This window comes from Heterocephalus glaber, unplaced genomic scaffold, assembly GCF_053883595.1.
Source record: "Heterocephalus glaber isolate CG9 unplaced genomic scaffold, H.glaber_assembly_v1.0 deba00001465, whole genome shotgun sequence".
Lineage (NCBI taxonomy): Eukaryota > Metazoa > Chordata > Mammalia > Rodentia > Bathyergidae > Heterocephalus > Heterocephalus glaber.
In genome coordinates this window covers 1,048,609-1,161,479 of record NW_028258312.1, presented here as the reverse complement: position 1 = coordinate 1,161,479, position 112,871 = coordinate 1,048,609, and the positions used below count along the sequence as shown (strand labels likewise).

General features: G+C 43.3%; 1 protein-coding gene and 1 pseudogene across 1 annotated transcript; one reads left to right on the top strand and one right to left on the bottom strand.

The window, feature by feature from the left end:
• Window positions 1–19,574: 19,574 nt before the first annotated feature.
• Window positions 19,575–91,249, top strand: Ube2d2 (ubiquitin conjugating enzyme E2 D2). Its single transcript, XM_004841843.4, has 7 exons — window positions 19,575–20,053; window positions 70,232–70,295; window positions 79,353–79,384; window positions 79,466–79,543; window positions 79,632–79,737; window positions 88,415–88,508; window positions 89,593–91,249. Exons 1-7 carry the CDS (start codon window positions 20,030–20,032, stop codon window positions 89,636–89,638), a joined length of 444 nt encoding a protein of 147 aa, XP_004841900.1. The 5' UTR covers window positions 19,575–20,029; the 3' UTR covers window positions 89,639–91,249.
• Window positions 35,264–35,855, bottom strand: LOC101723782 (large ribosomal subunit protein uL5 pseudogene; annotated as a pseudogene).
• Window positions 91,250–112,871: the final 21,622 nt, after the last annotated feature.

Sequence of the window (112,871 nt, the reverse complement as noted above, 5' to 3'; positions counted from 1 at the left end):
CATGTGTGGATCACCATTCAGCTCAGTCCTCACTGGCTTTCCTCACTCACCCTGATATTCTGTTCACATCCAGTGCCCTATGTTGGTAATGTTTTCCCTATGTCTGACACATGGTGACCCCTTAATATACATGAGCTGTGGAGTACAGTGCCACAGCCTCATCCTCAGGGCTAATAACTCTCCCTCTCTCTCTCCAGTCTCTCCTTCCCTTATGCTTTGGTATTCCAGCCAGCAGGCCCAGTTAGAGGAATGTGTCAACAGCTGGCCCAGCCACCGTCCATGCTGAGGCCTCAGGCGTGGTGGCACAGATGTAAGGCACTGTGCCCAGTCTGAATTCCTGACCTGTAGACCCGAGAAACCTTGTTTCTTTTCAGTGATGGAGATGGAACCCAGCCTCTTACACATGCTAGGTAGGTACTCTGCCACTGAGCTACATCCGAAGCCCTTCTGACCCACAGAATCTGTGTGTAAAATAAATCAACATTATTTTACACTGCTGAATTTTGAGGTCTCCGGTTACACAAGCACAGTAGCTGGAACACTCCTCCACTAGAAATGAACTCTGTGAGTCCTGGGACTTCACCTAGTTTACACCTGGGCCCAGTGCCTACCTAACATAGAGGCCAGCACAAAATAGCTGCGCAGCCAACATTTGTTGAATGAGAGAATCTATCTATTGGGGCTCACAAGATGATTCCCTAAAGTGAAGGCCTCAGAAGCAAAGTTTCTCTCTGGCCTCCCATCTTCCCTCTCACTCCTCCACCCAGGGCAAGCTATAGAAACTAGAATTCCTCTTCCCCAAGCTAGGTCATAGAAATCAGAACCCTTTTTCCACAAAGCTTAAAACCATTACTCTACCCTTCCTCTCACCATATTCATATCTACTGTGTAACAGTTGATCATAAAGAAAGTAAGACCCTGCCCAGGCATGGTGGAACATGCCTGTAATCCCAGCATGCAGGAGGCTGAGGCAGGAGGATTGCTTCAAGTTTAAAGCCATGGGCTGGGGATTTAGCTGAGTGGTTCCAGCATCTCCCTGGCAAGCGCAAGGTCCCGAGTTCGATCCCCAGTACCAAAAAAAAAGAATTGACAAGAGTTTAAGGCCAGCCTGGGCTACATAGTGACTTCAAGGCCAGCTTGGACTACATCGATCCTTGACTCAAAAAAAGAGGACTGGGGATTTATCTCAGTGGTGCCACACCTGCCTTGAAAGCACAAGGTCCCAAGTTTGATCCCCAGTACCAAAAAAAAAAAAAGGAAAAAGAAAAGAAAAAAAATTAAGACCTTCATTCCAGAGGGCTCCTGTCCCTCATGGCTGGAGAAAGAAATGCTACAACTGAGGAGCCAAGAAAAATCGGATGGCCCTGCTGCCTTTTCTCACTGCATCTCTCTCCATTAGTGCACAATTTTCCCATTCATATGTCTATGCAACATTAACCCTAAGCATAAAACTGCAAAGCTCACCATGGGGCCTTGGGTCTTCACTGGAGACTATGATTTTTAAAAAGTGTGTGCCTTTTTGTCTGTTAATCTATTACCTATTGCCAATTTATTCAGTAGTTTTTTTATTTTTTAATTGTTTTTGAGACAATGTCTTGCTATGCAGTCCAGGCTGGCCTTAAACTCACTTATGTAGCCCAGGCTGGCCTGGAACCCACAGCAATCCTCCTGCCTCAGCCTCCCAAGTGCTGAGATAACAAGCATGTGCCACCATGCCCTGGTTATTTCAGTAGTTTTAAAGACTCAAAATTAATTTCTTTTAAAATTTTGTTTTGTTTTGTTTTTTGAGGCAGGTTGACTTCAAACTCATTGTGATCCTCCTGCCTCAGCCTCCCTGGTGCTGGGATCAGAGACATGAGCCACCACACCCAGTTTAGATGGGAAACCTTGACTCAAGGTTAAGGATGAGTATGGCTCACCAAGGGGGTCACACCCTAGCTGACGTGTTTGACTTTCTTTCTGGCTTCAGTGCCAGCAGCTGGCTGTCCCTCGAGTGTGACTGACTTCAGCTCAGCCATTCATTTCCAGGAGCTTGGCAGTGCCTGGTACTCCCAAAGGGCATTTAATTTGGGGGGTACTGGGGATTGAACTCACGACTTTGTGCTTTCGAGGCAGGTGCGGTGCCACTGAGCTAATGCCCCTCCAAAGGGCATTTTAGATGCAGGCTCTGGTCTACAAAATGACAAAGAGGTCTTTGGGGGAAAATGAGAAGAGCTGGCTCAGAGCATGTCCTTGCTCAGGAAACTGCACCTTGGACCCCCATAAAGAGGGGACACCACAATAGCGTCTGTTTTTTTTTTTGGTACCGGGGGTTGAACTTGGGACCTTGTGCATGGGAGGCAGGTGGCAGAACCACTGAGCTAAATCCCCGGCCCTAGCTTCTGTTATTTGCAGGACTTGTAGTGATACAGTCATGATAGTCAGGGACCACCATGGGATGGGGAACAGGCAAAATCTTGGGCCCTTACTGCTACTCATTAAAAGCATGATTTTGGCTGGGGATTTAGCTCAGTGGTGCCTCGCCTGCCTTGCAAGTACAAGGTCCTTGAGTTTCATCCCTGGTACCAAAAAGGAAAAAAAAAAAAGCAGGATTTTCGCTTTTTTTCTGGGACGAAACCATTCCTCAGTCATAAAGATTCCAGACCTATGACCACAGGACTGGATAGTAGTCAGCCCGATCCCAGCCCACCAGCTAATCCTCAAAGGTGGCGCCTCCAGCTACCAAACCTGGGATACTTCGTATTTTTCTGACTTTCTAATTTAAGCTTTTTTTCCCCTATAAATTTGTGCTTTAGTTTTCATTCCCAATTCTACTAAAGCAAGGGCCCACAATTACTGACGACAATAGGCCTTCACCTAGACTCATTTCCTCCACTTCAAAAGGTAGCCTCTTACCAGGCCCAGTTTTCTCCTACCTGTTGCTTGAGTTCCAGTGAGGCATTTAGTTTGTTGTCTTTTTCATTTGTTTTGTTTTTTGTTTTGTTTGAGACAGGGTCTCGCTATGTAGTTCAGGCTGGCTTTGAATTCACTATGTAGTCCAGGCTGGCCTCCAACTCTCTGCTATCCTCCTGCCTCAGCCTCTGGAGTGCTGGGATTACTGGGGTGTGACACAACACCCAGCCCCAGTGAGGCATTGTTCTCTCCACAACCTTTCCTCTGAACCCCCAAGTCTGGATTAGGACCCCTCCTCTACATAGCTCCCTGTGCCCACCCTTACTGAAGCTTCAGGTTCTTCATCTGGAAACTATTTAATTATCTGCAAAACAAATAAAGTATCCACCTCCCAGCACAGTTGGAGGATTAGAGTGAGACAAAGTTCAGAGTTGGGGACCAGTAAAAATGCTAAGTGTTTTTGTTGTTGCCCCAGGATTTGTCCTATGGGATTATACTTTCCTCTGTATTTATCTCTGCCTTGCTCAACCACAAACACCTTTATATCAATACCATCTGTTGCATCACTAGACCCAGGCACACTGCTTAGAACACAGCAGATGCCCATTCATTCATTCATTTCCTCAATCATTTGTTTTATTCATTGGGCAAATAATTATTGATCAATCATCTAATAAATGCCTAGCACGACTGAGCATGGTGACTCACACCTGTAATCCCAGCACTTGGGAGGCTGAGCAGGAAGACTGCTCCAAATTTGAGGCCAGTCTGAACTACATAGCAAGACTGTCTCAAGAAAACAAATAAGGGCCGGGGATTTAGCTCAGTGGTTCCACCACCTGTCTCGAAAGCGAAAGGACCGGAGTTCAATCCCTGGTACCCCCCCCCCAAAAGAAAACAATAAATAGGGGCCAGGGATTTAGTTCAGTGGTATTGCCACCTGCCTCAAAATTGCAAGGTCCTAAATTCGATCCCTGGTACCAAAAAAAGAGAAAAAGAAAACAATAAATAAATAAATAAATAAATAAATGAAATGAAATGCCCAGCATTATGCAGATTTTGTTTAGTGTTCAGGAACAATTTATTGAAAGCATGACAGTGAAAACTAAACCACTCTTGGTAAGATCATACTCCAGGGCTGTTTTTCTGGGTTTTTTGTATGTTTTGTTTTTTGGAAACAAAGTCTTGGTATGTGGTTCAGGCTGGTCCTGAATTTACTGTGTAGCCCAGACTGGCCTCAAACTCATGGTGATCTTTCTGCCTCAGCATCCTGAGTGAGTGCTGGGATCACAGGTGTTGAGGGCTGGGAGTTTATCAGCAGTAGTATTTGTCCACCATGGTGGAAGCCCTAGGTTCCATCCTTAGCACTGCAAAATTAAAAAAAAAAAAAAAAAAAAACAAACCTGGGGCCAGGGACTTAGCTCAGTGGTGCCAGTGTCTGCCTCGCAAGCGCAAGGTCCTGAGTTCAATCCCCAGTACCAAAAAAAAAAAAAGGATCAGGGATTTACCTCAGTGGTGCTGCTGCCTGCCTGACAAGGTCCTGAGTTCGATCCCTGGTAACAAAAAGAAAAAGTCAGCTATCTTAAAAAAAAAAAAAAGAAAACCGTCCCTTTTGGTGGAGCAGTAAGATCCAGACTTTCTGTTTCCCAGTGTTAAATACGCACTGGGGATTGGGTGGGTATTTTCTAGCCTTTGTACCTTGGCCTTCCTTCCCAAGTGCACTTGAAGCCAGCAGGAAGCCTTGACTACAGAAGGAGTGTAGTCCAGTGGTCAGACCACACCACTTCCTTGTTCAGTGGCCTCAAGCGTTTTACTAAACCTCTCTCAGCCCCATTTTCCCTAGTTGTGACTTGAGGAACATGAGGACTGACTACAAACAGGCACAGAGTTTCTCACTGGGGTGATGAAAGGATTCAAAAATTGGTTTGCTGTGATGGTTGTGAGTTAGATTAGGGTACGGGAAAAGTTGACTGGGGAAGTAAGTGTGACCTGTTAACTACAAGATCCTGACACAGTCACCGAGCAGTTCCCAAAGTCCTGACCTGGACTTCCCTGAGAACCCGAGCAGGTTTCCATAGGATGGCCTAGACTCACTGACCTCAGCCTGAGGCATGGGATCCCAGCACTGGCTCTCAGCCTCTCAGGACCCAGATGAGGAAGTCCTGGGGTTAGAGTGTCACCACAGCCGGTGGTGTCATTAACTTTCCATGGTAGCCTACACTGTGTTTCCCAGACCCAGCGTGTACTTTTATCTTTGCTCTTACCTTCTTTTTCTCTTCACTTGGCCCAAGCTTGCTCTGCAGAGCCAGTTTCTCTCCTACTCTTCACTTACTTTCTCAAATAAACTTTGCTACTGCGTTTTGCTCATTTCATTCAATTTGTTCGAGCTGAGAAGAACCTGGAGTCTAATTCCAGAGGGAGACATGAGCAACCCAGAACCCAGTAATGTTTAGTTGGTGAGCCACTTTTTAGAAGCAAGCTACCTGATAACAGTTATACAACTCTATAAAGGTACTACAAATCACTAACTCATCCACTTGACATGGATCCATTTGAGTTGGCCACAGTTGTGCAAGCCTGTGATCCCAGCGGGCTGTGAGGCAGGAGGATTGACAGCTCCAGGCCAGCCTGGGCTACACAGTGAGATCCTGTCTCTAAATAAACAAATGAATGAATGGGTGTGCTGGTGCATGCCACTCTAGGAAACTGAGAGGAAGATCCCAAGTTCAAGCCCACCCCTGGGCAACTTAGTGACTCTGTGAAACCCTGTCTCAAAAAATAAAAAGGGCTGGAGATGTAGCTCTGCACAAATCCCAAATCCAATCCCCTGTACCACAAATAAGTAAGTAAATAAATAAATAAAAATTTAAACCTGTACATTTTATGACCTAGTACTTTTCTTTTTTTTTTTGATAACGGGGATCGAACTTGGGTCCTTGAGGTTGCAGGGCAGGCAGTGGAACCACTGAGCTAAATCCCTGGCCCCTTAGCACTTTTGTTTCTAGGAATTGGGCATATATATATATATATATATATATATATATATATATATATATATATATTCATTCGGGGGTTTTTTGGTACCAGGGATTGAACTCAGGACCTTGCATTTGCAAGGTAGGCATGGCACCACTGAGCTAAATCCCTGGCTCGGGCACAAATATTTTGTACAAAGATACTTCCTCCAGTGTTGTTTAGCATATTGAATATTTAGAAACAATCCAAAGGTCCCGTTTTTTTTTTTTTTTTTTTTGGTACTGGGGATCCAACTCAGGTCCTTGCACTTTTGAAGCAGGCGGTGAAACCACTGAGCTAAATCCCCGCCCCTACCAAAGGTCCTGTTATAGGGAATTGGCTAACTAGCCAATAAATAGATGTTTGTGTGTGTGAGACAGGGTCTCACAATGCATTCCAGGATGGCCTTGACCTCACTATGTAGCCCGGGGCAGCCGCAAATTCACAGTGATCCTCCTGCCTTAGCCTCCCAAGTGCTGGGATCACAAGTATGCGCCACAACACCCAGCTATGGCAGGTTTTCAAGTATTGACATTGAAAGATGTTCACGTTATGTGTATTCTTATTACTATGGAAAATGTTCAACACGTATAACATTAGAATAGATCATAATGAGCCCCATGACTCCATTACCCAGCTTCAACAATTACTAACTCAACCAGGCATGAGAGCCCACACCTGTAATTCCCACACTCTGAGAGTGCCTCAAAACACAACAACAATCAATTACTAACTCAGAAGCAATCTGATTTCATTCATAACTCTACTTGCTTATTTGTTTGTTTTTCATTTTATGGTAGTGGGGATTGAATCCAGAGCCTCTTCACTGAGCTAGATGCCCCTTTTTAAATTTTTTACTTGGAGACAGCGTCTCACAAAGCCACTAAATTACCCAGGATGGGTTTGAACTTTGAATTCTCCTACTTCAGGGTGCTGAGATTACAGGTATTCACCACCATGCCTGGTTTATTGTGTTATTTTGAAGCCAATCCCAGATATCATATCATTTTTTCAATAAACATAAGCACAATATTATCATACTTAGAAATACTTAATATCCTCAAATTTGGACTAGTCAGTGTTCAAATTTCCAGTTTACTCATATCATTTGTGGTAATTTGAATTAGAATAAAATAGGATCTGTACATTGTGATTGACTGATATGGCTCCTCCTCCTCTTCCTGCTAAGGATTGAATTCAGAGCTTTTGCATGAGCGACAACCTGACCTTTTCTTTAATGTTTTGTTTTGTTTTTTGATACAGGGTCTCCCAGTGTAGCTCAGGCTGGACTTGAATTTGGGGCAATCCTCTTGCTTCGCCCTCCCAGGTGCTGGGATTACAGGTATGCACCACCACACCTGGTGTGGCCATTTTTTTAGTTTGACAGTGTCTTGCTAACTCACTGAATTGCCCAGGCTGGATTTGAGCTTGTGATCCTCCTCCTCAGCCTTCCAGAATTCAGGATTCCACGTGTGGGCCAGCATGCTTGGTTTTAATATGTTTCTCAAATATCTGTATTGATCTATAATTCACATAACATACAATTCAATGATTTAAAGAGTAAGTACTATCAGTGGATTTTAGTATAGCCAGAGTTGTGCATCTACTGCCACAATCAGTGTAGAGGACTTGCATCCTCCCATAATCCCACTCGCCTGTAATTCCAGCATGTGTGAGGGTACAGGAGGGTGAGTAGGATCATGAGTTCAAAGCCAGTTTGGGATACAAAGCCAGTTCAAGCCCAATCTGGACTACATGGTGAGACACTGTTTTAAGAAAAAGAAAAGAAATACCCTCTACTTAACCAGTGCCCTTTAATTCCCTGATCTCCCCATCTCCTTTCTGTCTGTATAGATTTGCCCACTATGGCCATTTTGTATAAATGATATGTTGGGAAAAAAAAAAAAAAAGGCTCATCCTTGTCATGTTGTAGCACATACAGGATCTCCTTCTTTTCTTTTAATGGCTGAGTCATAGTCATGCTTAGTCTTCGGTATCCATGAGATATTAGCTCAAGGACTCTCATAAATACCAAAATCCACAGAAGCCTGAATCCTTTCTATAAAATGGCATATTGAGCTGGGCATGGTAGCTCATGCCTATAATCCCTCTGTAATCCCAGTACTTGGGAGGCTGACGCAGGAAGATCACCATGAGTTTGAGGCCAGCCTGGGGTACATAATGAGTTCAAGTCCAGCCTGAACTACATAGTGAGACCCTGTCTCCCCACCAAAAAAGCACAGTATTTACACAAAACCTATGTATATCCTCCTGTGTACTTTATTTTAAATTTTTTTAATTATTATTATTATTTTTTTCGGTACTGGGGATCAAATTTAGGACCTTGCACTTGCAAGGCAGGAGCGGCGCGACTGAGCTAAATCCCCACCCTCTTCCTGTACACTTTAAATCATGTATAGATTACTTATAAAACTACAGTATAAATGACAGATAAGTAGTTGTTAAACTATACTGTTTAGGAAATAAGGAGAAGGGAAAAAAAGCCCATATCTGTTCAGAATAGATGCAATTTCCCCCCTGAACTTAGCTTTTTTTTTTTTGAGACAGGGTCTTGCTACATAGTTCAGTTCAGGCTGGTCTTGAACTCACTATGTAGCACAGGCTGACCTCAAACTCACAGGAATCCTCCTGCCTCAGCCTCCTGAGTGCTGGGTTAACAGGCGTGTGCCACCATGCCAGGCAATATTCTTAAACATCTTTTGATTTACAAGTTTTCTTTGCATACACATGGAGGGGAGAGATCTTTGGAGGGGAGAGATCTTACTTGCAACTTATTTGCTCAAGCAACTGTTGTTAGGTAGTTTCTCCCAATATGGATTGTGTTACTTTTCTCTCATTGCTGAGACAAAATACCTGACATCTAAAGTTGAAGGAGAAAGGGGTTTATTTGGCTTACAGTTCGTAGAAGTTTCAGTGCTTTATCGGCAGACTCCAAGGCAAGGATGACAAACAGGCATGGCAGAGAAGAAACAACATGGCACACACAAGGTAGCAAAGGTAACAAGGGAGTTTAACACATCTTTCTGCCCCTTGTATCTTATTCAGACTATCAGGATTAGGGCCCTTAACCCCAGCTTCACACATTCCAGATTCAACTACGTCTGAAAAAGAAAGTTCCCCCTCATACGCATGAGCCTTTGGGGGACATCTAAACCCAAACCATAACATGGATCTTGCTGGTTGCATTTCTGAGGTATAGTTTCTTTGTTGTGGTTGTTGTTATTTGTGGTATGGGGGATCATGTGATTGCCGCACATGCAAGGCAAGCACTCTAGCACTGAGCTACACCCCCAGCCCAGAGACATTGGGGTGTGTGTATGTGAATGTGTATGTATATGTGGGTATGTCATTTATTAGTAGTATTAGTTTTTTTTAATGTATCATTTTAAAGAAAGGACATGAAGTAGATCTTTATAGTGATTGACAGAATTGTTCTGCCTCTTTCTTTCTTTTGAACCCAGGGACTTCATACAGGATCTCCAGTCCTTTTTAAAATTTTTTTATTTTGAGACAGGGTCTCACTAAGTCATTAAATCACCCAGGCTTGACTTAAACTCTGATCTTCCTGCCTCAGCCTCCCACAGTGTTGAGATTACAGGTGTGTGCCACAGTGCTCTGCTGTTGCTTTGCATCTTGATTATGGTGGTGATTACAGGAATCAGCACAAATGATAAGATGATGTCAAACTATATACACACAGTGCACAAACATCAATTTCCTGGTTTTGACATTACCCTATATTTACGTAAGATGTAATCACTAGATGAAAATGGAGGAAAGGAACACTGAAACTTTCTGTCCTATTTTTGCTTCTTCCTACGAATCTATAAATATTTCTACCCCCTCTGACAAAGTTTTAAAAGTACATTTATAGAAACTTATTTGTGATCCAAGCCCAGTGTTAAAAAAATGAAAATATCAATTATTATTTATTATTACATTTTACATTTGGGGAAACCAGTGTCTAGGTTAAAGGTTAATTGATTGTCAAGGGTCACCTATATTCTTTTTTTGGGGGGGGGTACCGGGGATCGAACTCGGGTCCTCGTGCTTGCGCAGCAGGTGGCGAAACCACTGACCTAAATCCCCGGCCCACATCCCCTATATTCTTAACAACTAAGACAGACAGAGTAAATGTTTGCATTTATAGTAAATGTTTGCATTTATGAAGTTTGCGCAGCTGGGTGTGGTGGTAAATCCCTGCAATCCCAGCTATTCTGGAGGCTGAGGAAGGAGGATCAAAGTTCAAGACTAGCCTGTGCAACTTAGTGAGACCCTGTCTTAAGATAAACAATTAAAAATTTGGGCACACACTGCCTACTTTGGGCCTAACCTTCCCCCTAAATCTGTCTGTGGGTCCCCAGTCCCGCGCCGTGGAAGGGATGTCGCCCGGGCCACGACAGGAGGCTCCTCCAGAGGGACTGGGCACTAAGGCAGCTTTCTCCAACCGCCCTGGCTTTTTAAAACCAGACCTCCAGCCTGCAGGTCGCTCAGGAGTACAGTGCTTGCCAGGCTGGAGGACCCTTGTTGATTCCCCAGCACCGCAAAACAAAAGCAAACAAACCACCGAAAAATAAGCCCCGCCTTTCAAGCCCTCAGTGCCGGTTTCCCATTGGCTAAATTCTATTGAAACGGAGGACCTTTGCAAAGCAATGCTTAGAGGGCATCTGTAGAAACCGACTTTTTGTAGGAAAATAGATACCCCTTGAGACTATAAAGTTAAGTGAAATAAATCAGACACATGCTTTCTCTCATATGAGAAACCCAAAGTATAAATAAATTAAACTGGATGTGGTGGCGTGCGCCTGTGAACCCGGTACTCAGGAGACTAAGGCAGGAGGATTGCAAGAGTCCTAGGCCAGCCTAGGTTACATGGGGAGTTCAAGGCCAGTTTGAACTACATAGCAAGACCCCGTGTCAAAAAAAAAAAAAAAAAAAAGGCCTGGGATTTAGCTCAGTGGTGCCACCGCCTGCCTCGCATGTGCAAGGCCTTGAGTTCTATCCCCAGTACCAAGTACCAAGTACCAAAAAAAAAAAAAAAATTCAGTTTCAAACAACAGTTAGTTTCCTTCAAGTAAATTAGAGGGAAGTCAGCAATCACATTATCTGGATTAGGCAGCAGTACCTGAAGGCCTGAAGCCTTTACATTGGGTTCACTTCACTTACTTTCTTTCTTTCTTTCTTTCTTTCTTTCTTTCTTTCTTTCTTTCTTTCTTTTGGTACTGGAGATCGAACTGGGGTCCTTAACGCTTGCACAGCAGGAGGCAAACCCACTGAGCTAAATCCCCGGCCCTCACTTCACTTTCTTTTCCTGCAGAGGTGGAAGGAAGGCAGTGGGAATGAAATGCCCTCAGGATCAAATCCATGTAGTGATTTAGGTGTAATCGGCAGACGACTCTTTGTTTTTGCTTTGTCTGGTTCTGGGAATTGAACCCAGGGCTGAACTACAGTATGTCCCCAGGCCCACTTTACCCCATCTCACGTTTTATTTTTTATTTTCAGATAGGATCTTGCTAAATCATTTAGGCTGAGCTCAACTTTTCGATCTTTCCACCTCAGCCTGCCAGAGTGCTGGGATTACAGACATGCACCATCATGCCCAGCTTCTTGTTTCTTTTTTGTTGTTGGTAACAAAAGCAAACCACATGTATAGTCAGAAATGTAAATAATGTAAAAGAATGCAAAGCAAAAAGCTAAAGAACCTCCCCTCACTTTTCCCACACAATTCTACAGGGATAACAACTACTGTTAAAATTTTTGTATTAGCTGAACATGGTGGCACCCTGAAATCCCAGCATTCTTGCAGGAGGATTTATGTTCTCCACTAGTCTGGTCAATTTAGCCAGACTGCCTCAAAGTTTTTACATCAATATTCTTTTTTTTTTTTTTTTTTTTGGTACTGGGGATCGAACTCGAGACCTTGTGCTTGTGTGGCAGGCACCAGAGCCACTGAGCTAAATCCCCGGCCCTCAAAGTTTTTAAAGAAGGGTTAAGGGATGCAGCTCAGTGTAAAGGCCCTGGGTTTAATCCCCTGTACCACCAAAATTAGAAATAAAAAAATTATTCAAATGTCCAGGACTTTTTCTATGCACATTGTAAGACACACTGTCATAAACTTTTTTCCTTTGTTTTTGTTTTGTTGTTTTTGAGTCAGAGTCTCAGGCTACTCTCCCACTGGTGAACTCAAGAAATCCTACAGTCTCAGCTGCAAGAATAGCTGGGACTATAGATGTGAACAACTGCACCCCTTCCCGTTTTTACAATTGTACATTACCATATTTTAAATTGTATTCTTTTTTTTTTTTTGAAGGTGTGGTGTTGGGAACTGAACTCGACCTTCACCTGTGCTACATCCCCTATCCTTTTTATTTATTTATTTAGGTACCGGGGATTGAACTCGGGACCTTGCGCCTGCAAGGCAGATGCCGGAACCACTGAGCTAAATCCCTGACCCCCCTTTTTTATTTTTTATTTTGAGACAAGGTCTCTGTAAATTGCCCAGGTGAGACTTGAACTTTTGATCTTCCAGTGTAAGCCTCCCAGAGTGGTGGGATGACAGGCACACACCAAAACTGAAATGTTGAATGTTTTACACTGACCATGTATTACTCCTGTACAAAAAAAAAAACCCCAAACAACTTAAACTGTGATCCCAGCACATGAGTTTGAGCCCACTGTGGGCAATTTAGCAATTTAGTGAGAATCTGCCTCAAAATTTAAAAAAAATTTTGGTGTGTATGCCTGCTGGGGATGTAGCTCACTGTAAAGCCTCTGAGTTCAACTCAGTATCACCATTTAAAAAAAGGCTAACAGATTTGGTGGACAACTGTATATTCACAGCCTCCCATTGAAGCAATCCTCAGTTCCTCCTTCCTCTCCAGGATACAGAGGTAGGCTGGGGGTGTCTGTAGATCCATCTGTCAGGCTGTTTCCCAGGCTGAAAGCCCCCCAGATTGCTGGCTCTGGGAGTGTGGGCTGAGCCTGAAGGAAGACTCCCCTTCTCCTGACGCTCCCTGCCCCTAGCTTTGCAGTGGCCCAGCTTGCATCTCTTCCTGCTTCTCAGGAAAACCTTCATCATCATTAGTAATATTTGTTGAACACTTTCTTCATGCCAGAACCTGCCCTCTACTTCTTCCTCCTCCTCCTCTTTCTCCTCTTTTTTTGTACTGGGGATTGAACTCTGGTCCTTGCGCTTGTGCAGCTGGCAGCAAAACCACTGAGCTAAATCCCTGACCCCTCTTTCTTTTTTAGTCATTTTAGACCATACTACACTCAGTGCCACTGACCTCAGGATGGGAAGAAACCCACCTGTGCGCAGCCACCTTCTTCTTTAGGACAATTTCACCAGGGGAGTCACATGTCTCACAACGTTATCTCCAAGAACAGAGCAGAGATGTAAGACCGCTGTCTTTACCGAAAGCTCTGAGGAGCTGACTATAGTGAAGCACAACCAGGGATGCCAGCGGTGCCTCCAGAATGTAAGACCAAAGGCCTTACCAAATGCTCCAAGGAGCTGGAGGGGAGCACACCCGGGGATCCCAGCGGTGCCTCCAGAATGTAAGACCAAAGGCCTTACCAAATGCTCCAAGGAGCTGGAGGGGAGCACACCCGGGGATCCCAGCGGTGCCTCCAGAATGTAAGACCGCTGTCTTTACCAAAAGCTCCAAGGAGCTGACTGCAGCAAAGAACACCCGGGAAGGAACACACTGGACAAGTTGGAAAGTGAAACAGACCTTAGTCTGGCCAGTCGGCACTCCCAAAGCAAAGTAGCTTAGAGAGGCGTAGTCCAGAGTCCGAGGCTCTTTTTATAGGGGCTTGCAGGGGAGTTAACAGGCGAAATTTACAGAAGGAACAAAGGTTTAGTGGTCTTACATTTGCATGTTAATTAGCCTGACATGTACTGTTAGTCAGGAGATGCTTTGTAGATTGGTCTATAGATAGCGGTGTCCGGAACAAAGGGTTGGATAATTATGACTGATAGGGATCTTATCTAGTGTCCCGGAACTAAGAAGCATCTTTATCTATTTACTCACATTCAATCACAGGTGGGGCTAGGGGAGTTTTATGATTACAAAGTTATGCAGTCTTACAGAGACAGTCTTTTTCTTTTGTACTGGATTTCTAACCCCTGTACTTTGGGTTTAGACCCTAGGCATTCTGTGATATAAAGTCTTGGATACCACCAAGTGTGTGCGTGTGTACGTATGGGTGTGTGTATGTGAGGGAGCTGTTGTCATACCCGACAGCCTTTGAGTATAAAGGGGCTCTTCCTGAGCTGCTCATTATTCAGCCAGTCATTCGTGAATTCATTCAATAAGTGTCTGGGAGGCCAGGCACTGGGGATTAAAAGAGGAACAATACAGACAATTTATCTGCCCTCTAGAAACTGACAGTCTATTGAATGAAACAGTTGTCTAACAATTACAATTGAGAGGGATCAATCTAGATGGCAGGACTCTAACCTGGGGGGGGGGGTAACCCAGTCTAGGGTTACTGGCAAGAGAAAGCTTCTGGGAAGAGGTAAGTTTTAGGCAAAAACCAGACTGCCAACAAACATAAGTCAGGTGGCAAAACTAGTGTCATTTCTTTACTTAGCAATTCTAATGAAGTAGGGTACCAGACCCCAAGAGAGTCAATGTGGGTAGGCAGAATACACCCCAAATTGATGCACTTACCACAGAGAGAAAGGATGTACACAAACAGTGTAAACTCGAGTACAGTTCCTTCAATAAACCACTGATCTCATTTTTGACAATTGAAAAAAAAAGAGCTATTTCAAATTCACAAAGCCCAGCTTTTCAAAGAAATAGATTAGGGCCGGGGATTTAGCTCAGTGGTTCCGCCACGCAAGGTCTCGAGTTCAATCCCTGGTACCAAAAAAACCCCAAAACAATCAAAGAAATAGATTAGATAACCTGGAATAGATAGTCTCTAATGGTAGCATCAACTTTAAAAGTCTGAAGTGTTTTGTGACATTCTTACATTTTAAGACTAAAACTACACCTTAAAAAATATCACCAAAAAGCACCATATTAATGCAGCTAGAAAATCATTCCAGGTTACCCTACACTTCTTACTGAGATTCCCACAAGACGAAATGACCCCAAGGGCTGGGGGTGTAGTTCAGTGGTGTTGCACCTGCCTGGCAAGTGCAAGCTCCTGGGTTTGATTCCTGGTACTGGGGAAGAAAGAAAAGAAAGAAAAGGACACAATGGCCTCTCCTATAGGGTTGCTGAGACCTGGAAATCAGGAGTCCCCATGGACTGTCCCTTTGACTCAACCCACAGTAGTTACTTGCTGATTTAATATTGACAGTGTCCTCCTTATCATTTAACCTCTAAGTACATCACAGCGGTCAGCTCTGGGAACGCCTTTGCCAAAGGAAAATCTTTATTTATTTAATTTTAATTTTTTTTTTTTTTTTGGTACCAGGGATCCAACTCGGGTCCTTGCATTTGTGAGGCAGGCGGCGGAACCACTGAGCTAAATCCCTGGCCCTATTTTATTTTAATTTTTTTGAGACAGAGTCTTGCTATGTAGCCAAGGCTGGTCTCAAACTCACAGTGTTCCTCCTGCCTCAGCCTCCCAAGTGCTGGGATTATAGGCATGCACTACCACACGTGGCATCAAGGAAAAACTACTTAAATACTATAATATTTTGGATTAACAACCAAGGAGAGAGATCAAACTCTAAGAACATGCAGTATGTTCACAACTTTAGTAGAATAATGGAAGTTAAACCAAAGGCTGCATAGTCCATGCAGGGTTAGTGGGAAGAAAAAAATTACCCAGGCCCAGGGATTTAGCTCAGTGGTTCTGCCGCGTAAGCAAAAATTCTCAAGTTCAATCCCTGATACCAAAAAAAAAAAAAAAATTACCCAACAAGAAATCTGTAAGATCTGAAAAGTTGCTTTTTCTTTGTTTGTTTGAGACAGGGTCTCACTAGTAGTAGTACAGGCTGGACTAGCATGTGGTCCAGGCTGGCCTTGAACTCACTATGTAGCCCAGGCTGGCCTTGAATTTACAGCAATCCTCCTGCCTCAGCCTTCAGAGTGTTGGGATTACAGGCATGCACCACCACACCCAGTAGTTGCATGCTTTTTTTTTGTTTTTTGGTACCAGGGATCAATCTCGGGTCCTTGTGCTTTCGAGGCAAGCATCAGAACCACTGAGCTAAATCCCCGGCCCAGTTGCATGCTTTTAAATAAATAAATAAAACTACACACACACACACACACTTTTTTTTTTTCCAGTGCTGGGACCCAAGGTCTCATGCTAGATAAGCCCTCTATCACAGATCCCATCCCTTTTTATTTATTTTTTAAATTTTTATTTATTTATTTTTTTGGTACCAGGGATCAAACTCAGGACCTTGCGCTTATGAGGCAGGTGGCGGCACCACTGAGCTAAATCCCTGGCCCCTTTATTATATTTATTTTATTTTATGTTTTTGGTACAGGGGATCAAACTCAGGACTTTGCGCTTTCAAGGAAGGCTGCAGAACCACTGAGCTAAATCCCTGGCCCCTCCTTTATATTTTATCTTGAGAAAGCACTTTGCTAAATTGCCCATCGTGGCCTAAAATTTGTGATTCTCTTGCTTTAGCCTCCCAAGTAGCTGGGATTATAAGGCATGCACCATTTCACCCAGGGTTATTGTTTCCATATGAATAATTTACAAACAACAAAATCCATAGGCCTTTAAAGTTCAGTTTCATGAACTTTGACAATTGTATAGGCCTGTTGTAACCTCTACCCATTACCATATATAGAACATTTACATTATCCTGAAAATTGCCTCAATTTCTTTCTTGATAAATCAGTAGTTTTTTCTGTTTGAGCCTTCATGTAGATGGAATCATGCAGTCCATATACTTTTTTTTTTTTTTTGGTACCGGGGATCCAACTCGGGTCCTTACGCTTGCACAGCAGGAGGTGAAACCACTGAGCTAAATCCCTGGCCCTCAGTCCATATACTTTTATGTCTTTTGTTTCATTTTGTTTTTTCTGTACTGGGTATTGATCTTAGAGCCTTCACACTGAGCTATATCCCCCAGCCCTTTATTTTTTCATTTTGAGACAGAGTTTCAGTAAATCACTAAATTGCCTAGGCTAGATTTAAATGTATGATCCTCCTGCCTCAACTTCCCAGTGTTGGGATTATAGGGGTGTGCCACCATGCCTAGTTCTTTTAATTGTTGCCTTTTTCTTTTAATGTAATTGTTTTGAGATTAATGCATGCCAGGGAGTATACAGTTTAGTCTTTTCTTTTTCAGTGCTGCAGATCAAACCCAGGGCCTCATACCTGGGTAGGTAAGTGTTCTACCACTGAGCTCTCCCCCAGCCCACTTTATGAATTTATCATGAGGTGTTATTCCTTTCTCCTATTGATAGACATTTAGGCTGTCTCCAGTTTAGGACTATTAAGGCTGCTGTAAACACTTGTATATAAATGTTTTGGTGCATTTTTCTTTCTTTTTTTTTTCTTTTGGGACTGGTGATTGAACCCAGGGCCTTCCCACTGAGCTACATCCTCAGCATTTAAAAAAATTTGAGCCAAGGTGTCACTAAATCACTAAATTTCCCAGGCTGGGCTAATTTTCAATCTTTCTGACTCAGCCTCCCAGAGTACTGAGATTACAGGCAAGTGTGACCACACCTGGCTTCATTTTTCTTGACTTAGTACCTAAAATTGCTGGGTCATATCATAGATGCATGTTTGTTTATTACACTGGAGATTGAAGCCAGGGCTTTCACATTAGGATACATCCCCACCCCTCTTTTATTTTTTATTTTGAGACAAGGTTTCACTAAATTGCCCAGACTGAGCTCAAACTTGCAATTCTGCTTCCTCAGCCTCCCAGAGTTGCTGGGATTACAAGGGTGTGACACCATGTCCAGCCTGCACGTTTCATTTGATAAGAAATTACCAAACAGGTCTTCAAACCGGTTGTATCATTTACACTCCCAGGTGCATGTAAGAGATTTTTCAATTTCTGTGCCTCTCTGTCATCACTTACTGTTATTTTATTTTATTTTAGTCACTCTAGTGAATGTGAAATGGCATCTCATTGTGTTTTTAATTTGGATTTTCCTGATGACTAATAAATCAAGGAGCTGGGCTTAGTGGGCATGCCTGCAATCCCAGCAGTCTAGAACTGAGGTGGAAAGATTGTCTTGAGTTCAAAACCAGCCTCAGCTACACAGCAAGTTCATGGCCAGCCTGTAGCAAGACCTTGTCTCAAAAAGTCCAAAAATAAAAAAATTACCTACAAGAGTGCTGGGGATTTAGCACAGTGGCACCGCAACTGCCTTGCAAATGCAAGGTCCTGAGTTCGATCCCTGATACCACACAAAATAAATAAAGAAATAACCTGAAGGATATTCACCACACCATTAAATTGGAAACTATTTTTTTTTAATTGGAAACTATTGAACTGTTTGCCAAAATGTGACCAGTTAAATAAATATGATTTTTTTGTTATTGTTGTTTTGAGACAGGGTCTTGCTATGTTGCCCAGGCTGGTCCTGAACTCCAGGGCTCAAGTGATCCTCCTGTCTCAGCCTCCCAAATACAGTAGCTGGGATATGGGCTACATATGGTGTGCTAGAATACGTAGCCATTAAAATAAGGTAGACTGCTGCCTGCCTCGCAAGTGCAAGGACCCAAGTTCGATCCCCGGTACCAAAAGAAAAAAAAAAGAAATGTTTATTGGCACAACAAAAGGCACAACAAACTATTTTATTTTATTATTACTATTATTTTTTTGGTATCAGGGTTTGAACTCAGGATCTTGAGCTTCCAGGCAGGCGCTGTGCTGCTGAGCTAAATCCCCAGGCCCACACTGTTCATTTTAAAAGTAGATTACCAGCTAGGCTCAAGGTGTTTGTAATCCCAACTACTCAGGAGGCTGAGGTAGGAGGATCACTGGAGCCCAAGCCACTTCTAAAAAAAGTTTAAAGTGGGCCGGGGATTTAGCTCAGTGGTTCTGCCGCCTGCTTGCCTCCCAGAGTACAGGCATGAGCCACATCCCGGACTGGACAGCTTTCCTAAAGCTGAAGTGGCTGGGAATGGAGAGTAATATTCAAACCACCTCTAGCTAGGGCCTTTGTCGCCAGGGCCCGTCTCAGGGACTCAAGCTCCAAGCACCTCATTCCCAGTGGGTGTCCAGGCTGCTAGTGTACAGCTTCGGGAAACGGATCTACTAAGACCTGAGGCTTCAGAAAAATCCTAGTTGTCACGAAAAAGCTGTGTGACCTTGGACAAGTCCCTTCCTTCTGCGGGAACGTTGCAGTAGGTTTAAGCGACTTCTTCCGAGAACTGCAACCCGGACGGCCAACCGTTGTGGAAAACATGTATCTTTCAACGTTTATTGATCCTCGATCACACGCGCGCGGAGTACCAAAGGCAGAGGAATACGGGGTCGCAGCGCTGGAACGTACAGAACCCATCAGTGCCCCAGATCTCGCGAGACCTCCTCCCAGAGCCTCGCGACGTCATCCCCTCGGCGGCCGCGGCGGCCGCAGAGACCCTACGTCGGTACCCACAGGGGCGGACCGTATCCCTCCGCCGTCGGCGCGGCCCGGCCCTCCATTCCTGGCCCGCCAATCCCTGCGCCTTCCGACCTGTCCCTCGGCCTGGGCCCACCCCGTATTCTCGCGGCCCCACCCCAGCGGCGCCGCCTGCCCGCGCGTTCCTTCGTCCACCTGCAGCCGGCAGGAAGGCAAGCAGCTCCGTCGCTGCCAAATCGAGAGGCGCCTGCCCAGCTGAGCCGAGGCGCGGGCTCTGGATCCCCGGCGGAGGGATCCGCAGCGGCTAAGGAGGCGGTGCCGAGCCCAGGAGGAAGAGGCAGCGACGGCGGCGGCGGCGGCGGCTGGGGCGGCAGCACATAAAGGGGCCGCCGCCGGGTGATGCGGTGAGCGCTGCGGCAGGCCCGGAAGCCCTGTGGGCCCTGGCCCTCAGCCCGTTCCGCCGGACCCGCGCTCTCGAACTTCCCATCCGACCCGCGACCGCCGAGGCGGTCTCAGGCCCCCAGTCCCTTCCCCGTCCCTCCCCCGCCCCCGTCCCCGCCCCGGGGGGCCGCCGCCACCCGCCTCCCACCATGGCTCTGAAGAGAATCCACAAGGTAAGCGGCCCGAGTCGCTGCGGGGAAAGACCGCGGGTGCACTTCCCAGAGCCGTCTCCGCCGGGCTCGCGTCCTCGGGTGCCTGCGGGGCGGCCTTCGCACCCCACTCCCAGTGATGGCGCCCGCAGAGGCCCGGCGCGCCGCCCGCGCTCAGGTCGGAGGTGCTCTCGCCCGCCCCGCGTTCCTCCCAGCTGCCTTTCTGGGCCCGCGTGCTCCGGAGTCCGGGGGTCTCTCTCCAGCCCAGACTGCTGTGCTCGAGGGCCATTGTCCGCGCCCAGGCCGTGGGGGGGTTGGTGGACCGGGGAGTCCCTGGGCAGCCCTGGCGACAGAGGTCAAAAGGGCTCCTCGCCCCATCTCTGGGCCTCCCCCGCCCCCCACGAGCCCTGGCTCGTTCTTCGCAGAACTGCCCGGGCTCCTGTTTCGTTCGGTAGATGAGAGACGCCGTTATGCCCGATCTACAACTATTTCTTGAGTTCTTTTAGCGCTCGATTAGCTGCACACTTATGTCCATCTTATTTGTCCGCAAAGTGACACAGTAGAAAGTTTAGAGGGGGAAAAATGTGACTTATACGAGGGAGGAGGGAAGTAGAGAAGCGTTTTATTCCTGGAGATTGCCATATGTAGTCAGAAACAAGCACTTCAGTTCTGCAGTATTGGATCTAATAGAAAAGCTGTTGAATTGGCAAGGGTGGAAGCCAGTCAGTTCAGAAACTGAACATTGAAAACCACTGGAAAAATTACACAAAGGTTCCTTTCACGGTTTCTTGATAAAATGGTCTTAACTGTGAAGTTAGGTACTATGTTCAGGGAAGCCTAGGGGTTCTGCTCTGTTTTCGCTAGAAAAATTTTCTTTGTTGTTTAAAATGAAAGGTTATTTATAGATAATATAGCTACAGAAAACAGGTAATATATCTGCAGATACAAATAATACATAAAGGGAATGGCTGTGACTTAAAATGTAGGGTCCCCTCTTTTAATTTTGTGATCTTAGTTAACTTACTGTCAGGTTTTTTTTTGGAAGTGGGAGCCATCACTGGTGATTTTTGTTTGTTATTTCACTTGGCTACTGAGATTGACTATATTAAACCCCTTTCTTCTTAATGAGACATAAGTCCTTGGATTATCCATCATGAAAGATGTGATGGACATGCAAGAGGAAGAGAACCAATTTTCACTTTGCCTTTTAAGTCAAAATGCAGATTTTTTGACAATTTAAACATTTCAGCCAGCAATTGGTCCTTATTTCATTTGTGATCAAAAATCTTTATTGTGGAATTAATCCCACCACTGTAAATTTAGTTTAGCTCCTTATCAACTTCTTTAGGCTGTTTTGATTTCGTTTTATTTATTTATTTATTTATTTTGGTACCGGGGATGGAACTCTGGTCCTTGCGCTTGCGCAGCAGGCAGCGAAACTTCTGAGCTAAATCCCCGGCCCTCGTTTTATTTTTTAACAGTACTGGAAATTGAACCCAGGACCTACCCACTGAGTTATATTATAGTGCCAGCCCTTTTTGTATATTAAAATTTTGAAACAGGGTCTCATTAAGTGGCTAAGTTGCTCAGACTGAGCTGGAACTTGGAATCCTCCTGCCTCTGCCTCCCAGAGTGCTGGAATTACAGGTGTGCAGTGCTATGCCAATAATTCTTTTTTTTTTTTTTTTTTTTTTGGTACCGGGATCGAACTCAGGACCTTGTGCTTATGAGGCAGGCGTGGTGCCACTGAGCTAAACCCCCAGCCCTCTTTTTTTTTGAGCTAAGGTTTTGCTATGGAGTTTCAGGCTGCTGAGTGCTGGGATTACAAATGTATGTCCCACTCCCAGCTAATTTTTCAGTTTCTTACAAATGAAAAAACACGACAGTAAGTCCTGTACAAAAATGAAGCATGTTATTTGTTAAAAGAAGTACCTTAAGCAAAGATCTCCTAACAGAATATTGAGGGAGCAGGAGCACACTGAGGGGTAATCATCCAGTAAAATATATTTTTAAGGCTTTCAGAAGTTGCTAGGTAGACCCTACTAGGTCCCATTAGAAAGTTACCAATTTGAGATGCCACCTGGTTGATACCTGTAGAATACTGTGCTCTTAAAACCTGGAAAGGAGCAAGTGAGTATAGTATGTGGTGGCTTTCAGATCAAGAATTGAAGCTTTGGGGCTGGGGATTTATTTAGTTCAGTGGCACTGCTCCTGCCTGGCAAGCGCAAAGTCCTGAGTTTGATCCTTGGGACCAAAAAAAAAAAGGAATTGAAGCTTTTACTCTCTGCATTGATTGCCATGTGTGTTACAGAGACTTCTTTAGAGAGAGAAGTAGAAGCAGCACTTTGACCCAAAACACACATTTCAGTCTTCTAATAATACCCCTGGTAATGTGTTTCCTTGTGACTTACTTATGCATTTTCTAGAGTAGATTTTCTCTGAAATACAGACTATATACTTATACTTTTTTTTTTTTTTAAACTGAGGATGAGCCCAGGGATTTACACTTCTTTTGTTGTTTTGTTTTTTTGGAGACAGAGTCTCACTGTGTAGTTCAGGCTGTCTTTGAACTAACTATGTAGCCCAGGTTGACATCGAGCTCATATCAGTCCTCCTGCCTCAGGCTCCTGAGTTCTGGGACTACAGGGGAGCACCACCATGCCTGGCATCCAGGGCTTTATTCTGCCATTCTACCCCAGGCCTTTTGTTTTGAGACAGTCTTTTTTTGTTTGTTTTGGGTTTTTTGGAGACAAGGTCTCAGTTCCTTGTTCAGGCTGGCCACAAACTCAGGATGATCTTCCTACCTTAGCTTCCCTAGTGCTAGCATTACAGGTGTGGACCACCATGCCCAGTTTGAGACAGTCTTGCCATATTGCCTAGGCTGGCCTCAGATTTGCAAAACTTGTTATCCTCCCGCCTCAGCCTCTGGAACAGCTGGAATAACAGGCATGTACTACTGTGTGTGGTCCTTAAAAGAAATTTTTTTTTTTTGGTCCTGGGGATCAAACTTGGGACCTTGTGCTTGCGAGGCAGGCGGCAGAACCACTGAGCTAAATCTCCAGTGTTATAAAATTTTTAATAAGAAAATTGAGTTTAGAAATAATAGCTTCCTAAAACTCACTGTTACTGCCCTTTACCCTGGTGTATGAAAACTTGGGCTTTCCTCAAAGTATGACTTGACTTCTTTGAGACTGCCAGGCTTAGAAAAATTAAAATTATTTTTAGTACACCAGTCAAAAAGATTGTGATAACCAAATGTAGATAATTTTTTTCAAACTTTTTGCTGACACCCATTTTAGGTTGAATGGCAAGCTTACTAGATACAGATAGGACTGCACTGTCTTATCTCAGTCTTAATAAAATGTGTATGATGGACTCCCTGAAAACTTACTTACTTGGCTTATATAATTGCTCTTGGTCTTGAACCTTCCTAATTTAAATACCCTTTCAACTTTAGATGTTATGAACTGCTGCAGCATCTGTGTTCTAATAAATATTTTCTAAGAAAAACCACATTTGACATGGCATTTTTAAGAATTCAGTATCTTGTTTCTTTGACAGAGGGATCCTATTTGTGCTTGAATTTGGCAGTCTTTTAAATGCCATGTCTTTTTTGGAAAAAGCTTTTGATGGACTTTATTTTGAAATTCATTTTAAGGTCTCTGGACCTTTGCTTTAAGCAGAGTATACCAAAGAAAGTCATTATGAACATATATTATAGTTCTGTCAGGGATTGGGATCCTCTGGGGTTTTTTTGTATCTACACCACATGGCTCTAGCCTGATATGTTTTGAGGTTTTTCTGCTGACTTTATAGGTCTTCAGCTTTGATTTTGATGCTTTGAGTGCCTGCCTGCAGAAGCACCACCCCCAGCCCTTTTCCAGTTGGCTGCGTCTCATCTGTTGTGGGCTAAGAAACCAGATCACGGAGCTTATTAAAATTGTGTCTAAAATAAGACTCAGTGGGCTCTGAGTGAAGAGGGCTTCATGTGTTCTGTCAACTGTGTGGTCTCTGACTGATAAGAGACCTTTTTGACTTCCCGTTTTTCCTTTTGTTACACAGATACAGGAGGCTCTTTTGTCAGCACCACAACATTGATATATGGGATTGATTTCTCTCTTCCCAAGAATAGAGAAAGATTCATCAGAGTTAGAATTATTACTTTTTAAAAAAACAGTAGAAGTGCCAGGCTTGATAATGCATACTTGTAATCTCACTACCCCGAAGGCTGAGGCAGGGAGATTGCCTCAAGTTTGAGGCTAGCCTGGATTACATAGTGAATTCGGAGCCAGCTGGATTATATAGTGGGGCCCTGTCTCAAAAAACCAAAAACCCCAAAAAACAAAACAAAAACATGTAGACATTTTAATGATGTCCTGCTAGTTACAGTTAATATTTATTTGTTATACATAACTTTAAAACAAAGTAATTCCAGGATCATTACTTGATCTATTCTGTTTCTGTGGTAAAGATTTTTATGGCTAGCTTCACCCCCCTCCCCCTTTTTTTGGTTGTTGAGACAGGGTCTCTCTATGTAGTTGAGGCTGGCTTGAACTCACTATGTAGCCCAGGTTTGCCTCGAATTTGCAGTGATAAATCCTCTTGGCTCAGCCTCTGAGTGCTGGGATTACAGGTGTGCGCTACCATGCCTGGCATCCTTCCCTTTTCTTTTGGTACTGTGCATTGAATCTAGAGCTGCACGTGTGGTAGTCAAGCTCTCTGCCCGAGCCTACACTACATGCCGAACCATTATTGTGTGTTTGTTTGTTTGTTACGGGAAATTGAACTCAGGACCTTGCATTTGTGAGGCAGGCTACAGAACCACTGAGGTAAATCTCCGGCCCTAACCATTATTTTTTAATATTGAGTCAGGATCTCGCTAAGTGGCCCAGGGACCTTGAACTTGCCATCTTTCTGCCTTGGCTTCCTGAATAGCTGGGATTACAGTCATGTACCACCATGCTTGTCATTGCTAGCTTTTTTTTAAGGTTTCTTGTGAGACAAAGTTTTCAGTTAAATAAATGTTTTACCTGGACATGGTGGCACGCACTGTAATCCCAGCATCTGGAGGCTGAGGCAGGAGAATTTCACGTTCAAAGCTAGTCTGGACTACATAGCAACACCCTATCTCAACCAAAAAAGAGGGCCGGGGATTTAGCTCAGTGGTTTTGATGCCTGCTGTGCAAATGCAAGGACCCGAGTTCGATCCCCCGAACCAGGGAAAAAAAAAAAAGACTCAAACTGCTGGTGATAAAGGCCAGGCTGGTAGTAACCAAAATGAGCAAAGGAATATATAGGGAGCTAGAGCTAGAAAATGCATGTGCTATCAATGAGGGCAACTGCTAGCCAACTCCTGACCAAATGTTGCCATGGCCAGATTATCTGGGGCCAGAGTTGTCAGATCCTCCTTTTTTTTTTTTTTTTCCAGAAGCAATGAGTCCAGATTTTGGGCAACCCATTCAAATTTTTGAATAAACCAACAACATACTTTTTGGTAGGTGTCAGTTTAATATGTGAATTAAAAGTAATGAAAGAGGGCTGGGATTTAGCTCAGTGTTGCTGCCACCTGCCTCGAAAGTGCAAGGTCCTGAGTTCAATCCCTGGTACCAAAAAAAAAGTAATGAAAGATTGGAATTCATTAATTGGAAATATAAATTGATTAAATCATTTAGACCAAGTTTTCCATTATTTATAAAAGTTTAAAAGCATTGTTTTCTGTAGATGGACAAGATTAAGTATTTTTTTATTAAAATTTTAATTGAAGCTGGGCGTGGTGGCACATGCCTGTGGTCTCCAGCACTCAGGAGGCTGAGGCAGGAGGATCACTGTGAGTTGAAGGCCAGCTTGGGCTACATAGTGAGTTCAAGTTTAGTCTGCACTATAAAGCGAGACCCGTCTCAGACAGACAAACAAAAAGAATAAATAAAATTCTAATTGAGTTGCTGAAGTGTGTGTGCTTGTGTGTGTATATATTTAAAGAGAAGGGATCATACTGGGGGTGGTGGCACATTCCTGTAATCTCAGCACTTGGGAGACTGAGACAGGAGGATTGCTGAGTTCGTGGCCAGCCTGGGCTCCATAGCAAGACCTTATCTCAAAAAAACACACAACCAAAAAAGTCTTGGCCAGGGGCTGGTGCTGTAGTTCACTGGTAGAGTGCTTTGGGTTTGCTCTGTAGCACTTCAGGGTGGGTGTGGGGGAAATCATGTATTATGGAGGTGGTGTCATATATTGCATTATTATTATCAGAGGAGAGGCTTGGGGTATATATTTCAGTAGTGTTGTACTTGCCTGGCATGGACAAGACTCTAGATTCAATCCCTGATACTGCCACACACACACAAAATAAGAGATAAGGATTGAGTGAATTCCTATCAAAATGATGGAAATAATTAGCAAATAGTTATATGGTATACTGAGTACTTTAATAAGTGATTGGCTGAAGATGGCTATTTAAATTAGTTCTTGGAAAACAGACTTTTGAGGCAGGGTCTTGATATGTATAATATGTCATTTAGGTTGGCCTCATAGTCAGTCCTGTCTCAGGTTGTCAAGTGGGGATTATAGGAATGTGTCACTATGATCAGTTTAAAATAAGCTCTTTCCTTTTTTTAAATTTTTCACAGTGCTGGGAATTGAACCCAGGGCCTTTGTACTGAGCTGTAACTCCAGACCTTTTTTTACTTAATACTTACCTTATACATTTATTTATCTGGTGATAGTGGACGTTGAACCCAAGACCTTCAAACTGAGCTGCACCCCCCCCCCCTTTTTGAGACAGGAACTTGCTATGTAGTTCAGGCTAGCCTTGAACACACAGTGTAGCCCAGGCTGGCCTTGAACTCATGGCATTCTTGCCTCAGCCTCCCCAGTGCTGGGATTACAGATATGTGCTAACACAACTAGCATTTTCTGTCTTTGTACCATAGGAAATACACACTAAACCATGCAGGGTAATAGGGCATCTTGTTGGTAATTTTTTCCCCCTTTGGTGGTCATTCAGATTGGATCCATAACCTTTGCACTGAGTTACATCTGCAGCCCTTTTTATTTTTATTTATTTATTTTTTTGGTACTGGGGATCGAACTTGGGACCTTGAGCTTTCAAGGCAGGCAGTGGAACCACTGAGCTAAATCCCTGGCCTGGATTTTTATTATTATTATTATTATTATTATTATTATTATTATTATTATTACTATTTTGAAACAGGGTCTTGATAAATTGCCTAGGCTGGGCCAGAACTTGAGATGCTCCTGTTTTCCTCCCTGAGTGCTGGGATTACAGTCATGCACCACCATGGCTTGATAAGCTTCTTGCCATAGACAGTCTGTGAAGATTGTGGAGGGCAATACATAGTATTAAACCCATGGCCTTGTGCATGTTAGCCATTCTGCCACTAGGCTGCATTCCAGCCTTTTTTATTTTTTTGAGACAGGATTTTGCTAAATTGCCTGGCCTGGCCTCAATCTTGAGATCCTCGAATTACAGTTTTGTGCCATGGGATCTAAGTGAGAATTACTCTTTTCTTTTCCATTAGAAAAAGATACTTAGCCAGGCACAGTGGCACTTGCTTCTGGTACTTGGGAGGCTGAGCCAGGAGAATTGCTTGAGCTCTGGAATTCAGGGGCAGTTTGGGGAGCACACTGAGACCCATCTCTTAAAAAGTAAAATAGCTGGATCTAGTGGCACATCCTGTGATCCTGAGGCTGAGGCAGGAAGATAGCAAGTTCAAAGCCAGGTTGGAGACCCTGTCTCAAAAAAACTAAAATCAAAATAAGGGTAGAGCTCAGTGGTAGAGCCAGTATTTAGGATGCGTGGACCTTCAATCCCCATGACCACCAAAAAAAAAAAAGAAAAGGATTCTTTGCTTTACAGAAGTTCATTAACTTGAGAAACTTTGGCTCTACTTGCCTAGCATGTGCAAGGTCCTGGGTTTAAAGTAATTTAAATAGTGTCATCAAGGATAACTTATCTAGGATTTTCTTTAAAGTCCCAGTGTGTATTACTTATATTGGTAACTGAGTAGGAGGAGGTTTTGACAAGGTCCATTTCTAGATATTATAGTCCAAGGAGAGATGGCAGCTAAAATATCCTAGGCAGTTCCTGGGATAGGAATTCCTGACTCATGCCTGATGCTGCCAGGAAGCTCTGCAGCCCTGATCTTTGAAATGCAGGCACACACTTGGTTATTTGTAGAAATAGTCTTGATGCTTAGGTTCCCAGCTAACCTTCAAAGTTATGTTAAACTATAACATAGAGAAGTAAAGTACCATTTCTTATGTCTACAGAGTTAAGTGAGATTTCAGGTTATAAGATTGTAATGTTAGCATAACGCATCATAGAACTGCAGTCTGAAAAAGACCATTTGGATTGCTAGGTAAGACTAGGGCTGGATCAAGAACCTGGATTTCTTGACTGTATCCAGTGTCTATTCTAGAAGGCCATGTGCTACCCTTATGTAGCTATTAGGTATTAACAAAGAATGAATTTTTTTCTTTTGTTAGAATAATTGGGTATTTAAATTATGTTCTAGAACCTTAAAGATACTGTGTTGCTTTCAAAGGAGTATCCATGACCCTAACTATGTAAATTTGGGTGTTGGATCCTGCATATGTCTTTTCATCAGTCAGATGATTTTTTTTTTTTTTTTTGTACCGGGCATCGAACTCAGGATCTTGCGCTTGCAAGGCAGGTGCGGTGCCATTGAGCTAAATCCCAGGCCCCAGATGATTTTTTAAATCTCTACAAAAGATTAAGAATTTCTGTCCTGCCAGGTTTGGTGCCACACACCTGCAATCCCAGTATTTAGGTAGGCTTTCAGAAGGATGGCAAGTTCCAGCTAGTCTGGGAAATTTAGCAATTTAGAGAGACCCCGTCTCTCAAAAGGTGATGGTGGTACCTGGTGCTGTAGCTCAGTATGAAAGCCCTGGGTTCAATCCCCAGCACCCCCCCCCCCCAATATTATAGAATCTAGCTGGGCATGGTGTTGAATGCCTATAATCCTAGCTGCTTGGGAGGCTGAGGTAGGACAATAGCAAGTTCAAGGCCATTCTGAGCAATTTAGTGAGCATACTCCTTGGGTTCAATCCCAGTGTTGAAATAATAATAATTTTTTCTTGAATCTTTTCAGTAGTTCTATGAGAATTCTGTTTTCCCAGGTTAGATGAGAAAATGGAGGTATAGAGACGTAAACTTGCTGAACATTATATGGTTATGGTAGGAAGAGCCAGAATTCAGATGAAGGCAATATTGACCATAGAGCCAGTGCGTCTTCAGATTTGCCTGTCTTAGTCATCTTGTCCCCTCTTGTGTGGAGAAACTTCACTTTTCTTACTGTCAAACTGTTGCTTTCCATCCTATTGATCTAGGTTCTTGCTCTCTAAAAATTCTCTCCGCTTTTATATTTCCAATAACTTCTCTAATTTTCCCAGCACCTACATTTTTTTTTTTTTTTTTTTGAACTGGGGATTGAACTCGGGACCTTGCACTTGCAAGGCAGGTGGCAGAACCACTGAGCTAAATCCCTGGCCCTCCAGTGTCTAAATTTATCTAAAATTTCCCCCCATCCTGAGAAAACAGCAAAATTGGGAGGGGGAGTGTGCTGGGGATGAACCTGAGGAATTACTCATACTAGGCAAGTGCTCTACCACTGGGCTGTGCCTCAGCAAAAGAAATTTTAACTTATGCTCTTCTACTAGAGCGTCTGGAAGTTCTTTATCCCTCCTATCTCTGACATTTTGGTGCCGGAATTTTATCTCTTTATTTTTGAGGCACTAGGAGTGGAACCCAGACCTTTATTCATGCTAGGCAAGTGTTCTACCATTGAGCTACAGTCCTAACATTGGTGCCAGAAATTTTTTTTTTTTGCTTTTTGAGACAGGGTCTCACCATGTAATTCAGGCTGGCCTTGAACTTGTGGCAATACTCCTGCTTCAGCTTCCTGAGTGCTGGGATTACAGGTGTGTACTGTCATATCTGCAGTACCAGAGCTTTCAGAGCTGGGCATGAGACCCTATCTCAAAAACCAAAAACAAACAAGCTTGGAAAGAACAGTCCTAGAACTGTTTAGTGAGGTCATTAATTATTACTTAATTGCCAAATTCAATAGATACCTCAATTTTTAACTTTTATATACTTAACAAAGATGGTCTGTACTCATTTCCCTTACCTTTTTGGGTTTTTGGTTTGTTTGTTTAACCATTGCACTTGCAGGGCAGGTGGTGGAACCACTGAGCTAAATCCCTGGCTATTTTTTGAGACAGTCTCACTGTGTAGTTCCTTGAACTGGCCTTGAACTCACTATGTAGCCCAGGAAGGCCCTGAATTCTTGGAGATTGTCTTGCCTCAGCCTCCCATTTGCTGGGATTACAGGCATGCGCCACCACACCCAGCTTCCTTTAGTAGGCATTGGGCCACTGAGCTACATCCCCTGCCCCTCCTTGTCTTTCTTTTTTTGTGCTGTTGTGGATCAAACCTAGGGCCTCCTATGTACTAGGAAAGCACTCTACCATTGAACTTCATCTTCAGCACTAACACTTTCCCTGTTGTGTACATACACACACACACACACACACACACACGCACACGCACACGCTTTTGAAACAGAGCCTCACTATGTAATTCAGGCTGCTCTTGAACTCACTATGTAGCCCAGGCTGGCCTTGAACTTGAGGTGGCCCTCCTGCCTCAGCCTCCCAAGTGCTAGGATTATAGGCACCCCCCCCCCCCTTAGGATTGAACTCACGGCCTTGCTAGGCAAGGGCTCTGCCTAGCCCTTCTTACTTTTTAATTTTGAAATTGGGTCTCACTAAATTTCCCAGGCTAACCTTGAAATGTCAGTCCTCTTGCCTCAGTCTCTGAGTAGTGGGGTTATAAGCTTGTGCCACTACATACAGTTTCTAGAACCCCTTTCAAACTAGTATTGATGCACATATAGTATTCCTGAAATAATGCCCTCATATTAAAATTGGTAGCTCTCTGCTAGGTGCTTATACTGGTGGTCCTAGCTGCTTGGGAGGCTGAGGCAGGAGGATCCCTTGAGCCCAGGAGTTTGACGCCATCCTGGGAAGGGTAGCGAGACCCTGTCTCTGGGGGGAAAAAAATGATATACCACAAATGAATTAAAATATATTACCAAAATATAATATTACAGTAAAAAACTAGAGAAACTATTTAAAACAATATTGAGATGAAACATCTGCTGGGTGTGGTGGTCCATGCCTTTAATCCCAGTACTCTGGGTGGCTGAGATAGGAAGATCACAGGTTCAGGCCCAGCCTGGACAGTTTGAGGGGAGAGTGTTTCAGAAAAGGGCTGGGAATATAGCTCTGGGTCAGTCAGTACTTTGAATAAATGAAAGAAACATGCTGTAGCATCTTAAATTTTCATTTTTAGAAAGTAACAATTAAAAATACATTTTACAGCTAAAGGTGGAGGCTGAGGCAGGAGGATTGTTGTGTTTGAGGCCAGCCTGAACTACATAGCAAGACCCTGTCTCAGAAAAAGAAAAAATATATATATGTATATAGTTTTTTATTATTTCTTCTTTTTTTTTTTTTTTTTTTTTTTTTTTGGTACCGGGGATCAAACTCGGGTCCTTGCTCATTCGCAGCAGGCGGCCGGCGAAACCACTGAGCTAAATCCCCGGCCCTATTTCATTATTTTATATATGGTGCAAAGCCTGTAATTCTAACCGCTTGGGAGACTGAGGCTAGAGGATAGCAAGCTTGAGGTCAGCATGGGCAATTTGGGGAGATCCATTCTCAAAATTAGAAAATTAAAAGCACAGGGAATATAGTTGCATGGCAGAGATCTTGACTAAGCGTATGTGCGGTCCTAGGTTCAGTCCCCAGCTTCCCCTACACACAAATTTTCTTTACATAATAGTGATCTTCAATCCCCAATACCAAAAAAAACCCAACATAATAGTGATCTTCATCAAGTGCCACATTAATCTGTTACTGTATTTTTTTAATCTTTCTGTGTATCTTTGTGGTACTTGGGATTGAACCCCTGGCCTTAACACTGAACTGCAACCCCATTCCTTTATTTTGTTTTGAGACAGTCCTGCCAAATTGCCTGGACTGGGTTAAAACTTACCATGCTTCTGCCTCAGCCTCCCAGAGTGCTAGGATAGTAGGCAAGTACCACCACACCTGGCTGGTCTGGAATTTTGATTCTCCTGCCTCAGCCTTCTGTGTAATTGAGATTTCCAGCAGCTAGGGTACCACCAACATTATTAATTATCCCAGAATGGACATGTTACTAATTTTTCTAAAAACTGGAAGGGTATACTTTGCTTATGTTTATATTAAAACAATCTGACTTTTTAGGCTTAAGAATCAAAGAACTCTGGGGTTGGTGGCACACACTTGTAATTCCCAGGAGACTGAGGAGGAGGAGGATTACTACAAGTTCAAGGCCAGCCTGGGCTACATAGCAAAACCCTATCCCCTCCCTCCCCCTCAAAAGAAAGAATCAAAGGACTCAAGTTTATAAGGAATAGATTAATACATATACAATAAACTTTCGTTACCTTTTTTTTTTTCTCCTCATTTTCAGTACTGGGGATTTTGAACCCAGGGCCATGTGTATGCCAGGCAAGTCCCCTAGCACTGAGCTACATTCCCACCCATCCCCTTTTGTGGGGGTCGAGAACTTGGGACCTTGCACTTGCGAGGCAGGCGGCAGCACCACTGAGCTAAATCCCCGGCCTCCTTCCCCTTTTTGAGACAGGGTCTTGTTCTATTCCAGAATGACCTTGAACTCTGTATACTCCACACTGGCCTTGAACTGGTGATCTTCTTGCCTAGGCCTTCGTTTTAGTTACTTTTTTCGTTGCTGAGAGAAAGTACCCAACACCCACAAGTTAAGGGAGGAAAGGTTTATTTTCGCAGTTTGTAGAGGTTTCAGTTTGTTGGTTGGCTCTAGGGCGGGGTGACCTGGCAGAGTGGCATCGTAGAGCAGGCAGGCAGAAAGGAGCAAGCAATAAGCAGCCACCCTCTTTCTGTCTCTCATATCTTATCCTAGCATTGCACCATGAATCAATCCCAGCATCACATCCTTGATCCCAACACTACATAGCCTAGATCCAGCCACCTCCAAAAAGTCCCACCTATGATCACTCCAGACATAAGCCATAACATTCCACCCCTGGGCTCCCCCCCCAAAGACTCATGTAAATCCCTTTATGCAAAAGACATTTAGTCCATCTCTAATAGTTGCTGAAGTCCTGTCAGTTTCAGCATTGCTGAAAAGTCCAAGTCAGAAGTCTCCTTAGATTTAAGGCAAATTCTTAGCTGCAAGCCCCTATACAAATGGAAAGAAAGTTCCAGCATACAATGGCACAAGATGAAATACTACCGAGTCGGGGATTTAGCTCAGCCTGCCTCGCAAGCAGAAGGTCCCGAGTTCGATCCCTGGTACCAAAAAAATAAAAAAAATAAAAAGATAAAATACTACCATTTGAAAAGGTACAAATAAGTTGATACAGATGAAAGGGACCAAAGCAAGTCCAAAATCCGGCAGGGCAAACCTTAATTTCTGTAGTTCCATGTCCAGCATCCCAGGCATTAATCTGTGTTTAGACATGAACTCCAAAGGGATTGGGTGGCTTCACCCTGTGGCACTGCTAGTGGTTTTAGCTCCTGAGACTTCTCTCTTGGTGCAACTTTGCTCCCTCCTTGTAGTTTTTCTTAGATGATCTATGTTCCTGGCTTCTCCAAACTTCTGGGGTCTCCATTGCACCTTCAGCTTCACACTCACAGCTTCCCACATGGCCTTCTTGGGGTCAGCTGCCTGGCCTCCCAGGTCTTCTTCTGAAATCTGGGTGGAAGCCTTCCTGAACCTACATCTTTTGCATTCTGCATGCACCTAAAACCAGCACCACTGGATAATCCCAAGATCTGTTGCCAGCTGGAGCAGTAAGTAGCCAGGTTCCTTCTCTCTTGGCTGTAAGGTGCCTGTGAACCAAATCCTGAGGAACAACTTCCCTAGGCTGCCACCATTCTGGAGCATGATGCTCTGGGGCTCTCTTCTCAAAGCAAAGTCTTTCACCTTTGCAATTTTGAGGCTGCAAAGGTTGAAGTCCTGCTGGTTCTTGTGATGTCCTCAGGCCATTTTTCCTGTTGTCTTCTGTAATACTTGGGTTTGTTTTGATTTTTTTTTTTTTTTGGTACCAGGGATTGAACTTGGGTCCTTGTGCTTGTGCAGCACGCATTGAAACCACTGAGCTTAATCCCTGGCACTACTTGGGTTTGTTTTGCTAGTCGTTTCAGCAACCAATTTCTCCTCAGTTACATCTTTGCAGGCAGCAACTTTATTGGAGCTTTCTTTCTGGCCAAACTCAATTTTTGTTTTAAAACATTCTGCTGGGCTCTTTGCTCTTAATTCTCAACATAAATCTGGCTAAAAGCCCCCAACAGTAGCCATGCCACTGCCTCAACATTAGACTGCCTTTAAATTTCTTCTGCAAGACTAGTCCACCACGTGGCTTAATCTTAGTCTCAGGCAGTCTCTGGACATGAGCAAAATGAAGATAAACTTTCTGCCAAGGCATAGCACACATTGTGTGGAGTCCAACAGCCAATGCATTCCTTCCCAACAGAAATTTCCTGAACCTGGTCTTTACCAGCAGTGGTTCTATCAGCATTCTGGTCTTCTAAGCTCTGACTAGAGTCTCCCATCAAGTACGGCTTAAGCCATGCCGGGGCTGCTTGTTCAGTCAGCATCTCCAAACCATTCCAAACTCTTCCCACAAGCCAGTTCCAAAGGTTCCTAAACCACAAGATCAGGTACAGTCATAGCAACAGCCCCACTCCCAGTATCAAATTTTGTCTTAGTTACTTTTCTCATTGCTGAGACAAAATAACCCAACACCCACAAGTTAAGGGAGGAACAGTTTATTTAGTTTACAGTTTGTAGAGGTTTTAGTTTGTAGTTGGCTGGCTCCAGGGCAGGGTGGAATGGCAGAGGGGCATTGCAGAACAGGCACGCAGAAGGTGGCGTCCCTCTTTGTCTCTTTTACTTTATCCTAGCATTGCACCATGAATCATTTCCAACATTACACAGCCTAGTTACAGTGACCTCCGAAAAGCCCCATCTGTAATCGCAAGAGGCTTTGGGGGGACATCCAGACACAAGCCATAACAGCCCTCTCAACACTAGGATTACAGTCCTGTCCAGCCAAGCCAGACTATCACTTGATGTACAAATTCCTTGAAGCATACTACTGCTTTTTTTTTTTCTTTCCCCACTGAAAACATTTTATTGGCCTTTTGGACAGAAACGGGAATTTATTTGCCAGGAAGGATGATCGCATCATACTTCTGCTGGAACCAGCGCATGACTACTCTTTGCTGATTCTGTGTTTGGCCCTAATGTAGCTTTTCCTGCGTTTCTTGTCTGCGATGCTGAAACCTGGCCTATCCAGCACCACGTAGAAGTCCAGGCCATAGATAGCAATGCTTGGGTCATATTTGATGCCCAGATCGATATGATCCTGGGTCCCAAAACCAAAATTTCCAGTATCTGAGAAGTTATTTTTCCCTAATTCATACTCTCACACCTTTAGACCTTTCTCCAGGATTTCTTCTGCCGTGGCCCCACAGACCTGTGCAGTAGACAGCAATCTTCATTTCTCCTGATGCCAGAGGGTCTCACAACATATCTAGCTTTAGAAAATACAGGAGTCTGGCCTTTGAGCTGCTCCAGCACCTTGACTACCCTGGTCAGTCTGTCTCCACTTTCCCCAGCACAAATGTCAAGACAGTTGTGGATGTGAAGTCCCTGCGTGGGGTTCTCCTTTTCACCTTGATCCTGTGCCATGATGGAGAACAGGAAGAGCCATACTACTGCTTTATTACTGCAAAAATAAGCTGGACATTGTGGTGCAGGCTCTAGAACCCAGCACGCTGAGGGGCTGAGGCAGGAATGCAAATTCAAGCCTAGCCTTGGGAACTTAGTGATTTTGTGAAAACTGTCTCAAAATAAAAAAATTTAAAAAGAGCTGTGGATATAGCTTGGTGTGAGGATCCTTTGGTTCAGTCTCTAGTACTACAGAAACACAAAAACCTGGAATAATATGTACTATGGGATTACTTAAACCATTAAATGTAGGCAAATATAGAACAAATAATATTGCAAACCTCATTACTGTAATATGTTAATATAGAAAATACTGCTATAATGTATGAAACAATTTTAGTTATTCCTTCTCAGTCATTTTCTTTTGGTCTTTGTGAGTTCTTTCTTTTATGCAAAGTATGCCATCTCACCTCCCCCCTACCTCTAAATTCTTTATTTATATTTGAAGATCCAGCAGAAGTGACTTCTGAGAAGCTTACCTCAGGCACACCAGAAGTCAGAAGTTTTACTATAATGTTGTCTCTTAGTATGTAGACCTGATTATTAGCCCTCTATGTTGAATTCTCCTTAGCAAAGTCCCTGTCTCATTCTTTGTATTCCAAATACTTTGTGTATAGTAGGCATTTAGGTTTGCTGACAACATACAGTGAATGTCAAGATCAGGAGATGGTGTGGAAAAAAATATTACGACTTTATAGCAACATACTAAGTTCTAGCATTGTGGCTTTGTAGAATGGGGATAATGTTAAATACCTTGCAAGCCTGCGGAAATTACAAGGAAAAGTGTTTGACATTTAGGACTACACAGAAAGAAGATAATGTTGGTTTTTTTTGGTTTTGGTACTGGGATCGAACTCAGGACCTTGAGCTTGTGAGGCAGGCACAGTGCCACTGAGCTAAATCCCCAGCCCTTGTTTTTGTTTTTTGCAAATATGCTTGGCATTTTGTTTTATAATACCCAAAATGTGGAGGCTACTCATATATATTAATAGAAGAATGTGTCAACATGTAGAATATCCATACAATGGAGCATTATGCAGCGATAAAAAGGAACAGATGAAGCAAGACATGGTGGCACAGGCCCTCATCCCAGCACTCTGGGGAGGTGAGGCAGGAGGATCCCAAGTTTTAGCATAGTCTGGGCAAGTTAGTAATTTAGCAAGACCCTGTCTCAACATAAATAATAAAAGGTCATCTGGGGATGTAGCTCAATGTGTAGGCCTTGGGTTCAGTCCCTAGTACTGTAGTACAAAATAGAAAAAAAAAATCAAAGACTGGGGATGTAGCTCAGTGGCACCATGCCTGCCTGGAAAGTGCAAGGTCCTGAGTACTATTCCCAGTACCGAAAAGAAAAAAAATCAAAACCCAAATAAATGATACATATCTTCCACTTATCAGTTAATTCTGCTCCAAATTCATTCTTCTAATACTTCCTATGTGGTAATGAGCTGGACTCTTAGACCTTTGCATTAAGCACAGTGTTAGGCTTTGTCAATAGAGGGCACTGTTGGAACATTGTAGAAAGAAGGGGCTTCTTGAATCGGGTGGGCTTTTTTTTTTGTTTTTTTCTTTCCTGGTGGGCTTTTTGAAGAGGGGTTAAATATTATCACTGTTGGGCTAGGGATTTAGCTCAGTGGTTTCACTGCCTGCTAGGCAAGTGCAAGGACCCAAGTTCAATCCCTGGTACCAAAAAAAAAATATATATATATATTATCACTGTTTTAACTAACCAGTAATGCTCCCCCATGGAATCGGTAGAGTATTGAAATCTTAGGTGTTAGAGTTAAATGTACGTTTAGTGTTTCACTTTCTTGCCACCTGAATGCCAAATCAAAAAATTCCTAATATGAAAATAATTGTTTGGGCTGGGGATGTAGCTCAGGGCCGCCGCGCATGCCTGGCAAGTGCAAGATCCTGAGTTTGATTCCCAGTACCAAGAAAAAGAAAATAATAGTTTTACAGTATTTGGTTTTGTTTTTTGTACAGTGGATTGAACTCAGGACCTTGCACTTGAGAGGCAGGTGATGGCCCCACTGAACTAAATCCCCGGCCCTCTTTTTGGTTTTTTGAGACAAGGTCTCACACTGTAATTCAGGCTGGTTTTGAACTCACTATGTAGCCTGGGTTGACCTCAAATTCAGGGTGATCCTCGGCCCCCCGAGCACTGGGATTACAGATGTGCACCACCATGTGTGGCACAGTATTTCTAAACCAGATCTGAATCCCACATTCTGTTTTTTTTTGTTTTGTTTTGTTTTTGGTACTGGGGATCAAACTTGGGTCCTTGTGCTTGCACAGCACGCGGTGAAACTGCTGAGCTAAATCCCCAGCGCAACATTCTGGTTCTTTTCATGCTCATTTAATCTCCATCATAGCTGTAAGGTTGACGCCATAATGATACACATTTGACAAAAAAGGAAGTCAGAATTGAAAAATCAGGTGGTTCTCCCAACTGTACATTTAGTATAGTAGCAAGAGTTAGATTCAAACCCACATTTTTCTACAGTGGGTTAGTGGGACTAAAGAGTAATGTGCTTGTAAACCCCCCCACACACAAGTTTTGGCTATCATCCATTGGTTTCATAAACAGAAAGCTAATGTTAGTTGGGTGTTCTAATTCTACCATAAGCTCCACTTTACTAGCCTACATTTTCCGTTCCCGTTTTTCGTTTTCCCAAACTTTTCAGCAACCTTCAAAATACTGTCACCTTAGGACCGGGGATTTAGCTCAGTGGTGCTGCACCTGCCTTACAAGTGCAAGGTCCTGGGTTTGGTTCCTGGTACGGGGTTGGCGGGTGGGGGGGGTAGGGAAAAAAGAAAAAGAAAAAAAAACAGTCACCTTAATATGTTTCAAATACATGGGGTGTGGGGGTGTGGGTGTGGGTGTGTATATGTGTTGTGGTATGGGAGATTGAACCCAGGGCCCTTCACACTGAGCTGCATCTCTAGCCCTGTTTTTTTGAGACAGGGTTTCACTTAAGTTCCTCAGGCTGCTTTCGAACTTGGATCTTTCTGCCTCAGCTTCCCAGAGTGCTAGGATTGCAGGTGTGCACACCATGCCCCGGCTCATGGGGTATTTTTGTAGCTCTAGAATTTTGAAAACAATTCTGTTAAATGTTACCTTGTAATCAAAGTGTCTGCTGTTATCCTTTGAGAATTTTCCCACCTCCTGTAGAGGATTATGCCAATAGGAGTGATAGCATTCCTTTGTCAGCTTATTTTTTTGACAGGACTGGGTAGTACACTGAGCTATACCCCTAGTCTTTTCTTCATTTTTCATTTTTTAAATTGTATTTTTTGTTTGTTTGTTTTTGGTACTGGGGATCAAACTCTCGGGTCTTTCTGCTTGCTAGGCAGGTGGCAGAACCACTGAGCTAAATCCCCGGCTTCATTTTTTATTTTGAGACAAGGTCTCACTAAGTTGCCCAAGGTGGACTCGAACTTGTGATCTTCCTACTTTAGCCTCCCAGAGTGCTAGGGTTACAGGTGTGTGTCACGATACTCAGCCTTTGCCAAGTTTTACTCTTTTTTGTTTTTTTTGGTACTGGGGATCCAACTCGGGACCTTGTGCTTGTGTGGCAGGTGGCAGAACCACTGAGCTAAATCCCCAGCCCGCCTTTGCCAATTTTTATTTTTATTTTTTGGTACCAGGGTTTGAACTTGGATCCTTGAGCCTTGCGCAGCAGGTGGCAAAACCACTGAGCTAAATCCCCAGCCCCTCACCTTTGCCAGTTTTTAAAGGGATTATATCAGATAAAAACTTTGAAGTCTAAGTTGATTTTTTTAAAGAACTTCAGTGATATGAGCATAGGAATAAATCTCTTAAAATATAGTCCCTTAAACTGGATTTAGGAGAGCTGCAAGCCTGAGCCCAGCCTGGGCAAGTTAGCAAGATCCTGTCTCATAATTTAAAAAGGGCTAGGGATGTAGCCCTGTATGAAGACCCTGGGTTTAATCATTAGCACCATAAAAAACAAAAACAGCTGGGTGTGGTGGCACATGCATGCAGGAAGGTCTAGAGTTGAGGCTAGCCTGGTACATAGTCCCAAGGCTAGCTGGATACAAAGCAAAACTGTCTTTTTTTTTTTTTTTTTTTTTTTGGCAGTACCAGGGATCAAACTCAGGACCTTGTGCTTGTGAGGCAGGTGCAGCACCACTGAGCTAAATCCCTGGCCCTCAAAACCCTGTCTTTAAGCGAATGTTGTGGCACATACCTGTGATCCCAGCACTTGGGAGGATGAGGCAGGAAGGTTGCTGGGAGTTCACGGTCAGCCTGGACTACATATAGGTAGTGAGTTCAAGGCCAGCTTATGCTACAAAGTGAGACCCTGTCTCAAACCAAAAAAAAGATGAGCCACAAGTCTGGGTGGCAGGTGGTAAGTCCAAACAGTCGTTAAGCAGATAGGTCATTAAATGAGGAATATTCATATATTAGCCATATTATCAAAATAGTTCAATGAAAATAATTTGTTTTTCTTAACACTTGGTGTCCAATAACCTTTAAAGTAAAATTCAGCATCCACCAACAAATCATATCAGCTAGGTACAGGCAGTATTGGTCTCTCACATGTCAGAAAAGGCAAGGATGAAAATTATTCAGAAAATCCAGGGTATTTTATGATACAAAAATGATATAGAAAGTGCTCATCAATAATCATGAGTGCAAATCAGATGCAACCCAGACATGGTCTTTAGCAAATCAATAAAGCATCTATTCCTATTTTTCCTCACCTTTTCCTCATCTATTTTTCCATCCTTTCCTGGCATCTTAGCAGCTTCCATGGATTCTTCAAGGTTACACTGATCACACAGTTGATGTTGCTGGGAGCTGTGTTTTGAGTGTGCAGTTTTGCTCATTAATGAAGGAGTTTCTGCAGCTCACTGCATGAGACCAGTGAAACTAAACTGCTACTGATGAGATATCACAGAACCATGAACCTGCGTGAGTCTGTCACAATCATTGGAGGGCTGAGGATTTAGCTCAGTGGTTCCACCGCCTGCCTTGCAAGTGGAAGGACCTGAGTTCAATCCCCGGTACCAAAAAAAAAAAATTATTGGAAATGCCAGATATCCTTGACAGTGAAACTGGCATTGATGGAGACACTGCTCTGTCCACCTGTGCAGTAAATTGGAGGTTATCCGAAGTATGTAGCAAAGAAGCCTACTAGCCAGGAGTGTAAGACAAAAATTAAACAATATAAAACAGTCACAGAGGGACTGGGGATTTAACTATGGTGCCTGCCTCGAAAGCACAAGGTCCCAAGTTTGATCCCCTGTACCAAAAAAAAATCAGTCACAGAGCCAAGAATAGCAGTGATAATTAATTGTCCAGTTTCCTGTGGTTTGAGGAAGTGTGTATAAAACTCTTGAGAAAATATGTGCACCCATATGATATGAGACATTTCTACATATCAAAAAGTTTCAAAGGTAACATCACTTCTGAAGAGTTTGTTTATATCTGAGAATTTATTTAATTCTGAGTCAATTTTATTATTATCCGAGGAACTTCTAGAAGCAAATAGTCCTTAGAAGTGAGCCCAAGCGGGCATGGTAACGCACACCTGTAATCCCAGCACTTGGGAGGCTGAGGCAGGAGGATCACTGCAAGTGTAGCCAGCCTGGGCTACATAGTGAATTCAAGGCCAGCCTGAACTTCACAGGGAGACCCTATCTCAAAAAAACAAAAAATAAAAAGTCTAATAAAAAGAGTACACTGGGCCGGGGATTTAGCTCAGTGGTTCCGGCGCCTGCCTCGCATGCGCAAGGTCCCGAGTTCCATCCGTGCTATCCAAAAAAGTGCACTGATAAATTTTTCTGGCCCTTTGGCCCAGCTGTTCTGCCTGTATCAAATGTTATCAACATCTCATAAGACCATCCTCTAGATCACTCCTTTCTGTATCAAACAGGTAGCCTCATATCCAAAAAATGTCAGGTAGTTTATTTTCCTTCAGTATCAGATGTAATATAAATATTACATATTTTAACGGCATTCTCTCTTCCTGCATATTGTGTTTGTTTGCACAAGATGCTAAGTGAATGTGCCTAAATTACAATAGGCTACAAGCACTCTTCATTTAATGACTGTTATGTTCCTCAACTATATCATTAATTGAATTGCTTGTTAAATAAGGAATTCTATATATAATATGTACATTGCAATATTCAGAACAAAGAAATGGTGAAAGGAACCTCCAGTTTGATGATGACTTTGCTTTTATTTGCATAACTTTTTTTTTTTCTTTTTTTGGTACTAGGTATCAAACTCAGGACTTTGTGCTTGCAAGGCAGGCAGCAGAACCACTGAGCTAAATCCCTGGCCCTTATTTGCATAACTTTTACATGCAGCACTGTAATATATAACAACATAAAACTACAGTACTGTACAGTCAGCAAAAATTATAGTACTGTATAAACAAGGTGTACCAGGGTTGGGAATTAAGCTCACTGGCACTGTGCCTGCCTTGCAAGTGCAAGGTCCTGAGTTTGATCCCCAGTACCCCCCAAAAAAGCAGAAAACCAAGGTATACTGTACAAAAAAAAACATTGAGGCTGTATAAACAAGATGTAGAGAACTACACACACACACACACGCACACAAAGACAAGTCGTAAGTCTGAACAATGCATCTTGGTTGCTAAGCAGGAAGGATTTTGTTTTGTTTTTTTTGAGGCAGGGTCTCACCATGTAGTTCAGCTTGGCCTTGAACTCATTATGTAGCCCAAGCTGGCCTTAAACTTGCCGCTCCTCCTGCCTCAGCCTCCTGAGTGCTGGTATTACAGGTGTGTGCCAACACACCTATACAAGGTTTTTGTTTTTGTTTAGCCAGGGTCTCACTATGTAGTTCAGTCTGACCTTGAACTCACTATGTATGTAGGCCATGCTGGCCTCAAACTTGGGGCGATCTTCTAGCTTCAGCCTCCCCAGTGCTGGGATTACAGGGGTGTGTGCTATGCCCGGCTAAGCAGGTAGGTTGTTAAAAGAATATCCATAGTTGGGAATAGCTGGGATTACAGGCATGTCTGGCTGATTACCAAATTTTAATAAACTGTTTTAATACCCATGGACTTTTTTCTCTTTATTTTTTTGGTACTGGGGATCGAACTTGGGTCCTTGTGCTTGCGCAGCAGGCGGCGAAACCACTCAGCTAAATCCCCAGCCCTGAAATTTTTTCTTTTTAAATAATTGTCTAATAGGGCTGGGGATTTAGCTCAGTGGTTTCACCGCCTGCTTTGCAAGCGCAAGGTCCTGAGTTTGATCCCCGGTACCAAAAAAAAAAAATGTCTTATCTCAAACATTCAGAAAAGTTGCGGATACAATAAAAGAGCATTTTTTTCTTTAGCCATTTCAGAGGACGTTGCCAACATGATGCTTTACCAACTCCCTGCCCTGCTTTTTGTGGTGGTTTGGGATTGAACCTAGGGCCTCACACACGCTAGCTTTCTACCAGTGAGTTGTACCTCTAGCTGTTACATTTAATGTTTTCAGGAATTGCCATACTATTTTCTTCACTGATTGTACCACTTCACATTCCCACCAGTTGTGAGCAAGGGTTCTATTTTTCTCCACAATTTTGCCAATAGAGTACTTCTTGGTTTTTGTTTTTTTGATAGTAGCTATCCTGGTGGGGTATGAGGTAATGATCTTTCATCCTTTTCTTTCTTTTTTTTTAGCACTGGGAATTTAATGCAGGGCCTTCATACTGAGCTGTGTCACCAAACTTATTTTTATTTAGAGACAGGATCTCATCAAGTTTCTAGGTTTCTCAGGTTAGACTTTGTGTTACTTACTTTTCTTGTTGCTGAGACAAAGTATCCAATACCCACAAGTTAAAGGAAAAAAGGTTTATTTGGTTCACAGTTTGTGGAGGTTTCAGTCCATAGTTGTCGGGCTCCAAGGCAGGGAGGCATAGCAGAGGGGCGTCACAGAAGAGAAATAGTCCACAGCAAGTAGGCAGATGCGAGCGAGCAAGAGACCTTAGTCACTTCTTTCTGCCCCTTTTAAATTCTATGTAGGATACTGGAATTAGGGCAGTACCTAGCCAACCAGTGGATTGATTTAGTAATCACACATCCTTAATCCCAGCATCATACATACTATCCAGCTACTCCGGAAAAAGCCCCACCACGACTACAAGAGACTTTGGGGGAACATCTGCATACAAGCCATAGCTGACTTGAACTTGTGATCCTCCCAGAGTCTTGGGTTTAGAGACATGTACCACCATGCCCAACTTTTTTCTATTTTAATTTTTTCATATGATGTAAGCTAGAGGTTCAGCTTCATAAAAAAAATTTCTGTTAATATCCAGTTGAGGCATTGGAAAGACATCTAGATACAAGCCATGGCATTCATTTTATTTTTTTGAGACAGTCTTGCTAAGTTACCCAAATTGACCTCATTTCATCCTTCTGCCTCAGCCTCTCAAATAGCTGGGATTACAGGTTTGTACCACTGTGCCCAGCCAGTTCTTTTTTCATCTGTCTGTCTTTCTATCTGTCTATCTAATTTTAGACAGAGTCTTGCTATGTTGTCCAGGTTGGCCTTGGACCCAAGGTGATCCTCATGCCTCAGCCATTTGAATGCTGGGATTATAGGCATGCACCACCATGCCCAGCTATTGATTTTTTCCGTTTCTGCCTTTTTCTGCTCTTTCCATGGTCTTTTTTTCCCTCCTTACATTTTTTTGGTCTTTTTTTTTTTCCTTCACTTCTTTCCATATTGAAGGTGAATTATTAGATGGGATGGCTGTTCCCACAATTTCCAATTGTCTATCCTGACTTAGGAGGACAATAAGAGAGCTGATTAAATAGGTTGAACATACAGGGATGAGCTTTGGTGATGCTGTATAGAATAGGTTATGCTAGGCTGGCTGTGCTCTTTAGTCTAGATGAACCTCTGATGGCAGTATATTATATAGCTTTTTATCTTGTCCTGGTCGGATTTTCTTGAGAAGAATCTTGTTATGTCCTGCCTGGAAGATAACAGTCAGCCTCTCCATATCTGTGGGTTCCACCTTCTTGGATTCAAGCAACCACAAATTGAAAATATTTAAGGAAAATGGTGTCTGTATAGAATATGTCAAGATTTTTTTCTTGTCATTATTCCCTAAACAATACAGAATAATTATTATTTACGTAGCATTTATTTCAAGATGTTTCAGATGTTTAGATGATATAAAGTATATGCGGGCCAGGGATTTAGCTCAGTGGTTCCGCCTCCTGCCTCGCAAGCACAGGGTCCTGAGTACAATCCCCAGTACCAAAAAAAAGTATATGGGAGGATATGGGATTTATGAAGGTTATACACAAATACTATTTTATATGTGTAAATACTACCTTTTGTGGGGGCGGGGCAGGCTGGCCTTGAGCTCATGGTGAGCCTCCTGAGTGCTGAGATTACAGCTGTCGGCCACTACACTCAGCTTGATACTGCATTATTTTGTGTAATGGGTTTAAGCATCCTCAGATTTTGGTGTAGGGCAAGTGGAACCAACTGCTCCCTCTGTGAACAGCTGTATAGGCCGGGCCTCAGTGCTTATATGGTAGGCAATGGTCAGGAATGTTACTAAATATTCTAAAATGCATAGATAGGACAGTTCTCAACAACAAAGAATTATCTGGCCCCAGAGTGTCAATCATGGTGAGGTTGAGAAAACCTTGAGATAAGGACTTATTAAAAAACACAGTTGGGAGGGCCAGGGATTTAGCTCAGTGGTTCTGCCGCCTGCTCCACAAGTGCAAGGACCCGAGTTCGATCTGTGGTACCAAAAAAGCCAAAAACAAAAAACACACAGTTGGGCATAGTGGCACATGCCTGTAATCCCAGCACTCTGGGAAACTGAGGGAGGACGGCAAGTTCAAGCCCAGCCAACTTAGCAAGACCCTTCTCAAAATGAAAATTTTAAAAAGGGGCTGGAAATACAGCTCTGCGCAAAGATCCTGGCTTCAATCCCCAGTACCCAGTACCTATACATATGTGTGTGTGTACACATATGTATACATCTGTTAGCACGTCTAAAATTATGAACAAATATTTCCTGGTATCAAATGTCCAATTCTTTCAGAGCTCCAAGACAGCAAAAAAAGAAGAAAAGTTTTTAAAACTAGGCCTGTAACTGGCAGTGTCATGTTTACTTCATTTTGTTGGTCAAAGCAAGACAAAAGATTACAAGAGAAGATGCAGACTTTTTTCCCTTTCCTTAGCTCTGAGGCTGAAGCTAGGGCCATGTGTGAACTAGGTAAATGCTCTACCACTGAGCTACATCCCTACCCCTCCTCCATTTTTTTTTTCTTTTGAGACAAGGACTTGCTAAGTTGCTTAGGCTGGCCCTGAACTTGCATTCTCCTGCCTCAGCTTCCCCAGTAGCTAGGATTGCAGGTGCTTTGCACTGGGCTAAACTCTACTTCTTGATAAAAGCAATGGTATGCTTATAGGGAGGAAAGATGTTGCCAGCCATTTTGAGTATTATATACTGCAGGATAAATTGTAATAAATTTTTTTGTAAGAAATATTTTAACATAATTCTTATATAAGGTTCATGTGCCCTAAGTTTTATTTTGCAGTGTAACCTTGCTGTTTAGGCTTCATTAAATATAATTCTGATGGGTTTCATTTTTTTTTTTTTTTAATGTTTATTTAAATTTTTTTTTAAAGTTTTTTTTGACCAGTTAATAGGGGGAGGGAATGGTAGTACATGCCTGTAATCTCAGCACTCTGGGAGACTGGGGCAGGAGGATCAAGTGTTTGAGCAACTTCAGTGACTGAGACCTCATTTCAAAATTTAAAATTAAAACATAAATGAGGGATGGGGAACGCTGAGCTCTATCTCCAGTACTGCCTTAAAAAAAGAGAGAGAGGGGCCAGGGATTTAGCTCAGTGGTTTCGCTGCCTGCTGCATAAGCGCAAGGACACGAGTTCGATCCCCGGTACCAAAAAAAAAAAGAGAGAGAGAAGGGTAGAGGGAAAGGAAGGGATGAAAGCTAAAAATGTAATTTTTTTGAAAAGTATAGTCATTTACTTGGGCCCTTGTCTTTCCTGTCAGTTACTTGCTACATTACTTTGTTTAGCCTAGTGCTAAAAGGCTAAGGAAAAGAATTTAAAAAGTAAAAGAGGGCCGGGGATTTAGCTCAGTGGTTCTGGTGCCTGCCTTGCAAGCGCAAGGTCCCAGGTTCAATCCCTGGTACCAAAAAAAAAGTAAAAGATAAAATTGAGTCTAGCTAAGTAAGTATTGAGTCACAGTAAGTTCGATCTCCAGTAAAAAAAAACCCCAAAAAACCCCCAGGTGTGCTCTCCACTGAATAAATTTTTCAAACTTAAGATCCTCCTGTCTCAGCCTCCTGATTAATTGGGAGAAAGGTGTATGCCACCCCAGCTAGCTCAGTCATTGTCTTTTTTTTTTTCCCCTCCCTCTTTTCTTTCTTTCTTTGAGTCTTGCACTGTAGTTCAGGCTGGCTTTGACCTCTTTATGTAGTCCAGGCTGGCCTCTAACTTGGTAAGTCATGGTCTTGATAGCCTGCTCCAGGTTGATAGGCTGTGCTTTTTGGGGAGGGACTAAATTCATAACATTTTCATACTTCTGTTTTCTCACATAACTGCTTCTCTGCTTGCTGCCTCCTCTGTATTAATACCAAAAATGCTCTCAGAATCCTCAAGTAGCACCACTATAATTGATTTATGAGTTAAACATTCCCTGAAGGGTTAGTTGGTCAAATGTACCATACTAAAAACTGCTTACCGGAGCCTCTTGGGCCGCTGTACCATGGCCCCAGAGTGCTGAGGAAGTGAGCCTCTCGGGCCACCGTACCACTGCCACAGAGCACGGACGAGGTGAGCCTCTCGGGCCACTGTACCAACACCTTAGAGCACTGAGGAGGTGAGCCTCCTGGGCTGCTGTACCACCACCCCAGAGCACAGAGGAGGTGAGCCTCTCGGGCTGCTGTACCACTGCCCCAGAGCACCAAGGAGGAGAGTCTCTCAGGTGCCATACCACCACCCCAGAGCACCAAGGAGGTGACCCTTGTGGGCACCAGCACACACCCCCCTTCCTGTTGTGCCAACCCATTACCTGGATCCACACCACAGAGTTGCAGGGGTCATAAAGGACATTGTTCTGAGCTTGAGAAGATAGAGTAGAAGTGAACAAAAGAAAGAGGGCCTCTCTGAGGCCCCTTGAGGAAAATTAAAGCACACCAGAAAAGTGAAGAAAATCCGTGCAATAAAGGCACACCAGACCACCTTAGTTGGGGGGGCAGAAGTGTGGACCAGAGCAGCGTGGCTGCAACCAGATCCCACCCAGGGCTCTGCGCCAACTCCAGAGACTGGGGCACATCAGCCCAAGCCAAGGGCCTGCCTGGAAAAGAGCTGCACAGGCACTCAAGCAACAGCCGGAGGTTTGCCCCAATACCGTCAGTAAGTGTGTGAGACCCTACTCAGAAGCTTGCTCACAACAGGAACTGAGGTGCACAGCCCCCAGCCAAAGACCCTCCCAGACAACAGCTACATAGGGGCCCTAGCCAGAGCCACACCTAGATATCATCCCAAGTGTGCACAGGCCCCAGCTAGAAGCCCACCCAGAAAACAGGTTAGCTCAGGGATCCAGAAGGCCACCTTTCTGAACCCAGGAATTAGTGTACTGGTGAGCAGCAGAGAAAAGGCAGCTCTGTGGCTTGCTGAGAATTGAGACCACTAAGTGAGCAAAAAGTTGCCTCAACAAAGGCACAGCAGGCTGCATCTGTTGAAATGAGAAGACATGTAAACAAGTCTCAAAACCAGACTTCCAGATCACCTAAGGCAACCCCGAAAGGGCAACGAGATGGAACAATCTGATACTCAACCACCTGTACTCCTGAACTGGCAACAAAAGAGGATCTGGAAAAAATGAAATCAGAAATAATTTCTCAGATAACAGCAGAGATTGTTCCCATAGTGCAAGACATGATTAATATATCTAGAGCAGACACAGATTAAAAAAAAAATAGAGGAGCTGAGGAACATGATGGAATCCCAACATAGGAAACAAATGGAATCCATAAAACAGATGCAAACAGATTTCCAGGAGATTAAAAACTGTTGAAAGTTTACGCAGCAGAATAAGCCCCTGTGAGGACAGAATTTCAGATACAGAAGATAAGATTGCAAATAGAGACCAGGAAAAGAAAAATTTCTTTAAAATAAAATAGTTAGGGACCACGAGCAATCAATCCAGCAGCTGCTAGACAATGCAAAGAAGAATAACATCAGACTGATCGGAGTCAATGAAGAAACAGGAGAGAGTGCAAATGACAAAAAAACTGTTCACAGAAGTAATGGTAGAAAACTTCCCAAGCAGGGGGAAAGAACTTGACATACAGATAAGTGAGGCATATAGGACCCGAACTAGCTGTGATCAAAAAAAATCTATACAGAGGCATATAGTTAAGATTCCAGAAACCCAACAGAAGAACAAAATTCTACAAGCGGTGAGAGAAAAGAAATCACGTACAAAGGAAATCCCATCAGAATCACAGCAGACTTCTCAACTCAAACCCTCAAGGCAAGAGCTTGGAGTGACCTGTTTCAAGCCCTAAAGGAAAATAGCCTCCAACCCAGATTGACGTACCCTGCAAAACTATCTTTAAAAATTGATGGAGAGGGGCCGGGGATTTAGCTCAGTGGTTTCACCGCCTGGTGCGCAAGCACAAGGACCTGAGTTTGATCCCCAGTACCAAAAAAAAAAAAATATATTGATGGAGAGAGGGCTGAGGATTTAGCTCAGTGGTTCTGGCGCCTGCTGTGCAAGCGCAAGGTCCCAATTTCAATCCCTGCTACCACCCCCCCACCCCACCCCCGCAAAAAAAAATTGATGGAGAGGGTGCGGGATTTAGCTCAGTGGTGCCACCACCTGCCTCACAAGTGTAAGGTCAGTCCTTCCGAGGTCAATCCTCAGTACCAAAAAAAAAAAAATTGATGGAGAAATAAGATACTTTCATGACAGAGAGCACTTTAGGAACTTCATGAATACCAAACCAGAACTTTTTTGACAATATCCTAGGAAAAGACAACAAGGCTCACAACCCCAGGAAGCCCAGAAGAATCCATCGGGCATAATAAGAAATTAAACACAAAGGGGGAGAATCCAACAAAAAGAAAAAGTCATGACAATGATAAGTCAATATGTATCAGTTATAACTATCAATGTTAATGGTCTCAATTCACCAATCAAAAGAAATAGACTGGCAGAGTGGGTCAAGAAGCAAGATCCAACAATATGCTGCATACAAGAAACACACTTAATTCAAAAAGAAACTCATAGACTGAAAGTTAAAGGGTGGAAAACAATACTCCATGTGACAGGAACCCCCCAAAAAAGCAGGAGTAGCTGTCCTTTTTGCAGATGAAGTGTATTTCAAACCAAAATCTGAAACACTTCTGGTCCCAAGAATTTCAGATAAGGGACAGTCATCTTGTATGTACAAATTTATTGTGACTATGTGTTTTCATTTCTCTTAAGAAAAAACTTAGCAGAACTGTTGGTTCTTAACAGTAATACAAGAAATTTCTATATTTTTTTTCAAAATGGTTTTATTTTACATTCACATTAGCAGTATTAGAAAGTTCTAACTGGTTCACACCTGAGCTGACATTTGTTCTTTTAAAACCTTTAACTTCATCTCCCTAATGAGTGTATAATAAGGTCTTGTTATTGTACTGATGCACACCTTTCCTTGTGATGTACTTGCTATTTATCATCTTGTGTCTACTTTTTAATTGGGTTGTCCATTAATGAGCTGTAAGAGTTCTTTATATATTCTGGTCATAGGTTACATGTATTATAAATATGTCTGGTTAAGGACTACTTTTCATTTTCTGAATGATGTCTTTTAAAGTTCTAAATTTTGATGGAATGTCATTTATCAATTTTTTTCTCTTACGCATCATGTTTTTTATATCCTAAAAATTCTTGCCTACCCAAATTCATAAACATTTTTCCTTATAATTTCTTCTTAAAGTTTTATAGTTTTAGTCTTTCATATTTAGGTTCATAGATCCTTAAGTTATTTTTATATATGGAAATAAAGGGTTGAGGTTAATTTTTTACATACAGATAACAGGTGTTCTAGTACCATTTGTTGAAAACATCTTTTCCTCTGCTCTTGAGTTGGGTTGATGTTCTATAAAATGTTAATGTTAAATAATCTTTCAAAACTCAGGGGACCATATATGTGTGGTTCTCTTTCTAGAGTCTGTTTTATTTCATTGATCTATATGTCTTTCCTTCCGCCAACATTGCCTTGATTACTGTAGCTTTAGGAGAAGTCTTAAAATTAGCTACTAAATGTCTTCCAACTGTGTTATTTTTTTTCTTTTTACTTTTCAGGGTCCTTTCTACTCCTACATAACTTTTAAATTTCAATATCCAATTCTTCGTTTTATAGCAAGTATACATAGATCTGAATTTTTATATATACCTTGTGTTTTCTAATCCTGCTAAATTCAAGTACAAGTTCTAGGAGCTCCTAGAGATTTCTTAGTATTTTCTCTCTAGATGATCATTTCATCTACATAGAAAGATTTTACTTCTACTTTGCCAATCCTTTCCTAATTGTGTCATTTTATTGCCAGACTATTTTGGGGGGGCCTATGTTTCAAAGTTTAGTGGAAAGATGAAGAGTAGGCATATCTGCCCTTGTTCCCCACCTGAGGGAGAAAGCATTGTTATCTTTTCCATTATTATAAGGTGTTTTTGCTGGAAGTATGGAGTACATGTTGAGAAGGTTCTGTTCTACTTCTAGTCTCCTGATAGCTTTTACCATAACAGCTGTAGAATTTAGTCCAATACATTTTCTGCAACTACTGACAGGATCATATGGCTTTTTCCTTTCTTCTGTTAAAATGATGACTTATGAGGGTGGATCTTCCAGTGCTGAACCAACACTGTCATTCCTATAATAAAACCACTTACTACATACTGCCAGATCTGACTTTTTATTTTTTTGGTACCAGGGATCGAACTCGGGTCCTTGCGTTTGCACAGCAGGTGGCGAAACCACTGAGCTAAATCCCCGGCCCCAGATCTGACTTCTAATAGTTTGTTTTGCTAAACAAATTTTTATTTATGTTCATACTTTTCTATTATCTTTATCCAGTTTTATTAGTAGTACAATGTTGATTTCCTAAAATGAAGGGAGAAGTGTTCCTTCTTTTTTCTGCTTTAAATGTTTGGTATAATTTATCAGTTAAAATGTATATGAGGGGGCTGGGGATTTAGCTCACTGGTTTCACCGACTGCTGCAGAAGTGCAAGGACCTGAGTTCGATCCCCAGTGCCCCCCCCAAAAAATGTATATGAGCCTGTAGTTGTCATATCGGTAGGTTTTCAAGCTAGGAATATACTTTAATAGGTGTTATTGAAATTTTATATTTCTTCCAGAGTCAGTTTCATTAATTTGTCTTCCAAGGTACTTCATAGAAGTTGTCAAATTTATTTCAAAAAAGATTTTTGTAATATGCTTTCTATATTGTTTTAAATTCTGTAAAATCTGTGGTAACGTCCTCTAAATCTTGATATTGTAATTTTTAAAAAATGTATAATTGATATTATAGGAAGAAAAGGTTTAAAGGACCAGTGGAAATGGGAGGGGTAGGGGAAAGGAAAGAAGGGAAAGGAAAAAATATGAGAAAAGGAAAAAAATGTAAACAAAGTCTTTGCAGATAGGGAAGGGTGGAGGGGTTGATGGGAGGGCAGGGGAATGGGGAAAAAATGAAAGAACCAAGATACATCATGTAAAGGTACAAGATCCCAATGATGAATGTAACTATTTTATACCTAAAATGTACCAATAAACTTAATGGGGAAAAAAACCCCTGCTTACTATATAAAAATGGTAAATGTATGAGAAGCTAGATTTTTTTACTCTTGATTTAAACATTACATGATGTAAATATGCATTGATGTGTTGTTGGTTTTTTTTTTGTAACAGAGTCTTACTGTGCACTTAGGCTGGCTTTGAACTCACTATTCAGCTGAGGCTGGCCTTGAATTTGTGCAATCCTCCTACCTCAGCCTCCTGAGTGCTGGGATTACAGGTGTGCACCACCACATTCAGCTGGTATTCTTTAAATGCACACACACACATACACCCATACCAGGGCTTGAACTAGGGACCTTGTGTTTTGTGAGGCAGGCATGGTGCCACTGAGCTAAATCCCTGGCCCTATACATACATTTTTCTGATCTGCAGTCAGACATATTATCCATTGCACCACTGGACCATGTCCAAATACATACTTTTTTGTGTAAATAAATATTATTTATTGTTTTTGAAAAATATACACATGCTGTCTCTTTACTGAATCGAAAATTAACCTAGTGCTTTTTAAAAAACCTGATTTCGGGCCGGGGATTTAGCTCAGTGGTTTCGCCACCTGTTATGCAAGTGCAGGGACCCGAGTTCGATCCCCGGTACCAAAAAAAAAAAAAACCTGATTTTGAGGGCTGGGAATTTAGCTCAGTGGCATTGCACCTGCCTCGCAAGCACAAGATCCTAAGTTCAATCCCCAGTACGAATTAAAAACAAAAAGAACAAAAAAAACAAAAACACCTGATTTTGGGCTAGAGATTTAGCTCAGTGGCACCGTGCCGACCTTGTAAGCGCAAGGTTCTAAGTTTGATCCTCGGTACCAAAGGAAAAAACACAAAAAAACCCCTGATTTTACAAAAGTTATGCTTTGTTCCTAGTATCACAAACTATGATTGAGGGGGTCTTATTATTTTCTGTACTAGGGATTAAAACTAGGGCTGGGGCACTGAACTACATCCCCAGTAGCCCCCCTTCCTTTTTTCCCCCCCTCACTTTTATTATTGTTTTTTTGGTACCAGGGATCGAACTTGGGTCCTTGTACTTGCACAGCAGGCGGCAAAACCACTGGGCTAAATCCCCAGGGCCCCCACACACACACTTTTGAAGCAGGTCCTTCTAGTTGCCCAGGCTGTGCTTGAACTTGTGACCCTCCTGCCTTAGTGTCTAAGAATGCTGGGATTATGGATGTGTACCACCAAGACCAGTTTATAAAATGATTTGTGGAGCCAGGTATAGTGGTGTACTATCTGTAATCCTAGCACTCAGGAGGCTGAGGCAGGAGGATTGCTGTGAAATGAAGGCCAGGCTGGGCTACAGTGAATTCAAGGCTAGCCTGAATTTCCTAGGGAGGCCCTGTTTGAAACAATTTTTTTCTCCCGGTACTGAGGATCAAACTCAGGACCTTTGCACATGGGAGCCAGGTATAGCGCCACTGAGCTAAATCCTGGCCCTCAAACAAATATTTTTAATATAGGTAATACTTGTTAGTACCAACTCTTTGCCCAGTCTAACTGTGGACATGAATTTTCTGTAGGGCCCTCTTTGGACCCTTGCTGCAGATAACATGACTGTCCTTTAAGGGTGTGAATTTCATCACAAGAAAACAAAAGTATTCACTTTTCTTATTGTCATGGTACTGTAGTATCTTCCCTCAAGATAGTAGTAGTAAGTGTTCTGATACTATGTACAAGGGTAGAAGGTACTTGATTAGATGCCCTGTTAGATACATTCAGTGTGGACAAAGGGCTCCTATCTCCAAGCTCACATAAAATGTAATTTTTAAAAGGCATGTTTGTTTTTTTTTGAGACAGTGTCTTGCTATGTAGCCCAGGCTGGCCTGCAACTCAGCAATCCTCTTGCCTCAGCCTCCCGAGTGCTTCAATCACAGGCGTGCGCTACCATGCTCAGCTTTATGAAGACATTTTTCAAATGCACCTGTTTACACTTATCAAAAGTGTCTAGGTGTGTTTTTTGCTTTTTGGAGACAAGAGTCTCTCTATGTATATAGTTAGACTGGTCTTGACCTTACTATGTAGCTGGTCTCAAACTCATCTCAAACTCAAGGCAGTCCTTCTGCCTCAGCCTCCCAAGTGCTGGAATTATAGATAGTATTTAGTTTTGGAGGCTGGACTGTTCCAGGGAAACTTACGGATCTTTGTCAGTTGGTGGTTTGAATAATTGTTTTGTAATATGTATACTCTTATGTTTGAAACTTGGTTCTGGCTTTTCTTTCTTTCCTTCTTCCTTCCTTCTCTCCCTCTTTCTCCATCTCTCCTTTCCTCTTGAATTTGGGATGTAGCTCAGCACCTTCAGCTCTTGCCTAGTATGTGCAGCACCCTGGTTTCAATTCCCAGCACAGGGCATCTGGAAGGGGCTTGACTTGTTTGTTTCCCCTTTGATTTATCACGAGACAGTTTTTGTAGCTATGTAGCCAGCCTTCCAGCAAAATTAAATTTAACCACTTACTTAACTGTTGATCTGCTCATCTTAAAGAGCTTCTCAGAGTATGGGAAGACTGGTGTAACCATGGTAAGGTTCATCATTTTGAACTCTGTTAGTTTGGGACAAAAATTTGATTATTCTTTGGAAGTGTGAAGTCCATGAAAATTATTACTTTTTAAGATTCAAAAATTTATATTTCTAAGTTAACACATATGCTACTTACTAAAAATAGTTCATGCAGGCTCTTTGGAGAGGTGTAGTTTAATAATGTGTTGAGTGTAATGAGAAATAGATGTGATTTTACCTCTTTTTGAGGTTTCCACTGTGCTGCCACCTGAACACAGAAACACACTAAGATAAATGAACATTCAGTCCTCCTTTTGTCTGTGCCCCCCACCACCACCACCACGTTTTCAGGTTTGGGATTTGGTGATTAGTGTCATAGAAGGGTGTGGCAGTAACCTCTGACAAGTACTAAGTTCTTTCAGATCCTACTTTGTTGCATAGTTGTCTAAGATAAAATTCAGCTGATAGAAGAGATGCTGGTTATCCAGATACCAGGAAGCAAACTCCTTCCTAGCATTGCAGTGTTTTCTTTGGAGCTTAGTGAGTAGTGAAGTCTTTTAGCATAGATGTTCTGCCATCTGTCTATTTGTACATAGACTCTTCCCATCTGCCTGGCTGTGTGCCACACTCATTTTGGACGGAGGAGTAGAGAACAGAGACCACTGCCTCAGTAACTGACAATAGAGAGAATTTCGTACCCTGACAGAGGGAGTCAAATCCTATTTGGAGGGAGTCAGACCTGCCCTCAGCATTTAGCCACCTGAGCTCATTAGCTAGAGCAGTTGGTAGCAAGGAACAGTTGTTTGCCTACTTTGGAACCATGTGTGCTCCCCTATTTATTATGGAAGTAGTCTTACTGGAGTACTTAGGATTTTCCTATCCTATTAGTCATTTACTCAGTTATCTTTTACTTTGACCCTGGTTACCAAGATTCTAAACTTATATTTTGTTAGGAATGGGATTTTAAGACTGCAGTATCAGAGGCAGAGATTATTATGTTTTTATATACCTTCACTGAATCTAAAATGCCATAAATCAAAAGATGTGTCATTATTATACTAAGAAAGGAAGCATTGCCAATTAAGTCGATACGGCATTGATTGGAGTATGCAGTCTGATTTCAGGCATGTTAAAAATTCATCTTACAGGGCCGGGGATTTAGCTCAGTGGTTTCACCACCTGCTGCACAAGCACAAGGACCTGAGTTCGATCCCTGGTGCCAAAAAAAATTTCACCTTACATTGTTGGTGGGAGTGGAGACTGCAACTGCTATGGAAATCAGAGTGGAGATTCCTCAAAGAACTAAAATTGGAGGTTCCATTTGACCCAGCTGTTCCCCTTCTTGGTATCTTCCGAACAGAATTAAAAGCCTCATACTATAGTGATATTTGCACACCCATGTTTATAGCAGCACAATTTGTAATAGCTAAATCTTGGAGGGGCCGGGGATTGAGCTCAGTGGTTTTGCCGCCTGCTGCACAAGCGCAAGGACCCGAGTTCAATCCCCGGTACCAAAAAAAAAAGTAATTGCAATAAATCGTGGAGACAGCCCAAATGCCCATCAACCAACAAATGGATAAAAATGTGGGTTTTTTAATACAACAGAATACTACTCTGCTATAAAGAAGGAAAAGCTTTAGACATTTCTAGTTAAATGTATGCACCTTGAAACCATACTCTTAAGTGAGATCAGTCAGACACACATGTTTAAATACTGCATTGTTTCTCTGGTGTGAGAAACCAAAAGTAGAAATAAGGACAAAAATGTACAATAGACATTGTGGGAAATGGGAAGAAAATGTTCAAATGAGAAAGGGAACAAAGGGAGGGGGAGGGGGAAAGGAAAGAAGGGACAAGAAAAAAAAAGAAAATTGAAGGAAAAAGTGGAAAACAAGGGGCTGGCATTTAGCTCAGTGGTTCCACCGCCTGCTTCGAAAGCTAAGGACCCGAGTTTGATCCCCGGTACCAAAAAAAAAAAAAGGAAAACAAAGCTTTTGTACATAAGAGAAGGGAGATGGGGGGAAAAGAAGCAAGATATATCATGTACTGGCACAAATTCCCTATGATGAGTGTTATCATTAAGTATATCTAAAATGTACCAATAAATGTGTTGCTAAAAAATGTATCTTACAGGGCTGGGGATTTGGCTCAGTGGCACCGCACCTGCCTTGCAAGCGCAAGGTCCTGAGTTTGAGCCCGGGTACCAAAAAAAAAAAAAGGATCTTACAGTTAAGGAAATATGATATTAATACCTTTGTTTAGGTAGTAAACATATAGTTGAACTTTGAGGTCTAGAAATACTCACTAAGCAGCTCTCATGGACTGTGTGCTGAACAAAAAGATAGAGGTTAGCTCTTATTTGTTACTGGCTCAAGAGACATTAAATAAGCACATAGGTCAATACGAATCATGCTAATTGTAAAAGCAACTTGTAATTTTCTGTAGTTTTAATAAGGAACAAATGGAAATAGGGTGAGGGGCTCTAGGAAGACCTAACCACAACATTTAAGTGAAGCTTGAAAGTGCATGGAAGAGATGAGGATTTGGAGAGTATTCAAGGTAGCATGTTCCTAGAGACATGGACTGCTTGAAATTAAAAAGCCAATAAAGAAAAAGTTTTATAAACAATGGCGTACTGTTCAGACTGAAGAAAAGAAGGAAATCCTTTTATTTGTAACAACATAGATGAATCTGGAATACATTATTAAGTGAGGGAAGCCAGGCACAGAAATAACCATGTAATCTCACTTCTGTGTGAAATCTAAAAGTCAAACTCATAGGAGTAGAATGGGGGGTGGGGTCGTGCAGAGGTTTGAAAGCTGGGAGGAGAGTTGGGTCAAAAGGATACAAAGTGTCAAGAGGAATAAGAGCTCTCTTATACAACATAGTAGGTGTAGTTAATAATGTACTGCATTCTTCACTGCCTAGGCCCCTTCTTTTGTTCTGAACTGGCCTGAAAGAGGCCTGGCAAATCTATTTTAGCTTCCTACAAATTATTGCTATTTTTTGTTGTGCTGGGGATGAACCCAGGACCTCAGGCATGTGAGGCAAGCCCTCACTGAGCTATGTGCCCAGCTCTGTACTGAATTCTTGAAAATTGCTAGGAGAATGTATTTTAAGTGTTCCCCCATTTAAAAAATATTAGTTCACCAAGCATAGTGGCACACACCTGTAATCTCAGTACTCAGGAGGCAGAGGCAGGAGGATCACTAGGAGTTCAAGGCAGCCTGAACTACACAGTGAGAGTCTGTCTCCAAAACAAAAGTTAGGTAATGAATATATTAGGTGAACCTGGTTGTGGTGGCACAGGACTGTAATCGTAGCACTCTACGATGCTGAGGCAGGAGGACCACAAGTTTGAGTTCAGCCTAGGTGACTTAGCTTGACTCTGTCTCAAAAAACATTTTTCACAAGGGGGTGCTGAGAATGTAGCTCAGTGTGAAGATCCTCGGTTCAGTCCCCAGTACTGTCCCCCATCCAAAAAAAGTTGAGGTTTTTCACGTTCTGTCCTGTCTGCCACAGGCCCCCCCTTTCCATTCAGCCCTAGGAAAGATCCTTGATCCTCAGTAATGAATAAAAGGTAGTCAAGTGCAGTGGTATTTGCCTATAGTCCCCGCTACTTGGGAAGCTAAGATAGGAGGATGCTTTGAGCCCAGTAGTTCGAGAATAATGTGGGGCAACATAGTAAGACCTCAAAATAAATAAGTAAAAAAAAATCCACAATAATAAACAATACTGCCTTTAATTATGCCAGAACATTTTCATCTAAATGGTTGCTGCTGAGGTGCTCAAAAAGAGAAATTACTTGTTCTCTAGTATTATCCAGTCTTACTCCTAAACATCTTTTCCATTCAGGTTCAATAATTAAATCTGGTTTTGTTTGTTTTGAGACAAGATCTCACCATATACTTCAGGCTGGCCTTTAATTTACTTCAGTGATCCTCCTGCCTCAGACTCCCAAATGCTGGGATTATAGGCATGGACCACCACACTCAGTTTCAATAATTAAATCCTGCCAGGTGTGGTGGCACACACCTGTAATCCTAGCATTCAAGATGTTGATCCCTAGTACCAAAAAAAAAAAGATGTTGAGGCAGAAGAATTGCTGCAAGCTCCTGAGGCCAACCTGAATTACATAGCAAGACCCTGTCTCTACTCCCACTCCATCCCCCAGAAGAAAAGAAGCTGCTTGGAAAAATAAGGAGGTCCATAAGGAATAAAAAGTTTTTATCTTTGTAATTGGAAATGATTGGTGTTGATGTGCTTTAGATTTTTTTTTCTTTTTTTTTTTTTTTTGGTACTGGGGGTCAAACTTAGGACTTTGTGCTTGCAAGTCAGGTGTGGTGCCACTGAGCTAAATCCCTGGCCGTGCTTTAGATTTTTTGAGACAGGTCTCATTGTGTATCCCAGGCTGGCCTCAGACTCACAGTGATCCTCCCAAGTGCTGGGATTATAGGCATGTGGCACCACTCCAAACGTGATGTGCTTTAAAACCACAACTGTGCTTATTGTGAAGATAAATGTGTTAGTTACTTTTCTTGCTGCTGAGACAAAATACCCAACACCCGAAAGTTAAGGGAGGAAAGTTTTATTTAGCTTACAGTTTGTAGAGGTTTCAGTCCAAAATCAGCTGACTCCAAGGCAAAGTGGCATGGCAGAGGGGAATCACAGAGAGAAACATTTCATGGTGGGCAGAAGGTAGCAAAGCAAGCAAGGAACAACCACCCACAATTCTTTCTATCCCTTAAATCTTATCCAGGATATGTAGGGCAGGTAGCGATCACACCCTTAATCCTAGAGCCTGTGATCCTAGCTTTGCACCATGAATCAATCCCAGCATCACACACTCTAGATCCAGCCACCTCTAAAAAAGCCCCACCTATGACTGCATGAGGCTTTGAGAGGACATCTAAACAGAAGCAGTAACAATAGATAAAAATGATCTGGGAGCCCAAGAGTGTAGTTTAGTGATATAGTGCTTCCCTGCCAAGCATAAGACTTTGGGTTCAATCCCCAGCATTGAAAGAAGAAAACGATTTAGGACTTAGCTTAATTTTAAAATTTTATTTTTTTAATTCATTTTCTGCTGTATTGGGGATTGTAACCAGGGCCTTCACGATAAACTATATCTTCAGCCCCTCTCACACATGTTTTGTAGTACAAGAGATTAAACCCAGAGCCTTCACTTTGAGCTATATCCCCAGGCCATTTTAAATAGTTTTTTAATTTTGAGACAATGTCTTGCTAAATTGCCCAGGCTGGGCTCAAATTTGTAATCCTCCTGTCTCATCCTCCCAGAGTCCTGAGATTATAGGCATGTACCACTAAGTTTGATTATCTTTTTCTAAACCTTTTCTTTGTGTTTTTAGTGGTACTGGGACTTCACACTGAGCTACATTCTCAGTCCCTTTCTTTTTGAGACAAGGTCTTTGTTGAGTTTCTCAGACTGGCCTCGAACTTCTGGTCCTCCTGCTTCAGCCTCCCAGAGTGCAGGGGTGACTTGTAATTATTTTTTATTGGGGGGGGATTACTGATAGCTGTGTGATTCCTTTGCATTCTAGAAGCAGAAGAGAGAAGTCAACTGCAATTTATTTGATAGAGAGAACTTTGAATTAGCTTGGGGGTTGTTTTGTTTTGATTTTGATAGGTCTTGTCTTGTGGACCAGGCTGGCCTTGAACTCCTGAGCTTCTACGTCCTGAGCTTCCTACCTCAGCTTCTTGAGTACTGGGACTTCAGGCATGCACCACTCTGCAGGATCTTGTGAAAACTGATCTAGACAAGTTCAGTGCCTGATTGATTTGCTTTAAGTTACCTGAGAGTGTAATGATTAAAAAAAAATCAAAGTAAGATATAGAAAACTTGAATTGTGCCTGTTTTCCCTACTGATACTGGCAAGAATGTAATGACTATAAAATTCTTTTTTGTTACAGTGGTAGGAATTGAACCCATAGCCGTGCACTAAATTACAGCCTCAGTTCTCCCCCCACCCCCACTTAAATTTTTTATTTTGAGACAAGGTCTCACTAAGTTGCCCAAGCTGGAATTTGGGATCCTCCTGTCTCAGCCTCCCAAGTAACTGGGAATTATAGCCATGTTCCACCACACACAATTTAAAATTATCTTCTAATTGTTGTGGGTTCTTGTTTTTACTTTTATATTATAACATGAGATACTTCATTTTTGTAGCATAAAAATCTCCATTTGGAATTTGGGGTTGTAGATTAGTGGTAGAGTGCTTGCCTAGCTTGCACAAGGCCCTGAGTTCTATCCCCACCACACACACACCCCTCCATGTAAGTGTTTTGATAAAACTAATTATTGAAGTGAAGGCTATCTAGAGTTTTTTTAAATAAACTTAGAAAATAGTGATCCAAATACACACCTGTAATCCTAGCAGTCTGGGGAGGCTGAGGCAGGAGGATCGTAAGTTTGAGCCCAGTCTTCGCAGTTTAACACTTAGACCCCCTGTCTTAAAATACAAAATAAAAAGACCTGGCTCAGATGTTCAGTATGAAGGCCTTGGATTCAATCCTCAGTACCATCTTTTACACACACACGGAAAAAACAGTGATCTATTTAAGAAAATTCTTTCTAATAATTGAAACATTAGCAACTGGTCAGGTGTGATAGTGCACACCTGTATTCCCAGCACTCAGGGAGGCTGAGACAGGAGGATTGCCGGGAGTTGGGTGCCAATGTGGGCTAGTCAGTTCAAGACCAGCCTAAAGAACAAATCGAGACCCTGTCTAAAAACAAGCAAACAAACAAAAAACAGCAAAAATAAGTAGCAACTAATTTGTTATGTGAAACATTAAGTATAGAATTGATAAAAATATGATTTAAAAAGGAGAGGTTCCTGGTTTCTAGTGAATTTAAATATTTATCTAGAGTAATGTGTGTAGAATAAATAAGGGCTACCCTGATATGGTGGTACATGCCTTTAATCCCAGCTACTGAGGAGGCTCAGGCAAATTCAAGGCCAGCCCTGGACAATTTAGCATAACTCTGTCTCAAAAAGTTAAAAAAGGCTCTAAGAATAGCTCTGTGGTAGAGCACCTGCGTTCAATTCCCAGCACTGCAAAAAGAAAGAAAAATGAAATATGTTTTGGTTTACATATGGAATACCAAAATAAGCAGCAGTAGAAACAGGAATGAAGCTGGGTGTGGTGGTGCATGCCAGTAATCTGAGCACTCTGGAGGCTGAGGCAGGAGGATTGCCGCAAGTTCAAGGGTAGCTTGGGCTGCATAGTGAGCTCAAGGATAGCCTGAATTACAGAGCAAGACCCTGTCTCAAAAAAAAAAAAGAAGTGGGCCCGGGATTTTAGCTCAGTGGCTCTGCCACCTGCCTGGAAAGCGCAAGGTCCTGAGTTCAATCCCCGGTACCAAAAAATAAAAATAAATAAATCTAGAAGAAAAAGAAAGAAAAAAGAAAAAGCAACAGGAATGAACTAGATGTACTGTGTATTTTTATGGAAAAATACCTCAACATTTTGAGGGGGAAAGCATAGTATAGAAACATAAATGCCATGTAATACTTTCTAAATAAGAGTTGAAGAACAAAGGTGGAAGTGGTAGAATGTGCCAATAATCTCAGCACTCTGGGACAGAACTCTGGGAGAGAACTCTGGCAGACTGAAGCAGGAGAATCACAAGTTTGAGCCCAGCCCGAGCCTTTTAGTGACTCAGTGAGACCCTGTCTCAAAATAAAAAATAAAAGGGCATGGGAATGTAGCTCAGTAGGAAGGCCCTGAGTTCAATCTCCACTACTGTACACCAAACCCCTCCCCACCAAAAGAGAAAGAAAAACAGTACTACGGTATTTATGGACACTTAGAAAAGTATAAGAGAATTTATGGGACTGAGAGACACTATATTCATTGTAGTCATGTACTTCTGGGAAGGTCCTTGGGGACTTTTTAGAGATGTAAAGTTAAAGCAGGAGAATTAAGACTGGGCAAAGCTAGGAGGTAAGTTTGGGGCCTATATGTTCTAAATTTTAGGTTGACTCTGACTTTTGACAAGAGTACAGACTAAATGATTACCACTTTATTCAATTCAAGAAAAGATTGATGTTGATACATATTTCCATCAGTTTGTTTCTAGACAAAGCTTTGTGTTTTGGTTTTGTATTTTTGGGGGGTTGGTTTTTTCAGTGCTGGGGATAAAACCCAGGGCCTTCCCACTAAGTGACAGCCCCAGCCTTTCTTAAAATTTTTTTTTGAGATAGGGGTCTTCCTAAGTTACTTAAATTGCCCAGGGTGGACTTGAACTTGCAACCCTCCTGCCTTAGCCTCCTCAGTGCTGGGATGACAGGCATGCTCCACCATGTCCAGCTTCACTTTCCTTCCAAATCTTAGGTAGTGAGTTTTCTACTGTCATCCTTTGTCTCTCATTCTTCTTTAACTTACCAAACATAAAGGTAATCAAGCTTTTATGCACATTATAGTTTTCTGGAGGTCTTGTTTAAATGAAAGCTGTTCAGCCTTACTTTAATTTCTTCTGGCTCAGTATTTCTGTTTCCTTGTGTTTTGTTTTGTTTTGTTTTGAGACAAGGTTTTGCTCTGTAATTCAGGCTGGCCTTGAATTCTTAAGTGATCCTTCTCCTGAATGCTGGGATCACAGTGCGTCACCATGCCCAACAGGACCTTAGTTTTGAGGATAGTTTGGCTTTACTGTTCTTTCTTTGCAGTTTAGTAATTCTAGATAAGATTCTATTTAACTTCCTGGGCAAATGCTATATATAGTTCTGAGATATTTCTATCTTGTAAATTTCTGATATTTTAGATGTAAACTGAAGAAGCATGGTGTAGTGTGATACCCAGGTTCTTTTTTTTTTTGGTACTGGGGATCAAATTTGAAACCTTGCGTTTGCAAGACAGGCGGCAGAACCACTGAACTAAATCCCTGGCTCTAGGTTAGTTTCTTTACATTTTTGTTGTCTTATAAAATTGGAAATAAGTCAGATGATCTCTTTTGACTGTAAAGTTATAATTCTGTGAATCCACAATCTTCTTTGTAAATTTAAACGTATTCTGATTATAACCACCAGAGGTCCTTGACCTCTGTCCCCCTCCCCCATACTGGAGATGAACCCAGGACCTTCACACTGAGCTGCAGCCCAGCCCTTTTTTAAATTTTGAAATGAGATCTTGCTAAGTTGCCAGGATACCAAACCTGGCCTCAAATTTATGATTCCTCCTGCCTCAGCCTCCCAAAGTACTAAGATTATAGGCATTTGCTACCACTCCCGGCTGATATCCTTTATTTGTTATACCAATGTTCTGAATAATTAAACCTTAGTTGTGGTGGCACGTTCTTGTAATCTCAGAACTCAGAAGCCTGAGCCATGAGGATTGCCTCAGTTACATAATGAGTTCAAGGCCAACCTGGATTACATAGCAAGCCTCTGTCTCCAAAAAAGCAAACAAAAACTTTACAACTATTTTTCTACAAAGTGAATTATAACTTCTCCCAATTCCTGTCTTGTTCCTTTCACCTTATGCCAGAAATATGAAAACCAAAGGGTGAAACAGATCTTTTCCATGCTATCTTTATTCTATTTCATAATTGTTAAAATTGGGGAGGGGTGTGATTTAATAGCTAGTAAAGCTGGGCATGGTAGTAAATGCCTGTAGTCCCAATTACTTTGGAAGGCTGAGGCCAGAGAATCAGTTGAGCCCACAAGTTCCAGGCCAGGCTGAGCAACATTCTGAGACTCAGTCTCAAAAAAACACAACATGCAAATAAGATACATTCATTTTAACCAAGTAGACTTAACTTGCTTACTTAAGGATACAGTGAAAGGAAAATCTATACATGAAGTAAGAGCCACGTGTGGTTGCACACCTATAATTCCAGCACTTGCAAGGCTAAGGCAAGAAGCTGGAACGTTAAAGGACAGCGTGGGTTACATAGTAAGACCCTGTGTCAAAATCAGTCAATCAGTCAATCCAGGGAAATAAAAAACAGGGAATAATCCTTTGGAAAATAAATATTCAGGAATAAAACATAAGGGATTATTATTATTTCTGTTTGTCACTGCATTAGAAATCATATTCCTAAGCAAAAAAAGATAGGAAATGTGTTAAAAAGTTCATAGCAAGGTAAACCTTACTTGAAAATAAATTAGTTGGAATAAGATTTAGGGGCTGTTTTAACTAAGACCAGAGAATTTCTTTTTTTGGTCTTAGTTCAAAGAATCAAAATTGTTTACAACTCATGGTTGTGAAAGATTTTAGTTCTGCTGTATTCCTTTTTGGTTTTTTGAGACAAGGTCTTGGTATGTAATCCAGGCTGGCCTTTGAACTCGCTGTGTAACCCAGGCTGGCCTCACATTCATACCAATCTTTCTGCTTCAGCCTTTTCACTTACAGGATTACAGTTATAGATGTGCTCTACCACACCTGGCTGTGCTGTATTCCTGTGTACAAGGTAGTATGCAGCAAAAAAGAAGTAGTTTAAATTGAGTAAAATATATAGTTTGCTCCTCCAATAAGATTTTTATTTTATTTTTTTGTGGCACTGGAGAGCAAACCCAAGGGCACTTTACCACTGTGCTATATAACTTTGTCCTTTTGTTTTTTTATTTTGATTTAGGGTCTTGCTGAATTGCCCAGTCTTTCTCAACTCCTACACTTCTGCTTCAACTTCCTGCACCATTGAGCCCAGTCTTTTTTTTTATTTTATTGGTGGCAAAGTTTCACATTTATTAAAGGTAGGGAAAAAATCCCAGAAGACTAGGGGGAAAATGAACTCTGTAGAGTGAGTTTGGGCCAAGTAGAAAGAGAGGAAAAATAAAAATAATACCCTACACTATTGGCCACCATGAAGAACCATGATAATGTAGTGTTGTTGTTGTTGTTGTTGTTGTTAATATTAAGGATTTTGAGAAAAGGTAGAATATAAAATCTTTTTTAAAATTGAGGATTTTCTCCAGGAGTGGTGGTGGCACACGGCTGTTATCCCAGCATTCCAGAGGCTGAGGCAGGAGGATCACTGAGTTCAAGGCCAGCCTGCACTACAAAGCAAGACCAGCCTTGCCTCAAAAAAATCAAAACAAAACAAAAATTGAGGATTTTCTACTTTGACGGAAGGTTTCCTTCTCCCCTCTTTTACTACATTTAGTTATGTATACTGTACTTTATTTCTCTTGCCCTTTACAAAACAAGGTTTTTTCACAAACCACTAATTCCTAGTTTTGGGGTTTTTGTCCTGGTCATATTCTTAAACCTAGTAATGTGGCTAGACAATACTAATCTGAATGTATTTTTTTTCTTTGTTTTGATTTTTAGTTCTTTTTTCCCTTCACACATTTTTTAAATTAATTTTCTCAAACTAGAAAGTCAAGCCGAGTGTAGTGGCACATGCCTATAATTCCAGGACTCAGGAGGCTGAGGCAGGAGGATTGCCATGAGTTTGACACCAGCCTGGGGTACATAGTGAGTTCAAGGCCAGCCTGAACTGCATCGAGAGACCTTGTTTCAAGAAAGTTTAGCCGGGGATTTAGCTCAGTGGTGCCGCAGCCTGCCTCGAAAGCATATTGACCCTAGTTCGATCCCTGGCACCAAAAAAAAAAGAAAGTTTAAAAAATTTTTTAAAAAGTTAAAGGATTTAGGTATCAAGCCAAGTGATAAAGGGAACTCATTCAGCCTTTTTTTTTTTCCTGTCCACATGTTCTGTCTAGATCAGTGTCTTCAATTAAGTTTTCATCTTGATGTAGAAATGTCAATATTATTGGTTATATATTTAGTCTAACTGGGTCTTCACTATTTAGATTACCCTCCAGAGAGTGACAATTTTTAGTAACGGGCTAATTTTTTTCACAGGCAATATATTCACTTTATAAAATTCAAAAGTTATAAAAGGAATATGCAGTTTTGATTCTCACCATAAAGCAAGCTTACTTAAAGAAACTGTTGGTAACTAGATCCTTGTGTAGCAGGTATTTTATTCACAAAGATGGATGGTTATGTGCATTTAAAAATAATCCACTTTGAGAACTGGGGGTGTATCTCAGTTGGTGAGCACTTCCCCAGCATGTTGAAGGCCCTGGCTTCAATCCCCAGTACTATAACAAAATAAATGGCTTTGTCATATACATTATGTGCAATAAAATTCAACAATTTTAAGTAAAGTTTATCAATTTTCAGTATACAATTTGAGATTTGACAAACCTGCTGTACCAAAATCATGATATGCAACATACAATAGTTCTGTTACATCACACACAGAGCTCCTGTACATTTGTATTCAGTCCCTTCCCTCCAGCCACTGGAACCATTAATCTGCTTTGTTTCTCTATAGTTTTACGTTTTCTAGAATGCCAGATAAGTGCAATCATATCATGTAAGTCTTTTTATGTCTGGCTTCTTTTACTTAGCGTTATGCTTTTGAAAGTCAGCCACATCTGCCTTGAACCAAAGAAGTGTTAAATGAGTATATTAAATGTCTATTAGCCTACATTTGGGTTAGGTTTTAAAAATTAATTATGTCATACTGGCTCATGAAATGAACACGTGGATCTTATGCTCAGGTTAGATAAATCATAGTTCCTGAGGTCAAATCTTGATGTCATTTGGCGTGGGAAAAGGTAATTCAGTTTGAAAGGAGTAAAAGATTAAGGCTAAATCAGAAGTAAAATTTCATTTAATGCACATGGCAGGTCTTCAGAATAGCTTGTTAAATTCAAATTGTATTTTTAATAGCAACCTCTTGCTATAGCAGTCATTTCTTGAATCAAGCAAGAGTTCCTGCAATACTGGTTTGTATTGCAAACATTTAGGAATGGGAATTGTACAGTAGGCTTTATTTATTCTTTGACATGGCCAGGAAATCTGTAGGAAGAGACAAAATCCAAAATCTGAGATACTTGAGAAAATGTTAAATCTCTGTCTCTCTTTTTTTTTTTGGTACCAGGGATCTAACTCTGGACCTTGCACTTGTGAGGCAGGCGGCAGAACCACTGAGCTAAATTCCTGGCCCAAATCTTTGCATTTTTTGAGACAGGGTCTGAACTCACTATGTAGCTCAGGTTGGCCTTGAACTCACAATGATCCTCTTGCCTCGCCCTCCCCAGTGCTGGGATTACAAGTATACACCACTGTGCCTGGCTAATGTTAAATCTTTATCTCAATCCCAGAACTTTTTTCCCTAGACTTTATTTTTGTGCTTTACTACACTCCCGAGTTTACATATAGGATAAAACAGTATAATTGGAAGGGGGGGGAAGGAAGAGGGAGGAAAAAAGAATTAAAGGAAAAAATGGAGGGCTGGGGATTTAGCTCAGTGGTTCCGCCACTTGCCTCACAAGTGCAAGGTCCTGAGTTCAATCCCCAATACCAAAAAAAAAAAAAAAAAGGAAAAAATGGAAACAAAGCTTTTGTAAATACGGAAGAAAGATTGAAGAGAGGGGAGGGGAATGGGGAAAAAAAAGAATCAATATATAGTATGTACAGGTACAGATTCCCTGTGATGGAATGTGATCATTATATATATCAAAAGTACCTGCCTTGCATGCGCACGTTCCCCAAGTTTGGCACCAAAAAAAAAAGAATACCATTAAAATTAAATTTTAAGGGCCAGGGATTTGGCTCTGGTTCCACTGCCTGCCTCGCAAGCGCAAGGTGTCCCGAGTTCTATCCCCGGTACCAAAACAAAATTAAATTTTAAAAAACAGTATAATTGGTGTTCTAAAATGACTGGTTGAATAACTGAGGAAGGGACCTACAGAAAAAAATATGTGCTGCAAATTAAAATATAATATTTGGAGTACTAAAATCATACCTTTGTATAGTTTATTAATAAGTCTAATTTTTATTGCATTTTAAAAATACTAGATTTTGCTGTTGTTCTTTGGAGTCAGGGTCTTCATACTGAGCTACACCCCGGCTTTTTGTTGTTGTTGTTGTTGTTGTTGTTTTTTTGGTACCGGGAATTGAACTTGGGTCCTTGTGCTTGCGCAGCAGGCAGCAAAACCACTGAGCTAAATCCCCGGCCCTATCCCCGGCTTTTAAAAAATTTATTTATTTTTATTTTCAGGCAGGGCCTCACTAACTCCTTGAGTTCCCCAGGCGGGGCTGGAGCTTGTGATCCTCTTGCTTTAGACTCCCAGAGTGCTGGGTTATAGGCATTTGCCACCACACTGAGCTTCTTAGAGCTTATTTTTTATTGCAGAAACCAAGCATATGCCAGGCCCTGGGTTTAGTACTGCAAAAGAAAAAAAAGTGCTTACCTAGCATGCACGTGGCCCTGAGTTTGATCCCCCACATTAAAAAAAAAAAAAGCCTAGCATGGTGGTACACATCTGTAATTCCCTCATTTGGGAAGCTGAGGCAGGAGGATCACTATGAGTTCAAGGCCAGTCTGCACTGCATAGTGAGACCCTATCACAAAAAAAAAAAAAAAAGGAGTACTCGACTGTAGTCCAGAACCAGGGAAGCTGAGGTGAAAGGTTAGCTGGAGCTCAAGACAACCCTGGCAACAGAATAAGGTTATATCTGAGGAAGAAAAAAGGAAAAGATTTTGGAGACTTGGGTATATAGCTCAGTGGTAAAGTACTTGCCTAGCATGTGGTAGACCCTAGGTTTGAGCCCTAGCGCCACTAAAAACAAATTCTCCCCTGCCTCCCATGATTGAATTTGGTTTCCTCCAGCATAACAACCAAGTTCTACAACTGAGCTACACCTTAGAATATATTTTTGTGCTAAAAAAAACCTCAAAATATTTAAAGATTCACCATCTAGGCTGTGCGTAGTAGTGCACACCTACAATCTTGGAACTCAGGAGGCTGAGGCAGGACTGTGAATTTGATGCCAGCCCTATAGCAAGACTGTCTCAAAACAAAAGATTCACCATCTACTCCTTTGACTTTGAAGGAATGATACAAAAAGAAATTTTCCAGTAAGTAGGACAAAGAATATTGGCAAAAATGTAAATTTAGTAATAATGTAAAGTTATATTTATATTGAATAAATTTCTTTGTTTTTTCTTAAGGAATTGAATGACCTGGCACGGGACCCGCCAGCACAGTGTTCAGCAGGTCCTGTTGGAGATGATAGTAAGTATTTAAATGGAATTATGGTGCAAACAGCGTAACACTACCTGTGGGGATCTCAGAACAGATGACTATATTTTTCAGGATTATTTTGTGTAGAGAGAGAATTTGCTACAGGAAGGGGAGGCAGTTTACTATGAGAGAGGCTACTTTTTACGTGCCTCCAGTCATCTTCTGTGTTCACATTTGGAGACTCTTCTGCTAGGTATTATCTTTGTAGTTCTGATTTCTTCCTACCTGTCCTTCATTCCTTCTAGGTATTTTCCAGATATAAAATAATTTGAGCTTCCAGGCACGGTGGTGCACGCCTATAATTTCAGCACTCGGGAGGCTAAGGCAGGAAGATTTCCATGACTTTTGCATTCACGGCCAGCCTGGACAATATAATGAAGTCAAAGCCAGCCTGAACTGCATAGCAAGACCCTGTCTCAAAATAAATAAACAAAATAAAATAAAATAAAATACTTGAGGTATTGTAAGGATGATCTAGTATGTCTAGCTCTTTTATTCATCATACTTGTAAAATCAAGTATAATTTTATTACTAGTGCTGGTGATTGAACCCCTGGCCTTTGAACTGAGCTACATCTCTAGCCACCTCTCCTTTTCCCCTTTGAAAAAAATTTTTATTAGTATATATTTGTAGTACATAATGATAACATTCATCATAGTGTCTTTTTATTTTTGAGACAGGATCTCAGTAAGTCACTTAATTGCCCAGGGTGGGCTTGAGCTTTATTTATCTTTACATTTTGGGTTATTAGAATTTTTTAAAAATGTATCTTGAATATGTATCCCTTACAAGGTGCATGCCTTGTAAAATTTGTCTTCTGTATACTTGATCACTTTCTTTTCTTTTTTTTTTTTTTTGTACCAGAGATGGAACTCAGGTCCCTGCACTTGTGCAGCAGGCGATGAAACCACTGAGCTAAATCCCTGGCCCCCTTTATCACTTTCTTGATGTTATCATTGTAGCATATAAGTTTTAAAGTTATTAATTTAATTATTTGGGGGATTTTTTGTTTTGTTTTGTTTTTTGTACTGGGGATTGAACTCAGGACCTTGTGCTTGCAAGGCAGGCAGTGGCTGCACTGAGCTAAATACCCATCCCTGATTTTTGGTTTTGTTGAGACAAGGTCTCACTTTGTAGTTCAGGCTGGATTGGAATTCACATGTAGCCCCAGGCTGGCCTCAAACATAGCATTCTGCCTGCTTCAGCTTCCCCACCACTGCCTTTATAGGCATGTGCCATCACATCCAGGTGGTTTTAAATTTTGATGAAGCCTAATTTATTTTTTCTTTTACTGTTTGTGCTTGGGGGAAATACTTTTCAAGATAACAGTTTGGAGTTTTTTTGGTGGTACCAGGGATCCGACTCAGGACCTTTCACGTGCAAGGCAGGCGAAGCGCCACTGAGCTTAAATCCCTGGCCCTTATTTGAGAAAGGAATGTAATTGTGCAAGCAATAGTAGCAGCAAGGACAAATTACCTTGGTAAGCTAAAGAAAACTTCTAAAATGAAATTAAATTCCCAGACTGTATTTAAAGATCATCGCCCTTGCTGGGCCTGGTGGCACACACTATAATTCCAGCACTCAGGAGGCTGAGACAGGCAAATTGCCATGAGTTTGACGCCAGCCTGGACTGCATAGCAAGACCCTGTCTCTGAAAAATAAACAACAACAAAAAAATTTAAAAAGATCATCAGCCATTGTGAATTTTGAGAAATTTGACCTGGGGATGGTGACCACTCCTGTGATCCTGAGGCAAGGAGGATCCTAAGTTTGAGCCCACCCTGCGCAACTCAGTGAGACCCTGTCTCAAAATAAAAAATAAAAGGAGCTGGGGATATAGCTCAGTAAGAAGGCCCCCGGGTACAGTCCCCAGTGCTGGGGGAGAAATTAATCCCTCATCTTTCTCTTCAGCTTTGACTATCTTGAGTTAGATAATTGTCAACAGTATCTACCTCCTCAAAAGAAAAAAAGAACTATCCTTAGAGTGAAATTTCCTTAAGCTTGGGTCACATGGATAGTATTTGCTGATAAACATTATACTTAAAAATTTTATGAATGTTTGAGGCCATTTGAAATTTAATTACTGTGTCTTTCTGTCTGTCCGTCTGTCTATGTCTTCCTGTGTAGCATAGGCTGGGCTCCAGTTCATGGTGATCCTCCTGTGTCCACCTGCTTAGTGCTGGGATTACAGACCTGTGTCACCTATTAATTACTGTTAAAAGAATGTTTGGCTGGAAGTGGTGGCACAGGTCTATAATCCCAATACTTGGCTGAGGCAGGAGGATCACCCTATGTTCAAGGCCAGCCTGGACTATATAGCAAGACCCTATCTCAAAAAAGAAAAAATGCTTGATCTATCACATAGGGACATAAAAAGCATAAGTGGATAACTAAATGCATTTTCATCATGTCACTTTTTTGTTATAAGCTGTCAGAGTTTAATCTTCTGAGGAGAAAGAAACTTTAGCCAAAATGAAACTTTTAAAATCCTTTGACTGTCCTAGTACTTACTCAAATCCCTTAGTAGCACATTATTGATATTTAATGTAAGAATACAGTGGGAAAAAAATAAGGTGGAGACTGCTGCTTTATTTTTAAATAGTGTGAAGATTTTAGAGTATATTCAATCTTTTTTCCACTTTCTTCAGTGATCTGGTAAGCAGGAAGAAATATACTTCCAGAAAGTAGTAAGCTGACGATTTATTGGTCATATAACCTGCTTCATTTTCTTCTGTTTTGAACACTTGGAAAAATGACTCTATTGAGACATTCAAATGTAGGTCTCCAGGTCCAGGGATTTAGTTCGGTGGTTCCAGTGCCTACCTCACAAGCTTGAGGTCCCGAGTTGGTTCCCCGGTAGCAAAAAAAAGAAAAAAAATGTAGATCTCCAGGGATTTAGTCTGAAAACATATATTCTCACCATCCCTTCTAAACTCAAAAATTTTTTTTAAACTAAAAATTTTATTCACAACACCAGAGAGTAATTATTGAACTCAGAACCTGATATTTAAATGTACATAGCAGATTATAGCTTTCAGTCTGTATAATGGTTTGACAGCATCAAACCAAGGTAGTAGTGGGAGTTTGGCTTATGTTTGTTTACTATTAAAATGGTTTTCGGTGTTCGGAGCACAGTTTACTGGTAGATTACTTGCTTAGCATGTACAAGGCCTTGGAGGGCACTGGCTTTGTGTGGGGGGGCTGTATGCATTTTTGTTTTCAGTGGCTCCTAAGATTAATCCTTAAATAAAATAAAAGCTGGGGCCAGAGATTTGGCTCGGTGGTTTTGACATCTGCTGCACAAGCTCAAGGACCCGAGTTTGATCCCTGGTACCAAAATAAAATAAAAGCTTATTTTTAGCCAAGCGTGGTGGCACACACCTGTAATCTCAGTACTTGGGAGGCTGAGGCAGGAGGATTGCCGTGAGTTCGAGACCAGCCAGCACTACATAATGAGTTCAAGGCAAGCCTGAACTAATAGCAAGACCCTGTCTCAAAAAAAATAAATAGGGCTGGGGATTTAGCTCAGTGGTTTCACTCCCTGCTGCCCAAGCGCAAGGACCCAAGTTCGATGCCCGGTACCAAAAAAAGATAAAAGGCTTTTTAATATAAATGATCGTGTAAGCCCGGGCATCATGGCACACACCTGTAGGTGGCTGAGGTAGGAGGATTGCTGTGAGTTCAAGGCCAGCCTGGGCTACATAGTGAGTTCAAGGCCAGCCATAGCAAGAACCTGTCTCAAAAAAAAAGGTCATGTAAATATAGTAATATGTTAGGCTTATGAAGTGGACAAGTATTTATTCAGTAACTATTTCTGGAGTTGTTTTTACTTGGAACCTTTAGTAATTCTCAAAATATTTACAAAACCATTGTGATCTGATACAGGTTAGATACTCTTACCTCCTTCTCTCCTGTGTTGTATTGTGTTTTGTTTTGTTTTCCTTCCATCCTGGAGATTGAACCCAGTGCGTTTACCCCGAGCTACGCTCCCAACCTTTTTTTTTTTTTTTTAAAGGCAGAATCTTGCTAAATTGCCCAGGTGTGCCAGAACTTGAGGTTCTTCTGCCTCATCTTCCCAGAGTAATGAGATTATAGGTGGTATGTTAGCACCACCCCTGGCCCTCCTAATCTATATTTCCACTTAAGAGAGCTAGGAGTCCAGCAGAGTTCCAAAGGGAGACCTGTCAGTAATTCCAATAGGTATTTGTATATTAAACAGTTTGACCAAATTCTTAAGATGTATGTATTCATTTATTTGGTGCTGATAATTAAATCCAGAGCCTAAAAATGGTAAGTCTTGGCTCTACCACTCATAACTCCAGCTCATTTAAGTTTAAATTGTAGTAGGTCTTCAGATATTCTCATTAATTAATTCATATAATGAGTTTTAGTTTGTCTTTTTCTGCTTCTTGTTGGTTCTATATATTTTAAGTCATTTTTACAAGAGCAGTAAATGTAACTGGATCTCAACGTTAGCACTTTCTTCCTTTTTCCTCCTATTTTAAAGACAGTCCTCTAGGGGCTGGGGATTTAGCTCAGTGATTCCGATGCCTGCCTCACAAGTGCAAGGACCCAAGTTCAACCCCTGGTACCAAAAAAAAAAACAAACAAAACCAAAGACAATCTTCTGTATGTGTATTTGCTTAACAGTAAAGACAAAATGTTACCCTTTGAATAGGAATGGATTTTTTTACTTAGAGCTTTGATGCCAGTGATTGGGGAGGGTGTTTTTTTGTATGTTTATTTTTGAGACATGGTCTTGCTGTGCAGTTCAGGCAGGCCTTGAACTCACTATGCAGCCCAAGCTGGCCTCAAACTCACCACAGTCCTCCTGCCTTGGCCTCCCAAGTGCTGTGATTATAGGTGTGCACCACCACACCATGATGCCAGTGAACTATGTTTAGTTCTGTTGTAGTATTAAACAGATCAAGACACAATATATGGAAATATCACAGTGAATCCCATTAATTTGTGTACCACCCCTTATACTGGGGATTGAACTCAGGATCTTGTGCTTGCCAGGTAGGCACAGCGCCACCGAGCCATATCCCCAGCCCATATTTGTACAGTTAATATTTGTGTTGGTAATTACAGAAAAGAAATGATTTATAAACTAAATAGATATGAATTACAAATGAATCTATTGATGTTGCTTGTAAGAGGGTGGTGATCATTTTCCATCTTTTATCAGGAAGAAAGATATCCTTCCCATAATTTTTTTTTTTTAGAGTAGGAAAAATTTATTGAGAGAAAGATAGCTTCTGTCTAAGAAAGACAGAAGGAGGACTGGAAAGTGGGTTTCCCCCTCCTTCCCATAATTGTAAATGTTCTTGTTGCTGGCTTGTCAGCATTTCTGTGCCAAGACTGTTGGGGATTCTATGTTGTCCCACAGTACTTGATAGATTTTGATCCTAGAGCATAAAATATGCTTTGTTTGCTATTAGGAAGAATAAGGGAATCAAAAAAGTGTTTGACAGTTACCTAAAAACTTGTTCAGATTTAGGGGTGGAGGGGTAATGTCGATTGAATGCTAGCATCACTGCATGCTAGACTAACACTCTACCACAGAGCAATATTCACAGCACCACACCCATGCACACACTTATGTGCACACATACAAATACGTACTTTTTTTTTTTTTTAATCTTGAGACAGAATCTCACTAAGTTTCCCAGGCTAGCTTCAAACTTGAACTCCTCCTATCTCTGCCTCCCTCATATGGGAGCTGGTCTAATTCACTATGCATGTCTGGCTAGATTTTCTTAGTATTTACATAAATCTGATGGTAGAGAAAAAATGAAAAAGAGCTGGGCGTGATGGTGCACACCTATAATCTCAATACTCAGGAGGCTGAGGCAGAAAGATTGCCATAAATTAGAGCCTAGCTTAGATTACATAGTGAGTTCAAGGCCAGGTTGAACTACATAGCAAGACCCTGTCTCAAAAAAAAAAAAAAGGAAAGAAAATATACAAGGATCGATCTTGAAAAGGCTAGAAAGATTAAGCAAATGATTAATAGAAAATTTAATTTTTAAAACTCTTTCTGTATTTTTATGATTTGAATGTTTTCTCATTTATTGTCTTACCTGATACTTAGAATCCTGAGTAGGAATGCAGTTTAATTAATATCCTTCCAATTTTAGCCATTGATTTTAATGATATAAAAGGATTAAAAGAGCAAGACTTAAAACAGGCCCATTGCCTGGTTGGTCATCTTTTTGATTAACAGTGTTTTTAGCCATAGTATAAGGGTTGTTAACTCTCATTATTAGTGTATTTTGTTTACTCAAATTATAAACATATTTGTGACTAAAACTAGAAGGCTGTTTCCTTAAGCAAGACATTAAAGGGATTTTAGAGCACTTTCATTGTGATTTAAGAACCAGTCTTAGTGGCTCACAATGGCTTTTTTTTGCCTGGCATGATGGTACAGACCTGCTCATAATCACAGCACTTGGGAGGCTGAAGGAAAGAGGTTCGTATGTTCAAGGCTGGCCTGAACAGTTTATATTAGGGAAGTTCTGAAGGAACTTTAGGACTTGAATTGACATCCCACTGAATTTTTACAACGGCTTCTTAGTCTTCACATTTCTGCCTGTGTCAAGAATTGGATGGTTGGGCTGGGGATTTAGCTCATTGCTGCCACCGCCTGCCTCAAAAGCACAAGGTCTCAAGTTCGATCCCTGGTACCAAAAAAAAAAAAAAGAATTGGCTGGTTTGGGGTGTTTGTAATACAGTTTTAGTGATAAATTCCCAAAGTTTGCTCAGGTCCTAGGATGAATGTCAAGTGGTCAGTAGCTTTCTTATAAGTGAAAACTCTGGTTTTAGATCTCTGTGCTGTATGTAGTAGTAGCACCATCTTAGAAATGGAACAAGTACCATTTTCTACAGTTAAAAGTGGTTTCTTAGCTGCATGTGGTAAAGCATACTTGTAATCCCAGCACTCTGAGAGGCAGAGGTAGGAAGATTACAAGTTTGAGCAAATCCTGGGTAATTTAGGACTTAGCGAGCCCCTATCTCACAAAAATTAAAGGCTAGGGATGCAGCTCAGTGGGAAAGCCCTGGGTTCAATGCTCAGTACTCCCAAAAAAGAAAAAAAATTCCTTATTAAACAAATGTATAACCAATCAGAATTATCTGCAGCATCTGTCATCAGGGTTGAGGTTTCAGTTGATTTTCAGGGTTTTTTGCAGTGCTGGATGTCAAACCCAGGACCTAGCATAAGCTAGTCAAGTGTTCCACTGAGATATACCCACAGCCCTGATGTTTTCTTTATATAGGAGGAACCAGTAATTCTAGAAACTTACACTAGTACTCTTACAAATTTTTCTCATCATTAAACCAGTCTTTCCCAATTTGACCATCATCTAACCTTAACTTTATAGTTCTGCCCTATACCAGCATTAAAAAGGAATATATTATATGTAACTGTGTTGAGGAAACAATTTACTCTTGGAGTAAGGGAATACTGGCTTAAAAGTAGCTCTTTGCAGGGCTGGGGATTTAGCTCAGTGGCACTGCCCCTGCCTTGAAGTGCAAAAAAAAAAAAAAATAGTAGCACTTTGGGCCTTGTGAAAAAGTTCATCTCCTTGAAATGAACTGTCAAGTTGCTTTTGCCAGCCTTACTCCACCCCACCCTCCCCCTCCCTAGTACCAAGGTTGAACCTAAGGCCTTTGTACTGAGCTATATTCCCAGCCATTCCAACCCCCTTTTTGAGATAGGGTCTTGCTAAGTCACTAAGTTGCACAGGCTAGATTTGAACTTGTAATCCTCCCACATCAGTATTCTAGAGTGCTGGGATTACAGGTGTGTACCACCAAAACCCAACTCCCAGTACATTTGTTTCCTTGTTCTGGGTTTTGTTTTATTTTGATTATACTCAGGACCTTGCACTTGCAGGTGCAAGCGTGGTGCCACTAAGCTATATCCTTGGCCTTGTTTGTTCTGTTGTGTTTTTTTTTTTTAATTGAGTTTGTTGGTATATTTTAGGTAGACAATACAGTGACATTCATCATTGGGAATTTGTACTTTTACATGACATATCGTGGTTCTTACTTTTCTCATATTTTTTCCTTTCCCTTCTTTCCTTTCCCCTACCCCTCCCAATTCCCCTTCCCCTTTAGACTTTTTCTTCCTATTTCACATTATCTATTATACATCTTGATCCTTATTTACACTTTCAGTTTCTCACACCAGAGAAACTATTCGGTATTTATACACGTGTGTCCTATTTATTTCACTTAAGAGTATGGTCTCAGTGTGCATCCATTTAGCTATAAATGTCTCTAGTTTCTTATTCTTAAGGGCCAGGGATTTTCCTCAGTGGTTCTGCTGCCTTCCTCACAAGCACAAGGTCCTGAGTTCAATCCCCGGTACCAAAAAAATATATATCATCATTCTTTATGGCTGAATAGTACTCCATTTTATTTAAAAACCACAACTTCTTTATCCAGTCTCCAGTTGATGGGCAATTGGGCTGTTTCCAAGTTTGCTCTGGTTTTTGAGACAAGGCCTCACTATGCAGTCCATGCTGGCCTTGAACTTACTATGTAGTTCAGGCCAGCCTCAAACTCGTGATGATCCTCCTGCCTCAGCCTCTCAAGTGCCCAGCTCCAAGTACTTTTAAATTGACCATCTAATTGGTGTTCTAAGTCTTTCTAGTCATTTTTGTTTTGTTTTGTTTTTTGAAGCAAAACATTTATTGGCTTATTTATTTATTTATTTATTTATAGTACCGGGGGTCAAACTCAGGACCTTGCGCTTGCAAAGCAGGCGGCGGAACCGCTGAGCTAAATCCCCAGCCTATTGGTACATTTTAGGTATACATACAGATAATACTCATCATTGGGAATTTGTACCTGTACATGATATGTCTTGCCTCTCTTTCTAGTCATTTATGTCTCTTCAGACTCAGTTAGGTTCCTCATCCTGCTATAGTCATTATCATACTGTTTAGGAATGAGCTTGACTAGATGAAGGAATAATAAAAATGGTACAAGAACAATATGGATAACTTACATAGTGATTTTTTTCTTGTTCTTTTTCAGTGTTCCATTGGCAGGCTACAATAATGGGACCAGTAAGTATTCAGGTTAATTTTAGAATTAAAAGCTTTTGTCATTCACTCATTTTAATCCCCCCTTTTTTTTATCATTGACAGAATGACAGTCCCTATCAGGGTGGAGTATTTTTCTTGACAATTCATTTCCCAACAGATTACCCCTTCAAACCACCTAAGGTAATTGGAGTATGATGGTTTCTTTTAATGTACTGTGTGATACTAATAAACCAATTTACAAAAGGTTTTTTTTCTTTCTTTTTTGTAGGTTGCATTTACAACAAGAATTTATCATCCAAATATTAACAGTAATGGCAGCATTTGTCTTGATATTCTACGGTCACAGTGGTCTCCAGCACTAACTATTTCAAAAGGTAATAGATAAGGGATTTGATATGAAACTGTGGCTTTGCCGTAAAGGTTTTGTTCTTTTTTTTTTGGTACCGGGGATTGAACTCAGGACCTTGCGCTTTAAAGGCAGGCGAGGAAGTTTTTGTTCTTTTCTGTTTTGTTTGTTTTCTTTTGTGTTTTTCCTGGATATTGAACCTAGGATCTTCACATTGAGTTACATCCACATCCCTTTTTATTTTGAGACAGGGTTTTGCTAAGTCGCTGGGTTGTCTGGGCTGGGCTCAAACTTTTTCTTTGGTACCAGGGATCGAACTCGGGTCCTTGCGCTTGCGCAGCAGGCAACGAAACCACTGAGCTAAATCCCCGGCCCATGGGCTCAAACTTTTGAGTCTCCTTCCTCAGCCTCTTGGAGCACTGAGATCTCAGCTGTGCACCACCACACCTGTGTTCCTTTCAATAGGAAAAATTTCTCCTAGTGAAAAATAGATCTTTTTTTAAAAAAAAGCACTTTCTCTTAAACCTGAAATAGACCTGCAACAACTGGAAAGAGTTGGATTTTCGAGCATAGGTATTCTTTGGTGTGGTGACTAGTTTACTGTGCTACTCAAGAACAAGCAAGAAAAAAAAAAAGAACAAGCAGGAAGGTAGGCATTTGGTATGAATGTCTTTTTAAGAGCAAAAAGTAGAAACCACACCATGCCTGGCTGGCAAGCGCAAGGCCCTGTACTACAATTCCCAGTACCAAAAAAAAGCTATAAAAAAGTAGAAACCAGACGTGCATGCCTATAATTCCAGCTGCTTGGGGAGGCTAAGGCAGGAAGATCACAAGTGTGAGGCCAGCCTGGACAACTTAGCCAAATCCTATATTAAAATAGTAAATGTGGGCCAGGGATTTAGCTCAGTGGCATCGCACCTGCTTTGCAAGCAAGCACAAGGTCCTGAGTTCAATCTCCAATACCAAAAAAATAAAATAAGACAAGCACTGGTGATATAACACAGTGTGAATGAGGCCCTGGGTTCATCCCCATACCACACACACACATGCACGCACGCGCACGCACGCACACACACAGAAAAGTAGAAGGCAATTACTCTTAATGAATGTTGTCTTACATGTTGATGTGAAATGGTACAGCCCTTCAGCATTTATTCTCAGATGAAATCACAGGTGGATTAAAAAGCAAGCCATAAGGAACATTTTTTTAAAATGAACATGTATTTTTTAATAAACATACTAGATCTCAACTTTCTAATCTGAAAAGTGATGAAAGAAAAGAACATACTAGGTGTGCCTTCATAAAAAAATGAAAGCAGTTGTTTAGAAGAATAAAGTATGATAATGGGCTAAGTTTATTTTTGTTTGTTTTTTTGTGGGTTTTTTTGGTACTTGGGGATTGAACTCGGGTCCCTCCCCTTTCGAGGCAGGCAGCAGCGGAACCACTGAGCTAAATCCGCAGCCCTGGGCTATATTTAAAATAATGAAGATCCTAAGTCATGAAAGAGATACCCAAATTCCAGTAGTTAAATGGACAAAAAGGAACCAAAGAATAAAGAAAGGCTGAAATAAATTCCCATATTTCACTTTTTTATTTTTTATTTTTGTGGTGCTGCGGATTAAACCTAGGGCTTTGCACATGCTAGGCAAGCATCCTACCACTGAGCCTATCCACAGACCTCCAGTTTTTACCCTTTTTTTTGTTTGTTTTTGGTACTGGGGATGGAACTCTGGACCTTGCGCTTTCGAGGCAGGTGCCGGAACCACTGAGCTAAATCCCCAGCCCTAGTTTTTACCTTTTTTTTGATACAGGGTCTCACTGTGTAACGCAGGCTACCCTTGATCTCATGGTGTTCCTCCTGCCTCAGCCTCCCTAGTGCCAGGATTATAGGCATGCACCACCATGCCGGGCCTTAATAAGCTCTTTTAAAACAGAAGTCTAAATGCTGGTTATGTACATTGAAATGAGCACTAATATACTATAAGCAGAAATACAGATTTGTAGATCCCAGGATGCTGCTTATATTGAGAGACTTAGTCATCCATCCCCTTTTCATCCAGTAATTCTGGTTTCATTCATTCGTACTAAGAAAACAATCTCAAAAGCCAAAAAAGGGCAGGGGCGGGGTTATGCAAGTACATTTGTGGGCAGCCTTATTATTACTGAAAATCTGAAATTACTTATGGAGGTCCAACAGTAGAAGTAGTTAGAAGTCAGTTCTTGCCCACACATTTAAGAGTATTGATCCTTACAGCTAGTATGGGGAAATGCTATGAGAAAAAAGAACCAAAATTGTATATGTTATAAAGTGAATTATTATAGAATAGTATGTTAAATGGCTAGAAATAGACACGGTGAGTTTTGATAGTGGGTATTGAATTCTGTTGTTGTGCTGTTTTGTTTTTTTGAGTCAGGGTCTCACTTTGTAGCCTAGGCTGGCTTCGAATTTGTGACAATCCCCCTACCTTAGCCTCCCGAGTGCTGGGATTGTAGGCATGTGCCACTATGCCTGGCTTGGGTAGTGAACTTTGGTATATGAAAAGTATTTTTCTATCTACTTGTAATTTTATGGCTTCTTTAATGAATATATTCAGCCTAGAAGCAACATAGTCTGAGGTAAAGAACAGAATGTTGATTCTGAGTTCAATTGCATATGTAAAGATTCAGCTGTACCTCTTATTTTACACTCCCCACTAACCCCGTACTGGGGATCGAACAAGACCTGGTGCTTGCAAGGCAGGTGTGGTGCCACTGAGCTAAATCCTCACCACCTGTACTTCTTATTGAATGAGACATGAGGCATATTAGCTTCTGAATTCTTTAGTATTTTTTCTGTAGAATAGGGATGATAATAAATATTCATTATTACTATGAAGACAAAAGAAATAAAAATGCAGTTAACTGATTTTTTATAAGTACTTTAATAACTGGGAAAGGCACAGTTGTCAAAAGTGTTGGACATTTGTCATCTTGTAACTTGAATGTTAAAACTTACATACTATTACAATTAATTTTTTCATTTGATTTGGGTTGTTTGTTTCTTTGTTTCCCAACAAGGTCTTTGTATGTAGTCCAGGCTGGCCATGAACTCAATATGTATCTCAGACTGGCCTCAAATTCAGGGAATTCCTCCTGCCTCGGCCTCCCTAGTATTAGGATTATAGGTATGTCCCACCATGCCTGGCAGTTTTTGTTTTCTTTAAAAAATTAATTATGCCAGGTTTGGTGGTGCATGCCTGTAATCCCCGCACTCAAGAGGCTGAAGCAGAAGGATCACCACAAGTTTGAGGGCAGCCTAGGCTACATAGTGAGTTCAGGGCCAGACTAGACTATATAGCGAGACCCCAACTCAAAAAAAGAAAAGAAAAAACCTCCACAGCTGGGCTTGGTGGTGCACACCTGAAATCCCAGCACTTGGGAGGTTGAGGCAGGAGAATCTATGTGAGTATGAGTCCGGCCTGAACTACATAGCGAGATCCTGTCTCAAAAAAACACAAAAAAGGGCCAGGGATTTAGCTCTGGTTTCAACGCCTGCTGCGCAGCAGGCACAAGGACCGAGTTCGATCCCCAATACCAAAAACAAAAAAACTCCTCCGTATCATTAAATTAAAATTTCTAACTGGTGTGGTGGCACATGCCTGTAATCTCAGCACTGACACAGGAGGATTGCTATGAGCTCATGGCCAGTCTGAACTACATAAGAGACCCTGTCTCAAAAATTAAGATAAAATTTCTGAAGGCTTAGGCAAAAATAACAAACCAGAGAATACTTTTTTGTGTTATTTTGTTTTGTTTTTGTTTATTGAGATAGGGTCTTACTATACTATGTAGTCTAGGCTGGCCTTGAACTGATGTTCTTTTTTTTTTTTTTTTTTGTATTAAATTCTTTTATTGGGAACTCATATTCTTGAGTGCTGGAGTTACAGACACATGCCTTCACTCCTAGCCAGGAAACCACATTTTAAAAAGTTTTGAACAAAATAGTTTTTTTGTTTTGTTTTTTAATACTGGGGGATCACACTTGGGTCCCTGCCACCATGGGGCAGCCGGCAGAACCACTGAACTAAATCCCTGGCCCTGAACAAAATAGTTTTCAAAACAAGTGACCTTTTTCTTTTCGAGAGTCCCTTTCCATTTCAGAGTTTGCTTGAGAAAATATATGTATACCTAGTCTTGTCATCACCTTGTCTGGTGTGGGTTGTCTTGGTTTCTCTTTGTTCCCCAAGTGTCAGTAGAGATGTATTTTTTTTGTTTGTTTGGTTGGTTTGGTTTGGTTTTTTTTTGGTACTGGGGATCGAATTCGGGACCTTGCGCTTGCGAGGCAGGCACCAGAACCACTGAGCTAAATCCCCGGCCCAAGTAGAGATGTAAATCTAATGAGACCAAGAGAGCTGAAATTGTATGATTGTGTATGGGGCATGTGCTGGACAGCTGAAATTGTTGCCATCTCTTTTTTTCTTCCCCTTGTCATGCCTAGGGTTGCCTTACTTCTGTGTGTGATGTTAATTATCCTTCAACATTATACAGTCTGTCTTACGGGCAGTAATTTTGACCTGAATTCCCCTTCCCCATGAATTGAACCCTGGGGCACCCACACACTATGCAAGTGCTCCACCACTGAGGTGGATCCCAGACCCCCTTTGAGAAGGGGTGTTGCCAGGTTATCTAGGCTGCCCTCGAACTTGAGAGCCTAGGTGTCTGGCATCACCTTTTCTTTCCTGCTTTTTGATAATGTAGATAGAACCCAGGGCCTCGTGCATCCTAAGCATGTACTCTACCACTGAATTCTTCCCTCGCCTCCCCCTACGTTGAAAATACATGTTTTGGGCCAGGGATTTATTAGCTCAGTGGTTCCACTGCCTGCCTAGCAAGTGGAAGGACCTGAGTTGGATCCCTGGTTCCAAAAAAAAAAGAAAATACATGTTTAGGTACCTAAATATACCGAAAACTTAAAGAAAGTGAGTAATTGTACTATAAAACCACTCAACTTATATTTTTAGAATTAAAAATGACTGTCAGTTATGACACTAAAGAAGATAAGTATAAACAGCTGGGTGTGGTGGTGCACACCTGTAGTCAGCACTTAAAGAGTATGAGGCAGGGGCCGGGGATTTAGCTCAGTGGTTCCAGCGCCTGCCTCGAAAGCAGCAGGACCTGAGTTCGATCCCCAGTACCAAAAAAAAAAAAACCGAAAACAATTTTGGGCCGGGGATTTAGCTCAGTGGTTTTGCTGCCTGCTGCGCAAGTGCAAGGACCCGAGTTCAATCCCCGGTACCAAAAAAAAAAAAAAAAAGAGTATGAGGCAGGAGGATTGACATGATTTCGAGGCCAGCCTGAACTACACATTGAGACCCTGTCTTGAAAAGAAAAGTATAGGGGCCGAGGATTTAGCTCAGTGGTTCCACCTTCTGCCTCGCAAGCGCAAGGACCCAAGTTCGATCCCCAGTACCAAAAACAAAAACAAACAAAAAAAAGTATAAACTGGTGAAGAATGTATATGAGTGAAACTTTATTCAATGAAGAACCTGTGCAGTTTGTAGAAATAGAAGTTAATTATGTTTACAGAGGAAGAAAGTATAATACATAATAAGCCAACATCAATTTTCCGTAAATTGGAAAAATTCATGGAATCCTTTCTCTAAGAATCTTTTCAACAAGTCTAATCACTAGCCCACTTTCCTTTTCTAGAAAAGCTATTTCTAAAAAAAAACCGAAAAGCTGTTTCTTTAAAATTTATCTTTGAACTGGGATGTAGCTCTGCAGTAGAGTACTTTTTATGTTGAGACAGGGTCTCACTAAATTGTCCTGCCTGGGCTTGAACTTGAGTCCTCCTGCCTCATTTGTGCACCACCACCCTTGGATAAATTTATGCTTTAGATTTTATGGGGTTTTGTCTTTTGTTTGAGACAGGGTCTCACTGTTTAGTTCAGGCTGGCCTTGAACTCACTGTATAACCCAGGCTGGTCTCAAACTTGCAACAATCCTCCTGCTTCAGCCTCCTCGGGGCTGGGATTACCGATGTGCACCACCATGCCTGGCTAAAATTTCTTTATTATAAAATAAATAAGAATTTATGTGTGTGGGTTTTTTTTCTTCTCAGTACCAGGAATTGAACTTAGGACCTTGCAAGGCAGGCACAGTGAAGTAGAGGGAATTTGTAGTATGTACTATCTTGGCAGTATTTCTAACTTTTTTTTTTGAGGCAGGGGTCTCCCTTTGTAGTTCAGGCTGGCCTGTGATCCTCCTGCCTCAGTCTTCCTGTTGCTGGGAATACAGGAGTGTGCCACCCTGGCCACTCCTGGCTCAGTATTTCTAACTTCAGATGACTTTTACTCTTATCAATTTGATAGGTCAGAGAAGTGTCTTCTTTCTGTGGTCATTAACTTTCATGGACATTCAGAAATCTGTAACTCCTTGTTGTCATTTCTAGGAAATATGGGAGATCTTTCCTAATTGCTGTTAGAATGTTATTCTGACAATGAACATCAGGTGATGACACCTGACAATGGGAAGAAAAGATGTTTGAGAATGCCATCTGCCAGAATTGTAGACAACAGGAATGAAGGAATAGAGCATCTTTCCTGATGTTCCCCACCCACCCACATATAATTATAAGGCAGAAAAATAGCAGTTTTTGTTGCCAAACTGAATGATAAAAGAGCACGTAAACTTTTTATTCATCTCTCAGAAATCCTTGGTCTTTGTAGACTAGATTTGATAAGAAAATGAGTAAATCCAGGGCTAGGGATTTAGCTCAGTGGCACCAAGCCTGCCTTGCAAGCGTAAGGTCCTGAGTTCTATCCCCAGTATGGGGGGGCGGGGTGAGTAAATCCTTTTCCCTTAAATTTGGTGTTTTTAGGGGCTGAGGATTTAGCTCAGTGGTTCCACCACCTGCCTCACCAAGCGGAAGGTTCTGCGTTCGATCCCTGGTACCCAAAAAACCAAATAAATTTGGTGTTTTTATAGTACAGAAGGCTCAGTCTTTGCCTCTTGGTACAGAACATAAGTGAATTGAGTTTTGTTAGCGTCAGAATAGAAGGTTTTCAATTTATTTCATTATGTCAGAATCTCTTGAACTTAATGTAGCGACCTTGATCGCTGCTTTTGAATTCAGTAAAGAATATGTAAATTAATGACAGATTTGAACAGGAGAAACTACGCTATTAAACTTTGTCTTCTACATTCTAGGTTATCACTGAGAAAATGATTTAGATGAGATCTAAATCATCACTGAAAAGACTTCGAGAACCTAGTAGTAGTATGTTGCAGCCTCAGTCATTAAATCTCTGACTGTCCTCATACAGAGGCAAGCAATGGCCTTTATAGAATGACTTGGACTGAATTCTTTTTTTTTCTTTTTTTTTTGTGGGGGGAGTACCTGGGATTGAACTTGAGACCTTGTGCTTGCGCAGCAGGTTGGCGGCACCACTGAGCTAACCCGCCCCCGCCCCGCCCCAGCCCTTGGACTAAATTCTTTTCAACTTGGCTGGGGATTTAGCTCAGTGGTTTCACCACCTGCTGCACAAGCGCAAGGTCCACAGTTTGATCCCCGGTACAAAAAAAAAAAAAATTCTATTCAACTAAAAATGAAACAAAGCCATTGTATCTTGAGATGGCACTGCCACTGAGAAAAACAGTGTTTGTTGGATCTCAAGATTGTCATTTTTGCCGAAGATTAGTAGTAGTAGTGATGGTTGTTTTTGGAATTTTGAAAGCCATTTTCCTCTGAATTTGGGCTTCTGAAAATTGAATTTTACACTCTGATAAATATTCTTGGTCTAAGACTTGGAAGACTTGTTTTGTTTCTTTTTTTGTGGTACGGAGAATCAAACCTGGGGCTTCGTCTTTCCTAAGCAAACACTCTTATCACTGAGCCATACCCCCAGTACAAGATAGGATTTCCTGGGGCCAGGGATTTAGCTCAGTGGTTTCACCACTTGCTGTGCAAGTGCAAGGTCCTGAGTTCGATCTCTGGTACCAAAAAAAGATATGGGTTTCCTAATTCTATTCTATTTTCTAATTCCTGTTCCAGGGCCAGTAAACAAGTCACTTACTGTGTCTGGGCGAGTTCTTTAGGAGTTCAGGCATAGAGAGCCAGTTATACTCGTCTTACACATGGCATAATCATGAACCTTTGAACAAAGGGGTCAGTTCTTACCTGGGAGACTAAAATGTCATTCATCATTAACTTTCTGCTATTTGTTTTCTTTTTTTCTGGTATTAGGAATCCACCTCAGGATCTTGTGCTTGCCAGGCAGCTGTAGTGCCACAGAGCTACATCCTTGACCCTATTTTTTTCATTTTAATTTTTATTGACTAGATCTGAAATCTGTTTGAGATTTTTGTTTTGTTTTTTGAGACAAGGTCTTGCTGTGTAGCCCATGCTAGCCTTGAACTCATGATGACCCTCTTGCCTCAGCCTCCCTAGTTACTGGGATTACAGGTGTGGGTCATCACACCCACGTTGTTTGATCTTCTTAAAATCTCTGATGTTTACTGTTACTAGTCACTACTGCATAAATAACCCCCTCCTCCCATACTAGGGATCGAATCCAGGTTATTGTGCTGGCCAGACAAGTGCTACACCACAGAGCCACATCCCCAGGTCTCAGTAGGTTCTTAGATTTTCTCATGTGTTGCCATCATGTTTCTGTCGACCTTTGTTTTTTATCCTCTACTAATTTACACATTTTTTTCATCCTAGTACTCTTGTCCATCTGTTCTCTGTTGTGTGATCCCAATCCAGATGATCCTTTAGTGCCTGAGATTGCTCGGATCTACAAAACAGATAGAGAAAAGTAAGTATGGGCTCTAGATAACAAAGTGTCTATGGTGGGATAGAGATGTTTGTCTTAAATCTTTCTTAATCTAAGAACTGACTGTGGACCAGATATTTAAAATTAAATCTTTTTTTTTTTTTGGTACCGGGGATCGAACTTAGGTCCTTGCTCTTGTGCAGCAGGCAGCTGAAACCACTGAGCTAAATCCCTGGCCCTGGTACTTTTTTTTTAAGAACTAGATTAATCAAACTGGATGTGGTAATCCCAGCACTTGGGAGGCTGAGGTAGGAGGATTAACATGAGTTTTGAGACCAGCTTGGGTTACATAGTGATTTCAACGGTGGCCAACCTGAATTGCAGAGCAAGAGGCTATCTCAAAAAACAAAAAAACAGGGCCAGGGATTTAGCTCAGTGGTCCTACCGCCGCCTGCCTCGTAACCTCAAGGTCCCAAGTTTGAATCCCGTACCAAAAAAAAAAAAAGGAAAGATTAATCACGTATATGCCCGGAAATGCTAAGATTTAATCACAATCCTCTATAAATTGCATTTATGGAAAACTGTTCTACATTTTACAGGTCTTTCTTACTATAATTGAGTAAAGGCTTATTAGAAATTCCAGTTAAAAATGACTTTCTAGGAGCTGAGTGTGGTGGGACATGTCTGTAATCCCAGCATTCAGGAGGCTAAACTAGGAGGATCACCATGAGTTTGAGGGCAGCCTGGGCTACATAGTGAGACCCTGTCAAAAAAACAAAACAAAGGGCCGAGGATTTAGCTCAGTGACTGCATACCTGCCTGGCAAGTGCAAGGTCCTGAGTTTGATCCCTGGTACCAAAAAAAAGTAAAAAACAAAAAAAAGGGCCAGGGATTTAGCTCAGTGGTTCCACTGCCTGCCTCGCAAGCACAAGGACCCGAGTTCAATCCCCAATACCAAAAAAAAAATGGAAAAAAAAGGGAAAAAGAAAGAAGAATTAATTTCTGGGATGTTTGCCTCAGTGTCCTGGGGTTTTTCTCCTCAGGTTACTAGGTGAGATAGTAAAATCTGATGCTTATTGACTGACTCATCATCTGTGTTAAGCTAAGCTTCTCTTTGTGTGTACAGGTACAACAGAATAGCTCGGGAATGGACTCAGAAGTATGCGATGTAATTAAAGAAATTATTGGATAACCTCTACAAATAAAGATAGGGGAACTCTGAAAGAGAAAGTCCTTTTGATTTCCATTTGACTGCTTTCTATGAGCCCACGCCTCATCTTCCCCTGTGCACATGTTTACCTGATACAGCAGTGCTGCGTGTTGTACATACTTGGAAGCAACAAACTAGAAATACTGTACCAACATTGCCTCCTAGCAGAGAAGTATGTGTGTGACAAGCCAGTTCTTCAGGCGTAACCTAGGTGTGAGACTAAAAAGCTTTCCATATTGACTTAAATTTGGATAACAGCAGTGTGTGACGGGTGGTGGGTACGTGTGTGCTTGGATGGGGAAAAGCTCTACTGGCCTGTAGATGTTTTTAAGTGGAATCCGTTTAAACTCAAAACAGTTATGAAAAGCAAGGCGAAGAACATGAAGCTGTTTCTGTATTCATTCTATTCCGAAGGACCTACAACTTAGGTGAAAGTTATGACCAACCAGATTAAACTCTACCCACATCCTGTGTTTTAAGGTCTAAGTTTAACTGGTCAACATTTAAATGGAATGGAGCTATTAGTACATAAAGTGTGATGGGCTTTGTTCCCAACTCTTTTACATCTCTCTTCCCCTTCAGCCTTTGTCCTTTCAGCCCCTTTCTCTCCATATTCTTTGGTTTATATGTGGTTTCTCAGTTAATACATAGCTAATAGCTCTTATTTTTCTTATGTTTTTAACTGCTTAGGTCTATTTGGATGTAAGGGTGAAAATTCATTTGATAGAAATACTTGTGTATATTTAAAGACCCAATTGCTCCTCTGGAGCTTGTACGTTCAAGAATGATTAATCTGTGTAATAAACTGATTACTACAGTCATTACATTTAATTTTGTGTGAATAGGCTTTTTGATTTTAAGAACTTTGTCTAGCTGAGATTAGTGGTGGATTTTACCCCCACTCCTGAAATGTTTTCATTTATACTGGTTCCATTTCAAAATCATGAAACAGTTCCGGTTTACATAGTAAAAACAAATCTTGAGAGTAATTTTATTGAACCAAGATAGAGACATAAGCTTGAAAGCATTTTCATAAAACCTATGCTTGCAGCATTCTGGGAACATGACTGTTAAACTAAGAAATTTCCTTTATTAATGAAGCTAAGCTGCATTTCACGAAAATCTTGTCACATTCCCTTGGTGCATAACATAAAAACACAAAGGCATTGCTATTTAGTAAGTTAAGCCTCTGTGATTGTTATTAGAAAAGAGCAACTTTGACCAGACCTGGGAAACATGAGCACAATCTTGTATTGGAGAGTCTACATAATTACTTTGCACTAACATTTGCAAGGATGTTCATCCAGTTTTAAATTGTATTGTATGTGGCTTTTTGAAGTCTTCCCTTGACTCTAGTAAAATGTAGTTTGAAACTTGTAAACAACTGTATTTGCCAGAAACATCATTCATGTGAACTAGGCAAGTTACCGTTTTTCTTTTCCTAATCTAATTGTAAACCAGGCCAGCCTGAAGGCCATGGCTGATGGTCTGTAGCCGTCAGGTTCTTTAAAATGCATCTTTACACTCTTGCACAAAAACTAAGGAATAAATGTCCATTGCTTTTGGAGTTAAACTGGTCCACCTTGTCTCATCTCTTAATGTCACTGTTCCTCCATCTCACACTACCTATGATATAACCCAAATGCTTCTTACACTTTTGCATTCTGTAGCTACTGGCTGCTTGTAAGCATTTTGAGAATGCTTATTAGCATTCTTGACCTTGCAGAAAAGGTTTGACTGTTAACAGTTGTGGGGAGTAACCAGGCATGGTGGCACATGCCCAGCACTTGGGAGGCTGAGGCAGGAGGATCACCACATGTTGGAGGCCAGCCTGGACTACAGAGCAAGATCCTGTCTTCAAACACGCACACGCACGCACTTGCAAACAGTTGTGGGGAAAGGAGATAAGATTATATTCTACCCTAAAATCCCCCTATATTTTCAGTATCATGGCCAGGTAGAAATTCTTTTTATTTTGCTTTTGACATGGATTCTCACTGTGTTGCCAGGTTGGCTTTGAGCTAGAAATACTTTTTTTTGGTACCGGGGATCGAATTCGGGACCTTGGGCTTGCGAGGTGGGTACAGTGCCACTGAATTAAATCCCCAGCCCTACTTTTAAGACAGGGTCAGGGCTGGGGATTTAGCTCAGTGGTTTTGCTGCCTGCTGCGCAAGCACAAGGACCTGAGTTTGATCCCTGCCCCCCCCCCCAAAAAAAGGGTCTCGCTATATAGTCCAGGCTGGCAGTCCTCCTGCCTCAGCCTCCCCAGTGTTGGGATTATAGGCACATGCCACTACTCTGACAGCTTGAGCTCAAAAATGTTCTTGCCTCAGCCCAAATAGCTGGGGTTACAGACAGGAGTCACCACTCCCATCTTTGAAAGCCCACCACACACACACACACACACACACACACACACACACACACACACACACACACACACACACACACACACACACACTGGGTCCTAGAGGCTGAACCCTAGGGCCTTGTGCACGGCAGCAAATGTTGTACCAGTAAGCACCCCCAGCCCATTATTTGTTTGCTTTTCATCTTATAGCCAAGCCAGTTTACTACCACTTACTAGGTAATACTGTAGATAACTCTCAAAAGTGCCATTTTTAAAATTTTGAGCCGGTGTTTTGCGAAGTTGCCCAGGCTGGCCTCGAACTTGTGATCCTCCTGCCTCAGCCTCCCAGAGTACTGGGATTATAGGCATGTGCCACCATGCCTGGCTCATAGGAGTACTCATAAAGTTTGTTGTTGTTGTTGCTTTGTTTCTTCCATAAAAATCATCATCCTGGTGTGCAGGTGCCAAATGAAAGGTTTGGATGGTCACAAATAATATTAGGTCCTTGAATGCAATTTGGCTTGCCCATTTGAGTACGAAGCTTTTGGTCCAGTTGTGTGCATGTGCCTTGTCCAGAATGAAGACTCAGTGAGGGAAGCCACTTTTTCCCCTGAAGGAAGTTGCACCAAGGATCACATTGTTTGGTTTTAGAGTTTCAGCCTTTGTCATATGTATAAGCTATTTTGTAACAGCCTTGAGTATCTTGGTAAGGCAGTGATTTTAAGGGAAAGTCAGTATATGGATTTCTTTTTGTTTGCTTAATAGGAACATTTTTTCAAGGTGTAACTGTAGCCATCTCTTTTGGTAAAACCAGTTCATTTCAGATATTTGCATGTTCTCTTATTGGCCAGCGGTCAAGGATGCATTGTCCTGCCAGTTTCTGCATTTGAACTAGAACAAAGAGTTGGAAGGGATGTAGAGGTGAGGAGGGGCAGGAAGGTGTAGAGAGAAGAAAAATGCATGGTGAGAAAAGGACTTTCCCCTGTCCTAGTGATAGAAACATTCCTTTTCCATTTCCAACTGTTAGAATATTCCACTTTCTGAATAATTCTTCTTTGCCTCAACAAGTTATTTTGAATCTTAGGAAGCTTTTCAAAAGAAATGGTTATTTCTAAGTTACAGTTAGAATTTGCCTATTAACTGTCCCTTGTCTGCAAATAAGATGAAATTCTGGTTTTGCCTTAATGTGCTGTATAGCATCCCTTAACACTCAGTGGTAAAGGTTTTTGTGATTTGTTTTGTTTTGTTTTGTTTTTTGAGACAGGGTCTCACTTTGTAGTTCAGGCTGGCCTGGAAGTCACTAGTCCAGGCTGGCCCGGAAGTCTCAGTGATCCTCCTATCCTCCTGCCTCAGCCTCCTGAGTGCTGGGATTACAGTATGCACCATCAAGCCTGGCTCCAGTGGTAATTTTAACAGCAGAACTTCCTTCTGTTCCTGTGTCTTCTGAATTGTGAACACATCTTCCATTCAAATCAGGAATAAGTATTACCTTTATAGCAAATTGTCATTAGAGTTAAGGACCTAGCTCCTTTTAATTCCTCCTTTTCCCTTTATGAAACACTTTATTTTATATGATGGGTTAAATAGACTTCCTTTGGCACTCTTAGGGCCTCGTCCTTACTCAGTTTTCCCTTGTGTTGTGCAGGTACTTAGATAAAAACTGGCTTTCTCCATGGACCGGGGATTTAGCTCAGTGGTTCCGCTGCCTGCCTTGCAAGCGCAAGTACCTGAGTTCAATTGCCGTTACCAAAAAAACTAGCTTTCTCTAAATTCTTTTTACACCCCACTAGTACAGAAACCTTCCTTTAAAAGCCTTTATTAAAAAATAAAAAGCCTTTATCTGGGGGCCGGGGATTTAGCTCAGTGGTTCCGCCACCTGCCTCGAAAGCACAAGGTCCAGAGTTCGATCCCTGGTACAAAAAAAAAAGGGGCTTTATGTGGCTGGGTGTCTTTGCACACTTGCTTGTAATCCCAGCATTTGGGAGCCTGAGGCAGGAGGATTCCCGAATATTTAAGAAGTTCAAGGTTCTAGGCCAGCTTGGGCTACTTAGCACAACCTTGTCTCAAAAACAAGCCTTTCCCTGGCAGTACAACTTCGATCCCCGGTATAAAAAAAAACAAACGGAAAAACCCAAAAAAGGGAATAGGAAAAATGAACAGGGGATCACGTTGTTAGGGTTAATATTTATGAAATGGCTACTTCATGTTGCCATATTTTACCTTAGTATAGGTGGGAAAGCTCAAATTTGGATTTAAGGCTTTTGGCCTTTTGAGTTATGTAACAAAACCACCAATCAGCTTTGCACTTTCTTAGTGACTGCTCCTGGGTTGGTTGAGGCAAAGTCAAACTTGTGTATGCCAAGTGATCACTTCCCATCTTTGAATTATTTGTGGAGCTTTATCTTGTCAGGGGCACAATGTAATCTTCCCCTTAGCAAATAACTATATGAAGACCTTAGTGCTGAGACAGCAGTTTAATAGTGGTCTTCATTTTAATCTCTTAGGTGGTATTTGTAGAAGGTCTTTTCCAGGCTGGGCCACCTTAGTGCCCTGCATTGTACTATGAAAGCAGATTGCTCACTTGTGAAAAAGCAAGAAGCACCACTAAATGTCCAGCTAGGCCTCTTTTTCAGGGAGTAGCAGCAACAGAAGCTTTGGTGAATGTACTTGTTCCCTTTTAAATGTCTGAAGAAGTTAGGGAGTGACAGTTCATTTTCCCAATGCACTTCTCTCTGCCCTGAGCCACTTGTTCTCAAGATTCTTTTTTGAGCATGTGTGTAAATTGGTTTTTTCAATACTAGAGATTGAACCTTGGGCCTTCTCACCTAGCTACATACCCAGGCTTTTTTTTTTTTTTGTACTGGGGATCGAACTCGGGAACTTGTGCTTGCGAGGCAGGTGGCGGAACCACTGAGCTAAATCCCCAGCCCCCTTTTTATTTATTTATTTTTTGGTACCAGGCATCAAACTCAGGACCTTGCGCTTGAGAGGCCGGCGATGGCTCCACTGAGCTAAATCCCGGCCCCCCTTTTTATTTTTTGAAACAGGGTTGGGCCGGGGATTTAGCTCAGTGGTTCCACCGCCTGCCTCGAAAGCTAAGGACCCGAGTTCAATCCCCGGTACAAAAAAAGAAAAGAAACAGGGTCTTGTTAAGTTGCCTGGTCTGGGTTTAAACTTGTGATCCCCCTCCCTCAGCGTCCCAGAATGCTTGGGTGACAGGTGCCTACCACCATGCCTGGCTAAGATTCTCCATTTTGAACTTTCTGATAAGTACTTACAAAACTTGAATCCTAGAAGGTATCACCCCTTTCTCTAAATTTTGGGCCCCGAAAACAAGAAAGAATAGGAAGTATTTAGTTTTGTTGGCCTCAAGACCAGCTCCTCTCCAAATTGCTAGCTTTCTCAGGTTTGTTCTCCATAGAAAATAAGGTAGCCAGGGCTGGGATTTAGCTCAGTGACGCTGCACCTGCCTAGCAAGCACAAGGTCCTGAGTTCAATCCCTGGTACCAGGAAAAAATAGAAAATAAGGTAGCTATGAAAGTGTTTTGCAGGCAGCCCACAAATACAGCCTGACATTTGGGCTCCTGAGCCAACACTTATTTCAGAGATGAGAGAAGTGGTTCACACTTGAAATAGAGAAAAGCTAGGCTTCCTGTCTGGCAGCAGGGGTGTCCCAAGCTTTCCCATAATTGGGAGTCAATACTGGTTTGGTTCTTCGGCAGCTTTTTCTCCCCCTAAGCAAGCCAGCATGACTGCCATTTTGAAGGTGTGTCTATCTGCAGGATGTTGTGCAAAGAGCTGAGGGGAGCTGGCCTTGTTTAAGAAGGCACTTAGGGCCTCTAGTCACAAACTGCATAGTGACAGAAGAAACCATGAAAACCAAGAGTTTCCTAGACCAACTAGTGACGTTGAACTTTTTGGAAGGATAGCTCCAGGCCATCTCAGCTCTGCCCACCTTTGAGAGAAACAAGGTGAGGGCATAAGAGAAGGGGATTGAATCTGGTGCATTTTTAAAAGCTATGGGGCAGAAACCATTCCGTACAGGTGAGTTCAGGCTCAAAGCTGCATAGAAAAGCCAATTCTGAAGTTTCAGGTTTATGTTTAGGGATGGGGGACAGAATTGCTCTAACATATTGTGTCCCTAACACAATCAGCCCTGACTCAGAAATTGATGGATGGGGTTATCTTTCAGTGCCTACAAGTGGAGATGACTAAGGTGTTTGCCCTTGTTGGGGGTAATATGGCCTTGGTGTCTGAGTGGATGTTAGTGCCTGAGTGGCCAGCAGAGGGCAGTGGTGACCTACAACTTTTTAACAACTGAGGTGCGTCGTCAGTAAATCTGCCCAGACAGAACCTGAGTGGCTTTTTTGTTGGGGTGGGAAAACTTCTTTTGGGCATGGCTTTTGTTAGGATACAGATGGGCCAGTGCCTAGGTCAGTCTAGCTGTCAGCCATACAGTGAGGAAACAGGTTAGTGGCATAGTCAAGCGTAACACCTACCAGTATACCTACAAGTATCAAGGTGTCAGCTTCCCTCTCTACCCAGCACTATTATAGCCATATCCCTGAGGGTGAACAAGGCAAGGACCCAGATAAGGACCTTTACTTACCTGCCTGCACATTACATGGAAGCAGAGATCTGTCCATTATTTAATATGAATGAGGGGATTCATATTTCTGGTGATCACTGTTGCCTTTTCCCAAAAATAGGCAGTCCAGAGCCAGGGATTTGGCTCAGTGGCACCACACCTGCCTCACAAGTGCAAGGTCCTCTGAGTTCGATCCCCAGTATAGGGGGCAGGACAGGGGGATCAAAATAAGCAGTCCCTATGCCTCTATCCAGCAAACCCAGTCTCGTTTGCACGCTTACCCATTCTGGACAACCATGATATGGTTCCTCTAGATGGTGGTGGTGAACGTATGGCACACGTGCCACAGCAGGCACGCAGAGCTCTCTGTTGGCATGTGAGTTGAGTCGCCCCAACAGCTGAGCATCGGGTAACAGTTGTTTTTTCTAAACTAAAACCTCAGTAATCAAGTTTAATTGCAGTGTTGGGACTTAGCGATAAGTGAGTGGGTTTTGGATTGCAGTTTGGGCACTCAGTCTCTAAAAGGTTTACCATCCCTGCTCTAGACCCTGGCTGGAGGCAGCGGAGCCAGGGGCTGGTGATAGTGCCTGGAAATTTTTCTTTTCTTCCATTTTAATCTATCTTATGTTTGGGGCCTCCAGGCTCCCCAGTCCGCCTCAGCCCAACAGCTGTGAGCCTCCAGGGCTACCACCCGGAAGCCAGCTGCCTCTTCATGGGGAATTCTTTGAAATTCTAGGGTTGGCCATCTGGGTATGCAAATATCTCCAGATTTGCTGAGCCCACCAAGTGGCTGGGACCCAGGCAGAGCTGTGAGAACCACCACTAAGTCCCCAGCTGCCTGGGGGCAGTTGGTGCCTGGAACACAGCCTTTTCCCTACTGGTAGACACTGGGGAAAAGAAGCTTTGGGCCTAGGAAAGTCCCTGGAATAAGAAGGGGAAGCCTTGGGTCTAGGCTGGCTGGAGGGGTAGGGGCTACCTGCAAGGAAAGCTCCTGACTTCCTACAGAGCTAGATCCAGGCAACATCTGGGGCTTGGGCAGCCCAGACTGTAGAGCCAAAAGCCTGGCTTCCAGAATGCCTTGCTGTCCCCCAGGCTGTCCCTGGGGCTGGTTATCTGGCTATAGCAGGAGGAATGTGTGCTCTGGTGGGGAAAGGAGGGGGTGGTTAGGGTCAGGGCGGAAACCTGGGAATGTAGACTCCCAGCTTCCCCTGTCCCTGTTAGAGGGAGGGAGCCATGGAGAATGTGGCTGACAGGCTCCAGGCGTGGGAGAGCACAGGCCAGCCTGTGTGTGAGAGTGTGCACAGGAAGGGCTGCACATGTGCTAGGAGAGTGTGAGAGAATTGTGAGCATGGACATTCCTTAGTGTTTATGCATATGGGTGTGAGCTTAAATCTGTGGCTTTGAAAGACCAGGACTCAGATCTGGGTTTGAATCACAGGCCCAAAGCTTTTCGGCTGTATAATCTTGGGCAACTGATTTATCTGTCTGATTTCTCTCATATAGAAAACAGGGATTTGGCCCAACCTGCTCCATAGGCAACACTTGGTAGAAAATGGCCTTATCAAATTAAAGAGTTATAGCTCAGTGTAGTGGTGCATGCTTGTAATGCCAGCTAATCTGGGAGCCTGAGGCAGGAGGATGACAAGTTTGAGGCTAGCTTGGGCAATTTTGTGAAACTCTCAAAATTGTTTGCTAGATGTGGTGTTGCATACCTATAATTTCAGCATTCTGGGAGTCTGAGGTGGCAAGATCACAAGTTTTGAGCCTAGACTGGGCAGCTTAGGGACTTAGACCTAGTAGCTCCCTAGTGTCACACAGATAAAAAAGAAGGCTGAGGATATAGTCCAGTGGTAGAGCACTTGCCTAGCATGCACAAGCCTTGGGTTCCATTCTCAGTCTCCCCCCCACCCATGTGACTTTGGTGCCTGTGAGCTCACAGAGATGTAGGTAAGGCTTTCCTGGGTTTCTATACAAGTTAGAGATTTGCCCCTCTGACTGGGACCAGCTTTTGGGACACTAGGGAAGGCTGTCTGGACCCCTTTGGTGCCCATAGCTCACATACCCACTCAAGGCCCAAGAGAATGTGTCCACAAATGGAGTAGGTAGGCAGATGGGTGGACATACCTGACCAGCCTGTGTGTAGCTGCCTCTCCTGGGGAATAAAAAGCCATAGGGATAGGGATTCTCTGTAAGGAGACCAGATTTCCCCAGCTGTTTCCCAGCTCTCCCTGAAGAGGAGGGAGAGGGATAAGTGAGTAATTTCAGCACTTCTTGTCCTCTTCTAGGTCACAGACCTATATGTACTTTGTTTGTTTGTTTGTTTGTTTTTGGAGACAGGGTCTCTGCTATGTAGTGCAGGCTGGCCTTGAACTCATGGCAATCCTGCTTCAGCCTCCTGGAATGACAGGCATGTGCCACCATGCCTGGCTCACAGACTCATACTTGATAGGGAGGAACTATATGGGAGTAGAGAGAGTTTTGAATTAGTGGACTGGACTTGTGATCCAGGCACAGAGGTTAGAGATTTAATCAAGATCACACATTCAGGCAAAACTCCAGAATGTTAGGAGTCACTCCCAGTGGGTCAGTCCTGGGCTAGGGATCGAACCCAGGGCCTTTTGCGTGCTAGGCAAGGGCTTTACCACTAAGCTACATCTCCAGCCCTAGGCAAGAGTATTAGGAAAAGCCAGGTGTAGCGGCTCACGCCTGTAATCCCAGGCTGAGGCAGGAGGATCCTGCAAGTTCGAGGCTAGCATGGGCTACATAGTGAGTTCAGGGCCAGCCTGAACTACAAAGGGAAACCCTGCCTCAAAAAACCAAAAAAAAAAAAAAAAGAAAAAGAAAAAGAATATTAGGAAAAAATTCCTAAAAGCCCCTGGATAGGCCTAAGCTTGAACTGGAAATAAGGTCTATAGCCCAGCTGTCCCTGCACTGGAACCACAAGAATTGTCTTATAAGGATGTCTGACATGGACATGTCAGCTGTGAGAGCCATTTCTGAAAATCTGACAATAGCCAGGAACCTTTTCTAGGGATCTAGGCCATAGAAAGAATGTATGTCGTGTCGGGGAAGGCGGGGCTTGAAGAACTGACAGTCTTTCCTGTGTATCTGTGTTTGTGGTTTGAGACAGGGTCTGGCTATATAGTTCAGGCTGGCCTCAAGCTCTGAGCAGATCTTCCTCTGCCTCCTGAGTGCTAGGATTATAGGTGTGTTTCACCATGCCAAACTAGAACTGATGATCTTGGCCTGCTATATATATATACATGCTGCTGGGAATGAGAGTGAGAGACATTGATTGCTAAGATCTGGGGCTAGCCCTGTTTCGGGCTTTGGATTTGGAATGAGGAGAGTCTGGGGACCTTACCAATACTTCAGTTTCTCTTGGGGAAAATGAAGGAATGGGAGAGAGACTGACTAGGGACAGTCCTTAATGAGTTTATTTGGGAGGCTTTGGGACTTCGGGTAGGTGAATGCTGTTCTACAGCTTTGTGAGACTAGCTGGAAGTGAAGCCAGTAGCTGTGCACTAGTTGAAGTACACCAGGTGAGAAACTTAAGGGTGGTTTCCCCACCACAGCCTCAAGAGCTTCCTGCTGCATGGGCAGCCCCTGCTCCTTGGGACTAGGGCCTATGAGTGGGTGTGCCAGTACCTATCACTGCTGTGTGGGTGAGAGCACCATCATGAATTGTGTATCTCAGGTGTGTGTAAGGGCAGAATTAATTTTGCTGCTGGAATAAATCAGGTTCCCAGAGAGGAAAGGACCAAAATGGAAGAGAATGATGCTAAGTAATCGAAAGTCATTGTACCCATGTGCCTTAACTAGTACAGAGCCACCAATCATGACCCAAGACCCTTGTGTGTTGATTCACCATGTGCCTGGCCTGTGCTAACCGATGACAGGCAGTTGCCCTGTGACTTAATGCTAGTTTAGTGTTAGCTTGCCATTGTCAGTGGGGCAGGGGACATGGTTTCATTCATGTTGGGGGTGTTAAACTGCTTCATCCCTGTCTTGGTTACTAGGGTGCAACTTCTGGCACTGGGTGGGCTCTGGATCTCATGTTGTTGCATAGCATGAGACCCAATTTGACAATGTTTTTTGAGGTGGAGATGATGTAAAATACGGCTATGTGACTTTCTGGCTTCATTGTGTGTCCTTTTTTTGCAGCCAGAGTATGTAACTCATTACAGTTGTGTAGTTGAGAGCAGCTAGTAGAAAGTGTGACTGGTGCTATGGAGGGTGTCTAGTAGGGTCACCCTGTGTGGTGTGAGGCCTTGTGTTGCGGGGAACCAACCGGTGGTGTGATCTTGTTACTGTATGACCATATAAATAAATAAATAAATAAATTGTAACGGGGGATGTAATCCAGACCTTGCACTTTGGAGGCAGGCAGCAGAACCCCTGAGCTAAATCCCCGACCAGACCGTATATTCTTGTATTGTTACATATGTCTGACCCTGTTGTAAGACCTGTTACATGTATGTTCCATGTCCATCCAGACTAGAGGTTGGTCCTGGTGTGTTGTGACTTGTGTCAGAGATTGTTATGTGGGGTAACTCAGTGTGGTGTGTGTTCTTTGTGGTGTTGGTGGCCCATAATGATGTCTCCCTGTCCGGATCGTGGGTCCGTGGGACACTGTTGTACCCTTTTGCAGACTGTGTTTTTTGACCTCGGCCACGGGTGCCCCCACCCCTGCCGTCCGCGCCGCCCCTCCCCCGCGCCGTCCGCCCGCGCCGCACGGCGATCGATCGCCATTGATTGTCCCTGACGAGCTGCTCCACTTTCCAGCCAATGTCAGGAGGGGGGATCTCCGCCGCCCTGGCGGTGTCATTTCCACACACTCCCTGGGCTGCCGCCAGCTCAGGCGCTTCCAAGAGCCGGCGTGGATCGCCTGGAGCGCGGACCGGACCGCCTGCCTCCTGCAAGGAAGCCCCCCGACGGCGCGGCCCGGGCCCCGCCCGATGGCCCAGCTGCACCTTTGCCACGTGGGTGCACGGATGCTGTCCCCACACGAGTTTGAGCCCCCCAGAGCCGGGGGGGGGGGGCTGGTGCGTCTGTGCGCCGGGTGAGGGCCCAGGGCCGTTTCCGGCGGGCGGAGGCGCCAGCGGGCCAACTTTGCCAGCCCACACAGATGCTAATGATTTTCCGGGAGGCGCCAGTTATCTCTGGCCCCAGCCTGCCGGTGTGCGAGGCTGGGCCCTGCACGAAGTCGGCCCCTCTTACGCCCATCGTGAGCCTCACCAAACCACCCCTTGGCCCCAGCGGACTGTGAGGGTCGCTGGCTGCCCTTGGTGTCCCCAGTACTGTGGCTGCGTGGGAATATTTGCTTGTCCACTCTGGATGCTACCTTCTCTTCTGGGCGCCTCTCTAAGTGCCCCCCACCATGCACACACCCAAGCAGGGAAAACAGGTTCCTTGGAAGCGCACCTCTCAGGGTCTCGCGACCCCCATTCTCTGCTCAGCTGAGTGGGTCACCCTGAGAACCATCCTGTCCGGGACCCGCAGCCCCCTCACCCTCGTCCCCCCTCACGCAGGGGCCAGAGCCAGTTTCCAGACTCCCTGGTGGAAGTGCTGACGTGGCTCTGGGCAGCTGTCTGGGGCCAGGAAGCGGGGCAGATGTCACGCAGTCCAGGGGAGGAGGCGGCTCCACGGGGAGGGCGGGCAGGGCCTCTGGCCAGGGAGACTGCCTCCTCCCCCTTAGACCTGGCTGTGGGTCTGGAGCTAGGGCACAACCACTGGGCCAGGATGACCCGCTTCCAAGACCAGCTTCAGCTCCTCTGTGTGGCTACTAGTAAGGCTGCAGCCTGAGCCTCTTCCTCTCTTTCTGGAAAATAATGGCACCTGCACTGGATGGATGTGATCTCAAGTGAAAACAGAGGTGGCTGAAGCCCCAGCCCGATGCCAGGCACATACACTGTTCCTGCTCAATAAATGTCAACCGTTGTTACTATTGTCTTTGCAAGTGAGAACTTGGTGTGTCCAAAAGGCAAAGCTGGGTCCTGAGGATGCCAGCTGGCTTAAGAGGTCTTCCCGGCCAGCCTGCTGCCTCACTGCCCCCGGCCCTGTACATTTCTTATGCCTGTCTAGCTTTGTGCCTTCTCGCTGCAGTGTCAGCCCCTCTTGGCTCTGCCTGCTGCCAAGCTGGCCCCCTCCCGCCTCTTATCCGTGTGGTTCTCTCCTATCTGGCGGCCACATTGGGTCCCTTGAGCAACACAGCCCCCTGGGAACAGCAATCGATGGGGCGGAACAGCCTCCCTGACAGATGGACCCACAGAGGCTGAGCTGCTTCAGCAGAGATCCCTAGGAAACCGGAGACAGGAGCTGAGCTCCATGGCTGCCTCCTAAATAGAAATGGGAGGGGGCAGGGAGAGGAGCAGGCCATAGCTTCCAACCGGCCCTTTAGGGTTGGGCTTGAGAGGGCAGGGGAGCCCCCCTTCTTCTGCGGGGAGGGCTCTGTAGTTAGGGTTGGCCTGGAGGTGGGATTTGTGAGTCCCCTCCACAGGCTAGTGAAATATTTTGCCAGCCCCACATCATGAGCACTTTTTCAAATAGGCTGGAGCTGTGTGGGAGTAGGTGGGCAGGCAGGTAGTTTACCACATTCCTCAGGCCACAAGGGGCCTTTAAAGCTAGAGTAGCAGAGGGCCTTCTCTGCCTTTGGAGATGAGACTTAATGAGCCTTGACCCCTATGTATGTGGTGGGGGTGGAAGAATGTCCCCTGCCCTCTTTGGGAAGGGAAGTTCCTCCCAGGGTTGTGTTTTTCTTTTTTGTTTGTTTGTTTGTTAGATAGGGTTTCAGTGTGTAGTTCAGGCTGGCCTTGAACTCACTACAACCTAGGCTGGTCTCAAACTCATGGTGATCCTTCTCCAACCTCCCGAGTGCTGCTGGAGTTACAGGCATACACACTAGCACGCCCAGCTAACCCAGGGCTTCTTGATCTCAGCACTATTGACACTTTGGGCCATAGGTCATTTAATTCTTTACCCTGTGCATTGTAGGATGCTTAGCAACATCCCTGGTCTCTAATTAGGTGCCAGTAGCAGCAGTTGTGACAATCAGAAATTTCCAGACATTGCCAAGTGTATTCTGGTAGCTTCTCTAGTTTAGACCCACTGGTCTGACCCCTGGAGGGGACAGCCAGGACCTCATGGGGATGCCAAAGATCTGCAATAGTGAGGAGGAGGTCTTCCAAAATAGCTCTATCCCCAGCTGTTTCAACTCCAGAAGAGTGGGAGATGCCCCTTATTCCCATGGCCCCAACTGACAGGTTGGAGTGAACCATGCTTGCCTGAGATGGCAGGGCTGTTGGCGTCACTGCTCAGCTGCACCAGGCTTGGTGCCAACACCTCACTGCTGAGGCCGAGTTACCAGGCTGGGGGAGTAGATGAGGCCATGGGGCTGCTCGGCTGCCTAGGTGGCCTTCTGTGCAGCCAGTTTGAGACCGGCTGCCAGGATGGATGATCAGCCATGTCCCCTTCCCTTGGTACCCTGGCAGGACTCAGAACCCACGGGGGCAACTGCCTGTGGGTACGAGAAAGATTGTGGACACAGGTCCAGCCGGGCCAGGCAGCTGACAGCTGGGCCACCTACACACTGAGCTGATGATTGGCCCCTCCAGGAGGGTGGCAGGGAAGATGCTGTGGCCTGGCTCAATGGTGCCAAGTATCCCAGTGCACAGCCCTTTAAAACAGGACTGGGGAGGGGGCTTCCTCTGGAGCCTTTTTCTTTCTACCCAGGCTGCAGGCAGACAGGGGAAGGACATCTCCCTGGTACACAGTCTCACTGCTGGAAAGTCCCTACTTTCTGTCTAATCTATGCCCTTTCTTCCTAAAGCATCAGCCCAGTCCTGGCCTCCGTGCTCTGGCCCTGCAGAAACCGTGCCCCACACTGTAGGTCCAGGGGCTGGGCTGGGCCTCATTCCTGGGGAGGAGGGCCCTCTCAACCATGGGGAAATCTCAGCCAGCATGCAGGTGGACACGTGCCTGTGTGGCAGGAGGCTGAGGTGCCCATGTGGACAGGGCTGGGGGGATGGAAAGAGGCACTGGTGCCAGATGACAGACTGCCCAAGACCCACTGAACTCCTTGGCACCAGCCTAGGGGACCCCAGGGTGGGGAGGCAGGAGTGGCTGGGGAGGTGGGCAGCAGCTTTGTAATCAGAGATAGGCCTGGCTGGCTAAGGCAGCAGCAGTTTAGGGCTAGAGTTTAAAATAGCACCTGATCGGGTTCAGGTCACCCACAAGGTGTGGCCACAACCATCCAGCTCTGATTTCTTGCCTTCCTTGATGATTTGGCAGCGGAGAGGGGGCTCCTCAGACAGATGGGCCTCAGCAAAGGGGTTCAGGCAGCCACTGTCTCTACAGTCCCCTACCCAGGCACCACCCTGTGTCTTCCTTCTCCCCACCCCCCCCCCCCCAAACGACACAGACTTGCTCCAGTCACGTCCTGATGTCCTCCCTCTTCAGTAAACATTTATTTAGCACCAAGTGGAGGACAGGTACTGGGCAGAATATGGAGATGAGTAAGGCACCATCCCTGCCGTGGCCCCAGGAATGCATGGAAGGGACAGGGATCAGTGGGCAGGAGTGATTGTGCCAGTGATTTGTTTCACCCCTGTCCCAGCCTTACCCCAAAAGCTCTAGGCAAGGGACAGAAACATCCCTCAGGCTGCAAGAGAGGAAGATTAGACCTCAGGTGAGTTTTCCACCTGAGAACATGAAGGTTGCTAGTAGGGTATGGGAGAGTCCTCAGGGCCGGAGATTTAGCTCAGTTCTGACGCCTGCTTCTAAAGTGCAAGGTCCTGAGTTCAATCCCCGGTACCAAAAAAAAAAAAAAAAAAAGCTAGTGATTTGGTATGGTGCCACACTCCTGTACCCCAGCACTCTAGGAGGCTGAGGCAGGAAAATCAAAAGTTCCAGCCCACCCTAGGCAACTCAGTGCAGTCCTGTCTCAAAATAAAACATCAAAATGGACTAGAAATGTACCTCAGTGAAGGCCCTGGGTTCTAACTGCAATATGAGGGGGCTGAGGATTTAGCTCAGTGGTGCCACGCCTGCCTCACAAATGCAAGGTTTTGAGTTTGATCCCTGGTACCAAAAAACAAACAAAACCCCTCCTGAACACCTCTCACTGAAATATGGAACCAGGTGTGGTGGCCCTTGCTCGTGACCCCAGCGCTCAGGATGCTGAGGCAGGAGGATCGCTGAGAGTTTGAGACCAACCTTGGCTGCATAGTGAGTTCAAGTCCAGGCTGAACTACATATCAAGACCGTGTCTCACAAAATCAAACTGCAATATGGAAAAAATAAAAAGGGTTGAGAGAAGGGCCGGCTGGGGATTTAGCTCAGTGGTTCCGCCTCCTGCCTTGCAAGAGGAAGGAGCCAAGTTTGATCCCCAGTAGCAAAAAAAAAGGGTTGAGAACGTAGCTTACATCCCTGGGTTGGATTCTCAGTACCACAAACAAATAATGATCATTCTCCTGGCCCAGGCACAGGTCTCCAAGTGTATTCTGGAATTCTCCTGTCTCTAAGTAGGGTGCCCATTTTCTTTTTTTTTTTTTTTTTTTTTTTGAGAAAAGGTCTTGCTCTGTAGTTTGGGCTGGCCTTTAACTCACTATGTAGCCTGGCTGGCCTTGAACTCTCTGGTATCTTCCTGTCTCAGCCTCCAGAGTGCTAGGATCACAGGCCTTCACCACCACGCCTGGCTAGGTACCCATTTTCTCAGGTTGACTTGAAGAAGGAAAAAAACACTTCGAACAATAAAAAGCTCTATGTAACCATCGTCCCTCCTGCTCCATTCTTCCTTGTTTGAGTCCCTGGGGGGTCCCCTGGGCCTGTCCCCACTTTGCCCTCTTTCCCAGCCCTAGGTCTGGGTGAAGGGAAGTGGGTGACACCAGAGGCCAAGCCAGCTGACTGGATCTGGCTGGAGCAATGGCCCGCTCTCCTGATGGAGCTCACATATATCTAAAAATCATCTTGTATATCTTAATGATTTTTCAACAGCCCCTGATTGAAGCATGCCCAATTTAGCCATGCCGTAAGTAACTTTTTATATTTCCTCAGGGAATCATTTCACTTATGAATCTTTTCTGAACCTGCAATCTCGATTAAAAGTTGATTTTTTTTTTCTGTCTCCTTGGCTTCTGAGATGCCTCCCTAGTGAAAAGGTGGCAGCACCATCAATCCTCCCTCATTGGCCTGTCTGGAGAGTTCTTCCTGGGGTTGGGGGGCCAACAAACCTCTCCTGGGAGGTGTGAGCTGGGGGTGGGGCCCCAGAAAGGTAGGGGTCTTAATGGTCTCCTGTCCATGCACCCCCATATCAGAGGACCCAGTTAGATGGGAGGCATTGCCCAGCCCTTCTTCCCTTTAGGCTATCTCCTCAACCCTGTAGTTTAGGGGTTTTTTGGTGGGTGTGTGTGTGCTGGGGGGGGGGGTGAGTCAGGGCCTTGCTATGTAGTACAGGCTGACTTTGAACTCACTATGCAACCCAGGCTAGCCTCGAACTCCCAGGGATCTTCCTGCCTCAGCCTCCCATGTACTGAGTGCTGGGATTATAGGCGTGTGCCACCACACCCACAGATAGTTCAGTTCTTGGAGGACCTGGGCTGAATCCCTTCAAGAGCTATGCTTGGCTCCAGAACACAAAATTGGACCAAACCAGTGCCTGTTCAGGTACGGCTGCCATAGCCTGGGGAAGTCACCTTCCCTTGCGGAGCCTCAATTTCCTTATTAGCAAAATAGGAATCGATCGCTAAACAGATTATCTCCCAGGCAGGTAGGTAAAGGGTTTCCAAACAGGTTTCCACAAAGGCCTGTTTTTGTCCCTCCACCCCCAACCCCTGCACCAGGAATTGAGGTTGGAAGGATGCTGTGAGGGTCCAATCTCCATTCTGAACAAAGTCTAGTTCTTCACTGCATTTATAACCTAGTCCTGGTGAGACCCCTTGAGGGGGAGTGGGTGGCAGAATTATCTGGAAAAGTTGGGGCTGGAACTTTGCCCAGGGGTTGCCCTGAGGCCCACCCAGAGTGTCTCTGACTCCTCAGAGAGGCAAAGGTCAGGGAAAGGAAGGCTGGTGGCAATCGAGGGTGAGAAGCACTTAAATTTGAAGGAAGGGCCACTCCTGCAGAAACACCCTTCCACCTCCAGGTAGTTGGGGGAAAGGGCTTGCCCAGGTGCTGAGATCTCTGCCTCTGACCTCTGACCTCTGGCCTGGGGGTGGCACTCAGCCCAGAGTCAGGACTGGGGGTGGGGCCCAGGGGATCCAGGGGCGGCTCTGGGAGTTAAAGATTTACGAGGGGCCCCTTCCCGAGGCCTCCCTTCTCCCAGGCCCAGCTGGCAACCCGTGACTGGCCAGGCGTTGAGACAGAAAACCAGTCCCACCAGTTCAAAGAGCAGTTCATCCCGGGCCCACTCCAGCCTCCAGCCGAAGCCCGAATACCCCTTCTCCGTGGAGTCTGAGGGCAAAGGCAGAACAGGGCCAGGGGATGGGGCCTTGGAGCCCCTAGCCTGAAGACAGTTTGGGTCACATCCAGCCCCGGTGTGAGGGGTTTCCAGCCTGCCCCGGCCTCCGGGGCCAGACTGGTGAAAGGAGGCTGGGCCCCACCCTCCACCCCCAGCAGGCCTTCCCGACCACCCCGCCCTAGCCTGCAGGCCTTAGGCACAGCACTTTCAGGCCAGGCCGGCTTCTCAAAACCCAGAGCACCCCTCCCCCAGGTGCAGGGCCTCTGGGTTTGGGACAAATAAGGGCTGTGTCTGCCCTCTTTCCTAAGGCTCCTCCTAGGGTTACCTCCCCAAGTGTTAGCAGTGCTCACCGCCTCTTCCTGACCCTGAGGGGCCCGAAGCCACAGCTTTGGCCTTTGAGAGCACCCAGTCCCATTCCCACAGCACAGTTGAACAGTGATTGTGCCGAGGATTACCTTCAGGGGCGTGGCATCCCCTCAGATTGTCCCTACTCTGTCTGCTTTAAGAGTACAGGCTAAATGCCCTGTTTCCGGGGAAGAATATGAGGCTGTGTCCATGGATATCTATGGCGTGTATGTAGATGCACCTGGGCATGAGAAAATGTGGGGGCAGGGGGTGACCTGGTTTATAATCCCCAGTCTCTGTCCCCAGAGCCTTTTTTTTGTTTGTTTTTTAAGTAGTTCAGGCTGGCCTTGACCCCACTGTGGCCCAGGCTGGCCTCCAATTCGTGGTGATCCTCCTGCCTCAGCCTCTTGAGTGCTGAGATTACAGGAATACACCACCACACCCAGCTCCCAGCGCCATTTCGTTGTGGAACTGGAGTCCTCCTTCTACCCTCCTCCTTCCTCCTCCTCCTGTTTACATAGGTCAAGATCAGGCATGAAGCACCAAAATGATTTCTCAGGAATGGGCAGGCCCAGACCACTTGGGCGACAGACCTTGCTTGTTTGATTTTTTTCCTTTAGTTTCAAAGCTCTTCCCCTTCAAAGGTCATAGGGTGTGAGTAAAGCAGACTATGATCCAGGGGTCAGTGGGAGACTTGAGACCCCAAAAGCCTGGGTCCCACAGCCTGGTGCAGTTAAGCTCCTCTGAGTTCTGCCCATGTTAGGATTTTAGCTGGGATCACAGTTCAGAATGACCCCAGTAGAGGCTGTCCTGTACTCTGTCCCAGCGGGCAAGATTGCAAATGGCTTTGCTTCCATCTTTTTGTGATACAAGTGAGGGAACTGGGCCTAAAGACGGGCAGGCATTAGGCAGAGGTCTGGACTGGCCATCTTTCTGGAAACCCTAACTCCCATACTCTTCTCCATACCGCTGTTCCCAGTCACTGGATGTCTAATCAAAGAGACCTTAGTTGGGGCTGGGGATTTAGCTCAGTGGTTTCACTGCCTGCTGCGTAAGCGCAAGGAGCCGAGTTTGATCCCCGGTACCAAAAAAAATTTTTTTAAAAAGAGACCTTAGCTGATACAGTTGTAGAAAATGCTTCAGACAAGGCATGGATTAAAATCCGCATTTTGTGAGCCAGGTTTGGTGGTATACTCCAGTAGTCCCAGCACTTGGGAGGCTGAGTCAGGAGGATCGCTGGCAAGTTTGAGGCACAAACTCAAAAAATAAAAAATGAATAAACATAAAAGTCCTAGTTTTGCTACTTTGTAAGCTTGGGCCAATGACCATACCTGAGGATTAAGTAAGTATATGCACAGAAGGAGATTTAGCTCAGTGGTTCTACCCTGCCTCACAAGGGCAAGTTCCCAAGTTTGATCCCGGTACCAAACAAAACAAGTATATCCACAGAAAACCATTGGCATGGTGCCCTTCTCATAGATAGTAAGTGTTCAGAAAGACACTGGCTACCATTGTTACTGGTACCTATTTAGAACTAGGTTTCAGACCCAAGGCAGGCGGGAAACCCTCCTCTATCCTCTCGGGTTTTCATGGATGGTGGTAGTGAGTGGATGGGAAAATAGATGAGCAAGTGAAAACCATTTCCAGGGCTGGGGGTGATGATAGGGTCTCGCTGTGTAATTCAGGCTGGCCTCAAAACTATGCAGCTCAGGCTGGTCTTGAACTCACGGTAATCCTCTTGCCTCAGCCTCCTAGGTGCTGGGATTACTGGCATCTGCCACTGTCCTTGGCTTGCCTAGCATTTATGCAGCCCTGGGTTCAAATCCCCAGCACCAAAAAAAAAAAAAAAAAAAAAAGCTATTTCTGTGCAATGTGGTCACTGTCGCCATAGCAGAAGACAGATGAGGGACCCAAAGTCGGACCACAGAGTACAATGCATGCACTTCAAAGAGGCACCTAGCAAAGTGGGCTTCAAAGGCTGTGTGGGTTCTGACATCTGTCCTAAGCAGGTACCTTTTTCTGATTGGCAGAGGCCAGCGGTGGCCTTATAGGTGTGGCCTAAACTCAGGCTGGAGTGACAAAGAAGGTTTCCAGTGAAGGAGGTGATACATGTGCTGGTCCTCAGTAGGAGCTCATGAGGTGAGCTTGACCAAAGCCCTTCTAAGAGCCTGGGCCAGGGCAGCTCAGTGGCAAAGAGCTGGTCTAGCATGTGGAAGGCCCTGGCTTCCATCCCTAGCATCGAAGCCCTGAAAACCCAAGGAGGGTTTGGCTGTCTGAGGGAGCCAGCAGGGCCCAGGGACTATAGGGAGGAGTGGGGTGACTAGAGGAGCAGGGAGAGGACCCAGTAGGACAGGAGCTTGAGCTGCTCCTCGGGGTCTGAGGAATCACCACAGGATGTGAAGCGGGTGAGCCCCAGGTCAGATCTGTACAGAAGCCTCAAGAGGACAGCAAATCTCCTCAGGGGTAGGAAATCGATTCAATGCTAATCTCACTTCAGTTTCCTCCTCTGAAAAACAGGGATGATACAAGGAGTAATGAGATAATGTACCTTAACTGTTTAACATAATGCCCTGCTCAGGGTAAAGGCTTCAAAAATGACATGCATGAATATTACCAGCAGGATTCTAGAGAGCACAAATAGAGGTAGGTGTGATGGTTTAATGGCTGTAGACCCAGCACTCTGGGAGGCTAAGGCAAGAGGACCACAAGTTCACACACACATATCTGGGCAACTTAGTGACTTGGTGAGACTCTGACTCAAAAGAGAAAGAAAAAGGGCTGGAGATTTAGCTCAGTGGTTTCACCACCTGCTGCCTGCTGCACAAGTGCAAGGAACCTGAGTTCGATCCCCGGTACCAAGAAAAAAAAAGTTTATCAAAAGAGAAAGAAAAAGAAAAAAGAAAGGGTTGAGGATGTAGCTCAGTGTAAAGGCCCTGGGTTCAATCCCCAATACTAAAAAACAAACAAACAACAACAAAAAAACACAATCAGGCTGGGGGTAGCTCCATGACACAGAGTGTTTGTTTAACATGCTAAGGCCCTGTGTTTGATTCCAGGCACAGAAAAAAGACAGGGACAGAACCACATGCAATTCTGCCCTAGAAAACAGGATAGGAGGATAAAGGGGCTTTCCCTCAAAAGTGCTGGAGACTTACTTCTTGATTTGAAGGCTGATTGGTTGAAAGAACTCAACAGAAAGTTTAATAACAAAATGGGTGTGGGCACACACGTGTAATTCCAGCACTTGGGAGGCTGAGGCAAGAGGATCTTGAACTGGAGGCCAGCCTGGACTACATAGTGAGATCCTGTCTCAAAGTTTAGTAACAATGTGAGGCAAGTATTCCTTTTTGGAGGTGGAGCAGCAATAGTGAGTGACTTCCCGGGTTGTTTTCTTTCTTTTTTCTTTTGTTTTTTGAGAGAGGGTCTTGCTATGTAGCTCAGGCTGGCCTTGAACTATGTAGGCCAGGTTGACCTCGAACTCTTGCTGATCGTCCTGCCTCAGCCTTCTAAGTGCTGGGATTACAAGCGTGCGCCAACATGCCAGGCTGTATGTGGCCAATTCTGTCCCTTTCTTCTCTGGTCCCCACATGGGTTGGACAGGTGAGGATCTGGGTGTCCGCCAATTCTTGTTTAGTTTTGGGATGCTGAGAATCTAATGCAGGGGCACACTTGTGCTAGGCAAGTGCTCTATCACCGAGCTCCCTGCTTAACTTCCAAGAGAAGAGGAAGACTCCAAGATTCCTCCTCTATTGCCCATCCCCATGCCCATGCATTCGATGAAACCCAGGGCCTGGCACATGCTAGGCAATTGCTTTACTGCCAAGCTATATACCTGGGTCTAGGATCCACTCTGAACTGGTGAGTGGAAGTCATCACTATTGAGATTACCTGGGCTTCTACCATTGCTGCCAGCAGCCACTTGGCCTTTGCCCTCCTGAGTTTGGGTGTGGGGATGGGAGTAGAAGTCTCTAAGTGTTTAATTAATAGTCAGCAGTTCCCTATGGTAGGGCTGCTCTCCACCCTTCTTCACAGATCCCAGCATCGACCTTTTTTGGGGTGTGCAACTTTTTATCCCCTCCATATTGGGAATTGAACCCAGGACCTCTCCTTTGCTACATCCTCATTTTCTCAGTACTGGGGATTGAACTCAGGACCTTGTACTTGCCAGACAGGCACTATGCCACTGAGCTACATCCCTGGTCAGTCATTTTTAATTTTTAATCTTGAGACAAGGTCTTGCTAATTGCTTAGGCTGGGCTCAAACTGGTGATCCTCTTGGTTCAGCCTCTCAGAATGCTGGGATTACAGGTATGGGAGACCGCACACAATGAATGTCCTTCTTTAACTTTTGTTTTTTTGTTACCGGGATCGAACTAGGGTGTCCTTGCGCCTGCAAAGCAGGTGGCAGAACCAGAGCTAAATCCTCGGCCCTTTGTTTTGTTTTGAGACAGGGTCTTGC

Coding starts and splice junctions, on each gene's coding strand:
- Ube2d2 (XM_004841843.4), top strand. CDS start 20,030: ATGGCTCTGAAGAGAATCCACAAG. Junction 20,054..70,231: donor CTCTGAAGAGAATCCACAAG/GTAAGCGGCCCG, acceptor TTTTTTCTTAAG/GAATTGAATGACCTGGCACG. Junction 88,509..89,592: donor TACAAAACAGATAGAGAAAA/GTAAGTATGGGC, acceptor TTGTGTGTACAG/GTACAACAGAATAGCTCGGG.